The 144,179-nt window shown below is 37.7% G+C and overlaps 2 long non-coding RNA genes across 2 annotated transcripts; one reads left to right on the top strand and one right to left on the bottom strand.

Moving 5' to 3' along the window:
• The first annotated feature begins 23,125 nt into the window (after positions 1-23,125).
• Positions 23,126-42,357, top strand: LOC310883637. Its single transcript, XR_014573621.1, has 3 exons — positions 23,126-28,077; positions 37,635-37,679; positions 41,704-42,357. It is a non-coding gene; the product is annotated as an uncharacterized lncRNA (long non-coding RNA).
• Positions 35,175-97,105, bottom strand: LOC310883633. The gene is made up of 3 exons (XR_014573616.1): positions 96,640-97,105; positions 49,860-49,959; positions 35,175-35,970 (listed from the first exon to the last, which is right to left on the bottom strand). It is a non-coding gene; the product is annotated as an uncharacterized lncRNA (long non-coding RNA).
• Between the last annotated feature and the right edge of the window lie 47,074 nt (positions 97,106-144,179).

The following is a 144,179-nucleotide window of genomic DNA, read 5'->3' as shown; positions in this document are numbered from 1 at the left end:
GGAAAAGTCTAAAAGGCATTGGCTGTGCCTCCATAGACCATGTGGAAATCCCCTTTATCTTCCTATTATGGATTAGTGTTATGTATATTCTGGCACAGTGGCAGAAAATAAAACAGTCTTATCTCCTTCACCATTTAGAAACTCTGTTTTGCTTTATTCTCTCTTTACCATTATCTCTTCAATTAAATGAAAAAAAAAAAATCTAATAAAATGTAATTTTCTAAACCAATTTGTTCCATTATATTTTTACTCTGCCTCCATCGTTTATACCAATCTTTTTTTTTTTTTTGGTCTTTTTTTTTTTTCTATTTGACTTTTACTCTTGCTTTATAACTCTTTTGTGATGTTATTTCATGTCTTCCATTTTTACGCAGCTATCAGTTTCCAGCTATCAGAAAGCTAAAACAGTTACTATTATTTTACAACAAAAAATTCTGTTCACTTAGTCAAAGTTTGGAGCTTTTCTCAAGACACGAGTTCGTACATCCTTGATCCATATGAGTTAGAGTTTTTCTATAAATCCCCAAAGCATTTTGTTCTCTCTGTGGAGTGCCTCTGTAAGTGTAAGGTTGTGTTTGCAGAAAGGCTAAGCATTCAAATACATGTTTCAGGGCACATACTTATTTGATGGTGAGTGATGTTAGCTGAGAGTGCTGCTACAGAAAACTAGTGAAACCAATTGAACTTTCTATCTTCATAGACTTAGCCTATCTTAGCTACAGAAAGGATGCACTGTCGCTTGGGCTGTAGTACAAAACAACACCAAAAGTAAAATGCTAATAAGACACTCCACAGTCAAGTATTAAGTTCACTTGTTTTTACCCTGAATGAGAAATTTAATTAAAAAATAATAAAAAAGTAATTGCTTTAATTTGTACTTCATCTAAAGATTGACTGTGAAGACAGGCATTTCTTGTTTAACATACCTATTCACTTTGCACTTATGTTTTCCATTTTTATGGCTAAACCTTCCCTCTCTCAAAAGAGAAGGGAAGGGAAGGGAAAACAGAAAAGAGATGGGAAAAAAAACAAAAACAAACAAAAAAAACACATACCAAATAATAAAAGCAACATGATCTCAGGCCCATATTCCCCTGGAGGTGAACAATGAAGCAACATACCTCTATACATCTGAATTACTTAATCTGACCCTGCTGAAGATCACAGGCAGTAAGGTGAGTACCTTCTCTGCCTCAGCAGAAGGGCCTGATATCACTATATAAAGACATACCATATGGTGGTGTTTTTTTTAAGTCACAATAACAATCAAAGTATGAGATATTAATAGAAATAGAGAACAAGATTTAATCTCTATAAACTATTTTTATGCCTATTGTAACAATAACATCTAATGGACTTCTTTATCAACAATGTTCTAGCACGACAACAAAGTAGAATGGTAATCTATGTAAATCCCATGTGCTCCAAAATTATCTTTATTCAGGTTACTTTTGTCAACACAAATCTTTTTATTCTGTCTATAAATGTCAGCCTCTTGAGATATTAATTGCCATTTAGCTTTGTAATGTCATTTATGCCTCTTGTTGAACAGTGCTGGGCAATGTGTTTAACAACCATCCTATTGTTACATATTCTGGATTGCAAATATTGAAAGGGAAATTGTTTGTGCAATGCCTCTTAATGATGTTATTAAGAACAGTTCCCCTGCAGTGAAATGCTTAAATAACAGTGAAAACAAAGTCAAGGCTTCCAGAAAGCATACCATAAATGTAAAAAGAATGATGATTCTCTGATTCATTCTCTTCAAGTTGAGCATGCTTTTATGCATTCTTAAATAAAATAAAATAAAATAAAATAAAAAATAAAATAAAGGAATATAATGTCAAAATAATTTTATCTTTGGGATTTCTAATGTGCTGGAAATCAGCTGGTGGTTCAGTGAAAGCTAAGGGTTTTGTTTGTTTGTTTTCCATATTTGTTGTTTGAGACTTTGAGTTGTTAGTTTGAGACTTTCTGTCTCTTTCTTTAAATTCACACATTCACATAATACAGCTAATCATATTATACCTTACACTCTTCCTTATACTTAAGAGAACTACGTATATGTCTGTCATTCTCACATCTTTAAGTTGAAATGACACAGTTTTCTTGACTTCAGAAGGACCAAGATTTTACTAATTATCTGTTCTTTCCGACTATATGACATTATGAAACATCTTGACAAAAGGTATAGCTACTCCTGAGTTTGAGTCCCATGAATTAAAAAAAAAAAAAGTAAGAATAGTGCTAATAAACTGTGATTAATTTTATTATGGAAATGCTAAGAACTTCCATTTTGCAGCTATCATACATTAATTTAGAATAAAGGACTGAGGCAACCTCACTTCCTGAATAGGTGAAAAGGTGCAAAGAAAGAAAAAAGACACTCATCCTTTCTAAATAAGGAAATGAGAGAAACACGTATTTCTCTCCCTTGACTTCAGGCATCTAAAGAATAGATCTACATCAAAGCTCATTGCTTAGGTTTCTACTGGAAACTGCTTTCACTTAAGGAGTCCTCAGTTACAAGTCTTTAGCTCATAAAGTCTGTGGTGGTTTCACACAACTAAACTCCACCACACTGCTCTCCCACTCCTCCTCCTCAAAAGGACAGGGGGAGAAAATATGATGAAAACAAACAAACAAACAAACAAACAAACAAAAACTCATAGGTTGAGATAAGGATTTTGTCATGGGCAAAATGGGCTCAACATTGGGAGGTTAGTGTAATTCATTCCCTAATGCTAACAACCGACTAGAGCTGTGATAACTAAAAGAAAACTAAAACCACGTTCACCCCATCCACCCTCTTCCACCTCCTCCCCCCAGGTGGAACAGGGGAACAGGGAATGGGGAAACTGGTCAGTCCATAACACTTCGTCACTGCTGCTCCTTCACGGTCACTCTCTACCCCTCCTCCAGCATGGGAACCCTCCCACAGGATGCCATCCTTCCCAAACTGAGCCTGCGGGGGCTGCCCAGAGGCAGCAGCGCTTCAAGAAGTGGTCCCACATGGGTCCATACAACGGGGTCTATCCCCCAGGAGCAAACTGTTCCAGCACGGTTCCCCACGGGCAGCAGCTCCCCCCAGACCCCCTGCTCCTGCGTGGGTTCCTCTCCACGGGCTGCAGCTCTGGCCCGGGCCCTGCTCCACCGGGGGCTCTCCATGGGCCGCAGCCTCCTCCAGGCCACATCCACCTGCTCCACCAGGTTCCTCCACGGGCTGCAGCGTGGAGATCTGCTCTATGTGGGACCCATGGGCTGCAGGGGGACAGCCTGCTTCACCAGGGGCCTCTCCACAGGCTGCACAGGAACTTCAGCTCCGGCTCCTGGAGCACCTCCTGCCCTCCTGCTGCACGGACTGACCTTGGGGTCTGCAGGGCTGGTTCTCAGAAAATTTTCTTACTCCTCTCTCCCAGCTGCTGCTGAGCAGTATTTATTTATTTATGTATGTATGTATGTATGAATGCTCTCACAGGAGCATGACCAGCATTGCTCATGGCCTCAGCTTTGGCCAGCAGCGAGTGCCTTTTGGAGCCAGCTGGAACTGGCTCTTATCTAACATGGGAAAACTTCTGGTCTGTTCTCACAGATGGCACCCATGCAGCAGCAGCAGCAATACCCCCCCCCCCCCCCCCCGTCCCCCCTCCCTCCCCCCCCCCCCAAAAAAAAAGCCATGTAAACTCTATACAACACTGTAGTCTTCCCTTTCTGTTTATAACTTCCCTCTCACATACCCCTACATACATCTGAGGAAGTAATTTTTACCCTCACATTCCAAAAACTGATCATCCTTCTAGTGTTGCACTGGCATATTCTGAAAACATTGCTATAGCTCTAATGGTAGAGTTAGAGGGAAGCAAATACAATTAACACTTGAATTGTCTTTTCTTTCCCCTCCCCTTTCTAAGCACTTTGCTTTATAATTTTTAGTTTATAATCTTATATTTGATAATAAACAGAATTTAATGGACAGCATTAGTAAAGTAGGCATTTAGAGAGCCATAAGCATATCTCATTAATGTACATGCACAAGCTTTAAAAGTTAACTCCGCAGTTTCTGCAAATTAGAGCATGCTTCAGTCAGCACTACTAGAGTAACAAATCAGAGCAACAAGTAAAAAAAAATGAGGGGTTCTTGTAGAAAATTTGGAGTTGTATTGAAGATATTTGGAGGGTGTATTTGCTGCCCTGGACGAGATGTTGAGAGGAAGGTATTCTTCTAGGGAGCCCCCCATTTTAGCCTAAAGGAATAGATTACCAATGTTTAGTTTCTGCTATTACTTTAAATGAATGTGTGGAAAATTGCAAGAGAATTTTTGGTATGTGTATTAGACACATCTCCTAAATTAAATTAATAATATGCTTCTTTATAACCTTTGATACTTTGGAAAAAAACTCCCTGCCCTCCTTGATCTCCCGCTCCGCTGCAGAATGTGTCTGCCCTGGAGCCAATTGCTTCAGCAAGAGCCGAGGTCTTCTGGAGAAGAGGAGGCTCAGGGGCAACCTTATCGCTCTCTATAGGTACCTTAAAGGAGGCTGTAGCGAGGTGGGGGTTGGTCTATTCTCCCACATGCCTGGTGACAGGACGAGGGGGAATGGGCGAAAGTTGCTCCAGGGGAGGTTTAGGTTGGATATTAGGAAGAACTTCTTTACTGAAAGAGTTGTTAGGCATTGGAATAGGCTGCCCAGGGAAGTGGTTGAGTCACCACCCCTGAAGGTCTTTAAAAGACGTTTAGATGTAGAGCTTAGTGATATGGTTTAGTGGAGGACTTGTTAATGTTAGGTCAGAGATTGGACTAGGTGATCTTGGAGGTCTCTTCCAACCTAGGTGATTCTGTGATTCTGTGCGTCTACAAATAAAAATAACCCTGTTCCAGCCAAAACCATGACGTGTGACCCAATATCTCAAATTTGAGGTTAGATAAAATTAACTTTTATATAAGATACAATTTTCTAGTACTGTAGATAATTGAACATTGAAACACTACCATAGGTAGTGGTGGATAAACCAAGAACTGCAATTTAAATCAGATCAAATATCTTTCCAAAAATACAACTTTGATTTTTGGAAATATTCTCTAATCTGCATATGCAGAAGGTAAATTTTGATGATAATAGAATTACTTTTGGCATTGAAGTCTGAATCTAGATATTCAGTTGAAGTGAATAAAATTTTATAATTAAGATATATTGAAACTGCATTAGGTGACCAGAATTTAACTTCCTGCAGTTGTAAACTGATCCAAAATAAAGTACCCACTGCAGTGACACTGAAAACCTCTTAATTTAGCTTAGTATCCTGTCTTAATAGGAAAATTACAGATTTTATTTTTGCAGATTTTTGTTTTGTTTTGTTTTGTAAAATCAAGGCTTTCTATAAATTTAAAAGAGCTGAAGATCTACACAATTTAAAGTACATGTACTTATTTACTGTTACAGGACACAATTTAAAGTGTCCTGTAACAATAAGCACATACAGATCCCTGACTAAATATGTCACTGTCAAGATGCTTCTACTTCAACCAATCACAGGTCTTATTTAATGAATTTTAGATCAAATATTAGAGGTCTCTTAGGTGTTCAACTGCTCTTCTCTGTCAACCTAGGTGACGGAAACTTCCATTCACTGGGAAGGAAATAATATTTTTACTGTGTAGTGCAACTTATATTTTTACTCCTACACTTTATTCTAAACAATACAACACCCTGCAAAGTTACCTTCAGAGGAATGTAACTTCAGAGACTGTGCAAAAATCTACGGAATCTTAAATAATGACACTTCTTGACATTTGACTTTGAAATTTTATTTTATTTGGTTTATATTTTTGTTCCTTATTTTCTTCTTTTAATATCTTTTCATTGAAACATGGAACTTTTTTTTTTTTCTTCCAATTTTTATTCAGTGGATAACTAACAAAAATATTCTTTCTTCTTCATTTGTACTTTGGGTAAACAGTGTGAATGGTGTTTTACTAAGGCATAATAAATGCAGGGGTGATTTTACTTCGAGGTATACAGGATACAGCAATCTCAGTTCCCTGTGAGTGGTGGAGTGATTCAGTTGACGCTTCAGCTCATTCAAGACAAGATGTCTGTTTCATTCTTGCAGCTACTTTTTCAACTCTGTGAGGACATGAAAATGACTACAGACTTTTATGAATTTAGAGTATATCCACAAAGACATGGAGTGTAGTACTATCTTTACAGAGATCAGAATTTTGATCAGAATCTGACATTTGCTGAATAACCCATTTTAATTCTAATTTTGAAATAATGCATTGCTCTTCTATAACTTAATTAAATATGAAGTAATATATCTGGCAGGCATCCCATAGGTTTTGAATACTGATAAACAATAAACTTCAACGATATTGGGTTTTGTTCCCATAGGCTGATGGCTTTTAACTGAAATCTGAATTCAGAGGAACATAAAATACAGCAGGCAACTTGTCATTGTCAGAGAACAGAAGGGCTAATTAAAAGTACGTAAGGAAAGAAATGGTTAAAAAGAAAAAAAAATGTTTCTTAGTGTTTAATGGAATTATAACACATGACATTGGTTAGTTGTTTGTTTGGTTTGGGTTTGGTTTTAGAAATTTTGATGTAAGGTCTATGTAAGCATGATTGACAGGGCAATGCCAATTTAGACTCTAATAGGTAAAAACTTGCACACTGTGTGAAACTAAGGAAGCACATAAACCTTTTATGCTCTAAGAAGATGTTTTAGTTGCATAAGTAGAATAGTTTACGTTTGATAGATGTATGTATTTCAGAACAGTCTTGCTGATAATAAAAGCACAATGTAATGTCACAAACATTGATTGTCTTGTAGATGATGCATCTCTCTTTTTAACAGCTCAAAGTTTCAGTGATTTGAAGTTTTAAATCAACTAACTGGAAAGTTGACTTACTTTACTTTATTTCTTAATAAAGCATTCAGACAATAAACAATCCGTTATTTCTACCATCAAAGGTTAATGGGCTTGGAAAAACTATTTTGACTCTGAATAACAGACTACCACAATTATTCAGTAAAGATACAGCCATGAGAAGTGATCACAGAAACTGTGTTTTTTTTTTTTGTTTTTGTTTTTTTTTTTTTTGTTAGAATATAAACAATGTAGGATTGCTGCAATATTCCCTTGACACTAAGAAGCTTAATGGTACTCTTGGCTGCATTAGGCAAAGTATCGCCAGCAGGTCAAGAAAGGTGATCCTTCCCCTCTATTCAACACTGGTGAGGCCACACCTAGGTGTACTGCACCCAGCTCTGGTGTCCCCGGTACAAGAGCGACATGGACATACTGGAAAGAGTCAAAGCCACTGAGATGATCAGGGAACTTGAGCACATCTCCTTTGTGGAGAGACAGAGAATTGGGACTGTTGAGGCTGGAGAAGAGACAGCTGGGGGGGATCTTATTAATGCCTATAAACACCTGAAGGTTCAAAGAAGATGGAGCCTTCTCAGTTATGCCCAATGACAGGACAAGAGACAATGGGCACAAACTGAAATACATGAAATGCAGCCTAAACATCAGCACTTCACTGTGCAGGTGATGGAGCACTTGAATAGGTTGCACAGAGAGGTTGTGGGGTCTGTCTCTCCTTCGAGATCTTCAAAAGCTGCTTGGACAGAGTCCTAGGCAGTCTTCTCTACATGTCCTTTTTTGCACCGGAGGGTTGGACCAGATGAGTTCCAGAGGTTCCCTCCATGCTTTTTTTCTGTGATTAAAGAGATCAATTTTATGTACACATGAACAAAAGAAATACTGAGATATAAATCGATAAACAAAACCAGATATATGACCATATTAATTATCTAAGATTTACAAAACCAAAATTATTTGAGAGAAAAAATGTCCATGTTTCAGAGAAACTCTCTGGTTCAGTACACAGACTAAACACAGATATGACATAAATAAACTGACTGGAATAACTTACCTGTATGCTATGTAGTTTTTAAGACTCATTTCATCCTTTCCAGCAAAATATACACATATGAAAGAGACTCCCTGAGATTACTGCTGTTCAGGAAAACAAATTATGTTTTTTAAAGGTTAATAAAGAGCCATAGAATATGAGGGCAATTTTCAAATAGTTTTTTGCCCAGCTTAGTCTAGATGTTAAACTTATCTGAAGAATATGTCTGAGTCATAGAGATTTCATCATCTTTATCCAGGTTTCGATGCATAGTTGCTCTGCTGATATTTAGATGTATTATCTATTGGCAACATATACTGTATGTACTTCTTAGGAAAGCTGACCTAAGTGTGTGTGTGTGTGTTGGAGGGGGAGAGGGGAGTAAAATGATCTAATCCTTTCTCTGACTTAATAGGAATAATTTTTTTCATTAGGAGGTCACCTTGAGGTTGGGGTGAGAGATGATTATTTCTACATTGTGCGTATTTTTTAATACATTTTTGAGTATTTTTATACTCTGTAATACCTTGCTGAATATACATATATATTAATATATATGAATATATATTTCATATACTTAGTTCAGAGAAGTGACTGTAGATCCTAATCATCAGCACGGTCTTGGCGGAATGGTCTGATTCAAAATTTCACCAGTTCCCCATTTAGTGTTTTTGCCATCTAAATTCCATGTTCTTGCAGCTAGATTTCTACTAGGGTCCAAAATAAATTAGGTTTCTTAGGTTTATCTCCTAAATTAGGAGATATCTGCATGCAAGTTGATATCTCATTTCCCTGTAATGAAGCACATTCAGTCCTTCTGTGTTATGAAGCCTCTTCTATACTTACAACAGCGTTGTAATACAAAAGCTTCTAATGTGCTCAGAAGAAAGGAAGTACAAGGTAGAACTTTTTCGCCAATAATTTCTTCAACTCTATAGCATTGCACCAGCACATATGTTCTTTAACCCTTTCATAATGTTACAGATGTGTTTACCACAGGAACTATAGAACACAGAATAATTCCGCTTTACAGAAACCAATAAATAAATAAATAAATAATAATCAATCTACATATCAACTTCACAACTACAATCAATCTTCAACTTCTATTGTCAAGAAACTATGGATACCAAATCTATTCAAGAAAGGGATTCTTATTTGATCTTAATTTCATCTTCTTTCTCTGCTTTTCTTCTACTTCTTGGTCTTGGGGAGTATCTTCTATGTACATTTTCATTCTTACATCTTCCCTTCCCTTCCTTTTTTCCCCTTCCCTTTTTCCCCTTCCCCTTCCCCTTCCCCTTCCCCTTCCCCTTCCCCTTTCCCTTTCCCTTTCCCTTTCCCTCTCCCTCTCCCTCTCCCTCTCCCTTTCCCTTTCCCCCCCTCCCTCCCCCTCCCTCCCCCTCCCCTCCCCCTCCTCCTCCTCCTCCCTCCCCCTCCCCTCCGCCTCCACCTCCCCCTCCCCCTCCTTCCCCCCTTCCCCTCTCCTTCCCCCTCCTCCTCATCTCCCCCTCCACCCTCCCCCTCCCCCTCCCCCCCTTCCCCTTCCCCCCTTCCCCTTCCCCTTCCCCTTCCCCTTCCCTTCCCTTACCCTAGGAAACAGAGACATTCATGCCTCCAAAATATCTTTCAGATGATTTGCAGACTCTGACAGAGATCATTAAATCAGTAATATTTTGTAAAAATATGTAGTCTATCTTCAGGTGAAAAACATCATACTTACAATAATTATTTTGGACTTATTTTAAGATTTGGTCTGCCTAAATCTAGAAAACACAGTCTTTTAATTGAGCTGTATTGAAAATGTCTCAGTCAGCTAAATTTATATTGACTGCTTTAAATGGGTTTGTGTCTCTTCATGCCTTCTCTTTAACCCTATTTTTATTAAAGGGTCATAGTCTTAGAAAGGTCTATTTCTGTAAAGGTTTATGATGAAGGATATTTTAATGAGATTTTCATGTTATGCTGTTATAATACTATTTTGAAAATGAAGGTTTCAGTATAGCTATCTCTTCCCCAGTTTATTTTGCCTTATTTTTAATTTGCTTAGTTTTGTTTCTGCAAAATATTTCTTCTTTAATTATTTTGTTACCTGTTAATTGATAACAAAGACTTAGAATCATTATAGACCACCGGTTGCTGCATTTAATGTCAACATTATATTGTCTGAATTTGATTTTACTTCAATTTCTCTTCCTTGCTCTATGCTTCTCTAAAAGAATTGCCCTTGTCACATCTGGTATTTAGGGATTATGAAGGATTGAAAGTGATCGACATAAGAGATTAGAGATGTCTCTAGTCTCAGTTTTTGTTGTTGTTGTTGTTGATAATGTTTCTTCATCTTTCTTGTGCTTTTGTTATTTTTTATTTATTTTTTATCTTTTCTCTTTCATGACTTCAGCTATTTTGGACTTCATCCAAAAATATAAGCTTGTTTGGAAAAATTCATTGCAGAACTTTAAATAAATGAATACAAGCAAACAAATAACAATAACAATAACAACAAACAAAACAAAACCCAACAAAAACAATAACAACAACAACAACAAAGAGAAATATTATTTTTAGAAGATGGAACTCCAGTGCCAATTACATAGCCTAAAACATTTGCATCATTGGGCTGATCTAATTAGCTTATGGCAGAAGAAGCCTCTAAAAGGTCACAGTATGTAAAAATAAGAAGCCACATCATGTCTCATCTTAGGAATCTCTGCCACTGATGTAAAAATGATGTGTCTTATGCATTCATATGATTTGTGCATTCTATGTCTTGAACATCATCATAAATTATGCCATCACTCATTTTCTAAAGTGCCCAGTTATACATATATAGTCCAGACTATATGTAGTGTAAGAGTGCCAGGCATAATGATATTGGCAAAATTGTGTGAAAACATGGTAAGAAATGCTAGCAGCAATATTATCATAAACTGAGACATGATGGGGCAGATCTAGAGGTGAAAGAGAAGGAAGGCTCTAGTTTTCACTGCTGAAGGAAGGATTTCCTAATTTCTGAAATCTGAGATTTTAGGAACTGCTTCATCTTGTCTGGAGGTTTGAAATCCCTATGTTATTTAAAGAATTTTAAAAAGTATCATATGCCAAAAAATATGAGCAACACATTGGGTAAATAGTAAATAAATAAATCTTAGCTCATGTCAGTATCCTGACAGCTACATTGTTATTCCTACATTTTCCTACATAGCTACTCTTATGTCAATAAATATATTACTGGTTTGTAAAACACTACTGGTTTGTAGAACACTATTAAACTCATTGGTTTGTCACCATGTTCAAAAAACATAAAAAAAGTAATCTTCACAGTCCTTAGAGAAGTAATCAGTTAATAACCTGGATCTTCAGATGATAGAATGCATCACAGTTTTTTCAAAAGAAATAAGATCTGAGATGCCTAACCGTGTGTCTGATTCTGGCCCACTATTTACCATATGGTAACCTGTGAACCTTATGATCTCTCTAAAGCTTTTCCAGCACAATTCACTTTGATTTTATGGATCACATATTATCATTGTGCCTTGCTATGGTATGAACACCTTCATTCATACAAAATCCCTTCCTGAAGAATGTACAGACTGGCTGAATATGAGCAAAATGAAAAGTTGGATGACCTTCATAGTAATATAAAACACACCAGGAGGTAGTTATAAAATGAACACCAGGTCCCCAGACTCCACATTATTTGTATGTGGTCTGCTTAAGCTGTGTTAGCAAACAAGTAGCAGGACATTATTTTATCATTTATCCTGCTTGTAAACCTTCTCAGCAATTAAGAAATGGTCTTACTGATAATTTTAGAATTACTTAGTTGCAAGTAAGTATGACTGCCTTGTTGTATTTATATTTAGCAAAGTCCATCTTATTCTTTGAAACTTGTCAGACCTTACCTTGAAGCAAAACAGAAATACTAGATTTTTTTCTTCAAGGATAAAACCAGTTCTTATTGCAGCAAGTTGGAAAATGATAAATATTTCACAGCCCTCCTAATCACACATGGGACTTTTTGGAAGATTCTGTAAACATGGACTGAAGTAAATATTTTAGAGTGATGAACATTAGTGACCTATCCTGGACAAGATGAAGATGAGAAGCATAACTCAGTACTAAGAATCAAAACTATTTAGAAGTGATCTGCCATTCTCTTACTGCATTCTCCACAGTTTAGCTCTTCATCAAACGTAAGGAAATATGAAAAGACTTGCACAGCTTGCCTTAGTTCTGCTGTCACTGAACTCATTTCTACAACATGCTCAGGTTTGTGTGTAATTTGTGCTGAAGAAATTCATGATCATTTGAAAAGTAAGAAACTGCTTCCCTTGAATAAACTTCCTAAGACTGGTTTTGTACAGAAGTGGAAAGCTCTTGTAGATTATTCCCATGAGTAAGAAATGAATATATATGAATTTACTAGAGAAATAAATGCTGTCAGAAATTATCTTCATTGCAGAATTCTAGTTTCACAGGTTTACATTAGAGAATAAATGCTGTTAATAAATAGTAGTTTTGGAAAATGTGGTTAGGTCACATTCAACAGAAATAAATCGTCTGCAAAAGATTTCAGGCTAAATTAGAGTAAGAAACAAACAATAAGAAAAAAAAAAAAAACAAAACATAAAAACACCTACTTATTGAAACAGCTATCCAAAAGGATTAAATACATGATTAACAGAAGATTTTAATTGTGTCCTAAAACCAAAGATTCAGGTGATGACTTGCAACTATCATTCCAAGAAAGAGGGAAAAATTTGCAAGGTCACCTGTATTGAGAGAGATGCATCAAATAAATAAATAAATAAATAAAGAGTAAGACAGCTGGTAAGACTTGTACTAGAGTCTTACATCTACTTCAGATGACCAAAGCAGAAATACCAAAAAAAAAAAAAAAAAAAAAAAAAAAAGTTTGGTTGAGAGACTTAAAAGCTGGAAAAACATAAAAAGGGACATTGAAAGGCTTTTTTTTTTTTTCTTTTATATTTTTGTTAGCATGTGTAACATCAGTGACTGGAGACAAATGTAGAACAAAACATCATAACAATTTTTGTTTTTTTTGGTTTTAATAAAGGAAATTTTTATTCTGCTCACTGAGATTATTTCTACAATCCAGATATGGAATACCAGTCCAGAGTTATCATCCAAACAAAGACATTGCTGGACAAGTGGAGGTACCTTTAGAGCATCAGGTGAGTTAATATACACTTATAAAGGTATAAGGAACCCGCTGTGGAAAAAAAAAAAAAAAAAAGATAAATTTTATCTATTCCTTCTTTAAATTTCTACTTGGACATTGATATGAAAACTGTGACACAACTCTAGTGGTCCAAGAGACATCATTTTAACACTTTAAAGAAATGTTAATTTTTCAAGGAATCACAGGTTTTATCTTTTTTTGCCAACTACAAAAATTTAAGGGTTCATGAATTGTTGTGTCATATTCCCTGTGCATAGACTTTCAACCTTTGATAATCTATGGGGAGTCAATCAGGCACTGGTTTTGTCATTAAGTTTTAGAACAGATGTATGATGAATGAATGTATGTTATTCATATGTGCATATGAACATATATATGCATTTGTATATATGAACATGTAAACATATATGCTTTCTACATAAAGCAGAGAAATAGAGCAATAAAGTTGTTCTTTTTATTTCTTTCTTCATAATTCAGAAATGTTTAATCAAAATATATTTAATTATTCAGCACCTTCATACTGGAGTTCTTTGTAGAAGTAATGGGAGGGGTAGTGGTCCTCTTGGGGATTGTTAGCATAAAAATGACTATTTGGGTCATCATTAATTTGCTTTCTAAATACCATGTATTTTCATTTGGAGCTTTCATCTGCTATTAAATTATTTCTTTCCCCTGTGACTAGGCACTGAGGAAGGTCTGCTGCTAAATAAGGATTGCCAGAAATTAAGGACATCTCTTACAGGAAGATGTAATGAAAATATAAAACTTCAATTACTTTAATTTTACTGTCTTTTTTTTTTTTTTTTTTTTTTTTTTGGTAGACAGCTAAGTACCACACAATTGCTCTTTCACTCCTCCTCATCAAGACAAGAGTCAGGTTAGGTTGGGAAGACATCCTTCATGCTGTGCCAGCACTGCTCAGCAATAGCTAGAATGTTGATGCAATAACAGTGCTGTTCTAACTAAAAGTACAAAACATAGCATGGTATCGGGCTGCTGTGGGGAAAATTAACTCTGTTCCAAACAGACCCAGAACATTTTCTGACTTCTTTTGGTCATCTCAAATATAAGATAATTGCAAACAGTGGTAAAAAATACCTCTGGGATCAGATAGTCTGGTTGATTTCCAATAAATATATCATATAAATCCATTCACAGTTTAATCAATCTTCATCTTAAACCAAGATAAGCTGTAGGCCCATGCTTCTCCTCCTTCACTTCATATTTCTTTTGCAATCTTGTTCTTTCCCTCAAACCACCCCCCCCAAAAAAAAATTTATATATATAAAAAAATAAAAAATAAAAATAAATCATAGTAACTGATGTTACAATTTTAATCTGACTGTGGTGGTTTTACCTTGCTAGGTAGCTGAACTCCACCACAATTGCTCTTTTACTCCCCCTCCTCAAAAGAGGAGGGGAAGAAGAAAAGGAAAGAAACAACTTGAGATAAGGATAATTTAATTAAATGAAAAATAATTATTAAGGGAAAATTATTATTAATTACATAATTTAACTAAAGGGAAAAGGGAAAGTGAAAAAGGGAAAACAAAACAAAAAACAAAAACAAAGCAAAACAAACAAAGCAAAAGCTGTGTGGAAGAACAGAGGAAAGAAATTACTTCCTACTTTCCACCACCGAGTGTTGCTTGACCACATCCTTGAAGCAGTGCCTCAACATGCATAGCCGGTGTTTGGGAGGACAGACATTTTCACAAGAGTCCACCCCTCCCCTCTCCTTCCTTTTTCCACCTTTTATTGCTGCGTGTAACATCACATGGTATGGAATATCCCTTTGGTTGGTTTAGGTCAGCTGCCCTGGTGATGTTCCTTCCTCAGCCCCAGCCTGCTGGCTTTGGGCAGGTTAGAGGGAGTCCTGATGCTGTGCCAGCACTGCTCAGCAATAGACACAACACTGGTGTGATACCAGTGCTGCTCTAGCTACAAGTGCAGAGCACAGCACTGTATGGGCTCCTGCAGGGGAAAAAAAAAAAAAAAAACAACTCCATTCCAGCCAGACCCAGTACATTCTTAATAGCGAAAACTTAATAGAGACCTGTAATTTCAACTACACAAAAAGAAATCCACAATGATATTGTTACAGGAAAGAGATTTGAGATAGCTATCTTAAAGAATTTTTCCTCATAGGACCACGTGTCTGTGATTTTTCTGAAAATGCATAAATAAAAATTTGAAAGTGCAAAATTCAAATACAATATCAAATACAATAATAAAACCACCAAATTCTCTTTCCATCTCAAAACTCCTTTAAATCAATTATTTTTTCTGACTTTTTTTTTTCTTTTGAAGATTTGTAGTTGTTGGGTGCAAACATGCTCTGATATTCTAATGATGAGTTTAAAAAATACATGTAGCTCATCCATTCCCTTTGCCATTTTTACATCCTTTCTGCTTTTCGTCTTTGGATTCATTGCCCTGACATTCGCTAAAACTAAAGCTCTCTTTCATATCATCTCTCATCTGACATCTGCTCTCTTGTACAATCTTGGACATCTCAGTCTGTCTGACGTTTATTTCTGGATGGTCCACTGTCAGCTCAAGGCAAGTATACTAAAGACAGCAATGTCCATTACTTTTCCCATCACTATTATTTTTATCTCATACTTGCAAGTTAAAGAATCTCTTTCTATTCCAGCTTCTCTGCATTAGCCTAAAGTTAGCAACTATTTCTTAATTACATTTATATGTAACCAAAACAAAGCAACAACAACAAAACCCACATTTTCTCATTAGGACAATATGTATATGTATATTTATATGTATGTGTGTATATAAACACTGATTTTTTCTTATACTCACTACACTGTTCTAGACAACCCTTCAGGCATCCCATAATGAAGATAACTAAATTTTTCTTGATTTGCTTACCTCCATTTCTTGGGATCTCTGCTTTATCTCTCACTTCTGTAGATAGCTTCGCGTTCTTACCTTGAAAGTCTTCCAGAATTTCACTGTGTTTACATATTAGATTTTTCCTTTACTAATTTAGTTTAATATATATATATTTTTTCTATCCTAACACAATATAAATTCTAATTTTCTTTCTCCTATTATTATTATTATTAATTTTCTAAGCAGACATACTGTGTTTCCAGAGAATTGCCTTAGGTTTTCTTATTGATATATGGTAGCTGAAAGGTGCATGTCTGGTCTTTCCATTAGTTAGACTTCAGATTTGCTCATACTTCAATTTAATTCAAATTCAATAACAATTAACTGTAGTTATTGAATATCTGTCACTATTTTAGTCCTCTGTTTTTCTATTTAAACTATCTTGTATTAAATATTACAACACGCTGTTAATCTACATTTGAAAGAAAAAAAAATATTTTAGTTTGTATTAATCTTTCCATATGTTATTATAATTACTAACATATATCTACCACAGCTCTTTGCTAATATAAGATAGAAATAATACAAGATGCAAAGACTTCTATTAAGTTTCTGTTTCAAAAAAGTACTTCATTACAAAGGAAAATTCAAATAGTCTATTCATTGACTCTTATTTTTGACTTTTATTTTTTATTTTTTTAATATTTAACTAGCTGAAAAATGCTGTAACAAATGTACTTCACTGATGTAAGATATTAAACCTTATGACAAAAGATTTTGCCTTTTACCATCTTTCAAGCTCATTTCTTGGAAAAGGATTTCCATTCCTGGAAAGTGATCAGCATCTTTCATACTGAATTGATATCACAATGATGTAATTTAACCTTATTAAGATATGACATAATTATTGCGGGTTTTAAATTTGGACATCCTACCACAGATATGCACAATTGTTTTTTTCCTTTCCTTTTTTTCCTTTCCTTTTTTCCTTTCCTTTTTTTCCTTTCCTTTTTTCCTTTCCTTTTCTCATATGTAACTTATCCATTCTGTTGGAGTAATCTAAGCTTCCATGCACATTTCAACATTTATTTGGGGGTTGAAATTTTTGTGTACATTCAGCGATTTGTTTTCTGGTCAACAACTGAATATGTAGATCAATTTTTTCACAAATCATGGTGTATCTGGTAATAAAAAGTAATGACTCTTTATTGTTAGCCGGATAATCTTTGCACAACATCTAAATAATCTTTTATTATTTTAAACATATTTTTTAAAACATAATAACACTGTGATAGTGCAGCACATTTTCAAGTTTCATGTGCATCCTTATTACAGATACTCTGACCATTTGTGGAATGCACAGACAGCAAGCTGAAATTCTGCACTGGTAAGCTGGAAAAGTCTGGTCCACCTGGTACAACCACCACCCTACCACCAATATCACCCACTAAACCATGTCCCTAAGCACCACATTGAACCTTTCCTCAAACACCCCCAGGGATGGGAACTCCACCACTTCCATGGGCAACCCATTCCAATACCTAACCACACTTTCTGAGAAGAAATGTCTCCTAATTTCCAATCTAAACCTCCTCTGGTGCAACTCGAAGCCATTCTCTCTAGTCCTATTTCTGGTTATCTGTGAGAAGAGTCCAACCCCCACCTTCCCAAAACTTCCTTTCAGGTTGTTGGTTGTAGAGAGCACGAAGGTCTCCCCTGAGCCTCCTCTTCTCCAGATTAAACAACCTCTGTTCCCTCAGCTGCTCCTCATAGGACTTGTGTTCCAGGCCCTTCACCAGCTTTGTAGCCCTTCTCTGGACATGTTCCAGGGTCTCAATGTCCTTCTTGTAGTGAGGGGCCCCAAACTGAACACAGTGCTCAAGGTGCAGCATCACCAGAGCGAATACAAGGGGATGATCACCTCCTTGGTCCTGCTGGCTACAGTATTCCTGATACAAGCCAGGATGCTGTTGACCTTCTTGGCCACCTGGACACACTGCCGACTCATAACATAAGCACATATGAAATACAGATTCTTTCTCAAGCTGGGGACACCTGTTTCTTTCCTGATGAGCATAACCCAAAATGGTGATATTGTAAAGGAGTTATGAGATGATACTTCTAGAACAAGTGCATCCAGTCTACACTATAATTAATTTTAAGTATTGATATGTATAAATGGCAGTCTATATTGCAAGTCATTTTCATATCATTTTATATCTGAGAAACAAGATATATAAAAGTGCAAGGACATTTTAAACACTGTATATTTATTTCTATTTTTGTCTGGGAAGTAGAATCCAGTCTCTGAGAAAGGGCTTTCATTCTAGCTAATCTTGTAATTTTGTAATTAATTATTATTATATAGTTATAAAATCAAACTAATGACACAAAACAGTTCTTATATTTATTGGAATACATTTCCCATTCTGGAACGACTGTTTCAATCATGCTTCTTACTTCATATTTGAATTCCTAGTTATGGTTAGGTTTTTTCTTAAAGAAGTAGCATGATCAAGTATATTTTACACTGGATATTAGGAATTTCATTATCTTTCATGTTTTGGTTACTGGCATCTTTAGCATCTCTTATGTTTTGTACATCCTGATGTTTCCTTGGTAGAGTAGAAATAAACGGGTCTTTCTAAAATATGTCATCTGACCTAGTTTCAGCTGTCAACTGGTAAGAAATATGGCCAAAGGCAAGGGACTGGGAGAATGAAGAACAGCGCACTGTAATCAGGTTCAAGACTACCTAAGGAATGTGAAGGTGCACAAGTCCAAGGGACCTGATGAGATGCATTCTGTTCTCCATGATGGTAGAATAATCATAGAATCATAGAAAGGCTTGGGTTGGAAGGGACCCTTAAGAGCATCTCGCTCAGTCTTCCTGCCTTCGACAGGGAGGCCACCCACTAGATAAGGTTGGCCAAGGCTCCACCCAACCTGGCCTTGATCACCTCCAGGGATGGAGCATCCACAACTTATATGAGCAACCTGTTTCAGTGCCTCACTACCCTTACAGTGAGGAATTTCTTCCTAATATCTAATCTAAATTTATCTTTTTTTCTTTTTCTTTTTTAGTTTAAGACCATCCTCCCTTGTCCTATCATTATTTACCTGAGTAAAGAGTCTCTCCCCATCCTGTTTATAAGATCCTTTTCAGTACTGAAAGACCACAACGAAGTCTCCCTGGAACTAACTAAATGTCTAGAGTGACAGAATGAATGAGAACATACCATTATTGATAACTGTTTGTAAAAATGTGACATGCTTAAAATTAATTCTGCATGTCCTTCATTTAACTGCACATTTAGATCAATTGTTAGTAGACATCATCTTTTTGAGATCCTTCTCAAAATTGATGCCATATATGAACTTCCTTTCACTGAGGAAAAAGGCAGAAACAAAAGAAGACAGAGAGTTTTATCTTTGTTAGGAACACATAAATATCTCAAAGTACAGCACAGGCAGCATATGAATTGATACAAAATGTTTCATAAGGAGGTGCTTGACTGACCCTTTGTACGTTAAAAAAATAGTAATTCCAAATATTTTTATTTATGTGGAGGAAATTAGGAGATAGTAAAGCATATATGAAGATTTGCAAATTACTGAATTTTCTATTTTGTTAAGAAAAATAATATTTTCAATTAAATGAAACTATGTGCTTGACACAAATCAAAGCCTCTCATTTTGATATATAGTATTCATGTCTGAAGCATGCAGTGAGTTAAAATGAATCTAAATTTTGTAGGGTTAGAGACTCGCCTGGGAAATGTGACACTTACTTCCATGTTTCCTAAACAGCGTAAGAAAGAAATAAATAAAAAATGAAACCATAGAGTGTGTGGAGGAAAATAATGTAAATCTTAGAAACTGAGACAGTAACTTAACAAAAGGGATTTATTAGTCTATGAAGGCATAATAGACAGCAACTACAGCAACTGTTTCAGTAAAAATGTACTTTCTCAAAGAAGGTTGGGATTATTATTGCTAATATTAGTTCTTCCCCTTCTCTATGAATCTTGCATGGAAAACATGAGTTTGTGTACATACTCTTTCTTTCTTTCCTTCTTTCTTTCTTTCTTTCTTTCTTTCTTTCTTTCTTTCTTTCTTTCTTTCTTTCTTTCTTTCTTTCTTTCTTTCTTTCTTTCTTTCTTTCTCTTCCTTCCTTCCTTCCTTCCTTCCTTCCTTCCTTCCTTCCTTCCTTCCTTCCTTCCTTCCTTCCTTCCTTCCTTCCTTCCTTCCCTCCTTCCTTCCTTCCCTCCTTCCTTCCTTCCTTCCTTCCTTCTCTCTTTTTTTTTTCTTCTGTAAAACACATGGATATACTTATACATATATGAATATGTATATGTATAAGCATATATAGGCAAGTTAATAGTTCTGAATGCCAAGAGAACTACTTATGTTTTTCACTGATTTAGTAAATTTGAATTCATGCTGGTCAGATGCAATTTTCAGACTCCTGGAATTTGATTGCATGGCTGAAGTTCAAGAAGTTGTTTTAAATGAGCTAGGTGTTAATGAAGATAAGAAGCCTAAATGGCACTTAAATGAAACTGATCTAACTTTCAGTAGTAGTCATCACTGAGAATCTATTATATACAATAATCACTGTGCATAACAGATAAAAAAGGAGAAGGATTGCAATTGTGGCTAATTTCAGCAATAAAGACATTTATAAAAATATTCTTTCAGATTAATGTAAACATGGAACTTTATCTTGGATAATTTGGGATGTCAATTTGAGCAATAAATAAGGAATGTTTTCTTGCAACCCATAGTGCTCACAGTAGCCAAGCCCAGAGTGAAGGTTTTTGGCAGACAAAACCTTTATCTATTTGAAAAAAGTAGATAAAAGATAATATATAAAGAGAGATAGTAGATAAAAGTAATATATAAAATTATGTCCCAAGAAAAGACAGGAGAATAACCACAGAAATCTAGCCAGCTCCTGATAGACTTCTAATTTAAAATCTAATTTGTGATCACCAGACATACTAAATACACAGTAAATATCATGGAATATCATTGTATGTCTTGTTCTATCAAACTGATTTTTCATGTTTCATGTTGAAACACAATTTACTGAATAATTTCTGTTTTCTTCAGTGTAACTTTTGCTTCATATTGCCTTGATATATTTCAGTGTTTGGAAGTATACAAAATCAAGGGATCATAAAATAATTTATCTATGACAAGAAAGTGGATTGAAATAAGCAGTATATTTATATCATGCTGTTCTTGTGTTACTTGCTATCAACTCAGCCACATGAAAATACAACATACACTGCATTGACTTATTTGACATATTTTCAGTATTGCTTTAATAAGTTAGTAGTTACAAATATATATTACCTGTGCGACATTTATAAATTTTTGAAAATTGCTTCTTGACAAGTTAAGCATCAGTTTTATTTTATAATGTGTTACATTCCTTTACGTGAGAACTTAAAAACTTTCAATAGCTAAGGCATGACACAACTGTTTTAAATATTGCCAACTCTGCTTTTGTAAGTAATGTTTTTTTTATTATTATTATTTTGTTTTGTTTTGTTTTTACCTTACTTTTCAACATAGAAAACGTAAGGAATACCAAGTTTCCCCTAAAGAAGAAGAAGTGTTTCCAATGTTAGTTAAACTTAACAAAAAGCAACATCTTCCCAGCTACAGCTCTTGGAAAAATATAATCACATTAGAGAAAATACTTACACATAATTAATTCTGAGGATTTCATTTTAAAATGTAAACTAAATTTGAAGAAGACAGTTATATTATTAATACATTTATTTTCTAATAAGCCTTATCTGATAGGCTTCTACAGCTGTAGCGTCCAAATATTTTCTGAAACAATATTAAAAAGCGTGCACACACACACACTAAAATTTAAACAGTTTCTTGTATTGAAACAAAATTCCTAGGTTTTGTGAGAGGAACATATATATATATAGGAACATATAAATACAGAATACCAGTAGCAAAACTGTCTGTGAAACCTTGTTTAAATACCTAGTCATGTCATTAAACACAGTGCAGCAACTTTTCTGTTTGGTAGTCTGCAAAACAATATAATACACCATAATTTGTAGATTAAAATGTCACCAAAAAAAAATAAAAAAAGGCCATTTCACAGTTGGTGTGTAACAGGGTAACAAACATTACTCCTGTTGAATACAAATGGGTATAGCAGGAGAAAGCATGTTTGAAGGAATAACTTCTAGCAGTTTGGGAGTGCACAGATGCAATTTCAGTATCTCCAAAGGGTCACAGTACAGTGGCAAACTCTAGGAGCTTTTGATTCTTCCTGTCCCTTCACTAATGTTGCAGAAAGTGCATCCAGAAATTTTTTTTTCTTATCAAGCTAGTCTCTCTTAGACTACTACAGAGATGTGATAGCTTGCTTGAAAAGAGACTGGAAACCATTCTCCATTAAAACAAATAATAACTTTTCTGACAGATAATTCCTTTTTTTTTTTCTTCCCTTCACAAGCTCTGGCAGAACCAAATATGTTTACATGTGTGTATTCTGGTTGATATCTTCCACCTCTTAGTGTCAGAAAAAGCTTGGTATTACATTATATATGATATTACATTATATAAGATGCCACCCACTAGATCAGGTTGCCCAGGGCCACATCCAACCTGGCCTTGAACACCTCAAGGGATGGGGCATCCACAGTTTATCTGGGCCTCATCACTCTCTGAGTAAAGAATTTCCTTCTAACATCTAATCTAAATCTCCCCTCTTTTTGTTTAAAACCATTCCCCTTTGTCCTATCATTATCTACCTGAGAAAAGAGTCTCCTTCTCTCCATCCTTTTTATAAGATCCCTTTAAGTACTAAAAGGCCACAATGAGGTCTCCCTGGAGCCTTCTTTTCTCCAGGCTTTTCTATAGCCCCAGCTCTCTCAGCCTTTCGTCATAGGAGAGGTGCTCCAGCCCTCTGATCATCTTTGTGGCCCTCCTCTGGATCTACTTAACAGGACCCCTTGGACCCCTTCTTGTGCTGGGGGGCCCAGATCTGTGTGCAGTACTCCAAGTAGGGTGTCACAGCCTCCCTTGACCTGCTGTCCGTACTTCTGTTGACGCAGCCAAGGATATGGTTGAAGACGGCATACACACACTGAATACAAGCATGAAAGACAATCCTTTGTATGCTGCTGCAAATCATTCAATCAAGAGGTTACTCTTACACAAATGCAATTGATAACACAGAACATGCATGGAGAAAAACAACAAATACCAGTCTTCTCTACCCAGGTATGTAAACGTATACACAGATACCCAATATATAAATACATATAGTACAAAGAAATATATACACCTGGGTATACATACATATAAACTTATATATATACGTATATATGTACGTGTATATAGTATATGTAAAAATACTGCACTACATCTGATACATATATACATATACATATATATATATGTATCAGATGTAGTGCAGTTATTTACTTTAGTGGAAGAGCAGAAAGGTTTTCACTATAGCTGAGTCTAAATTTAGATTTAGCTCTTTTTCATAATTTGAGATCATGTCTTTAAACAGATTCATGATGAGTGTAGATGTGAGCTTTGTAGCTTTCTACTAGCCAGGCCTCACTTACACTTCTAATGGATCCACCACTCTGTAAAATTAAAGATAAAATTAAATAGAAGTGAAAAAGAAAAAAAAGAAAAAAAAAAAAAAAGAAAAAAAAAGTTTTGTTTTGTCTTTTGTTTTTCCTTAAATATACTTGAATAATATATACTTCATAATGTCTATTGGAAATGGAGATGTGTTTGTGATTTTTCCATTTATTCCATTGTTTCCATTAGGGCATTTGCAGTGATTTATCTGTGGAATGTATCCCATTATTGTTTTAAGTAGTAAGTACAGAATTTCCTACAATATCTACTAAATCTAATCCTTAGCATGAAGGAAAGTACCTAAGTAGGTACCATAGTACCTATTGGTACTGGGGAGACACTCTTTATCAGGGAGTGTAGGACAAGGGGTAACAGTTTTAAACTAAAAAACGATAAGTTTAGATTAGACATTAGGAAGAAATTCCTCACTGTGTTTAGATTAGACATTAGGAAGAAATTCCTCACTGTAAAGGTGGTGAGGCACTGGAACAGCTTGCCCAGAGAAGTAGTGGATGCCCAATTCCTAGAAGTGTTCAGGACCAGGTTGGATGGGGTTTTGGGAAACATGGTTTTGCTGAAGGTGTCCCTGCCCACAGCAGGAGGGCTGGAACTTTAAGGTCTCTTCCAACCCAAACATTCTACGTTTCTATGATTCTATGATTTTTAGATCACATCTTGAAACTATATCAGTCTGAAGCAATTATATGATTATAATTTTTAAAGATCTTGCCATTTGGATGCTGATTTTTTATTAACATTTCAAGCAACAGGTTGGGCTTAGAACTAGTTTGAAAGTAATTTAATAGTTCTTTACCATTAAAGATGAGATTTAATGTATGGTTCAATGTGAAGAATAAATTTGTCTGTCTGGTCAAATAAACAAATTTCTTATATGTAAAATTTACATTTGAGCTATCATCAAGCCTTAGATGTGTTCTAATGGGAATAAAAGACTCCAATGATTTGCCTTAGTATAAAAATGTCTTATTTAACAACTTTTTTTTTCTTTTTTTTTTTGTGTCAAAGAATAATGGCACTGACATTTCGTAAAGCTAGCAATCATGACCCATTGTTTGACAATGCAATGCATGTGCTGAGTTTACATCGGCTTAATATCTACAGAGGTAACTTTGCTCGTATCCCAGAACACGAAAGAACAGGAAATGTTATGAGTGATTTTATCAAAGCCTTTCTGTATAATCTTATAGTGATCATGTCTGTAATTTCTGATCTACAGTACTTTCATTTCTGTTTTGTTGTTGTTGTTGTTTTTAAGTCCCGAGATGATGCTACAAAAAAGTGAAATATAGATCCAGATATCAGAGAGCCTTAAATTATCTGTAGCATAGATTCCTTCATCATCATTGCATTTCTCTTTTGAAACCCTCTTTGATTTCTTTATGGGCTAAAGAAGCATTGTATGTATAAATAAAAGGCTCTAGTATTTACTATAAATAAGTATTTTTGAATCAACTGAGAACAAATACAGCGCCCCATCAAATTGAACTTTACTGAAGGTAGGTTTCTACTGTCTCCTGCACCTAGTGAAGACGGTTTTTATATTCCTTTATTTTTTCCACACCACAACCAATAACTGTTTTCAAATGGATTTAAACCAAGTTGGATTGTTTTCTGCCAGCAACAGATAAACAGCATAAGCAGTGTCATCCCTTAGTTATACCATCTCTTTGCAATCTGTGTAATATACAATTTTAGATTAAAAGCAGACCTGTCATTCTAAGCAATTTAATTTCATTCCTCAACAACGATCCTTTCTGAGAGTTATGAGGCAAAAGGACATTTCTCCTACACTCTTCCAGTGTAAACTACCATTTCTTCATCCTTGCTTCCATTTTCCTCATGCTAAGAACATAACTGCACCATCCTTACAAGGTCTGAAGTTCTTCAGTTCACTTTGGCAATAACCATTTAGTTCTGCCTTCAATATTCCTTGTCCTACATTGTCTGCAGTATGGCACTGTTTTTTGCACAAGTCTAGACAACCTTCCTTCAGATCTTTGCTCTAGGGACAAAACTGAGGGCACAATATAGCAAATGATGAATAAACTCTAAACCAGGCTACTTCTGTCTATTAAATGAAAACATTACAGACAAGATATGTCTGTAGAGGCTTGGAGTGGGCACTTTCAGTGGGACTTCAAGAACGGTCTTGAAGTGGGCTTTCTGAATGGTCATGTATCTTAGCAATTCTAAGAAATCTGGGAAAGCTGAGGCAATAGAAGAATGAGTGCATTGTCTTGTTATGAGATTCTAGTTTCACAGAAAAACTAACAAAGTGATAGCTATAGAAAAACTACTAACAGAAAAGCTAAATATGTGGAAGCTAAAGAGGAGGTCAATTCATTTTTCTGGGCCACCTATGAATGTCTCCAGTAACCCAGAAAACATAAACAGAGCAATAATATTTGACAGTCCAATCATGAACTAAAAATATCCTTAAATTTGAGCATTTAGAAGGTCTGTTTCATTAGAGGTTGTGATGATGTACAGTGCATATTCACTTAACAACTTACAAGACAGTTCTTGTATCATCATTATCTTGTTAAAGCCAGAATTTGTTTACCTCAATTTCCTGCCAATGAGTCCAATTACATTTTCTCTGCCTGACTAACCTTTCCTATTAACATAATTTAAGTGCTTGAAGGATGTGATCAAACCACTGGCAACTTTTTTTGTTTTGTTTTGTTTTGTTTTTTAAACAAATGAAGTAGATCATAATAACTGGTTTTAAACCTCAGGAAAAAATCCAGTCTAACAGTATTTTCTATGACTGTTCCTTGCCATCTTCAATTTTTCACAGTCAAAACTAGTGATCCCTTTTTGGTCATATACAAATGTAATGTAAAAAAAAATGCCAATCTATTCTCCTTAATCACCACTGATAGGACCTGCAGGAACAGTGTCAAGCTGAGGCAAGGGAGGTTTAGGCTAGACATCAAGAAGAGGTTCTTCACTGAGAGGGTGGTCGCACACTGGAACAGGCTCCCCAGGGAAGTAGTCACTGCACCAGTTCCGTGTTATGGAACTTAATATGATCTGTTCCATGACCTTCTGCAGCACTGAAGTTAGACTGACAGGCCTGTAGTTCTCCAGATTCTCCTTCTGGCCTTTCTTGTAGATTAGAATTACATTTGTTAGCCTCCAATTAACAGGAATATCCCCAGATAACCAGGAATACTTATAAATGCTGGGAAGTGGCTTGGTGAGCACTTCCACCAACTCCCTCAGTACCCTTGGGTGGATCCCATCTGGCCCCATATTATGTGTGTCTAAGTTGTAATTAGCAGGTCACTAACCATTTCCTTGTAGATTATGGGGTCCTTTTTCATAGAATCATAGCATCATTAAGGTTGAAAAAGACCTTCAAGATCATCTGGTCCAACCATCACCCTACCACCGATGACACTCACTAAAACATGCCCCTAAGCACCACATCGAACCTTTCCTTAAACACCCCCAGGGATGGTAACTCCACCACCTCTCTGGGCAACCCGTTCCAATGCCTGACTACTCTTTCTGAGAAGAAATGCCTCCTAATTTCCAAGCTAAACCTCCCCCAGTGCAACCTGAGGCCATTCCCTCTAGTCCTATACCTATTTAGGTAACTAGCGAGAAGAGGTCAACCACCAGCTCCACACAACTTTGTTTCAGGTAGTTGTAGAGAACAATAAGGTCTCCCATCTGCTCCACGCCCCTGTCTTCTAGTGCAGGGGGCCTGGTACCCGGAGAACAACTGGTCTTACTACTAAAAACTGAGACAAAGAAGACATTAAGTACCTCAGCCTTTTCCTCATCTTTTGTCACTATGTTTCCCTTTACATCTAATAAAGGATGGAGATTCTCCTGATCTTCTTTTTGTTGTTAAAATACTTATAGAAGCCTTTTTCATTGTCTTTAATGGCAGTAAACAAATTGAACTCCAGCTGGCTTTGGCCCTTCTAATTTTCTCCCTGCATAACCCTCATGTCTGTAGTTCTCCTGAGCGTACCTGCCCTTTCTTCCAAAGGTCATAAAGATTCTTTTTTCTTCCTGAGTTGTAGCCACTGCTCTCTGTTCAGCCAGACTGATTTTCTTGAAGATTGTCCAACCTTCCTGGACTCCTTTGCCCTTCAGGAGTGCCTCCCAAGGGACTCTGTCAACAGGTCTCCTAAACAGGCCAAAGTCTGCCCTCTGCAAATTCAAGCTGGCCGTTCTGTTAACCCCCTTCCTTACTTTTCCAAGAACTAAAAACTCTATTAATTCATTATCACTATGTCCAAGACAGCCTCCAACTTTCACATCACTCACAAGTCCTGTGTTCAAAAGCAAAAGGTCCAGTGGGGCTTCTTTTCTTGTTGGCTCACTCACCATCTATGTCAGGAGGTTATCTTCCACACAGTCCAGAAGCCTCCTAGACTGCTTCCTCTCTGCTGTACTTCATTTCCAGCAGACATCTGGTAAGTTGAACTCCCCATTGAAAAGAAGGGATAGTGATTGTGAGACTTTTCCCAGCTGCTTACAGAGTATTTCATCTTACTTCCAGCAAGAATGGAGCGAAAAAGTTGTTTGTTTCCTACAGAGGAAATGAGTGAGTTCATTTCTTTTCTAGGAACTTAGGAACTGGAGAGAATGCAATCTAAGATAAATTGGGCCTAATAAATACGTAAATAAATGAGACAAAACATAGAGTTGATGCAAGATCCCAGAATGAATTGCTTGCCTCATAATAAATAGATATTTTGCTAATGACTCCCATGAATAAAGGAGTCCAGTCCTCATCAGTAAGATTTTGCTGTGAGACAGTTTACTTCTCTAGTAATACATAGGGTTTATTTGTTCATTTGTTTGTATGTTTGTTTTACATTTGTAAAATGTTTGTTTTACATTTTTTACATTTCCATGTATTCTTTGTTATTCATATTCTACAACAGTTTACATTGTGAACTTGAGAATGCCTGGAAAGAAGCTATATGTATTTCTTACTTGAACTGTGAGTCCTACTTACTGGACACATTTTTGTATTTAGTTGGTTTGATTGCCTTTTGTTTTGTTTTCAGGAACATTTCTAGATGTAGTATATCCGTGTGTGGTAGAGATGTTATTTCCTTCTGATACCTTTACTTTGCAAAATGACTATAATAATGCAACCAGTTATACATGTCTACAAAGCAGTACAGATTGTTATAATAGTGCAAAAATACCAATGGACCATTGAGTTACACCACTGCAACTCAATGGAGAGAGTTGATCTTTGATGACTGAATTTCCAGATTGATTTGAAACTATTGAACGATAAAAAGAAAGAATAAAAAATATAATACTAAGTTGTATGGCCAAAATTAATAACAGTTTCATAAAAACATTAGTAATACTTATACCCAACCAGCTATCTGTAGCTGCTACTCAGTACTATTAAAATAATAATAATAATAATAATAATAATAATATACGAAAATGTTCTGGAAATAAGGTTCACACTAGAGGGGTTATTTACTGAGATTGTTACAAAACACACAGAGAGAAATAAGTTACCTTACCTAAAATAAAAAGGTATGTAGACAGAACTCCTTAAAAAAAAAAAAAATGTTATTCTAACATTGGTCATTTTCATGAAAGCAAAAAATAGTAGGAAACAACAAAATACATTTTTTTTTCATTTAATGCTTATTTGCATGGTCCAAAATATATTTAGAAAAAAAATATATTTAGAGATTGAAATTATTGGGAAAAATTGAATTGAACGTTAAAACAGATGATTTAGAAGTTTTATTGACAGTGAGAAAAGTAATGTCAAAATGAAACACCAGAACAAATGAAAACAGAAGCAATTATAACATACATATGATTTTGGATCTTATTCCAGTGCAACATTTCAATTCAGTTAAGTTAGGTAGCCTTAGACAGCATTTGTTCCAAACTTAAAACTCCCTACGGCTACTCTGAAAAGCTTATGAAGAAATAGATTCATAAGTAAATGATAGCTTTAAAAAAAAAAAATCAGAATTGTGTAAAAGTGTATAATTGCTTTATATTAATTTAAAGCTACATTTGTCACAGTAATGTCATCACAAATTTAACTAAACTTTTTAAATTCAAGATAATGTAATCTTGTTAAATTCAAGATAAATGCATGCAATTATTTTCTTGCTTTGAAATAGTTCCTTAGTTACAAAATCCGAGTATGACCAATTTGGAAAGTTTTGCTTTAAGCAATATTAATTCTTATTGGCTTATAAGTAATTTCCTTAAGACAGTCATCCAAAACTAATTTAGAAGAAATGAAAACTCAGCTTGGCCACTGAAAAGACTATAAATATGTCAGGATATTTGGAATCTCGACAGAGCCAGGTTCCAAAATTTAGCAAATATTTATGTACATTTTCAGATCTAGTTGTGTTGTGATTTAACCCGGCTGGCAGCTAAACACCACACAGCCGTTCGCTCACCCTCCCCCCTCCCCCCTCCCTCTCTGGGGTGGGGGAGAGAAACGGGAAAGTGAAGCCTGTGAGTTGAGATAAAGACAGTTTATTAAGACAGGAAAATAACAATAACAATAATAATAATAATAATGTGTATGAAACAAGTGATGCACAATGCAATTGCTCACCACCCGCTGACCGATGCCCAGCCTATCCCCGAGCAGCCGGCCCCCACCCCGGCCAGCCACCCCTATATATTGTTTAGCATGACGTCAGATGGTATGGAATACCCCTTTGGCCAGTTTGGGTCAGCTGCCCTGGGTCTGTCTCCTCCCAGCTCCTGCTGCACCCCCAGCCTGCTCGCTGGCAGGACAGAGCGAGAAGCTGAAAAGTCCTTGGCTTGGTGTAAGCACTGCTCTGCAACAATTAAAACATCAGCATGTTATCAGTGCTCTTCTCATCCTAATCCAAAACATAGCACCCTACCAGCTACTATGAGGGAAAATTAACTCTGTCCTAACTGGAACCAGGACAAGTTGTTAGGCAACAACTTAACCATTGTATTCGATAAATCCCGCTAAGGTAAATGAGATTAAAATGCACAGTTAATATCTGTGTTGTATATAATAGCTTTTAATCCTAGTACTAAAGATAGTCTTTTTTTTTTTTTTTTTTTTTTTTTTTTTAAGGAAGGCTTTAACTTATAGAATATAATGCTATTAACTGAGCAAAAATATTTTGCCTGAATAACCTTTTGTGATGATATCTTCTCTAGTTTAGGACTTGTGGTTCATTATAATAATTCTGAAGTTGTGTGATGCCCTTGATTTTCTACAGAATAGAACTGGTTCAGAGCAATCAGAGTTGTTCCTAGAGTATGAGCAGATCAAAATGAATAGTCCTTCAGACAAAAGCTTTGAGGGAAAAGAAGATATTTGTGGGGGAATAAAACTAGCAGAACCAAGAGTATTTCCAGGGCAACTGTCCCATGACAGATACAGGGCATTGAAGAGCCTCACATTTTTCACGTCACAGCCTTGCAAAGTTTTACTTTTCTCTTTTTATTGTTTTTTTTTTTTTTTTCTTTTCTCTGAATATTTTCAGCTGCAGTGCTGCATTTTAGCCACAGATCTACTAGGACTGTGAGCACTGAGCACAGGAAAAGGAAGCTGCATAGATTTCTGTATCTTTGTTGTGGTGTTAAATCTTTGGAAAATAAATTGTTTCAGTTAGAATGAGGAGGCTGGAGGAGGGAAAAAAAAAAAAAAACAAGGAAAAGAAACTGAATAATATATATATTTTTAAATTGATAATTATTTGGGAATAACAAAGAAGAAACAGACTTAAAGTAAGAAATAGAAAGATAAACTCACACAGATCTTATCATGTGTTCCTGTCTCTCCTGCATTTCCCACTGGAAAAAAACAATATGTCAATTTGTTTTTGGGAGCCAGAATGAACACAAAACATTTAGATACTTTTTTTTTTTTTTTAAAGCCACACATTGCTTCTCTTAATAAATCTCAGCTGAAAGCTATTGTCTGTTCATGAGAGATTTTGCAGAGAGCAATAGAACATGCAGAAATAATAAAACTGATTCTGAGATTTAAAAAAAAAAATGTTGGTATGGAACACAATGGAAGACTTTTCAGCAGGAGTGACAGTTTGGCCTGTGAAAGCCAATGTGATGCCCTTCCAAACTCCACAGGGACTAATTGAATAATTATTAGAAAGGAAAGCATTTTAGAAAAGAAGTAGCCAGGAAGGACACCAAAAACGAGGCACAAACACACACAGAAACAAATATAGGATCCAAAAGTCAGGAAGGAAGTGAAACAGAAAAAAAAAAAAATCTCAAGGAAGGAGGAGATAAGCATGGATGAACAAAAATTAGAAGAAAAATCAGTGCAAATTGAGAAAAAAAAATGAAATAATGATAAAGTTAAAAATAAGAATCTCCCTCCCTCTCTCTATCCCCCTCTCCCTCCCTCCCCCCCGACCATCTACCCTCTTTTCCCTCTTTCTCTTTCTCTCTCTGTCTCCAGCTGTTCATTCAATTTTCCAGGAACGTATGTAAGAAATTTAGTCAACAGGGTTTACAAGAAACTGATTCTTCTCATCTTATGACAGATCTTTAAAATAGACTTATTTATCCCGTTGATTTATATAATGACAACAACAACAACAACAACAATAATAATAATAATAATAAATCTAGGATAAATAAACATAAATTATAGGATAAATAGATATACAACTTCTCAACATGTAGATAGGACAGAAAAAAATATTGCACATAAGAAACTGCTATAGAAATTGAATATACTGATCAACAAAAAGTATATATTTTTTTTCACTTTATGATTAAGTTTAAGAAAATTCAGGTGGAACATTTGAAAGAGCAAACTTCAAGACCATCTGGAAAGAAATAAAAACATTTAATGATTAAATAATCAGAATTATTTTGAGATACAGAGGTACACCCCAAGACTGATTGATCCAAAAGAATATGTAAAAACAAAACAAAACAAAAACAAATAAATAAACAAACAAAACCACCCAGAAACTGGAAAAAAAAATCAAGCAAAAGAAATTCACTTGAAAAATTAAAAAATAAAAAATTAAGAAAAAAAATAAAGAAAAGAAATAAATTCACTTTAATTTTTCAGCATAATCCTCGAAGTAAAAGATACCACATCTAAGTCTGAAAAACAAACAAACAAACAAAAAATGAATAAATTCTCTCTTTGCTAGGTGGTTTGTGACAGTTGAATGCTTCTAGCACTTTTTGAAATTTTAGTTTATGCCATAATTAATAAATTAAACATTGTCATGGAACATTCTTGGCACTGGCACTTGATTGTCTATACCTTTAAAATGCAGCTCCTTGTAGGCTTTTACTTCATTAAAACTACTCTCCCCAAAAATCCATTGCACTGTTTGGGAGACAGGCCATGAGTTTCAACAGGCAGTTTTTCATGAACCCATACTTTTCTGGGGGCTGAAATCTTAATGGCATGGCTGTGAGCCAGTTTGTGACAATAAGCTGCAGTATCAGTGAATATTTATTAAAAGACCAACTTTAGAGAATTCCTATGTAAGGTTACTTGAAAAGGGAGTGTCTTCTCCCTTAAGGGTAACTGGTCAAGAATGTTTTCTAATGCAGTAAGGAAAAATAAGAAAGGGAAGAAGCCACAGTTCATGGGACACAGACCTGACTGACAAATAAGGGAAGCGGTGATAGAAACCAAGTCTGGTCAGTCGCATTCATTGATGAGGGTATATGAAAATGTGAGAATGTTTATGCTAGTGAGGTTATCTCATTGGGGACATTGGCAACTGGGAAACTAAGAGAAAAAGAGGGAAGCCAGAAACCAAAATACACCAAGACATAGACCTGAGAAAGCAAATATGGAGAAGCATGAACATTTAGAACATTTAGGAACAAACCTGTCAGTCACTACTTAATGGGTTATCAAGAAACTACAGGCACTACATCCAGGAAGATCAACCAGGACTTTGCAGCTGATAAGATTGTGAACCAGAGGGGGGCAGACTGGGAAGGATGTGGGACTCAGTAGAGCTCTGTAAAGCCATGAAAGGGTGTGCCAGGAGAAGGGAGAGCAGAAGGAAAAAAAGTGGGGAATAGGTAGAAGAAGGTACAAATTGGCTGGTTGCATGTAAAATGGGGCTGGTCAGTATGCTTGTCTGGCTGAACCCTGTGCTTGACCACCACAGCCTGTCTTGTCCTTTTTTTTGTATATAAAAATTTCCTCATTTAATCTTCTGTGTATTCACTAGCAAACTCTAAAAGGGACTAGCCAGCGAACAGTGGGGTCGTTGGGGCCAGGGTTTCAATCCTGGTATATCCAGGGGGACTTGAGAATATGCTGTGCCTGAGGGACAAGTGTGTGAGTGCTGTGTGTGTGTCTGCAACAGCAAACTTCTCTGTCTTCCATCTGGAGAGGAGGAAGATAATGTGCCTGTTTGTGTCTTTCGTGTCTTTTTTTTTTTTTTTTTTTTTTTGAGCCCTGTGTGTATGTGCTGTTGAAGTGTAAAAGCTGTTGAAGTGCTACTGCGTGAGAGGTCATGTCACTGTCTTGTCTGTCTGTGTGTCTCTGGGATATAGGTTCAGCATTGCCACCCAGTGAACCCATAAAGAGGAAAGAGGCAGCCATTCCCATAGCCTGGGAAGAGATTCTGGGTCCCCAGGGACTTGTCTGGGCCCAAGCTGCCAAGCAGGAGCAGTCCTGGGCTAGAAAAGCTGGAGGAAGTGGACACACTCTTCACCTCAGTTAACATCATATAGAATAAATAAATGAGAAGATCAATTCAAGTACCTACTGTTTTCTATCAAGTCCAGCAACCCCCTCAGATAGGTATGTCTTACATAGAAATTAAAAATGTAGATTAACTTTTGGGGGTTATATCATCTGATATCCCTCTATACATATATTACTATGTAAGACAAGAACTTTGTTTTGTAGCACCTATGAAAGGTAGTTAAAATATAACGAATAAGGAAACTGAGAAAGATAGCTGGAGAGAATTGAAATAAATAAATAAATAACACATTAACTTCTGGAGAAGTCTCATGATTTATTATTATAATTATCATACATTTTGAATAGGACTTTTCAGTAAAATCATAAATAACATGGGTAAGTAGTTAATAAAGCAAAATATAAAAATACAGCAGATTATATATATATAATATATATATATATATATATATATATTCCAGGAGGATGTGTTGTAGGATTAAAGGCTTCTCTACAAAAAAAAAACTTCGAAGGCAGTACAAATTATTAACACATACAACAAAGATATGCCTGCATGAGGGAGGTGGGGACTGTATTGATGAACCAGGAGGGAATCTGTGCCTGAAGATGACTATTAAAGAAGAGTGATTTGAGAGAGCATTCAATAACTCATGAAAATGCTCAGGCTATTAATAGAACAGCAGTAAAGCTAATGGGATATTTTCAGGGTCTCAGCATTCTGTGAAGGAGATGTGAAGGGCAAGATCTCTAAATATTTTTTAACTGAGGAATGGGAATTTTTGTCCTAACTGCTTGTTGATCTTAGACATGGGTACTGATATACTGATAAGGATGATAAGGATGAATTTTGTTTGTTTTAATTTTTGTTGTTATTGTTGTTGTTTTCCCTCCTTTAGCACAACATGTGAGATTTTTTTCTATAACTACAATTGTGTTTGAATGAATTTCCTTCTGGTCATTCTATACTGGAAAAGCTGAAATAGAGTTTTTGCTGAAATTGGTAGACTATGAGAGAATAGCACATCTACTGCCAGGCTTGAAAATGGGTTGAGGGTACAGAAAATGCTCTAGAGTGATGGAGTAAAAGAGGATTTGATTGGTTGCAGAGAAGCTACATAAGAAACTTCATGTATATTCATTATGAATATGATAGTCAGGAAACAGAAGATATATTTACAGAATCACAAAATCACATAATGGTGAAGGTTGGAAGGGACCTCTACAGTTCATCTGGCTCAAGGCCACCTAGAGCAGATTGCCCAGGACTTGATGAGTTTAAAAGTTGGAAGATTCTTCTTGTAGTCAGATAAAGCCTTGAATTTTAAGGCATCTACATTTACATCTAGAAGACTTCTCGACTTGCATTATTTTTTTTAAAGCAACTAAGCTTAATGAAGCCAGTTCAACTGGATGATGAAAGCCTCTGTAAGAAATAAGAAATAAGACTACAAGTTTTGAAGTGTAAAAGGGAATTAAACAAAATTGTCCCACTTCATACTCACACCAGGCTCTTGATATCAAATCAAGATAGCTGCAGGATGGTTGTTACTGGAGGTAAGGTTACTTCTTTGGACTTCGGGGTATGGGATTGAGAGTGCATCATTTATTCTAGGGCTCTGTTGTCTACTTCTCTACCTCAGGCCAATGACTAGAAAAGAAGAAAAAGGGCAAAAATCCATAGCAAAATCTGATAGGAATTGTTCCGATAGAAAACCATAGTGTTTGTGATCCCTACCTCTTCTAGAGTCTCATTCAAAGTTTTAATTCGTCTGTGGACTACAAACTTCAGATAACAGAGATTGAATAGCCTGCCTCTTAAATGCCCACAGCCTTTTGTACCTGGTATGATAGCAGTTAATATCTATGGCACACACATAGTTCATGTAGATAAAATTCTTGTAACAGTAACAATCATTCATTATATTTACCTTTTTTTTTTTTCCAATATTTACTATTGCCAAACAAATTGCAAAGGAAGTGACAGATATTATACATGCCCTTACAAAACGATAGCATAAAGTTATGTCTTCTTATTCTCAGTTAAGAATAGGATCTTTTTCTTTTTTTCACCATTAGTCATATGGAACATTTTCAATAATAAAATTTTGAATTTCAGGGAATCTGTCAGAGATGCAACAGTCAGAATATTGTCTCCAGGCATCTCATATAAAATTGCTACATAAAGTTTTGGAATTTTCAGACTGTCATTTCCCTTTAACAGAAAAACTAATAAGATTATAATACTTAACTGTCTATTCATCAAAAGACACAGAACCACAGAATGGCCAAGGTTGGAAGGGACCTCTGAAGATCATCTCATTCAATCCCCCTGCCAAGCAGGATCACCTACTGCACGTTGCACAAGATGGCATCCAGGCAGGTTTTGAATATCTCCAGAGGAGACTCCACAACTTCTTGGGTCAACCTGTGCCAGTGCTCTGTCACCCTCACAGTAAAGAAGTGTCCCCTCATATTCAGCTGGAACCTCCTGTGCTTCAGTTTGTTCCCATTGCCTCTCATCCTCTTGCTGGGCACAACTGAAAAGAGACCATCTAAGGTCTCCCCTCAGTCTTCTCTTTTCCAGGCTAAACAGGCCCAGTTCTCTCAGCTTGTCCTCATATGACAGATGCTCCAATCCTCTAATCATCTTCACAGCCCTCCTCCATAGTCAGCCTGCTCTCCACTAGGATTCCCAGGTCTCTCTGCAGAGCTGCTCTCCAGCAGGTCAGCCCCCAGCCTGTACTGGTGCTTGAGGTTATTCCTCTCTACGTGCAGGACCCTCCACTTACCCTTGTTGAACTTCATGAGGTTCTTCTTGGCCCAACCCTCCAGCCTGTCGAGGTCCCTCTGAATGGTGGCACAGCACTCTGGGGTATCAGCCACTCCTCCCAGCTTTGTGTTGTCAGCAAACTTGCTGAGGGTGTACTGTTCCTTTGTCCAGGTCATTGATGAGTAAGCTGAACAACACTGGACCCAGTACTGACCCCCTGGGGACACCGCTAGCTACAGGCCTCCAATTAGACTACACCACTAAGCACAACCCTCTGAGCTCTGCCATCCAGCCAATTATCAATCCAACTCAATGTCCACTCATCTAGGCCGCACTTCCTGAGCTTGTCTATGAGGATGTTATGGGAGACAGTGTCAAAAGCTTTGCTGAAGTCAAGGTAGACCACATCCACTGCTTTCCCCCCATCTATCCAGCTGGTCACCTCATCATAGAAGGATATCTGATTGATTAAACATGATTTACATTTGGTGAATCCATGCTGACTATTCCTGATCAATTTCTTATTCTCCACATGCTTGCAGATAACCTCCAGGATGAGCTGTTCCATCACCTTTCCAGGGATGGAGGTGAGGTTGACTGGTCTGTAGTTGCCTGGGTCCTCCTTCTTGCCCTTTTTGAAGACTGGCATGACATCAACTTTCTTCCAGTCCTCAGGCACCTCCACTGTTACACAGAATCACGGAATGGTTGAGGTTGGAAGGGACCTCCAGAGATCATCTAGTCCAATACCCCTACTAAAGCAGGGTCACCTTGAGCATGTTACACAGGATGGCATCTAGGTGGGTTTTGAATATCTCCAAAGAAGGTGACTCCACAGTCTCTCTGGGCAGCCTGTTCCAGTAGTCTGTCACCAAAACTGTAAAGAAGTTCTTCCTCTTATGGCGATGAAACCTCCTCAGGTACAATTGATACCCATTACCCCTTGTCCTATCACTCTCCATCACTGAGAAGTTTGGCCCCATCCACTTTACATTGTACCCTCAGGTACTTATAGAGGTTGATAAGATACCCTCTCAATCTCCTCTTCTCTAGGCTAAACAGGCCCAGCTCGCTTATTCTTTCCTCATAGGACAGATGCTCCAATCCCTTAATCATCTTTGTGGCTTTACAGGGGACACTTTCTAGAAGTTTTACATCCCTCTTGGACTGGGGATCCCAGAACTGCACACAATATTCCATTTATGGCCTCACCAGAGCTGAGTAGAGGGGGAGGATCACCTCTCCTGACGTGCTGTCCACAATCCTCTTGAGGCACACTAGGATCCCCTTGGCACCTCTCTTCTCAGGCACCTCTCCTGCTCTCCGCAACTTTTCAAAGATGATGGACAACAGCCTAGCAATAGCATTGGCCAGATCCCTCAGCACCCATGGGTGCATTCCATTGGGGCTCATGGATTTCTGGATGGGAAGTTTGCTTAGATAATCTCTGACCAGATCCTCTTTGACCAAGGCAAAGTCCTCCTTTCTCCAGACTTCCTCTCTTGTCTCTGGCGTCTGAGAGTCCCAAGGGCTGACCTTAGCAGTAAAGACTGAATTAAAAAAGGCATTCAGCAACTCTGACTTCTCTGTATCGTTTGTCACTAAGGCACCCGCCCCATTCAGCGGCAGGCCAACGTTTTCCCCAGTCTTCCTTTTTCTACTGATGTATTTGAAGAAGCCCTTCTTGTTGTCCTTTACATCCCTCACTAGATCTAATTCCAAATGGGCCTTGGCCTTCCTTGTCACATCCCTGCATACTCTGACAGCTGAAACCAGGACGCTCTATATTCCTCCCAAGTGGCCTGTCCCTTTTTCCACATGCTGTAAACTTCCTCCTTTTGTCTGAGCTTTGCCAGGAGCTCCTGGCTCATCCATGCAGGTCTCCTGCCCCCTTTACTTGCCTTCTTACTCATAGGGATGCACTGATCTTGACCTTGGAGGAAGTGATACTTGAATACTGACCATCTGTCTTGGACCCCCTTCCCTCTAGGGCCCTAACCAACGGGATTCCTCCAAGTAGATCCCCGAAGAGGCCAAAGTTTGCTCTCTTCAAGTCCAGGGTCACAATCCTACTTTTTGCCCTGCTTCCTCCTCTCAAGATCCTGAACTCCACTATATCATGCTCACTGCAACCAGGGCTGGCCCTGATCCTCACATCTCCAACTCGTCCTTCCTCATTTGTTAATACAAGGTCCAGCAGCACACCTCTCCTTGTTGGCTTCTCTAACGCCTGTGTCAAAAATTTGTCATCAATGCACTGCAGAAACCTCCTGGACTGTTTGTGCCTAGCTGCTTGGTCCTCCCAGCAGGGTGGTTGAATTCCCCCATGAGAACCAGGGCTTGTGACTGAGAGGCTACTGTCTGAAGAAGGCTTCATTTACCTCCTCTTCCTGATCAGGTGGCCTGTAGCAAACACCCTCAGCCATGGTAGCCTGCCCTTTAATCCTTACCCATAATCTCTCAACTCACTCTTCACCCACCCCTAGGCAGAGCTCCATGCATTCCAGTTGCTCTCTCACATAAAGAGCAACTCCACCACCTCACCTTCCTGGCCGGTCTTTTCTAAAATGCTTTCCATGACAGCATCCCAGTCACGAGAGCTATCCCACCATGTCTCTGTGACTGCAATGAGATCAACGCCTTGCAACCACACACAGATCTCCAGTTCTTGCTGTTTGTTTCCCATTCTATGTGCATTAGTGTACAAGCATTTCAGGTAGCTGAAATGCTTATTTCTCATGCTGTGTGTATATATAGAAACACTTCAGATGTCTTTCATTCAACTTAGCTCCTCGTGGGGCAAACTGAAGGACCTCACCAGCATTCAGTTCCTCAAAAATTGGCACGCAGTCCCATAGCTTATCACTAGTGGGACTGTCTTTGTCCCTTTCTCCCTTCAAATCCAGTTTAAAGCCCTGTCAATCAGCCCTGCCAACTCCTGGGCAAAAATCCTTTTCCACCTCATAGAAAAGTTCTCCCCATTAGGATCTAGTAGGCCCAGTGTCATGTAGACCTTCCCATGATCAACAAAACAGAAACTGTGTTGGTGGAACCAGCCTCAGAGCCACATATTGATCAGCTGGGTTCCCCTGTTCCTTTCAATATTGATCCCCGCTACTGGAAGGATGGAGGAAAACACTAGCTGTGCACCTGAACTTTCAACCAATTGACCCAAAGCCCTAAAGTCCCTTTTGACAGCTCTTGGGCTTTTCTTTGCCTCCTCATTGCTGCCAACTTTTAAAAAAACAATAAAGGGTAATTATCAGAGGGGCATACCAGGTGAGTGACTCTCTGGGTGATGTCTCTAACCCATGCCCCAGGGAGACAGTAGACTTCTTTATGGGTCTGGACGTTAAACTGGACTGTCCATTCCCTTCAGAAGGGAGTGACTGTGATGGTTTTACTCGTGTGGGCGGCCGAGCTCCACCACAACCGCTCTCTCACTCCCTCTCCTCAAAGCGGAACGGGGAGAAAATACGATGAAAAGGGCTCAAGGGTTGAGATAAGGACAGGGAGATTGCACAGTAATTATCATGACGGGCAAAACAGACTCAGCATAGGGAGATAGTAAGATTTATTGCTTATTACTAACAAGCTAGAGAAGCAAGAAACAAAGGAGAGAAACCAAAAGCACCTTTCCCCCCATCCACCCTCTTCCACCTCCTTCCCCCGAGCAGCACAGGGGAACTGGGGAATGGGGGTTATGGTCAATCTATAATGCTTCTTCTTCGCCGCTCCTTCTCGGTCACTCTTGTCCCCTGTGCTGTGGGGTCCCTCCCACGGAATGCAGCCCTTGGTGAACTGATCCAGCGTGGGCTGCCCACAGGCAGCAGCTCTTCAAGAACTGCTCCAGATATGGGTCCGCACCACGGGGTCCATCCCTCAGGAGCAAACTGCTCCAACCTGGATCCCCCACGGGCAGCAGCTCCTGCCAGGTCACCTGTTCCTGCGTGGTCTCCTCTCCACGGGCTACAGGTCCAGCCCGGAATCTGCTCCAGCAGGGGTCTTCCACAGGCCGCAGTCTCCATCGGTGCAGGTCCACCTGCTCCACCATGGTCTTTTCCATGGGCTGCAGGGTGGAACCCTTCTCCACCGTGGTACTCCATTGGCTGCAGGGGGACAGCCTGCTTCACCATGGTCCTCACCACAGGCCGCAGGAGACTTCTGCTCCGGTGCCTGGAGCAACTCTCCCCCTCCTTCTTCACTGACCTTGATGCCTGCAAGGCTGTTCCTCACTCCTCTCACTCTCCCAGCTGCTGTGTGTGACACAGCATTTTTTTTCCCCGTCTTAAATATGCTTTCACAGAGGCGCAAAACAACATCACTTATTGGCTCAGCTCTGGTCAGCAGTGGGGCCCTTACCAAACATGGTGCAGCTTCTAGATCCTTCTCACAGAAGCCACCCTTATGGACCCCTGCTACCAAAACCTTGCCATGTAAACCCACTATAGTCACCTATGACTACAACCCCTGAAGACTTTCATTGCTAAAACTTATGTAAAACTGCTTAAGCAAAAAAGGCTGTCCCTGTAAATTTGTATCTTAATGAATGTATCTTTACAGATTTCATTATTTCTTTTCAGGCTTTTTTTTTTTTTTTTTTTTTTTCAGATGCAGACATTTGAAAAAAAGCATCAATGATTTTCAAGAACAAGCAAAAGAGAAAAATTCATGTCTAAAACCTCCTCTCTAAAAGTTCTGACACAATCAAATGAAAAAGTTTGCAACACTTCATAAACATCTGAAGTTGGGCATTAAAACTGAACTATTAAATTGCTGAAATCCTAAGAAGCCTGTGTCATCTTGTTAAGTGCTGGATTTGTACCTACTTTTAAAGATAAATCTGCAGGAATCTATGTGGAATTATTTGGACTAGGTTTTTTACTTAAATGCATGGTTTCAGACTAGCCCAGAGACATAAAAGTAAACAGTATATTTCTTAATTGATCATTGGAATTTATAGGAAGCTCCAGAGAGTGTAGGAGTTGAGATGAGATGAGCTAGCTGGGCAAATGATAGAAATGGGGAAAAAACAGAACAGTTCTCAAAAATCATATAAAAGTTCATAACAGATTTTTTTTTTCACAAAAATCATAAACAAATTTTATAATCTTGCAGAAATTATTGAAAGACAAAATATAACTGTACTTTTCCAAAACAGATGTACACTCCTGGTAATTAAAGTGTTAAAAATATTTAAAAAGTTAAAAAATAATATTAAGAAAAAATAATTGATTTACCTTTACTACCTATAAAACCTTTTTTTTTTTTTTCCAGTATGATATACATTTGTGCCATTTTGAAGCAATTTCATAGCACTTAAAATGGAATCAAAAAGCAAGCTAACAAAACAGAATCTGCTAAGTTAGCAATTACAGTTATGTTCTCATTGTAATTGACACCATCAGTACAGCATGCTTGAGGACTCACATTTTGGTTCTTATTTACAGTACAAAGGAGATAAAAGTACAATACTTATTACAAAATACGATCCTATACATTTTTTTATACTCATCAGATTTAAATTTTGAAGAAATGTCAGGGAAAGAAAATTTTTACATTCCATTTCAAATAGCCATCTCAATGGCAGAGTGAAATATATTGAATTTGACTGAAAATGGAGATTTGACCATCAGAATTCACACATTGTCTTTTTAATGGCAGGTTCATGTAGTATTTGTAAATAAGACCATTTTTCAGGATCACTAAAATATGTTTTTTTCTTTTTTGTTTGTACTTGAGTAAGTACAGAATAAAACTTAAAATAAAATTTACCTGTGACTTGCTGCAGTTGTCATTTATTTAAAAGCAGTAAAAGTAAATAGAAGTTGCTTTTTACTGTATTATTTGAGCCATTTTTTCATTCATGTCATTCCTTATCACATATTTTCACTGAACATGAAGTGGCAGTGTGACCAGGTGGCCAAGAAGGCCAACAGCATCCTGCCTTGTATCAAAAGTAGTTTAGCCAGCAGGACCAAGGAGGTGATCATTCCCCTCTACTCTGCTCTGGTAAGTCTGGACGTCACTCAGTTCAGTTTTGGTCCCCCCACTTTAAGAAGGACATTGAGGCCCTGGAACATGTCCTGAGAAGGGCTACGAAGCTGCTGAAAGGTCTGGAACAAAAGTCCTATGATGAGCAACTGAGGAAACTGGGGTTGTATAGTCTGAAGAAGAGGAGGCTCAGGGGAGACCGTATTGCTCTCTACAACTACCTGAAAGGAAGGTGTGGGGAGCTGGGGGTCGGCCTCTACTCCCAGGTGATAGGACTAGAGGGAATATCCTCAAGTTGCACCAGGGGAGGTTCAGGTTGGAAATTAGGAGACATCTCTTTTCAGAAAGAGTTGTCAGGCATTGGAACTGGTTGCCCAGGGAAGAGGTGGAGTCACCGTCCCTGGGGGTGTTTAAGAAAAGGTTCAATATGGTGCTTAGGGACATGATCTACAGAGTGATATTGGTGGTAGGGTGATGGTTGGACCAGATGATCCTGAAGGTCTTTTGTAACCTTAATGTTTCTATGATTCTATGATTCATTTTTCAAAAAACTCGTTTGAATCACAAATCAATTATTTTAAGTCTTTCCCACACGTTTGAAAATATTACTAGCAATCTCTGGGAAAAATGAGTAGAACTGAACAGAAATGTTTGATAGACCCTGTCCTTGTAAAACACCGTAACAATGTGAAACTTGTTCAAAGTCCTTTGTCATTTCAAAATCTATTTAACTGTGAAAATATCAGCAGTTGTATTATAGCAAATTTTCCAGATTTGTCTGTGCAATAAGATTAAGTAAATCAATAAAGCAAACATCACAGAGGAAAAATAAATGTGTTAAATAACTATGGATAGAATCATAGAATCATAAATATGCTGAGTTGGAAGGGACACAGAAGGATCAAGTTTAACTTATAGCTTCACCCAAGTCTACCTAAAAATCAAACCATGTCTGAGAGCATTGTTCAAAGGCTTCATTAACTCTGGAAGGCTTGCCGCCATGACCACTTCCTGGGGAGCCTGTTCTGGTGCTCAACCACCCTCTTAGTGAAGAATCTTTTCCTAATATCCAGACTGAACCTCCCCTGATGCAACTTCATGCCATTCGCTTGTGTCCTATCACTGGTCACCAGCAACAAGAGATCAACACCTTCCCCTTTGCTTCCCATTGTGAGGAAGATGTAAAACATGATGAGGTCTACCGTCAGTCTCCACTTCTCTAGGCTGAACAAACTATGTGACTTCAGCCACTACTCATACTTCTTCTCCTCTAGACCCTTCATCATCTTCATAGACCTCCTTTGGACACTCTGATAGTTTTATGTCCTTTGTAGCACCCAAAACTTCATGCAGTACTCAGGTGAGGTTGAACCATTATGGAGTAGAGTGGGACAATTGACCTTGACCAGACAGCAATGCTGTGCTTGATGTATTTCCAGGATATGGTTGGTCCCTATGGCTGCCAGGGCACACTATTGACTCATATTCAACTTGCTGTTGCCAGATCCCTCAGATCCCTTTCTGCAGGGCTGCTCTCCAACTTCTCATCCCCCAGTTGGTACATATATCCAGGGTTGCCCTGTCCCAGGTACAGAATCCTGCACATTCTCTTGTTAAATTTCATGCAATTGGTGATTGTCCAGCACTCTAATTTGTCAAGATTTCTCTGAAAGGCCACTCTACCTTTGACAGAAGCAACAGCTTCTCTTAATTTAGAATAATCTGCAAACTTATTTTGTATGTATTTGAGCCCTGCATCCATGTCATTTATGAAAACATAAAGGGATCCCTGCAGAATCCCACTAGTGACCAGCTGCCAGCCTCATGTAACCCCATTTAGTATAGCCCTTTGAGCCTGATCCATCTGCCAATTGTTCACCCACCACGTTTTGTTTCTTTCTAGCTGTGTGCTGAACATCCAGAAGGATACTCTGAGAAACACTATCTTAAGCTTTGCTGAAGGACTTCATAGCTCTGGGAGCAGTGGTAAGGATCTCTGGAATGCAGGTAGTTTTTTCCTTAGTCGTTCTGGTCAAAGGGAAGGGATTTGAAAGGACCAGTCAAATCTGGAGAATCGACAAATGGTTACAGGGATGGTACCATGGCCAGGGATTTGGCTACTTAAACCATGGGACTTCCTTTGAGAAACCTCATCTACTATGGTCAGACGGGGTCCATCTGTCTGATGAGGGAAAGAGCATCTTCGGTCATAGACTTGCCAAGCTGGCAAAGAATGCTTTAAACTAAAGCTGCTGGGGGAAGGGAAGATTGATGCCAGCATTAACAATGGCTGCCCAGAGACAGGCAAAGGAACAGAGGTAAGCGGGAGAGCACCTGAAGTGCACCACATATGAATGCCAGACAGCTTCAGTGAAGCAAATCAGATTCATTAGGGGCCCAAATTAAATGCCTCTCTGCAAACACACATAGCATGGGAAATAAGTAGGAAGAACTGGAACTGTTATCCCACTCTTAGGGCTATAATATCAGAGAACTCAGTGAGATGTGGTGGAATGGCTCATATGAATGCTGAGATGGATGGCTACAGGCCCTTCAGGAGAGATGTACAAGGAAGAAGAGAAGGTGAGGCAGCCCTTTATGTTAGGGAAGGTCTGCATGGTATGGAGCTCAGTTATGGTGATGAAAGTGTCAAATTTCTCTCAGTAAGTGTCAGAACAAAATACAATAAGGGATATATTGTGGTAGGAATATGTTATAGACCACCCAAACAGGATGAAGAAGCAAATTAATTATTCTATAAGCATCTAGAAATGTCTTGACCACTAGCCCTTGTTCTCAAGGGAGACTTCAACTTTCCAGACATCTGCTGGAAATACAATAGAGCAGAGAAGAAGCAAATTAGAAGATTCCTGGAATGTGTGGAGCATAGCCTCCTGATGCAGATGGTAAGGGAATCAACTAGGGAAGGTTCCACACCTGACTTGATGGTTGTTAACAGGGAAGGTCTTTTGGGTGGTGTGTTGGTTAGAGGCCGTCTCAGCAATCTTGAGGTGATCGACTTCTCAGTCTTCGGGGAAGCAAGGAGGGCAGTCAACAGAACTGCTGCTCTGGATTCTCATAGGGCTGGTTTTGGCCTATTTAGGGACCTTGTCAACAGTTCTAAGGAGCAAAGGATTCCTGCAAGGCTTGACATTCTTTAAGAATGAAATCTTCAAGGCACAGGAGCAGGCCTTCCCTATGTGCCAGATGAGCTGGTGGGGAAGAAGAGCAGCCTGGCTGAACAGAGAGCTTATTCTGGAACTGCGGGGAAAAAAAAGAGAATTCATGACCTTTGGAAAAAAGGGCAGGAGAATCAAGTGAAGCCCTTATGATCCAAGGAAAAATGGTTAGTGACCTAGTACACCGCTTGGATACCTGCAAATTGATGGTGATGTATGGAATCCACCGAAACGTGCTGAAGAAGCTGGCAGAAATGCTCAAAAAAACACTTTCAGTAATGAACAAGCAGTGCTGGCTATCAGGGGAGGTCCCACTTGACTGGATAGTAGTAAATGTGATGCCCATCTACAAGAAGGGCAGGAAGGAGGATCTAGGGAATTACAGGCCTGTCAGTCTGACCTTGGTGCCAGGGAAGGTCATTGAGCAGATCACTTTAAGTGCTATCACATGGCATGTACAGGGCAATGAGGTGATCAGGTCCAGTTAACAAGGGTGTACAAAAGGCAGGTCCTTCTTGTCTAGCCTGATCTCCTTCTATGACAAAATGACCTGCTTAGTGGACTGTGAATGTTGTTTACTTGAACTTTATCAAGGCATTTGATACTGTTTCCCATAGCTTTTTCCCTAAGAAACTGTCTGCTTATGGCTTGGAAAGATGTACTGTTTTCTATGCAAATAACTGGCTGGATGGCCAAGCCCAAAGAGTTGTGGTGAATGGATTTAAATCCAGTTGAAGGCTGGTCACTAGTGGTGTTCTTCAGGGCTCAGTATTGGGAGAAGTTTTGCTTAATATCTTTATCAGTGATGTGGATTAGGGGATTGAGTGCACCCTCAGTAAGTTTACAGACAACACTAAGTTGGGTGGGCATGTTGATCTCATGAGGGTAGGAAAACTGCAGAGGGATCTGATTAGGCTGGATCAATGGGCCATGTCCATTCTCATAATGTTCAACAAAACTAAATGCCAGGTGTTGCACTTGGGTCATCATAACCCCATGCAATGATAGAGGCTGAGGGAAGAGTGGCTGGAAAGCTGCCTGGCAGAAAAGGACCTCAGAGTGCTGGTCTACACCTAGTTGAATATGAGCCAGTAGTGTGCCCAGGTGGCCAAGAAAAACACTGACATCCTGGCTTGTATCAGAAATAGTGTGGTCAGTAGGATGAGGGAAGTGATTATCCCCCTGTACTTACCACTGGTGAGACCATACCTTGAGTACTGTGTTCAGTTTTGGGGTCCTCACTGCAATATGAATATTGAGATGCTTGAAGGTGTCCAGAGAAGAGCAATGAAACTAGTGAAGGGACTTGAAACCAGACAGATGAGGAGTGGCTGAAGGAACTGTGGCTGTTTAGCCTGCAGTTTTCAGGAGGTTGAAAGACATTATTGTTCTCTACAACTGCCTGAGAGGAAGATGCAGCAAGGACAGTGTCAGTCTCTTTTCTCAGGTGACAAGTGATAGAACACAAAGCAACAGCCTGAAGCTGCACCACAGAAAGTTTAGATTGGGTATCAGGGAGATTTTTTTTCATGGGAAGTGTGGTTAGATATTGGAACAGGCTGCCCAGGGAGGTAGTGGAGACACCATCCTTGGAGGTGTTTAATATCTGTGGATGTAGTGTGGATGTATGTGGATGATGTGTGGATGTAGTGATTAGGGACATGGTTTAGCAGTGAACTTGTAGTGTTAGGTGGATGATTGGATTTGATGATCTTGAAGGTCTTTTCCAACCTAAATGATTCTATGATTATAAGGCATTAAACGTCTCTGCTTTGTCTACATCCCTATTTGTGAGGTGACCATCCTCATCAAGTAATGGACCAATGCTATCTCTGCTCCTCCTTTTGCTGTTAACATACTTTAAAAGCCATTTTAGTTGTCCCACACAGTACTGACCAGTTCCAACTCTAATTGAGCTTTAGCTGTTCAAACTTTCTCCCTACAATGGCAAACAGCATCTCCGTAGTCCTCCTATGTTGCCTAGCTTTGTTTTTAATGTCCATACACTTTTCTGCCTACACTGTAGAAAAAGATCTCTTAAATGATCAGTTCAAGATGCTGGCTTTCTGCCCTGCTTGCTTGACTTCCGACACTTTAGAATTGCTTGCTCCTGCACTTGTAAGAGATGGCTCTTGAAAAATGAGCAGCACTGATGGACCTCTATACCTGTAAAATCAGATTCCCAGGGGACCTTACTAACTAGTTCCCTGAGCAACCTGAAGTTTACTCTCCCCTTATGCAGGGTCAAAGTTTTGCTGGCAGTTTTCCTCCTATCACAACTGATTTTAAACTTGACTATTTCATGACCACTGTGGCCAAAATGGCTACCAATCAGCAATTAACCCATGAGACCCTCTCTGTTTACAAACAGAAAATCTAGGAGAGCACCATTCCTCGTCAGCTCCTACAGTACCTCTAAAAAGAAGTTGTCTTCAACATGCTTTAGGAATTTCCTGGACCTGTTTATATTGACTATGTGGTGCTCCCAGTTAATGTCTGGGAAGTTGAAGTCACCCATAACGACAAAGACAGCTGATCTAGAGATTATCTTAATTCTTTATAGAATAATTCATTGGTATTGTCATGCTGGCAAGGTGCCCTATATTAGATCCCACAACAACATTTGCTTTACTTGCTTCTCCCTTAATGCTTACCAAGAGGATCTCAACTTCATCACCAGTTGCAAGCTCCATGCAGTCCAACCCTACCATTACATCCAGCAACACCCCCACACCTTGCTTGTCCTGTCTGTCCCTTCTGAAGAGCTTATAACTGCCCATCACAGCACACCGGTCACAGGACTCTTCCCACCAACTCCCATTTATGCTGATAATGTAGTAGTTCTGGGACTGAGCCAAAGCTTCACGATCCTCTTGTTTATTCCTCACGTTATGTGCATTGGTGTAGAAACATTTCAAACATATCCAGCACCTTCTGGAGCATACTGAAGGACCTTGCTAGCACATTATCCCTCACATAATCCCTATATAGTCTACCTATACAGGCCCATTATAGCTAGACAATATAATCCATATAAACTCCAGATATGTATCTGAGATCCATCAAGGGCTTTAATTTTAGATTTCATTAAGTAAGTACAACATCTAAAAACTGTTTATTGTAGTGATATTTAGAATCGTTCAGAACATTTTCATTTAAGAGAATTTAGAATGAAATAAAAGGACCTACCAATTTCAGGTTTATATTTTGGAGAAGGGTTAAGCAACCTTTCAAGTTATTATACCTGACTATATTTATTTCTCTCAGACTGAAGATTTCTTGCCTGTAACAAACTCTGTGAGATCTAGGCAATATCACTCTTCAGAAAGATAGGATGATGCCAGTTATTACGCCATTCATGTGTTCCCTCCATTCAATGGAGAGTGCAGTACTCAGGAACTAGAAGCTGGAATGTTTCCAAGCTCTGCCAAGTGCTGTGTTTAAGAGCTTTTGAGACAGCTTGCTCTATCTCACCTTCAGTTTGCCCCAGGTCTTGTATACAGAGTGAAATTGTTTGAAGGTAGAATAGTTATTTGGGCATTTACCCCTTCCATAAGCTGTGCTGCAGGACAAGTAAAAAGAAAGAGAACTAACCAGAAATGTGTCTGCCATCTCCATGTGGTTCTGACAAGATGGTGAGTGAGTGACCAAACCCCATGCACTATAGACAAGAGGCTTTCTTCTGGGATTACATCTGAAATGAAAGAAAAATGTACATCAAGATCAAACTGAAGTATACTCAACAAAGCAGAAAGACTTCTCACATTGGGAGTGGACATATGAGCTTCTAAACTGATTGTCCACTATTCAAAAGAAATGCCTCTATTTCTGAAAGTCAGTAGATTGCCTTCTGGAGCTTCATGACAGCTCTGTTTAGAAAGCAGTCAGGGGCAAAACAAATGTCTTTTTTCCTTGTTTATTTTTAACCTACGAAAAATAAATTCTTTAAGTATGAATTTACAAATCCATTCTTATGCATATCACCCGTATCACATATTCAAAAGATTCATTTGTTCTTGTTTTGTTAGTTTTTCATTGTTTTCCATTTTTTTCCCAGCTACAAAGGATTTTAATCCATGCCTGCCTATTTCTAAAAGCTGCTAATGTCATCCACGGAAGGGAATTTTAATTTCATTTTAATTTCACTAATGCTCAGGCATTTACTTTGATGTATTTTTGTAAACATGTTTGTATTTTTTTTTGTTGTTTGTTTTGTTGTTTTTATATTTTTTTTTTCTGCTTTCATTTGCATCCTCCTTCAACAGGAGCAAACAATGAAAAATATGTGTTTTGTCTAGTCTGGACAGCTTGGTTAGATAAACAATCTTCTTTATGTTCTCAAGGAGCAGAAAACTAATGGTCTTCTACTGTTATTAAATTTCTTTTCTCAAAAGAAAAATGTAAAAAAAGCTTAGGAAGAATTTGCAGTTCAGCTTTATTGTTTATGTTTAGCTTGCAAGAACATATTTTTTAATTTAAGATGTTCTTATGTATAAATACGGCTTGTTAAATGACAGTTGCTTCTCAGGACCAACATCTGACATTAGAAAGGAGAATTCAGCTGGTAATTTCCAGTCAATGGAAACTGTTGGCTTTTATATATCCTAATGCACACTTGATATAAAACTTTGTTGTTGTTGTCTTTTGGTGTCTAAGAAATTTTCAGCCCAGATAAGTAAATCACTTTGAAGGCTTAGTGTTGCTCAGAAACAGTCTCTAAGGTTTGATTTAATAAGAATCATCCTGTAGTGAAACTTGATTAAAGCTGTTAAGTTAGATATTTTAAGAATAAACCAATGTCATAGGAAGCTATCATAATATTCAAATCTGTCTAATAAGTTCATTTGTGTACAGAAAATAAAACAAAGCTGAGGCAGGAGACAGATTCTAAATCTTTTCATACGATTTATATAATATACCATTTTGAAAATGGAGGATTCTGGGTTTGAATTGGATTAATTTGACTTGGATTTACCCACTAGTTTGATTTTAAATCATTTGATTCAGTTCAGAAATGAGGGAACAAGACTTATTTATAGTTAATAATAACTATGAATATGCTCTTTTTAATCTCCACAAATAGTTATTTCTAGTCTTTACAACTACAAACACTTGAAGATAAATAAACTTTGGTTTTGTTATTATTGGATACTCAGTACTCAAGAAGTCCAAAGTTATTAGTCTATTCCTGCTAACTAATTTAAATAATATACACAGAATGCTCTTGAACGTTGGATCTCATATTCATTTTAAACAAAGCTCAGAGTCCATAAGCATTTAAGTATATAAATAATTTTTTAACTGAATTCAAAGGTCTTCACTTTTTAAGGTGGCTCCAAAATAACACACTCTTCAAAAGCAATACTGTGAATTTAGAGAACACATGACTGAGTTATTTAGTGGAAACTACATTTTAGTTACTGTACTTGAGTATATGCTTTGCTTTTAAGATAGCTTCATAAATGATAGTGAATTAAGGACATGATTCTGAACCTACATTAATTTGCACAGTTTGGTCTTCTAAATATGCAGTTGAGTTATAACGACGTGAAAAAAGTTTCAAGAACATGAGGAAAGAATTATGGGTAGAGAAAGACACGAAAGAATTTGCTGGCCTTATATATTGAAAGTTTCCTATATATAGGAAATATAACTGTTTTTTTGTTTGTGTTTTGTTTGTTTGTTTGTTTGTTTGTTTGTTTTGGGTGTAACAGTAATCTCTGCAAATTATACCAACCTTATCTATCAAGTAAATCTGTTGCAATCAATTTAAGTAAAACAGTTTATAAGAGAACAAGGTATGTAATTTCAAAGGCTTATACCTTCTGTTATTAAGCTTAATTTAAAGTATGTAACACATTCACAGCATAACTTCAATAGTGTGAGTTACATTACATTGTTACCCATTTATTGTCTTCTATTGCTAGCCTGAACATTCAACTTCTACAATGTCTGAGTAAACATTGTCGAAATAGAATCTATGTGAGTCATCATGCCTATCAGAAGTGTATCCTACTTAGATTTTCCCACTGCATCTCCTAGAGAGAAATGACACTTGTAAATTATTTCTTTCTTGTCAGGTAGAACATTTTATAGAACTGCAGTAAAAGTTGTCAAGTTGCTTGAAGAATGTCACAGCCAAACATAATATAGAACAGTATTTTATCTTTTAGCATTTAATTTATTGGGAAAACAAACAAACAAACAAACAAAAAGAAAACAAAAAACACAAGGTCAACAACAAGGTCAAGACTGAAAGGAAATATGGAAATATGTTTTCTAATTCTCAGAATTGAACTCTAAAAATATAGTGTCACATTCTTCAGTAGGAAAAAAGAAAAAGGTTATTTACAATATACTTATCATATGTTCTTGATATTTACTGAGGATATGTCCCCCTTTTTTAACAGTTTTAATTTTATAGAATCGAATGCTAAGATGAAATTGTTGAGCAGCATAATTGTAGTTTGAATTGAATCAATTGGTGACCGACTGAGAAAGTCTGAGAGAAATTGTCAGCACTTATTAACTCTAATTTTGAAAACAACAACAACAACAAAAGCACCCAGAAAATGCAGTATTTCTTAATAAGCTTAGTTGTCCACCATCTTCAGAGAATGGAGAAGACATCTCATGCCCTGTGATATTGTTATTTAAAGTTCCAGAATAAAGAGAAGAGAAGAAAACCACGAATGGTAAAAGTCAGCAAACTTACCCCAAGATTCTAGAACCCCCCCAAATTATATTAAACACAAGCCATAATTAAAAAAAAACACATTCTTAATTTATTCTTTCAGAACTAATTCAGTTACCCTAAACTATTTCATCTTCATATTCTATTCGACACAAGAATGAAATCTGTTAATCTGTTGATAAATTTATTTATTAACCTATTAACTTCAAAAATTTTATAAACTCTTCTCTCTTCTTCAAAATTACTGTTTGAATTATGATAAGAATAGAAAAGGAAGAGCAGGTGTAACTACTGTGATTATCTTTTTCTTTTTTTTTTTTCTTTTTTTAACTCCATGAAGGAAAGACAATTAATTAGAATGTAAATCACGTATTTTAATTAACACAAAGATATGCTTAGTTTAAAGAGAAGTTCTGCAACCAGAGTTGCATGCATGAAGATTTTTGTGGCAAAACCAAACCCTTCTTCAGATTGACATTACATACATATGTCTCAGGAAAAAGAAAGAACCAGAAACAGGCTTAGGATAAAAACAGCCAACAGAGACTTCACAATGTATATCTCCTGGAATAGTCATCAGTGCATAACCAACATTTGCCAAAAATTTCCACCTGATTTCAATGGCTCTTGAAGTGTAAATTTAAAATGCCAGAAACAGTTTAAGGTAGCTAATGATAAGCTTGTCTGTCTTTTCTGTATTTAAATGGCTTGAAAATAATGCTGGATGGATTTTTGTTAAGTCTGTATAGATGTTGTCTCCTCAACCCACCCCTCCCGCCACCCTCTCTCCTTCCCCTCCCCCAGCCTTCTCCCATAGAAGAGGCATAGAAGATGATGATGAGGAGAAAGGTAAAATTGAATAAATGGTTATAAATAAACAGGCCGTTTAAGGACTGGGACTGTTCTTTTAAAGATATTTATTCCTTTACTGTGGGAAAAAAATAATCCTTCAAATACAGCTACGAACTTAGTTTTTACCTTGACTTTTTTTTTTTTTCTTCCTAGACAATGGAAGGATTAAAGACTTGTGAGCACATAAAGAAAAAACCCAAGAGGATGGTTTGTTCACGAAACAAACAAAAAAATTGTTAAGGTTGTTGACATTGTTTAAAAACTAAAAAGAAATGTTACAGAAGAGGGCTTTTCAGGCTATTACACAAGGTATAAAAATAGAACAGAAAGTTAGGTAGTTTAAAGTGTAGGGTGCAAATAGTTAATAATAATATGAAAAACTGCAACATGATTTTTTAATCTCTACAATTCATTTTTTTCCTTTAATACAAGGTAAGGATTTCACATTTAAAAAAAAAAAAAAAGTTTTCTCAAAATCTTCTTATCAGAATTAAGTATGGCCTTTGAGCTATACTACGCATATTTTATTTCCTACATCTCTAGAATATGTTGCCATATAAACTACTTGAGGTGCAAGTTGGTCTGTGCCAAACACTATGATATCAGTGTATGAGGGAAAGGCTGTGGATGTGGTCTACCTAGACTTCAGTAAGGCTTTTGACACCATTTCCCACAGCATTCTCCTGAAGAAGCTGGCTGCTCAAGGCTTGTACTGGTGTACGCTTGGTTGGATTAAAAGCTGGTTGGGTGTCTGAGCCCAAGGAGTCATGCTGAATGGAGTTAAATCACTAGTGGCGTCCCCCAAGGCTCAGTATTGGGGACAGTTCTTTTCAGTGCCTTTATCACTGATCTGGACGAGGGGATCAAGTGAATTCTCAGTAAGTTTGCACGTGACACTGAGTTGGGTGGTAGTGTTGATCTGCTCGAGGGTAGGAGGGCTGTGCAGAGGGATCTGGATAGGCTGATTTAGTGGGCTGGGGCCAAGTGTATGAAGATCAACAAGGCGAAGTGCCAGGTCCTGCACTTGGGGAACAACCCCATCCAATGTTACAGGCTGGGGGAAAAGTGGCTGGAAAGCTGTCCTATGAAAAGGGACCTGGGGGTATTGGTTGATAACCAGATGAACAGGAGCCAGCAGCATGCTCAGGTGGCCAAGAAGTGCAAGAGCATCCTTGCTTGTACTCCACTTGGACTGTCACAAATCCATGAGTCCAGATGGGATCCATCCGAGATCCAACAACCTCGTGCAACGTTACAGACCTGGGGCAGAGTGGCTGGAAGGCTGTGCAGAGGAAAAGGATCTGGGATTGCTGACTGATGCTCACTTGAACATAAGCCAGCAATGTGCCCAGGTGGCCAAGAAGGCCAATGGCATCCTGGCTTGTATCAGGAACAGTGTAGCCAGCAGGACCAGGGAGGTGGTCGTCTCCCTATACTCTGCTCTGGTGAGGTTGCACCTCGAATACTGTGTTCAGCTTTGGGCCCCTCACTACAAGAAGGACATTGAGGCCCTGGAGCATGTCCAGAGAAGAGCTACGAAGCTGGAAAAGGGTCCAGAACACAAGTCCTATAAGGAGGGGCTGAGGGAACTGGAGTTGTTCAGTCTGGGGAAGAGGAGGCTCAGGGGAGACCGTATTACTCCCCACAATTACATGAAAGGAAGTTGTGGGGAGCTGGGGGTCATCCTCTTCTTGCAGATAACTAGCAGTAGAACAAGACGGAAAGGCCTCAAGTTGTGTCAGGTTGGAAATTAGAAAAAAATTCTTCTCAGAAAGTTATTAAGCATTGGAACAGGTTGTCTAGGGACGTAGTGGAGTCACTGTCCCTGGGGGTATTTAAGGAAAGGTTGGAAATAGTGCTTAGGAACCTAGTTTCGTGTGTAATATTGGTGGTAGGGAGTCAGTTGGACCAGATGATCCTGAAGGTTTTTTTCAACTTTAATGATGCTATGATTCTATAACAAATGGAAAATTTTATATTATCCAACTGTAAGAGAATTGTGAAAATGTGAGCTAAATGTTCTTCATTTGTTTCTTAATCCTTCTACAGATCTTTTTTCCTTCCTTCCCTTCTTGAAGACTTTTCAGACTGTAGAGAAACTATAAGAATAATCTGACATTGTTTTGAATTTCAATATGATTGAAGAGATGGGTTAGAGTTTAATTAACTATGTCTTTTATTTATTAAAGTCAGGCTAAAACCAAATATTAGGTATCTCTTAACGTGTTGCAAAAGATAACTCCTTTTTAGGATGGTCAATGAAAGGGAAAGAAAGGTAACAAAATATTTTCTTTTCAGGACTGTACTACAGAGACAAATTTCAATACGGCAGCAAAACTGAATTGATGTTTTTTAACTAATATACCATAAGCTCATAATACAGTGGATTCTTCTTAAACAACATTATGCAATAAATAGCAGAAATTGGATTTTTGGATTGCTTTCAAGACTTTGTGAATATTTTGTCCAAGACTGCTATTATAAACCAATTACTGCTGCTGAAATGGATATGGGGATGTTCAAAGTTCTCTCTGCAGGCAAAAATAAAAAAGATTTGGTGCACCTGTGGTTTAAGCTCAAATAATCACTCAGGAGTTAGCCTTTGGTGTGATTGTTTTCTCAAGAGATTTGAAGGGCTAAATTAACCTGAATGAAAATAGTTCTCAAATATCAAGCATAATTTGCTACACTGTTGTGACTAGATATCTTTGGAGGCACTACATTAATATGGACGTACCCAGGGAGAAACAAAGAGGAGGGTTGTATTTCCCTACAAATGACTCAGGAAACTAAATGTCTAACACTGATATTATATATACTGTGAACAAGGTATGAGGAACAGCAGAACATTTACTCCGAGTGTAATAGAGGAGATTTTTTGTTTTTATTTTCTTCTTTTTAAAGATCTTTGAATTTTAAGGGACAATAAACAAATATATGACTTCTTGAATACATGTTTTGACTAAGAGAGTAATATGAAATTGTTATTAGAAACAAATATAGAGCCTGTTAAATCCGTGTAAATATGCAGAAGTAATTGGAATTGTGTGTTACTGATGATACCATAGTGGTCAAACTACAGCTGTGCTGTAATAGAACATTGTTAGTCACCATGAAAAACTCCTGTTTTTTCTTTTACTATTGTCACTTCAAAATGAATCTTGAAAAACAATTCTCCTTAGCTTGCCAAAGAGCTGGTTCAAAGTTTTTGCATATGTAGTGGTTTACGTGTAAAGGTTTTGGTAGCAGGGAGCTTCAGGGGTGGCCTTTTTGAGAAGAATCCAGAAGCTGCCCCATTTTATAATGGCCAGTTTCAACCGGCTCCAAAGAGACGTGCTGCTGGCCAGAGCCAAGCCAATAAGCAATGTTGTTTGTGCCTTTCTGAGTTCAGATTTAAGAAAGGGGAAAAAAAAAAATCACAGCTGGGAGAGCAAGGAGTGAGAACCAGCCCTGCAGACCCCAAGGTCAGTCCGTGCAGCAGGAGGGCAGAGGTGCTGCAGGCACGCAGCAGCAGTTCCCCTGCAGCCTGTGGAGAGGCCCCTGGTGGCGCAGGCTGTCCCCCTGCAGCCCATGGGTCCCACATAGAGCAGATCTCCATGCTGCAGCCCATGGGTGGAGGAGCCCCCGGTGGAGCAGGTGGATGTGGCCTGGAGGAGGCTGAGGCCCATGGAGAGCCCCTGCAGGAGCAGGCCCCGGGCCGGAGCTGCAGCCCGTGGAGAGGAACCCACGCAGGAGCAGGGGGTCTGGGGGGAGCTGCTGCCCGTGGGGGACCCATGCTGGAACAGTTTGCTCCTGGGGGATGGACCCCATTGTATGGACCCATGTGGGAGTAGTTCTTGAAAAGCTGCTGCCTCTGGGCAGCCCCCGCAGGCTCAGTTTTGGAAGGATGGCATCCCGTGGGAGAGACCCCACGTGAAGCAGGGGCAGAGAGTGCTGTGAAGGAGCGGCGGAGATGAAGCGTTAGGGACTGACCGCAGCAGCCCCCATTCCCCGTTCCCCTTCGCTGCTCAGGGGGTGGAGGTGGAAGGGGTGCAGTGAGAGGGAAGGTGTTTTTAGTTTCTTTCCTTTGTTTTTCACTTCTTTAGCTTGTTAGTAATAGGCAGTACATTTCTCTAATCTGCCTACTCTGAATCTGTTTTGCCTGTGACAATAATTGTTGAGTGATCTCCTTGTCATTATCTCAACCCTTAAGCTGTTTCCATTGTATTTTCTCCCCTTTTCCCTTTCTGAGTCAGAGCTCAGCTGCCCACCTGAGTGAAACTACCATAGCGTATAATGGTTTACAGCAATTAGGTTACATTATGTATAATATTTGCACAGGACATTCATTATATGGTCCTGTGAGTGCTGTCTATGCTTGCATATGCGCTTTCTTTGACTGCTGAGAAGTTGCACTGGTATTCACCTCTTAGGTCTCCAAATTAAATGTATTTACAGTGATCTAATCCACTACAGGTAAGTATTTTTTTTTGTCCCAGCAAATATGAACTTCTGGTTTCTAAGCTTTTGTTTATTTAATATTGATCATGTACATAGTAATTCTGACCTTGAATAATTACGCATTCATGTCCTAGTTTGTTGACTGAAGTTCCGAGTAACAGGTAAAGTGTATAGAATATGTACAACTGTAGCAAAGAAAAAGCACCTCACATTTCTGAATTGTATATCAGTATGTCATAAGAAGTAAACTGTTAATTCTACAGCATAGAGCAGCATATTTTACTGATTTAATTAGCAGCCATTGACTAATGCATCTACAAGAATTTTCAAAACATGATTCATGATTCCAAAGTAAATATTTCAAAACATCTTTACGCTTCTAAAATAACTTTGTTTTAATTTATGTTTACTTATTTTATAAGAGCATTTCCATTTCAGTGAGTGGAAACTTAAATGTAAAATGAACAAAAACACAGAGGAATTGAATGGATTTGCTAGTTTAAATTCCAATTACATAATATACAGATTATAATATTCAGATACCCCCCCCCCCCCCCACACACACACACATTGGCAGTGCTAGGGTAAAAGTTGGACTAGAGGTTTTAGAGGTCTTTTGAAACCTAAATGATTATATGATTATATTACTGGAGCACCTGAATGGTTTACAGATTATATAGTTACATTCACATACTTACATCAGAGAAAAACTGAAGTACAGTGGATTGAAACCTGCAGCAGAGGATACCAGTTTCTCTCCACTGATAACATGTAAAATCTAGGACAGTTAGGCTTGTGGTGTTTTTCTGGTACCCAGTTTAATCACCTTTCCAAATTGGTCTTATTTGGCTAAGATGAATATAGGTTATGTGACTTTCTTGGTTCTGTGTACTAGGTACTATGTACTATGGTAGAGCAGAGAAATGAATTTGGTTATTTCACAACCTTTATTCTTTCACTGACTACCAGATCCTTCTTTTATTATGAAAATCAATATACCTCAACTGATGTCAGCTTAGAACTTACTATGGAAGATACTAAGAGGAATATTAACAGCATATATTTGGTTCTCTTGGGAAATTATTTTCATAATGACTTCTAGTGAACTTAAGACAGAAAACAGTAATAACATGAAAATTTATCTGACTTGTGGGAATATGATAGTTAACACTGTTGAATTTGATAGTTACCATACAGTGACATGATTAAGGTATTCCTGTTTAGAGTATGTTTTTATAGGAGGTGAAAATTGACAAAGCTGGTCAGGTTTTGTAATAACAACAGTTTCCTGAAGATGTTTACATACAGTAAAATAACAGAACTATGTAGATTATAAATTAATGGATAATTTATATCACTGTGTAATTATAGTGCTTTTAAAATCTTAATTGTTCCTGGCTATGTCTGCATGAAACTATAATTAAAGGATTGCTCTGAAATCATTGCTCTGAAAAGAAAGATATATTACTGAATACAGACATAATATTCTACAATGATCTTTCCTTGAGGATATTCCTACTTCTTTGGTTTTGTCTCTTCCATTTGCAAATGGAAGTCTGGAATTTTACAACTTGTACATGCCTGAACAACATTTGATTACCTGCAGTCAAATATTGTACTTTGAACTTCTTGACTTTTTCTCCCAAGTCTGGATAAGGACAAAAAAAAAATGTTTTGGTTTGTTTGTTTGGGAGAAGAGTTATTTTTTTTTTCATTTTGTCTTTCCTCTGAAATACATACAACAGTTGTAGAAAATTCTTACTATCAAATAACAGAGCAAAATTCATTTCTCTCATAGCCTGGAATAATCCAGACAGGAAGGCAATTCAGAAACTGATATAAGCAGGAAATAAGCAGACCGGCATTTTCCCAGGACTGAGGCAGGGTGCTCTTACCTTTTGATTTGCTGAGACTCACTCAGTCCTGCTAGCTCTACTTATTTTACTCATTTCAGAGACAGATTAGAGCTTTAGGTAGTATTCCATTCATCTTTTTTTTTTTTTTTTTTTTTCCCCCCGTGTGCGTGCGATGATCAACTGATTTGCTGGCTATATGGAATTCAGGGAGAATACCCACCAATCATGTAGAGTCCTCTTTATGTGATTTACTAAGCATGTAACAAGAAGGTAATTTAAGCAAGTCCAGTAAATCAAGACTCAGGATGCATAATACCAATATATAACACTATTTTTGGTTGTGTCAGCGTTGACAAATTTGTAAATAACTACTGTTCACTGGAATAGAACTGTGCTATTCCAGGAAACCAAAACCTCTGGACTGCTGAATTGAATGGGTGTTTTATCCAGTATATAGTTATCAGGGTCTCAAATTTTCACCCAAACTAAATATCCTTCATAAAGAACCACTTTAGCATGGCAGTAACAGTTCTAAAAATGTGTGTAGTCAGTGACTATGGCTGTTAGTCTCCAGCATCAATGCTGAACCTAAACTAAGGACTTTGACACGTTTTAGCAAACATACTGATACAGTTCTTAGTGGAGAACTGAAGTCTGCGGTATGAATAAAGCCATATCATATTAGGTATGACTACCTTTCACTTCTGACCCCTCCCCCCCTTTTTTTTTCCCTGCATAGTGTTGCGGAAGAGGAGTGGATCTTGTTGTTTATTTGTTTAAGTGTTAGGAACTATTGACCAAAAAATTAGCTCTCCCCTGTATGCAGTAGATATTTGGGTAGGAAGATCAACTATTTTTAGAACATTCTGTTTCCTTCTGTTACTTTGTTTATTGTCTTATAAGCATTCGGTCCACTTCTAATAATACCATTTGGACATGGGCATTCCTTTCTTATGCTACATTAAAAATTCCACACTTTGGGTGAACCTTTCACATTCAAGGAATACTGATGTGCCTTGACTACCAGACAGGCAAGGGCACAGTGGTGTGCTGTCTTGCCAGACTTCACAGCTGCACTGGTAGTGATTGCCAGCTCCTCAGTAACTTCACTGTAAATAAAGCAGTCTCTGAACAGTTTGAAATTGCTGCCCAGTGTGACTGTAGCTCTGTAGTGGAGATGCATTTCACCAGTTGTCAGTCCTGGAAGGCACACCTGTTTTTCCAGTGTTTGAGACTGTCATGGTTTAACCTGGTAGGCAGCTCAGCATATCAGTTTGCTCAAGCCACCCTCTGTCCAGTGGGATAGGGGAGAGAAATCAGAAAGGTAAAAGTGTGAGAATTCATGTGTTGGGATAAGGACAGTTTAATAAGAAAGGAAGAGGGGGAAGAAAGGAAGGAAAAAAAAAAGTGATTCACAATGCTCACCGCCAGCAGACTGATGCCCAAGTCCCTGAGCAATGTTACCCCCCCTGGCCAACTTCCCCCACTTTTATTGTTCAACATGATGTCACATGGTATGGAATATTCCTCTGGTCGGTTTGTGTCAGTTGTCCCCTCCCAGCTTCATTTTGAGTCCCCTCCTAGCTTCTTGTGTGCCCTCAGTCTCCTAGCTGGCAAGGAAGCATGAGAAGCTGAAAAGTCCTTTACTTTTTGTACGCCCTGCTCAGCTACAACTGTCAACATTATTTTCATCCTAAGTTCGAAACACAGCACCACACCATCTTCTAGGAAGAAAATTAACTCTAGCGAGCTAAAACCAGGACAGAGACTTCTTCTTTTCTCTATTAGTTTTAGAGGCATGAGGTTCAAAGTTTCTTGGATGCATGTTGTTTGCATAGATCATTAACCATACGTGTTAGCTTTTTACTCTCTATAAAACTCAGCCTTTCATATATGGTAGAACATGCAAGATTTTGAAAAATCAGTAATTCGTGTTTAGTTTCATGTTCTCATCAGGACTGGGTTCTGAGAGGCAGCTGTAAAACTAGAACTGCTGCTTTCTCTCCATTTCTGATCTTACTTATTTACTGTTAATTAGCAAGTAAAAGTTTAAAAAAAAAACAGTAAATTAAATCAAAATGAGCATTAAACTAAAATATATTTTTATTGTCCATTAACTTAATAATTCTTCCACACAATTGTAAAGAAATCAGTACATTTCTGTTATCACTGAACTATTTGTTATTTAATACTAAAGCTGGCTTTGCAATGCAGTGAAACTGTGACATGAGAAACTGGAATGTACATACACCTCTACTTAAAGTAGAAACGTGTCCTGCTAATCTTAAAGTCTGTGAGGTGAAGAAAATATACACAAAAATATGCAGATTTCTTGCTTTTATGTCATACCACTCAAATGTCAAAGGTCAAATATCAAATTAATTCAGTTCTGATGGAAAAGATTAAAGGAAATGAACAATTCAATGAAGTTAAGATGAGGTAAGTTTGCTACATGTCAAAATGTAGAAAATATGAAGCCACAGAAAAGACAGTTTAATCTACAATTGATACAGGAGGGTAGTACAAGGTTATCAGCTGAAGACAATCAATAATTTAGAAATCTATGTCAGAGACATGGGCTGTTACAGATAGAGCTTGAAGCACAGATAAGGTTTAAAGAATTTAATCTAACAGGATAAAAAGATGTGATTAATTGCCTATGAAACAAGGAATATGATAAATTTACATGACAAGGAATATAATAAAACAATAATTTGCGTAGGTGAAGAAATAACACAACATGTCAGAAAGACAATACTCTCTGGACGTGCTTGCTTGCCTGCACACCTTGTGTACAAGGCAGGTGTGATGATCAGTGACAGCTTTAATATTTTGAGCTGCTGGGAAATCTCAATGGAAGAGTTTCTGGAAGACTATTAAGTTCAAATATGTTTTTGCAGGTGTGTGTGTCTGTGTAAGACAATGTAGATTTCAAAGAACAGTATCCAAAGCAACAGCAGCATAGGTTATTTGATATCAGAATAGGAATGGCAAGACAATGGTTCAACAAGTTTCACTTGTGGACTGCTGTGCAAGTGAACAAATGCATGAGAGCTCCTTACTAAAACCACTATGAAACTTTTGGTATGTTGGAACAAGTTGTGACTATAAAACGTCTGGGATTTGGGGAAAATAAGTATGCTGGAGCAAAGTCGTCTGCAAGGTAAAATCATTTCCCGCCTCTAGACCTTCCCCCATTTTTCAAGCCAAATTTACTAAATACTATTTCCTCATTAGTACTCTCTTAGCAATGTATAATCTTGTTTCATATGATACTGTTTTCTTAAACCTCATCTGAGTTATGCTGCCATTGTATTACTACTATGTGTCACTAAAAAAGAATGTCAACATTAAAAAAAAACAAAACAGTGACTTTTTTGAAGGTCTGGCAGAAATAGACCCTGTTATCTTCAATATAAGATCTTTGCAAAGACATTATACAAAAACCAGAAAAGTAATAATCAATGAAGAGGAACAAAATGATTTAAAATGGTAGAGTTACAATATCTCTTTAAAAATGTAGAGCATTGATCCATGTCAAATGTCTTTGGGAGCAAATAGCACAATGCTGGATAAAACATAAAAACTAAGCTATTTAAAATTATTGGAGGTTTTACAGTTCCACTTGCTACTAGTGGAAATTTAGGGATTTTTTTTTCCCATGTGAAGACATATTTGTTCTCATCAGAATGATGATCCCAGTCAGAAAAGGACAATTTAATAATAAATTGTATGAACTAAGCTTTTAACTGAAATCAAATACATATTTTCCTTTTTTTTTTTCTTTTTAGAATCGTGTCAATTTTATTTCTTTTTTTAGCTATAGTACCATCAAAACCCTGACACAGCCAAACAAAAATAATCCCTCTTTATGTCAAAAAAATATGTAAATAGTACATACTCCTATTCTTGGGACTCTTAGGATTTAGTCTGTATGGAATATTGTATGCCAACAAATAAAGCTGCAGTCAGCTCTGGGATCCTCAATATAAGAAGGACAAGGACCTGTTAGTGTCAAGAGGAGGGCCATGAGAATGAACAGAGTGCTGGCAAACCTCTCAGTTCAGCCTAGAGAAGATACAAGAAAGCTGGAGAGAGACTCTTTATCAGGGATTATAGTAAAAGGACAAGGGGTAATGACTTTAAACTAAAAGAGGTAGATTAGATATAAGGAAGAAATTATTTCCTGGGGGAATTGAGACACTAAAACATGTTGCCCAGAGAGGCTGTGGATGCCCCATCCCTGGAAATGTTCAAGGCCAGGTTGGACGGGGCTTTGATCAAGCTGGTCTAGTGGAAGGTGTCCCTGCTCATGGCAGGCGGTTGGAACTAGATGATCTTTAAGGTCTTTTCCAACCCAAACCATTCTATGATTCTATGAAATACTAACCAAGTTCTTCTCACATAAAGAGTGATGTGGTGGTAGGTACTTATCTGGAGAGATCCATTTTACTGGTGGTTCTGCTGAAGAATATATCTCAGACTACAAAGTCAAAGGGAACTACGGATTTATAGAAGGAGCTGGTGAAAATAGCATGTGCCAAGTTTCTCACGAGATTTCTTAAAAATTATTTAGATAAATCTATTAACATTGGATACTTTTATATTAATGGACAATTAATTATTGTCATTTTTATGAGATCTACAAGTTAGGTGGAGATAATAAATATAAGTAGAAACATTTTATTTATTTATTTATTTATTTATTTATTTATTTGAGAGAAACATATACTTTATTATTAATGAGACCGGTCTCTCAAATACCTCAAAAATAATTAAATCATGGATTAATTTCCTGGGTTTAGTAAATGTATTTGAGTAAAAGTGTAGTATTTCCACTTGGAAATCTTGTTGACAATAAATAAAATATTCCTCTGAAATCCTTTATTGATTTTAACTACTGACATAATGGAAACTATTTCAGTTGGATATTTTAATGGTGTGTTACGATGGAAAAAACATTACTAATTTAGGAGTCTATAGACAATTTTCTTTAAATCACCTCAAATACAGTACTTCAGATGTCTTCAGTTTATTGTAGTGTTGTCATAACTGAAAATATATAAATATATATATATTCTGCATTAGCTTCTTCTTGCCAAGCCAATTTTTACCCTTCAGTTTCCATCTCTGTGTATCCTCTTTCCATGTAGGTTACAAACATAGGCATTGATCCATGTAACATGGAACATGTACTAGAAAACTGAAAATGTTAATGTTAAAAAAAAAAAAGGAAAGAAAAACAAAAATACTTGCTGTATAGGATACATTTGCAAAAGAAGTTGAGTAAATCCATACTTTTTTCTTTTCCCCCTCCTCCTCTCTCTCTCTCTTTCTCTCTCTCTCTTTCTCTCTCTCTCTCTCTAAACCAATTTGGTCAGACCAATAATTTTATAAAGAAAGACTATGTCTTCTTGCCTTGTTTGACATTATAATAATTACTAAATGAATGAGCTTTCTCTTTCACAAGATTTTAATGTATTCAAAATTCAAATATACAGCCATTAACAGGAATATTTATTACTAATAACTAAAAAATGGACTCTAAAATGAACTCCAGGGGTTTTATTGCTGGAATTTAATGTAGCTGAGATGGTAGGTAACAGATAAATTCTTTCTTCAGTGCTTTCTGAGAGTTCAGTGACAAAAGAGGAGAGAAATAATGGGAAATAAGAATGTTTATTGGATGCATGCCTATACTAACACTTCATCAATGATAGATGTGTTCCTAAATGTTTGTAACGCCTGAGACTGAAATTCATAGTTTGAATTACCAGTGCATTAATCTCAGTCTTCCCTTTCAGTTCAAACCATAGTATCTTGTTTTAAAATATGATGAAGAGAGACTGGGGTTTACAGTCTTCTTGTTAGAGTACTAGTCAAAGAAATGAGAGAGCTTGCAAAGCTGTCTTTATGTGCAAGACATTTAGGAGACATCCCTTTAGTTCAGCTTTACCTCTGCTCCAACACTCAGACCATCTGTGGCAATGGCTTGTATGAATTAAAAAAAAGGTCTTGGAACTTATTTCTCTTGAGCCTTATGTGAATACGTCAATCACACAGCATACTCATACATAATTATCATGACAACATCATTACCACCAGCACTGTATCCATTCTGAGTTCAGCTTTGCAGTATATGTCACTGATTCAAACCATAGGGAGCAGACAGATGTCTCATTTGTGAAGGTCTGAGGATCAACGTAGGAAGAAATTAATTTCCATAAATAATTAGCATCTAATAAAAAAAAATATAGTACTGAAAAAAAAGTTTCAGAAGCTATTTATAGAAGATTATGAAGACTGCTCCTTAGAAGCTGATAGTTAAATTCTATTTGAATTCCACTATATACTTCAATTTTCCTTCAACACCTTTTAATTTCAGCTATGCTTATTTATCTGTATATCAATCAGCAAAAACTAACATGCAGTATTTGACAAACTAAAATATTGGTATTAACCAGCTTTTCAATGTGAATGTTACTAACGTTAACTGTTTCTATCTCAGTCTCTCTTTAGTCCTTTATTTTTGTCCCTCATTATATAATGCAAATATTATATTTTTTTTTTTTTTGTGAAGAACAGGGTGAATAGTATTTATGAGGGGTGAATAACACAAATATATGTGGACACCTAATTCCTATTCATTTTAACAGGCATTAGAAATCAAACAGTCAATCCAATGATCCTTGAAATCTCTGTCCCTCAGTGATGCCAAGTGCCCATTCCTGACTGGAAGCACAAGGTGGTAATGCAAAAGAAACCTCAGTAATACACTAACACATGTAATATATTTTTTATGGTTAACCATCCTGGGAAAATAGCCCAGAAAAATAATGCTGCAAAGAGGAAGAATTCCCCTTTGACATGCATTAATTTATGTCTTGAAAGAATGAAACTTTGTAAGGACTTCTGGAATTCAGTTTCTCTTGTTTGAATTCTATCCAGGTTTATTATTATTATTATTATTATTATTATTATTATTATTATTATTATATTTAAATATCCTGATATAGTCATTGGAATTTTTAATAATAAATGCAAATAAACTGTAATTATGTACCAATAGAACTACTTCAGGAAAAAGAAATAATATGTTTTGTACGAAACATGTATTAGAAGTCATTCAATTACCTCTCAACCAGACAGTGGAAAAAAAAAAAAAAAAAGTATGTTTATATCTGCCATTATATATCAATGTATTTTGCTCTGGTTGTGTGTCTATTAGAAAGCTTTCTTTATATTTCTAATGCAGTAGACAATGACAAATAAATACAAGATAAATCTAATTTAAAGAAAAATCTTTGGAAAAAAATAAAAACAATTTTTCATTGTTCAAAAGGAATTTTACAGCATTTAATATCACTGATATTCTTATTTAGAAATTATAAAATGATCCTTGAAAATATAGCTGGATTTGATGTTGCAAGATGGTTTTATAAGTTAGCGTTTGTGATTGCTTTGTTATTTACATAAAGTAATTTTTGAGCTAGATCATACTAAATAAAACTAATAAGATTTGTTTTCCTTCAGCTTATATATTCCGTATTTTGTACAGGAAAAGAAAAATGCAGTGTATTGAGCTGTTTTACCAGTTGAAGGTATGTTTATAAGACTCAGCAGGAAAAAAAATATGGAAAGCTACACAGAAGTAAACTTAAGAAAGTGTGATACATGGAGTAATAATTTGTGTCAATTAGATGATTGGTATAGAACAATGAAAAACACTGAGTAAACTGCTAATATTTGTTGTTTGGTGTTATATGATAATCGCATTGTTAATGTAGTTTTAAGAGTTAACAAAACACGGGAAAAGATGGCCTCACATAAGTTAGTGTCAATCACATTTTGTTACTTTTGGGAACCTTGTGGTTTGAGATAAGGAGGGAAGAGCCTGCGCAGAAGAAGAGGGAGTGGGTCGAAGTCGCCCCTGCAGTTTGGATGAGATCCAGGAAGCCACCGAGTCTGCACAAGAACGAACGGTTACTAGGGGTGATGAAGAAGAACCGTGAACCTTCATCCCCACAACCCTCAACGACCACCACCAGGAGACACTACGCAGGCAGGTGCCAAAAGGAGGAGTTTATGGAAATGCTAATTATAATACAAAGCAGGGATAGGTCATACATATGTATAGGCGTACTCAGGTTTCTTATGAATATGTAAATGCAATATTATATATATTTAGAAAATCCAACGGTTGTGTGTGTGTGTTGGTAGAGCGTAAGGCTCCCCGTGCACCCAGCACTGTTTACTTGCCTTTTATAAATATTACTAAATTCAGATTGAGTTGTATCTTCATTTATAACAAAAGGAACATACAAGGCTTCCTAAACGTTATTACATCATAGACTTAATATCTGATATCTTGGAATATTCAGCTCATATGCAAAAGAAATCCATCTATTAAAAAGAGAGAAATCTACATAACTGTGGTGGTTTTACTCAGCTAGACAACTGAACTCCACCATGACCACTCTCACTCCCCCTCCTCAAAGGGAAAAGGGGAGAAAATACAATGAAAACAGTTCAAAGGTTGAGATAATGACAAGGAGATCACTCAACAATTATCATCATGGGCAAAACAGACTCAGAGAAGGGAGATTAGAGAAATTTACTGCCTATTAACAAGCTAAAGAAGTAAGAAACAAAGGAAAGAAACTAAAACACCTTCCCCCCCCCCCTCCCCCCCCCGCCCTTCCACCTCCACCCCCTGAGCAGTGCAGGGGAATGGGGGAATGGGGGCTGCAGTCAGTCCCTAACGCTCTTCTCCGCCGCTTCTACACGGTCATTCTTTGACCCTGCCCCACCTGGGGTCCCTCCCACGGGATGCCATCCTTCCCAAACTCAGCCTGCGGGGGCTGCCCACAGGCAGCAGCTCTTCAAAAGTTGCTCCCATATGGGTCCATATCACTGGGACCATCCCCCAGGAGCAAACTGCTCCGACTGCAGCTCCCCCCAGACTCCCTGCTCCTGTGTGGGCTCCTCTCCACAGGCTCCAGCTCTAGTCCAGGGCCTGCTCCTGCGGGGGCTCTCCATGGGCCGCAGCCTCCTCCAGGCCACATCCACCTGCTCCACCGGGGGCTCTCCATGGGCCGCAGCCTCCTCCAGGCCACATCCACCTGCTCCACCGGGGGCTCCTCCACAGGCTGCAGAGTGGAGATCTGCTCCATGTGGGACCCATGGGCTGCAGGGGGGCAGCCTGCTACACCAGGGGCCTCTCCACAGGCTGGAGGGGAACTTCTGCATGCCTGCAGCACCTCCTGCCTTCCTGCTGTACTGACCTTGGGGTCTGCAAGGAACAGAATTTCACAGGTATCCTTTTTTCATGGCAAGAGAAATGGGTCTAGGATGACAGGGAAAAGCATTCCTTTTAACAACTGAAAGAAATTTACAATTTATTTTAACAAACTAATACTTCAGTTTCTGGAATAAAACCTCTGGAATTTGTGCCTGGTCACATGAAAGAGCTATTCAGTGTATTCCAGTGTTCTTGATATAACACAAGTGATCACTGTGATTTGTTCTCCAGCATTTTTCATAGGTAGAGGAAACTTAACAGGGATACCCTTATGTTAAGGCATAAGAAGATTCAGTTCCTTACAGTAAAAGCATCCTTGAAGTGAGGGAACAGAGGAAGTGACCTGCTATGAATGAAGGTGGGAGTTGACTCTTTCTCCTGGGAGAGTAAAGAGAAGATGGTATTTAGGCTACAGAACACGAGTGGTTAGAACTGGAATGTGGACAGGAGATCATGGAGTGCAGTAAAAGCTGCCAATAAGCAGAGTTGAATGAAGCTGAAAGCTAAAACAATGTCAGAGACTGAAAGGAAGCAGAGCAGAAAGTTAACAGGAGATAGGAATGGTTCTGGACATTGGACAGAAGTATAGATTAGAGTAGGCATATAAAATAAATAAACGCAGGACTCTATGGTCTCTAGACTGCACACTTCCCTCCAAAAATCTGGAGTCTACTTTTGCTTCCTTAGTGCAGAGTCTTTTAATACCAAAGATTGGAGCTGAGTTTGACATTAGCAGGGACTATTTTGGAGTAAATTCTATCATCATCATTTCAATGTGAAATAACAAGGCCTGCACCCCTTATATTTCCTCTTTTCCTGCACACATAACTCTCTGTCAACATAATTTGAAATAAAAATGTGTAAATAATATAGGGTAGGGCTCTCAAATTGTTATTATATATGATATGTTAATGCTTCTAATACTGCCACAGCATGTTTTCTTTCTATAATTCACAATTAAATGACACTAGTCTGAAACAAAAATGCATTAGACATTGACATTAGACATTGAAACTATCAGTATTTTCTATTATTTTTGTCTCACTTCCAGTATATGATATGAATGACTTTATCAAAACAAAATAAAATCCCCCTTTTTAAAATAGTTATGATTTTTTCAAAAAATTCTTTATAGCAATAAAAAGATTAGCAATTATAATTACTATCCTAGCAAAAAAAAAATAAATATATATATATATATCTTTTCACCTATTTTTCACATTATAGCAAATCATATAATATTAAGATTTTGCATTTGGCTTTAAAAGATTTGAAATAAGAAATTTTCACCGTATGATTAAGATATTTTATTTAAGACCTAGAATAAAGACTGCAACTAAAAATATTCTTATCCTCAAAAAATGCAAATATATATAAAATACTTACCTGTTATTAAGTAACTTAACTTTATTGAAAAAGTATAATGACATCTTTCCATTATACTTGAGAAGTCATGGCACTCATACAAAGTCTCCAGTGACTGGAAAAGGGGAACATCTGACTCAGTTTTTTAAAAGGGTAAAAATAACCAAAGGAACAACAGACGGGTTAGCCTCTCCTCTGTGCTGGGTAAGACCATGGGACAGATCCTTCTAAAAGCTATGTTAAGGCATATGGAATGTGAGATGGCCGACATGACTTCAAATATGACAAATCATCCCTGATTAATAGGGTGGCCTTCTACTATGGATTAATTGCTTTGGTGGATAAGGGAAGAGCAACTGAAGAGCATCTACCTAGACTTCTGTAGGGCCTTTGATATTGTCCCACACAACATCCTGGTTTCTAAATTGAACAGATACGGGTTTAATGGATGGGCTAGTTGATGAATAAGGAACTGGCTGGGTGGCCGCATCCAAAGTTTTGCAGTGAACAGCTCAATGCCCAGGTGGAAACCACTGATGAGTGGTATCCCTCAGGGGTCCATCTTGGGATCAGTGCTGTTCAATATCCTCATTGATGACATGCACAGTGTGATTGAGTGCACCCTCAGCAAGTTTGCAGATGACACCAAGCTGAGTAGTACAGCTGATAATACACTAGAGAGAAGGGATGCCATCCAGAGGGAACTAGTCAGGCTTGAGAAGTGGGCCTGTGAGAATCTCATGAAGTTGGAGAAGACAAAGTCAGGGGTCAGGGCAATTCCCAGTTATCAGTACAGAATGGGTGATGAACAGATTGAGAGCAGTGCTGTGGAGACAGACTTTAGGGTATTATTGAACAACACTTAGATATGAGCTGTTAATGTGTGCTTGCAGCTTAGAAATCCATTGTATCCTGGGCTGCATCAAAAGAAGCATGGCCAGCAGGTGGCTTTTGTCTTCTGCCCTGTTCTTGTGAGACCCTACCTGGAGTGGTTGTTGTGTTAAGGGTGTAGCCAATTAGCCATTATAAGTCCAGTTGCGTTCAGGGTACTGAACTGTCATGATTCACAAATAACGTAGTACACCTTCACTCTAGTCATATTCCATGAACTACCACGGCCACACAGAGTTTGGTCGCGTTCAATGAAAACTATCACGGCTAGATTTCATGCAATCCAGTGCAATGTATTAAAGCAACAGGTACACAGATTCTTTGGATTGCCAGTGATAACTTCACTGTCTGCAAAGCACACTTAAATAATAAAAGTATGAGTAAAGCAGTGTGGCTATAAACACGTTAAAAGCCACAAAGACTCTATAGAGATTTCTTAAGATTTTCAGGGAGGCACTTGGTATAACCAAGTGTTCAAGTCTTACCCAGAGGTGTCCCAATATGGGGGAAGAGAGACTCAGCCCATTGACTGATCCCAGAAATCACAAAGGTATCTTCCCCAACTTCCCCTCTCTCTTAAGCCAATTTATATTATTTTCTATCTTTTAGGTGGAACTTGAGTGTCTCTAGTCATGCATATCTTGTTTATGATTGGTGCAAAGATTTCTTGCTTTTGTTTAAAGGTGTAGGCTCTGAGAAATTTAGAGTGCATGCTCAGTGCGGGGTAGTCACACCTTGGACGTGGGTAGCTTTTGGGATGGAGGTGTGGTTTTATATTATAATAATATTATAATAAGCAAAGCTTACTAGAGCACAGCATTGTGTCAAAAACATGAAAGGCTGTTGGCTCAGGGTAGCAAATGTGCAGTTTGTTGGTCTCAGTATTCACAAGAACAATCAAGTTCCCATCTTGTCACAGAGGCTAGCCACGGTGTCTTTATTCCACTCCATGCTCTCTACTGTTCCTTAGAGTCAGCACACCAGGTTCCCGCAGTGTGATTAACATCTAAGGCTGGAGGCCTACGGAACATTTAGGTAGTGCAACTACACTTTACCCTGGAAGTCTCTTCAGTGCTGTACATTTTCTTCAAAATGTGCATATCAATTTAATTTCCAAGTCATCTTAGGCAATTATTCCACATTATTGCAGCCATTTTTATGAGGTTTCCAATGTAATAGAAATGTGGACCTGTCAGACCAGGCATGGAAGAGGGCCACAAAAATGATCAGGAAGTCTGTAACACGTCTTCTACAATGAAAAGGTAAGACAGTTGTGGTTGTTTAGCCTAGAGAATAGAAGGCTCTGGGGAGATCTTAATGCAGCCTTTTGATACAGAAAGATAAGAAAGAGAAAAACTTTTTACCAGGGTATAAAAAGTGACAGGACAAGGGACAACAGTTTTAAACAGAAAGAGGGTAGATATAGATTAGATATAAGGAAGAAAATTTTCACGATGGGGGTGGTGAAACACTAGAATAGGTTTCCCAGAGAAATTGTGGATGCCCCATCATTGGAAGAATTCAAGGTTGGGTTGGAAGGGGCTTTGACCATCCTGATCTAGTGGAAGATGTTCCTATGTTCCTACCCATGGAAGGATGGTTGAAATAGATTATCTTTAAAGGTTCCTTCCAAACCAAACTGTTCCACGATGTTATGATTTCTTGAGAAATGTATATTGCAAATACTTTAACATAAAAGAGAAAATAAATAAATGAGTAACTCTTCCATTTGGCTTTTTTTTTTTTTTTTAGATGCAGAAACCAGATATATACAGAATGATCTGATTACTGGGATATTTTTGATGATGTAGTGAGAAAAAAAAAAAAAAAAAACAAGGAGCTTTGGGATTTATCTCTGTTCTATAAAATCTTTACTATTTTCTGCTTCTTAGAGCATAAATGCTGAAGGAAGGTCAGGAAAACAGAAACACATAATATCACCTATACTTTATAGAACATCAGTCATTGCACATTTTTCTAATATCATAGGTGGAGACGGCATTTTTTTTTTTCAGTGAGGATGGATGATTTGTTTTTATTTTTACTAAACTTTGAAGTTTTTCTTTGGACACATCAAAAACATTAGCATATAAAATAAATGAACTGTTAAGATTTTTTTTCATGTGCTTTAGTTCACATTCTCAGTTTAATTTGACAAATCCCAAAACTCTAAAAAAAAGAAAAATCGGTTGCTAGAATCTGATCAGGTTTTGGAGGAGAGGAAAATTCACCAGAAGGACATTTTCAAAAAAAAAAAAAAAAAGTTAAAGGACACCATTTCTCAAACACAATGTTTCAAAATATGTTTCTTAAATAGTTCTTTTTTCTACTTCACACCAACCATCAGGTAAAAAGCCAAAAATGTCCAAAAATGCAAGATAGAGTTTGCTGGGAGAAACCATTAGGAACTGTATTCTTCAAAGCACATTTCCTCAAGATTTTGCAGAGAATCACTATTTTGCTGAATGTTTAAGATTAACCTTTTCACAGTAGCCTTACCTCTTCTGGGCTAACAGCTTGCTTGCAGCAGAATGAGTGTCTCAATTAAATATTTCTTTTGGCTTTCCACTGCTACTTTAACAGTGGGACAAATTTCACAAAGAACGTGTATATGTTGTGAAAATGACAAGTAACTGCTTAATAACTGTCCTTTGATATCTTTTTAACTGAGATTTAGTGAGTCTGAAACATTCTCATTAGGAAAACAAAATTTGCAGTCACTAAAAATTATGAGTTTTTTTTTTACAGTTCCTAAAATATCTCCATTTGGTCTTTAGCACTAGTTATCTAATTTATTAATTATACCTCTTCTGTGTTTATCATTAACTTTAACTTGTATTATAAATGAGGGAGACGGTGCTGAAAATGAGGGGTGAATAGGTGAGTGGAACAGACCTTAACTGCAGTTCTTCATATTATCATCTAACCACAGAATGCGAAATATTCGAGAAAACTGAAGGAAATTATTACCACTCTTGATCATTATATTCCAGAAGTTCTCTCTTATAAAGTAAATTCCATACAGATGGAGGAAAAAAAAGAGGAAGGAAGGAAGGAAGGAAGGAAGGAAGGAAGGAAGGAAGAAAGGAAGGAAGGAAGGAAGGAAGGAAGGAAGGAAGGAAGGAAGGAAGGAAGGAAGGAAGGAAGGAAGGAAGGAAGGAAGGAAGGAAGGAAAAAGAAAGAAAGAAAGAAAAGAAAGAAAAGAAAGAAAAGAAAGAAAGAAAGAAAGAAAGAAAGAAAGAAAGAAAGAAAGAAAGAAAGAAAGAAAGAAAGAAAGAAAAGAAAGAAAACTAAAAAAGGTCAAAATTCCATTCTCCTTGTTGCCATCAAATGCAAACACAAAACAAAAACCCCAAACATAATGAATACACACACACACACACAAATCAAATTCTCAAAAATATAAACATCAAAACATTATATTTCTGTGTCACAGATCAGGAGGAATGCTGTTCCTTGAGTATGCTTGGAACGCCTCCAATACTACAGCATTGTAGTCTGGCTCTAAGATGACCGTGGTTGCTGGAAAATGCTAACTACCACAACTTTTCTACCACTTAGTCCTCCAACGTAATCCATTTCTTTTGTCCATATCCCATTCATCAAAAGTCCATAGTTTGTCCATTTACTCAACCCTTGTTTCATCAGTTTGTCTATTTATTTATCCCTTGTTTCATCAGTTTGTTAAATAGGGTGTTATAAGAGACTGCTTGAAATTCTTGCTGAAGATCTGCATTCCTCCTGGGTTACCTGCTCTTGTTTCTGCCCTTTATACACTTCCTAGTAATATCTGAAATCAGTCAGGAACTTCTTCTCCATCCATGAAGGCCTGTTGTCACCTTTGCTTGTTTTTTTTTTCCATGTGGGTATGGACGGTCCTTAAGCTTGACTGAGGTGATCTTTGAAACCCTCCAGTTCCTCCAGACCCCTCTTCTCTGGGGAGTCTCAACCAAGAAGATCCCTGAACAGACCATTCTTTGGATTACTTGTGCTTTGCTGCTCTGTTCTTCCAGCAGATATCAGACAATTAAAATCCCTTGTGAGGACCAGGGACGACAACTTATAGTTGTCTGAAGAAGGCCTTGGCTATTTCTTCCTCTTGATCAAGAGGTCTGTAGCAGGCGTAGCTTAATGTTAATCATTATCTGTCTGAGCAAGAAGTTTCTCTCTATCTTTTTTATAAGCCCCCTTTAAGTATAGAAAAGTTGCAGCGAGGTCTCCCCAGAGACTTCTCTTCTTGTCATAGAATGAATCATAGAATTGTTTGGATTGGAAGGGACCTTAAAGATCATCTAGTTCCAACCCTCCTGCCATAGGCAGGGACACATCTACCACTTGAGCAGGTTGCTCAAAGCCCCATCCAACCTGGCATTAAACACCTCCAGGGATGTGATATCCACAGCTTCTCTGGGCAACCTGTTCCAGTGACTCACCACCATCCCCTGCTCTCTCAGCCTTTCTTCATAGGATCCTCCTTCCCTGTTCTGTTCTGGTATCTTTCTTGTCCTCGTTAGACTGCATCCTTCGTTAGCCAGCACACCACTTCTTCCTATAATTGTGGGTCATCATCTGCCTCCTTTGCTGGCCAGCCTGTTGGAAAAGATGCTTTTTTGCCCCCCTTGGTTACATAAAGTCCTCTGTCCTCACAAAGAGTCCAGTGGCAGTAAGAGCTGAATCCTTCTTTCAAAAGCCACATATAAAAATGGAAATTATATCAAAACATTGAAAGAAAGTTAATCTTTCATTTGATATATATATATATATATATATGCATCCCTGACAACTAACTCTGTGTTAAGAGAACTTGTCTTTTTTAATCCTTTCCTGATAATTACAGAAGGGGAAAAGAACAAATAAATAATCAATCAAACAAACAGACAAAAATCAGGGAACTATTATTATTATTGTTGTTGTTGTTGTTGTTATTGTTATTATTGTTATTGTTATTGTTATTATTGTTGTTATTATTACTAATACTAATCCATTTTTGAAGATATCAGTAGTACAATATGAGGAATTAGTATTTTATTTAATGGTTTGCAAACATGGTAAAAGTTGCCCATTTATAATTGATTATAGTTATGATTGAACATCAATTTCTGCTTAGGGATCACCTCCAAGTATTCTGATATGTACACACACTTCTCTTATTTTTATTTATATATATATATATATTTCTTTTTATTTTATTTTTATTTTTATTACTTTAAAATTAACTGCACTTGATGGATGTGCTGTGTTTTTAAGAAATGTTGTTAAAGAAGGAGTTGCCTAGATGAAAACCCTGTAGACGCAAAGTATTTTTCAAAATGCAATTTCTTTTTTTTTTTCCTCGAATACCAAGGATTACATTATAAAGTGTGTACAGAAGACATATTATACCTATTTGACTTGCAGCTGGTAAGAGGGATTCTCTATTCTATGATACTTTCTAAAATAAAATTCAAAATTTTGCTTTTCTTTGTGAAAACATTAAAATATTTGAAAATATTTTACAATGGAAAATAACTTTCAAAAACATTTTAATTAATGAAGTATTTCAATTAGTTTTTTTTAAATAATTCACTTCTGATTTTAATTATGAATACAGAAAAAATGTTATTTTGATTGATATAATTTCCATCTTGAAAATACAAAAATGAGGTAATTTTTAAATTTTAAGACTGCTTTCTCAAAACTTTCTAGGAAAAAAAAAGCTTCAGATTTGTTAGCAATTTACATACACATTTTTGATTTAAATAATCCAACAAATTTCTGCAATTAACCTTTTGAAAGTCAACACAATAGAATAACAACAAAAGAGGGTTTTATTATAAAATAACTTGGATTTAACTCATATATGATGAATTTTAATCTTTTTGGAGACATATAATTAGGAAATTAAAAAGGTAATGTAATGGATGAATTACCCATTATTACAGGAACTGGGCTTTGTTAGAAGTCTTGGACGGCACTGGAAACTATGTTCTCAGTCCAAGACAGGCAAATATACATATCTTTATTGACATGGCTTTGTGGAAAAATAAAAATAAAAAATCTGTTGTAGATACTCTAATGCCAAAAGAAGGAAACTATTGCCAATTTAGGCAGTACAATTCAAGAAGCTTAAGTGAAAGGTAACCAACCAACCAAAAACGTTCTTTATCTACCCATTCTGCATCTATGTCAGGAGTCTCAAAGGTATTCCTAAACAATTCAAAGGGATCCAGCGGACCTGAGGTAAGATATTATGTTTAGCAAATCTGAACTCTACTTCAACTGTGAACCCTACAGTTAGTAAGACAAACTTGGTTCTATTTAGGGAGTGGCTGTTCTATAATGGATTATCTGTTTAAGAAAATTCATTGTGGTTTAGACTTTGGACTGAGAAGAGCTGTTTTTGGTTGGTTGGTTGGTAGGTTTTGTTTGTTTTTGTTTTTGAGTTGCAAATATAATTAAACTCATAACTACAAAATAAGTAAATATAATAATTAAGAAGTAAATTGGCTTGGTTCAAACATGTGATCTTATGTTTCTGACATTTAATATTCACAAGGAATTTTAATTCAAATGAAGATATGCCACTCAAAAAATTGGGATGTTTTGAACACATGAGTCTTCATGAGTACGTATAACTTCTTCACAACCATATTCCAGAGGGGTGATAGGAAATCTTTAGCCACTCTTCTTTTTGCTGGTGTTCACGGTAATTTAGTTTCCTACTTCTGTTGCCAGCAAAGTAGCACTGTAGCAAGAGCAGAGTAGAATAGTTGTGTATTTCAGAGTCACAAACATTAGTATATTCTTGGGAGAGAGCACAGAATGCCACTAGAACAGGTTACAGAATGGGTCTCAGAGCAAATAGGAAGGATGGAGAGATGAAGAAATAGTAGACACTGGGAAAAAGAAAAGACAGAAACTAGCTGGTGTGTTTAAGCAAAATGGAAGGTAAAAAAAAAAAAAAAAAGGAATGTCAGACGTATCAGGTAATTTTATGAGATTCTGTTCTTTTCCCTTAATAATTCATACCCATTCATTTATCCTTCCATAATTTACTAATTAATATTTATGTTGCATCAATCACTATCTTAAATTTAATTATTGTTTCAGTGTTACATAATGGTGAAGTACTTTTGTCTCCGTTTCTGTACTTTGGAGGTTGATAAAACTAGATGACAAGCTGGAGTAGGACTAATTTTGCTTAATTTAAACAGCTGCAATACATGTGTCTACACTAGTTTGTAGATCCTTGACTCATTAATATCCCTATGGTCAATTTGGGTCAGCTCTCCCAGCTACGTTCTCTTCTAGACTCTTGCCCACTCCCAGCCTGCTCACTGGGCTGGGGGCAGAGCGAGAAGTGGAGAAAGTCTTGATGCTGTGCAAGCACTGTTTGGCAACAGCTGTAACATGGGTGTGTTATCAACACCATTTTGGTTATAAATTTAGAACAGAACACCATATGGTTGTTATGAGGAAAATTAACTCTATAAAGCCAAAACAAGCACACTTTTGTAAAATTTCAGTACTAAATAGTATCTTTCTGAATAAAGAAGGTGGAAAAAATGTACTTTGGAGAGTCTATTTTTTATTTTTTATTTTTTTTATTACAGGCTCAGATGGGAACACAATCTTGCAATTTCTCGCCCTAGATTTCTTTTTTTAACAAAACGGACTTATCACAAAAAAGACTACTTTTAGACTGAGAAGGAGAGTGTTTTCTGTGTGTCTGTGTCTGTCTGTCTCCTTTCTCTTTCTCTGAAAGTGACTGAGACTGTATCTTACATTTGAAATAATTCTTATTGAAAAGGTCAGAAAAAATCAATGCAGCACTGAAATCATAGAATCATAGAATCATAGAATATCCTGAGTTGGAAGGGACCCTTAAGGATCATCAAGTCCAACTCTTGACACCGCACAGGTCTACCCAAAAGTTCAGACCATGTGACTAAGTGCACAGTCCAATCGCTTCTTAAATTCAGACAGGCTCGGTGCAGTGACCACTTCCCTGGGGAGCCTGTTCCAGTGTGCAACCACCCTCTCTGTGAAGAACCCCCTCCTGATGTCAAGCCTAAATTTCCCCTGCCTCAGCTTAACCCCGTTCCCGCGGGTCCTGTCACTGGTGTTAATGGAGAAAAGGTCTCCTGCCTCTCGACACCCCCTTACGAGGAAGTTGTAGACTGTGATGAGGTCTCCCCTCAGCCTCCTCTTCTCCAGGCTGAACAGGCCCAGTGACCTCAGCCGTTCCTCGTACGTCTTCCCCTCCAGGCCTTTCACCATCTTCGTAGCCCTCCTCTGTACACTCTCCAACAGTTTCATGTCCTTTTTATACTGTGGTGCCCAGAACTGCACACAGTACTCGAGGTGAGGCCGCACCAGCGCGGAGTAGAGCGGGACAATCACCTCCCTTGACCTACTAGCGATGCCGTGCTTGATGCACCCCAGGACACGGTTGGCCCTCCTGGCCGCCAGGGCACACTGCTGGCTCATATTCAACTTGCTGTCTACCATGACCCCCAGATCCCTCTCTTCTAGGCTGCTCTCCAGCGTCTCATCGCCCAGTCTGTATGTGCAGCCAGGGTTTCCCCGTCCCAGGTGCAGGACCCGGCACTTGCTCTTATTGAACTTCATGCGGTTGGTGATCGCCCAGCTCTCCAACCTATCCAGATCCCTCTGCAAGGCCTTTCCACCCTCATTCGAGTCCACAACTCCTCCAAGTTTGGTGTCATCAGCAAACTTGCTCAAAATACCTTCTATTCCTACATCCAGATCGTTTATAAAAATATTGAAAAGTACCGGCCCTAAAATGGAGCCTTGAGGGACCCCACTGGTGACTGCCCGCCAGCCTGACGCAGCCCCATTTACCATAACCCTTTGGGCCCTGCCCGTTAGCCAATTGCTCACCCATCGTATGATGTTTTTATTTAGCTGTATGGTGGACATTTTGTCCAGTAGGATCCTATGGGAAACCGTGTCAAAAGCCTTGCTGAAGTCCAAAAAAATCACATCAGCTGGTTTCACTTGGTCCATCATACGGGTGATCTTATCATAAAAGGAAATCAGGTTAGTTAGGCAGGACCTACCCTTCACAAACCCATGCTGGCTGGGACCAATGACTGCTTTGTCCCCCAGGTGCGCCTCAATAAGTTCGAGAATCATCTTCTCCATGATTTTACCAGGCACTGACGTGAGACTGACGGGCCTGTAATTGCTAGGGTCTTCTTTCTGACCCTTCTTGTAAATCGGCACAACATTTGCCAGCTTCCAGTCTACTGGGACCTCTCCAAATTCCCAGGATCGTTGAAAAATAATTGAGAGAGGTTCCGCGATGACGTCCGCCAGCTCTTTCAGCACCCGGGGATGAATCCCATCTGGACCCATGGACTTGTAGGGATCCAGGTGGAGTAGCAAATCCCGCACACGTTCAGGGTCGGTTGGGAGTTTGTCATCCCCACCGTCCCGGTCCTCCAGCTCAGGGCACCCTGGGTCCCGAAGCCCATCATCGGCATTGAAGACAGAGGCAAAGAAGGCGTTAAGCGTCTCTGCTTTGCCTATGTCATTGTCTGTGAGGAGACCTTCCCTATCAAGGAGCGGCCCTATGTATTCTTTAGTTCTCCTTTTTCCATTCACATATCTGAAAAAGCCCTTTTTATTTTCTCTCACAGACACAGCCAGCTTCAACTCTAGGTGTGCTTTGGCCACACGAATTTTCTCCCTACAAACACGAACAGCATCCCTGTATTCTTTCCATGACACCTGGCCCTCCTTCCAGTAGCGAAACACTCTCTGTTTCTGCCTAATCTCCATTAGAATGTTCCTGGTCAGCCACGCCGGCCTCCTGCCCCGCCTGCCTGACTTGCGATATTTAGGAATTGCCTGATCTTGTGCTTCTAGGAGGCATCGCTTAAAGAATGACCAGCACTGGTGGACATCGAGGCCTTCAAGAGCAGTTTCCCAGGGGACCTTGCTGACTAGTTCCCTGAGCAGCCTGAAGTCCGCTTTCCCCATATCTAGGGATGAGGTTTTGGTGGCACTTTTCCTTCTGTCACCGTAAATTTTGAACTCAACTACTTCATGGTCGCTATGACCAAGGTGGCCACCAATCACCACATCTCCCACCAGACCCTCTCTGTTTTCTAGCAACAGGTCTAGGAGGGCACCTTTCCTAGTTGGCTCCGTTAGCACCTGCACCAAGAAGTTATCATCTAGGTGCTTCATGAACCTCCTGGACTTGCTCGTGTCAGCCGTGTGGCACTCCCAGTTAACGTCTGGCAAGTTGAAGTCCCCCATAAGGACAAGGGGAGTTAATCTCGAGGCCTCTCTTAGTTCTGTAAAGAATAATTTATCGGCGCTATCATCCTGGCCAGGCGGTCTGTAATAGACTCCCACAACGACATCCCCTTTATTCGTTCGTCCCTTGATCCTTACCCAGAGGCTCTCAACTTTGCCATCGCCGACCTGAAGTTCCACACAGTCCAGCCCCTGCTTCACATACATCGCCACCCCACCACCTCGCCTACCCTGCCTGTCCCTCCTGAAGAGCCTGTAACCATCTATCGCAACACCCCAGTCACAGGACTCATCCCACCAGGTTTCGCTTATGCCGATGATGTCGTAGTTGCGGGACTGGGCCAGGACTTCTAGCTCATCCATTTTATTCCTCATACTGCGTGCGTTCGTGTAGAAGCACTTCAGGTGCGTCTCCTTACACTCAGCACCTTGTGGATCTGCCTGAAGGACCTCACTGGCACACAGCCCCTCTGATTCTAGCGTACCTTCCCTTAGGTCTTCACCGGCGTGCCTGGTTTTAGCCCCTTCCCCCTTCGACTCTAGTTTAAAGCCCTATCTATCAGCCCTGCCAACTCCTGACCAAAGATCCTTACCCCTCTCCGAGAGAGGCCCATCCCATCCGGTGCCATCAGGCCCTGTGTAGCATAGACCTTCCCGTGATCAAAGAACCCAAAGTTCTGCCGGTCACACCAGTCTCGAAGCCACGAGTTTATGTGAACAGCACGCCTTTCAGCTTCGATCCCCCCTATCGGAAGGACAGAGGCAAACACAACCTGCGCCCCTGATCCTCTAAGTAGTCGCCCCAAATCCCTAAAGTCTCTTTTGATCGCCTTCGGACTTCTCGTTGCTACTTCATCGCTACCAGCCTGAAAGACCAGTAGCGGGTAGTAGTCAGTGGGCCGTACCAGGCGCTTGACTTTCTTGGCGAAGTCTCTCACCCGAGCCCCAGGGAGGCAACAGACTTCTCTGCGGGTTGGGTCCGGTCGGCATATCGGTCCCTCTGTCCCTTTCAGAAGGGAGCCCCCCCATAACAACAGCCCTTCTTTCTTTTTTGAAGCAGGATGTGGCAATGCGATGTGTAGGTCGCCTTGTCTTAGGCGCCCCCTCCAACTGGGACGGGTTTTTATCTACTTTGTCATTCAGATTGTCTTGTTCTAGTCCTTCATATCGATTATTTAAGGGTAGATGAGAAGGTGAGGTGGGCAGAGAGAGGGCTCGCCTACCACCCCGAATAGGCACCTGCCTCCATTCCCCCCCTTGATCTAGGTCTCCTCCCGCTGCCTGGCAGGAGAAGGGAACCTCCGTCTTCTGCATAACAGGAGACGCCTGTGCTGTGGCAGGCTCGTGAGCCTGCCTCAGAGAGGGTAGAGTGCACCTCCACCAGTCAATTTCCATCTCCGATTCCCTGATGCTCCTGAGCCTGTTCACCTCCTCCCGGAGCACCGCTACCTGGCTGAGCAGTTCTTCAACGTGGGTACACCTCCCACAGGCATACCCACCACTGCTGTCGGAGACCGACAGAAGGCTGGGGCACACTCTTCAGCCCAGGACCTGGACGGCTGCGTGTTTCCCGGAGCCCTCCGTCTGAGTAGCCACCCTGGTGACCGTGGCTGGAGATGCCGCACGAGATGCGGAGGCCACGGTTTTCTGCCTGGTTGATACCATGGTCAGGTTCTACGCAAGCAGGTTACAAGCACGGAAGGGAGAGGCAGCTGCAACAGAGCGACGATGGGTCCCCGCCCTTCCTGCCCGCGCTAACTGCCTCAATGTTTCAATTCTTGTTGAAATATATATTTTGAGGAAAATGTTCCGTTCATTTCTCATATGAACATCCTTGCTTTACTGCTAGTAACTTGTCAGAAAACTTTCACTGCCACTGACGTGTTATTTATGGTGCCCAAAGAGTTAGTTTACTCAAAAAGTTATAGTGACATTTAGTAGTATTTAATTTTCATAAATAATTGCCATAAAAATCTTACAATACCAACAACTTATTTAAGAGACATGTGAACATGGCACTAGGGATGTGGTTTAGTGTTAGACTTGATAGTGTTAGATTGATGGTTGGACTTGCTGATCTTAAGGGTCTTATGCAACCTAAATGATTCTATGATTCTATTATTTAAATAGACTAAATAGTTATTATTTTCCTCATAGCCTGTGTGGGAAATGCAGAGTTAATTGTTGTTAACTCTCAACTTTATGCTTTATGTACTAACAGAGATCCTGTTGCAATTTACATCATGGGACTGTGCCTCATTCCAGTCAGAGACTCTGAGACCTTTGATTTTATAGCCATTTTTCTTTATTTTTAGTCAAAGACTTTTTGAACTAGTCGAAATCTGTAAAACTCACGTCAAGTCAAGCTACCCAAAAGCTTTCAAATTTCTTCAGTTTTCAAATCTCGTGAAAGTAGCGGATGTTGTCTCTTGGGGGAGGCTTAAAGAAAACATATCAGATGACAAGTGCCACTTCCATCACTTAATGTGACATGAACAGATATCATGAGATACAGGATCTTCCACAGATGAGTTGTAGGTTCTTGAACAGACCAAAATAAAAACTTAAAATTTGCTTTCCCTTGCCTTATATTTCCAAATATTTATTTGTTTATTTTTTTATTCCCCTACTGGGAAAACAGCTGGAAAATATTTTTAGGATAGAAATTAATACCAGCCCTTTTATAGCAAAAGAGTCTCAACCTGAAAGCATGAATCTGAAAGCAGTCACTAGTGTGCTTAATCCACATAAGCAGATTTGTTTCTTACTATAGTGTTTAACATCTTTGATGGACTCCAGTAACTTCCTACAGCCCTGGATTATTTCGTCTTTCCCATAGCATTTTATTTTTCCATAAACTTGCTAGGTAACCCTTGAAAAAACCTTTTCCCACTAACTAAATTTCACACCATAAATATTCCATCATTATTTTCCTGTTTACAAATGCAGGGGTTAAAAAATACTGTGATAATACTTTTTATGTTTTTCAGCTGCAGCTGCCCAGCCTACCAAATAGACAAACACATATTTCCTGGTCTTACTTTTCTTCTGCTGAACCTCTTTCCTTCTTTTTTTTCGCATTGTTTTGTCCAGGTAGACTTTAAGCTTGTGGATTTATTTCCATTTCATTTAGAATAGTTATGCAAACTCAGCAGATGTTGATACAAGTTTGTAAATCAGGCATCTGCATAGAGCTATACATCTCCCTGACGTTCCCTGAAGTTTATCAGCAGTTGCCTTTAGAAGGAATTATGTGAGGAAAAAATTCTGCAAATAATTAATTGGCATAATTATTCATTTATTTATGTACTTTATTTCTGGACATTAAACATTCCACATAAAATTCCTGATTTTCAGATTGGTCTCTTATTTATCTATTTATTTATCTATTTATTTATCTATTTATTTATGTATTTATTTATTTATTTTTTCCACCAATTTTTTTATTAGTTTTAATACAGATATATATTTATATAGCATAAAAGCTGGAATATGTCTCATTAGGAATAAAAGGAACAGCACATATGTTGACAGCCAAGTACAAATAGATTTGTATTTAAAAATATAAGGTCCTAGACTACCCAAACTGGTTTGAAGTCTATGTAATTCAATACATTTAAGCAATAACTGAAGTCTCCTGTTTACACCAAACAAACTTTACCGTTGTCACTATAACAAATCTACAAAAAAGTCCTTGAAATACACAATTACTGCTTCTTCATCCATAAGCACTACATTTCTAGCAAAATTATCAAAGCCTTACGGTCTGCTGGCCTCATAAGGGCTCTTGAGGAGCTTGTGGAACCAGCTCAATTGAGAATATGTGGTTCCATTTCTGGCATGACTAATGCAGAGTTGAGAAATGTGCCAAGCATCATGCTCTTGAGGGCAGAGGGAAAAAGAAGAGAAAGCTAGAAAGAGCCCAGAGGGGGAAGATCCAAGCAAATGAATACCACTGAGCCAGCAGGCTTCACCAGAATAACATTTGACATTTGCAGAGCTGTAATGTTAGGAAGCCTGAAGCAATATTGAAGCCCCGATGCTCTAAGGGGAATCACTACTGGAAAGCAAGCAACAAAGCCCATGGGAGAGAGGTTGAAACACGGTCGTGAAAATGAACACGCTGACCACATCAGCCCTTATGTTGTACAGGGATGTACAGGAATGGAAGAAATTGTGAAGGGCATCTATTTTTCCAGTAATGAAAGTGCAAGGTATTTCAACTTACATAAAAAGTAGGTAGCCTTTTGTGAGGGGCAAGAAAATACAAAAACATTTTGTCAGCCACTTGCCCTGTGAATTTCACTCTGAAGTGTCAATTACTGCAGGGGAACAACTGCCAACAGCTGGCGCTCCAAGTCTGGCTTCTTTAAGTTGTAATAACTTGATAAAATAAGGTCACCTGTGTTGCTAGAAAAGATGTTATGCAATTTCTCTATCTAAACTACCTTGGTGTATATGAAACATAATTCTCTTCAATGGAATGATAATTTGTAGCAAACTGACATCCTCAATGTCAAAAGGGATAGTCTGGTGATTGCCCAGTTTGAACCACCATTGTTTGCTTTCCCTCTTTTTTCATTCCTCTTTTGTGTCTGCTCCTGAAATGCCGTGTACCTTGGGAAAACAGATCCTTATTTATAGTGCTGCAAAGATATTAAGGCTGTTAAACTGAGTGAGTCCTTTAAGGTTCATGACCAAAAAGGCTGACAAAGCTCTCACTGTCTTCCTCCCTTGGAGAGAAGAAAAAAAAAATAAAAATTTTAAGTGCCTTTTGTTCTAGAAGATGATAAAAACTGCACTACTGAGTACTGACAGTAATTTTCTGTCTCCAGTGTACTGCACAAGAAATGAATTATATGATCCTGTGACAACTTGCTTTCTACGTGGCTGAAGGTAACATAAAATGCTGTAGGATTTCAAAGGAGTTTAACAGTTGCTCAGCTGCAATGCAGGTAATTTGAATGAATTATCGTGCTTTCAATATGCAGTATGTAGGCATGCTCCTTCATATGAAGCTGGTCAAGGTTATAATGTGATGCAATGCATCATTTCATAATCCAAACCTGTTATTGGACACACTGACTGAAAGTAATTTGTATTTTGTAGTGTTTTTTTAAGGAGCTTATGCAGATTATGGTCACCAAATTACTGTGTTCCTCTCTTAGCAATTCTTTTCCCCATTCTATACAGAAGATTCCTAGCCCTGTTCATGAAGTCCATGTTGCCTCTTAGCTAGACAGACATATCTGGCTAAGTTTTGAGAATTACTCTGCGTACACATAGGCATAAACATGATAAATACACATGAGGGCATGTTTATGCTGAGGAGTGTGCAAGCTTTTTTTTTTTTTTTTTTCAGACTATGGGATAGTAAGTTTCAGATCGTATCAGTTTCTACAAATACAGCAAATCATAAACTGCCTTTTTTCCTCACTCTCCCCAGATTATCCTTGACATCATAAATCACATGGGTGTATTCTAGTTTTCAGGCAAAAAATGTTATTACCCAGTGATGAAAGACAGTGACCATAAAATTAAATTACTAAATTTAAACATCTATGTTATTACCCTATTCCTGGAAAACTAGAAATAAAAAATTGGAAACTACAGTTTATTACAGGAAGAAAAGCAAAAGCAAAAGAAAAACAAAAACACAAACAACACTTTAATATCAGTGTTACTGTGTCACTGTCAAAGTCATTCTGAATAAGAAGTGTTGGCAAGTAGAAATGAGTAAAAAGGTAATTATTCCTGTATATGAGAATTTGTGTATATATATTTTTTGTCTTTAACTCCACAGTTTCATTAGACTCATAATTATACCAGTGCTATATAAAGAAATGATCTACTAAAAAAGATAGTTTTGTATTTATTTCTGTATTGCTGACATTTCAAAATTCCACTGAGAACTGATCTTCCCTAAAAGTAACTGTTCTGCAGTAACTTATCTTAATTTCCACAAAAGATAGTATCTCCTCCAAAGCTTGCCTTTTGAATCTAACATTCATATTAAGGAACCACACCTATCAACCTCTTTATTAGTATAACCAGTGAACTGAGGCTAGTATGAGAAATTTCCTGCCTATCTCTGAACATTCTTGTTATTTAAAATATAGTTGCTAACAGCCACAGAACAAAAAGTATTTTGTAAAGCTTGTAAACAGGGGAAAGTTTTTTCTTCTTAAATCTATGCCTGGAAGCATGAAATTTTTGAAATAAATGCAAACTCTCTTTTGGTCAGCTATAACCATGCATGATGTGACACATCATGCCCAGTTCCATCAGCCATGTCAAGAGATGGGTTTGGCACATAACTGAATGAAACAGCAAGACAGAACAGATTATAGAAAAGAAAATGTTGATCTGCCTTAGTAAAGCACCTCAGGGTAGAGCAAAAATAGACTTTGTTGTGTGCCACTGGCAATGAAAACTGCAGTGTTCATTGTTTGTGGAAAGGATTTTGCTGATGATAAAACCAAACTGAACACTGAGATCTCTCTGCAGAGCCTTGAAAGCACTGTAGGCAACTTCACATAATGGAATGGAATGGAATGGAATGGAATGGAATGGAATGGAATGGAATGGAATGGAATGGAATGGAATGGAATGGAATGGAATGGAATGGAATGGATGGGATGGGATGGGATGGGATGGGATGGGATGGGATGGAATGGAATGGAATGGAATGGAATGGAATGGAATGGAATGGAATAGAATAGAATAGAATGGAATGGAATGGAATGGAATGGAATGGAATGGAATGGAATGGAATGGAATGGAATGGAATGGAATGGAATGGAATGGAATAGAATAGAATAGAATAGAATAGAATAGAATAGAATAGAATAGAATAGAATAGAATAGAATAGAATAGAATAGAATAGAATAGAATAGAATAGAATAGAATAGAATAGAATAGAATAGAATAGAATAGAATAGAATAGAATAGAATAGAATATTCTTGCTAGAAGGGACCTACAAAGACTGAGTCCAGCTGTTAGACTACTTTGGGGCTGACATAGAATCATAGAATCATTAAAGTTGGAAAAGACCTTCAAGATCATCTGGTCCAACCATCTCCCTAACACCCACTAAACCTTGTCCCTAAGCACCATGTCCAGCTTTTCCTTAAGCACCCCCAAGGACAGTGACTCCACCACCTTCCTGGGCAGCCTGTTCCAATGCTTAACCACACTTTCTGAGAAGAAATTTCTCCCAGTTTCAAACCTGAACTCCCCTGGTGCAACTTGAGGTCACTCCCTCTAGTCCTAACTAGTGAGTTATCTGCAAGAAGAGGCCGACCCCCATCTTCTACAGCTTCCTGCAGCAACATGTCACAGATGTCACAGTAACTAATGCAGCATGTTCTGTGCCTGGATGCATCATTTTAGGTTTTAATTACTATCGCACAGGTTGTTTTTTTGTTTGTTTGTTTGATTGATTGTTTGCTTGTTTGTTTGTTTTTAAGAACAAGAGTATTACACATATAACCAAGTGGATAAATGTATTTGTTGTGCATAAATAATCTGCCTAATTTTGTCTTGTTTTAATATCTCTTTAGTTTGTGATAGTTTATGCACTGCTGGTGGTGTTAGAACATTAAACATCACCAAACAGTGGCACAAGGTATATGTTAATTGCGTGTAAGTTATAAGGAGAATCCTGAACAATTCAAAAAGATGTGGATTTGTACAGTCCATACAATGTATACTTGTTTGCACTGCTGGAGTGGTTAAGTATAACCCCCAATGGATATTATTGCCCTTTAGTTAGAATGTAAGGGTTTCAAGCACTCACACTGAAGGCAATGTGTAAAAATCCAATATGCTTTCTAACAATGGTGCGTCATTGCTAAAATCCTAATAATAATTATGCGTCAGCTTGCTAAAGAAGTCATGGGGTTTTTGTTGTTGTTTTTTGTTGTTGTTGTTTTTTTGTTTGTTTTGGTAGCATGCATTTCTTGCTCTAGGGAATTGCATGAGAATATATGAATGTACAGATGGATCCAATGCTTGTAGGATTGCATTTGAGAGCCTTGATAAGATAGAGAAAAGGGCAATCTGTTGTAGTTTCATTCTTGCTGCTGTTAAGAAATGACAGAAGTGAATTCTATTCAGACTTTATTTGTACTGGTCGCAAACACAGTTGGTTTTCTCCAGAAAACAGCTCAGAAAAAAACTAAACTGAAGTGTCCATGTTAGTGTTCTTGTTCTCAACAAGAGAGCACTTTTGAAGAATCTATTCCAATAATCCTTCTAAGAGTGATGTTTTCAAGTTTGCAGTGTACCCTGGGGTATAAGCAGCATGGTTATTCAGGGTCTAAAGTGAATCAGGTAACTAACTTGCTACTCTAGATAAACAAATCCACATATTGATTATACATTGTAATAAAAATGAGTTAATTTAATACAAACAGATGGTGAAGAAAGGCTTGAGGTAACTTTGATATATATATATATATGTGATATATATATATATATGAAATATATGTATATATAAAGAACAGAATCACATTTTCATGTAGCTGAAGCAGACGAGAAAATAATGCATTTGCAAGATTCCCAGTGGGGAAACTTTTATTTCCTTGAGTAGGTGTCATCACTCAATGATTTTAAAGTGTTTTCATTTAGAAGGTATGTAAATAAATAAGTAAATAAATAAAAATGTTAAATTTTGGAAGAACAACACTATGTACAAATAAGTAGGGCTTGTGTATGATGCTTTAGTTGGTAAACACAGTTAGCTGAAACCAGCAGTTCCTACACGATACCTTCATATTCCTGATGTTGTCTAAAATGAGAAAACACAGCAAAATGACCAGCTATATAGATTGTTACATCTAAATATTTCCCTTGAGTTTACTCAATTATACTCAAGAATATGTATATAATAATATATATTATTCAAGAATACATTTATAAAGGAAAACTTTAGATTTCCTAATTTTTACAACTACATAAATTACAGGAAAAAAGTGAACAATTTCTATTAATATCTAGAACATCCAGAATGGTTGCTGTCAGGGCCCTGAAGGCACCTCCCTAGACCTCCCAAGTCTAGGGATTTAGCTGTATGTGTTCAAGGCCATCTCTGATGTATTGCTACTGTCTAGCCTTGAATGAAACAGCTGTTAGAAAACAAACCCATAGTGCAAAAGAACTGTAAGACTTATTGCTGAGGGCTTCCTGCTTTTGTTTAGATGCTACATTTAAGTTTGGACTCTCACCTTTGTCCTGCTGAGCATGTTACAGCTATGCCCAGGCCTGGCAACGTATCTTGCTGATCTGGAGCTGGGCCCTAATATTGGTCCCATGGTGGACTTATCCACACCAGAATGTCATAGATATCAACAGTCTGAGTTTTCTTCCCCTCATGGTAGACAAACCAACACACATGCTAAAATAAAGCTTTGCAACATAACTTATTGAAACAAGAAGTAAATAAAGGAAATACACAATGAAGAAAAGTATACTTTGCCTGCATTTCCCCCAGGCTAGAAATCATTACAGTTTTCATTGCACAAACTTTACTATGACTGACACTCCAGAAGACTTTTTCTTCAAAAACATATACATTTTAATTTAAAACTATATACATATTATCTTTAGAAGGAAATTCTTCACTCAAGGGATGGTGAGGCACTGGAGCAGGTTGCCCAGAGAAGCAGTGGATGCTCCATCCCTGGAGGTGTTCAAGACCAGATTGGGTGCAGCCCTGGGCAACCTGATCGAGTGTGTGGCATCCCTGCCCAGTCCGGGGGGTGGTAGAACTAGATGGTCTTTAAGGTCCCTTCCAACCCAAGCCATTCTATGGTTCTATGATCTGCAGAAAAACTGCATACCTCAATTCATCTTGAAGTTACATTTCTGTCCTTGATGATTTCATGTTGAGATGATGGTTTTCACCCTTCTGAACAATTAAAAACACTTTTAAGAGAATGAAGAAAAAGAAAACACTGTCATATATACTCATTTTATGATCTATTACATGACCTGATCTACTGATCTAGTATGCATTTCCATCATGTGAATTCAATGCTGTTTACAAGATCTTTCTAAACAATGAACGGAAGTCTTTATTTATTTTATTTTATTTTATTTTATTTTATTTTATTTTATTTTATTTTATTTTATTTTATTTTTATTTTATTTTATTTTATTTTATTTTATTTTATTTATTTTATTTTATTTCTCCTACTGTTGTTTTACATGAGGATATATAGAAACAAAACCATGGAACACTATGAAATATCATATGCCATATTCAAATAAAAATTTCAAATCTACTTTTATACAGATATGCCTATTGGGTGCTTTGGGTAACATTTCCCCTAGGCACATAGGGTTGAGTCTTAATAATTACTTATAATTACCGTTGAATTAAATTTCCACTAGTGACTGGCTGTATATTATATTTTCTATATATTAGCTTTTGTATTAATTTGTGCAAGTAGATCAAACTTCTTTGAACTTTATAATCCATATAGTGCTCTTCCTTATTCGTCTGTCTTTACCTTTGGTGAAGCAAATGGAAAACAGTAAGTCAGAGACAGAAGCAGCTGAGCAGCAATTATACAAGTGTTGTCTTTCTACTTCAAAGTGTTCATTCAGAGTGCTCTAAGGACTATTATCTCCTATGCATCAAAAGTGCTTCCTCACTGCCCAAATACTCCCTTTCTCCTGTCTTCATATCTAGTTCTGACTAGAGTGGTTGACAACATCATTCCAAATTAAAGGAAAAAATAATTAATCCAAACACTATATCAGACAACAGCATATATTCAGACAGTTATCAAAGAGCCACTACCTTGCCAAGACTGGAGATATTTCTTTTGCAAGCCGCTGAAGGTGATCGAGGCATATGTCCTGGCATCTGGAAATATGTTTAATTCAAGACATACTCTGCTGAAATGATTTTTAAAATCAAATAGAAATCAGAATCAGAAAATTTATATGAGTTTAATAGCTTATAGTTCAGTGATCAGTCTTTATGTATATTTATTATTATTTTATTTATTTCCCTAACCATTACTCATCTATTTTGGTTGTAAGCATTTTGGACAGTAATTCTCTCAACTCTGTTTCAATATGCTGAGTAAACGGACCTCTATTCTGACACAAATTGCATTAGTACTGATTACATGTAATAAATATATTTAAATTAAGTTGACATATAATCTTAAAAATAAAATTCTAAAAGCATACTGGTATTTTTAAGCAGATACTTCTATAATTCTGAAACTCATTAAACCTGTTTTCTTATAGATTTGCTTTATGAGACTGGTACCTGGAATAACCAAGAATTTATTAAGGCCTCTGTGAAGTCTTCCCTAGCATGACTATCCCTAGTCACAACAGTCCAGATGGACCAATTCATGTAAATATCCTGTTTAGTCATTAACAAGTCTTCATAATTTAAATCAGTTATTTCACCACTAATAATACTCAATATAAGTCTAGAACCTCAGATACTAATACTGCTGAGGAAGTTCATACTGCTGACAGGGAGATGTAAGATATGATGTAAGAATGTGAGGCATTGCTTATGTCTTGGAGAGAATGAGAAATAAGAATAAATCAATATGTTTCTTTAATAGGAAGCTGATATCAGATGGAAGCTTAGTTCCAAATTTTGGGACTACTTGATCAGACCCAAAATCTCCCAGTGGGACTTCTTTTACCTAGGTGCTTATGGACACTGTTGCATTCAGACTTCACCCCAACAAACATTCAAGACCCGTAACCAGAACAATCATACAGAACCACTGAAACCTTGGAGAATGTATTAACATAAAATTCCCTTATAATAATGCTTGGTTTTGTATAGTTGGTTCTGAAGAACAGGGATATATGTACAGTTCATAGAATCATAGAATCATTAAGGTTGGAAAAAAGACTTTCAAGACCATCTGGTCCAACCATCTCCCTACCACCAACGTCTCCCACTAAACCAGTTCCCTAAGCACCAGGTCCAACCTTTCCTTAAACACCCCCAGGGACGATGACTCCACCACTTCCCTGGGCAACCAGTTCCAATGCCTGACAACTCTTTCTGAAAAGAAATGTCTCCTAATTTCCAACCTAAACCTCCCATGGTGCAACTTGAGCCCATTCCCTCTAGTCCTATCGCTAGTTATCTGTGAGAAGAGGCTGACCCACATCTCACCACACCTTCCTTTCAGGTAGCTGTAGAGAGCAGTAAGGTCTCTTCTGAGCCTCCTCTTCTCCAGACTAAACAACCCCAGTTCCCTCAGCCGCTCCTCACAGATCTTGTGTTCCGACCCTTCACCAGACCCTTTGTAGCCCTTCTCTGGGTACATTCCAGGGTGTCAATGTCATTCTTGTAATGAGGGGCCCAAAGCTGAACACAGTACTCAAGTTGCAGCCTCACCAGAGCAGAGTACAAGGGAACAACCACCTCCCTGGTCCTGCTGGCTACAGTATTCCTGATAAAAGCCAGGATGCCATTGGCCTTCTTGGCCACCTGGGCACACTGACGGCTCATGTTCAGGTCAGCATCAATCAGCAATCCCAGATCCTTTTCCTCTGCACAGCCTTCCAGCCATTTTCCCCTAGGCCTGTAGCATTGCATGGGGTTGTTTTGACCAAAGTGCAGGACGTGGCACTTAGCCATGTGGAACCTCATCCCATTGGCCTCTGCCCATCTATCCACCCTGTACAGGTCCCTCTGAGAGCCCTCCTACCTTCTGTCAAATCGACACTTACCCCCAACTTGGTGTCATCTGCAAACTTACTGAGGGTGCACTCAATTCCCATCAAGTCCAAATCATCAATAAAGATATTCAAGAGGATGGGCCCCAACACCGTCCCCTGGGGGACACCACTCGTGACCGGTCGCCAGCTGGATTTCACTCCATTCACCACCACTCTCTGGGCCTGGCCATCCAGCCATTTTTTAACTCAGCAAAGAGTGTACCTATCCAAGCCATGGGCTGTCAACCTCTCCAGAAGAATACTGTGGGAGACTGTGTCAAAGGCTTTGCTGAAGTCTAGGTAGACAATGTCAACAGCCTTTCCGTCATGCACCAGGCAGGTCACCCAAGTCATAGAAGGAGATGTGGTTGGTCAGGCAGGACTTGCCTTTCATGAACCCATGCTGCCTGGGCCTGATCCCCAAGTTGTCTTGCATACATTGCATGATTCCATTCAAGATGACTTGTTCCATCACCTTTCCTGGCACTGAGGTCAGGCTGACAGGCCTGTAGTTCCCCAGGTCCTGCTTACCACCCTTCTTATCGATGAGCATCACACTAGCTATTCTCCAGTCATCTGGAACCTCCCTGGATGACTATGACTGATGATAAATGATGGAAAGCAGCTCGGCAATCACATCTGCCAACTCCCTCAGCACCCTGGGGTGGATCCCATCTGGACTCATGGATCTGTGACAGTCCAGGTGGAGCAGCAGGTTTCTAACAGTTTCCACCTGAACTGTGGGGGCTTTCTTCTGCTCACCATCACAGACTTCCAGGTCAGGAGGCTGAGTATCCCAAGGATAAGTGTTCTGACTTGTAAAGACAGGTGCAAAGAAGGCACTAAGAACCTCAGCCTTTTCCTTATCCTCAGTAGTCATGTTCCCTCCTGCATCCAAAGGATGGAGATTCTCCTTGGCCCTCCTCTTGCTGTTAATATATTTATAAAACATTTTTTGTTGTCCTTAACCATAGTGGCCAGGTTGAGCTCATACTGGGCTTTGGCCTTCCTGATTTTTTCTCTGCATATGCTGCAACTTCCTTGTACTCTCCCCAAGTTGCCTGTCCCTTCTTCCACCAGACATAAATTCTCTTTTTCTCCCAGACACTCAGTAAAAGTTCCCTGTTCAGCCATGCCGATCTTCTTCCCCGCCAGCTCATCTTACGGCACATGGGGAGAGCCTGCTCCTGTGCCTTTCGATGGAGTTTGCTGCAGCCTAAGTGACAACTAGAGCTGACTCCACCTGTATTATTATTTATAGTCCTTTTTTATGATTACTCACATGGTTAAATTGTGATCCTTATACAAGATTAACTGGCTTTCTCACAAAAAGCTTCTGTTTTCTTTAATCTGATATCACATCCATTCTGTATATTAGTCATAAATGCAAGTATTTACAGATAATTTGTTCATATCTCATGGACAGTACATTTTCTTATATTATGTAAGTAATTCTAGGGCCATCTTTGTACCACCCATCAGGGTGTATTTTTCTACAGCTGCAAATTAATTTCATTATTATTTTATTTATTTATTTATTAACTTACTTGCATACTTAGATGGCATTTTACAGTTTTAATGCATTTTTGGTCATGCATACAGTAAAGTTCTCAGATTTATCAGGCTTCTTTGACATTCAATTTACATTGCAGTGTTACAAGTGCAAATAAATAGAGAAATATATACATACATACTAAGATATATAACGTGTACATGTGAGTATTTTATAATTTCTTTCTACTGAAAAATGTTAGTAATTCTTTTCTACTCTTAAACTGCTGATAAATGACATCGTAATATCTAATTATGGTAGAGCAAGTGGTAACTATTAAACTTTTTAACACAAATTTATTTGATTCTCTTCATCTTGCAATATGATTACATATACTCTCACGGTCATTAGGTAAATCATACATTCCAAGCAACAGCAGAATCAGGAACTGATTAACATAGAGGAAAACAGAGAATCTATATTTGCTATTAATTATACCTTTTAAAGTAGAGCAAGCAGAGGATAAACAGCTGTAGGAAAGCCAAGCCAGAACTGGAACCAGGAGTCAGGGATGAGTAAGCGTTTGTCAAGAGTGGAATGAAATGAATGATTGCAACTGCACCCAAAAGGCACAATGAGCAGTCAAGGATGGAATTGTCTCAAAAAGGCAATAGCAACACTACTGATCAGCCTCTGAAAACAGGATTTGGTTGCCAGGGATACTGATAGTGTCAGATGGTTGGGTGCAGACAGATTGTCTAGCTGAGGCCAGACAGAGATCACAGTATCCATGTTCTCATCTTTTTCAGTCTAAACCTTCCCCATGTATCCCAAACACTTCCCACAAAAGTCAAGGTTTCCGTCTTTCTTTGTTGTGTTAGAAAGTGCAAGTACTCAGACAAGCTTTCTCACATCTGCAGCATTTATACAGCCTTTCTCTTTTCTACTGAACAGAAATGAGGAAGATTTTAAATTTTGTTGAGTTCTTATCTCTCCATGAGACTTTTTTGAAACCAGCTAACAAGATATAAAATAATTAGAGAACAGAATGTGGAGAACCAGCAAGACTATCATTATAAATGCTGCTTTTTTTTTTTTTTTTTTTTTTTAGCAAAATTCTGGAAAGAAATTATCTTTTGCATCACAGAAATGAGTATGTGAATAAAAACTAGATTAAGCATACTTGCTTTAGAGTGCTAAATTGCAGCATAACCTCTTGACCATGTTTACACATTTACGCAGCCTGAACAGTCAGAAAAGTTATACTGGTTTGCAGCTTCATAGAACTTTTTTTTTTTTTTTTAAATTTAGTAGAAAGTGATCTACTGTTTAAAGAACTAAGATTTGTGTTAACATTTGGTGGCAAGTAAGTAACTAGGGAAAATATAGGAAATGAAAAAAAGATATAAGAATAACTAAAGTAAATATAAATAAAACATATATGCTCTGTGTGTGTGTGCACGCAAGTACGAGTATGCATGTATATGTATGTGTAAACTTTGTACACCAGTAAAATAACTTAAAACTAATGAAGCAAACATTTTGATTGTGATGATTAATCTTTACAAAATCCTTTATGACTTTATATATATGTATTTTAGTACTTATTTGGGACATGTTGAGACAATCCTAAATTTGCACATTAAATGTCCAAAATAGATTGACCAACTCATCAGACAAATGCAAATTAAACTAAAAAGAAGAAACACTTCCAACATTTTGAAGTGAAAAAGAAATAGTTCAGAAGCCTCCAATTTATTTTTCTTTGTTCATTTTTCTTACAAAAATACTGTCATGATTTTACTTCTCCAGATTGTAGTGGTCTTAAATGAAAGACCATCAGGGAACTAATGCTCATAACTAGTCAACCTGAGCACATGCACATACATTGCTATGCCATGCTGCATATATAATTTGACCTTGAGGACTGTTCTGTGCCATACACATTTCTTGATGTAGGATGAGCAAACCTCACCATGTATTCTGTATCTTGACTGGAGGTCTATCCAGTGCTATACCATCCTAGGGCTCCCAACATCAGAAACTACATAAGATTTTATAACTTGCTATCACCTTTCTGGGATGTAAATAAAATAATAGTTCCTTCTTGAGACAGTTTTTGTGGGATCCAAAGGAAGCAGTGCACTTCTTAGTGCACAGCATTTATGAACTGAAAGATCAGTTATTTGAGAAGATCTAGTAGCAAGAAATTTAGCTTGAGTACCAGAAATTTCCCAAAACATAGTTTCATCAATGAATAGTTTTTCTTTCTCTTTTAACAAATGAAATTGGCAAACAAACAACAATTAATTGTTCTGTAGACATACTGGTAGAATAATACTGAATAGCATTGATAATATTGCTGGAACCTTGACTTGTGCAGTATTCAATGTGCCAGTAGTCCGGGTGCAACACACAGTGGAAAGGCTACCTGACATTTTGGTCCTTTGAGCTCTTAGAGGATTTCTTAAAAGAGGAGAACTTCCTGTCAAACCAAAAGGATGTTCACAAGACAAGCTGTTGTTGCACTGTTAGGTAAAGGCAAGGCCACACAAGTGGTACTCACTGATACTTAGTGGGAGCTGCTGCAGGCTCCTCAGTTACAGGGAGCTGCTGAGCTCATCCGGCAGCCAAGATCTTTGTGCAGCATACCATGGAGCTGAATTCATGCTGTAGGTGCAGCACAGCACAGGCTGTGACTGATCAGGTTTGCTGTGTATGTGGGTCACCCGCTACTCCATGAACAACTGCGATCCAGTCAGTATTGCTACATCCATGAAGACTGTATGAAAGTAAAAACTCTTCTCTCTATTTGACTACCTTTTTTCCATTTGGATTCTCATTAGATGTTCCATTCAAATCTGAAAATTTCCAAAGCATAACACTGAAAAACAGTAGGAGGGAACAACAGTGGAGAGAAGAGGGAAGGTGATCTCCTCCATCCAACCTGGCTGCCTTCATTCTATTTCATATTTTCTGCATCCTCATTTACGTTTAATATTTTCCAGTAAAACCAAAAGTTTATCGGAAGGAAAACACTATTTTATAATCAACTCTGTTGAGAATATAGTTTGCACTGACTTAATCTGAGGAAGATATTATTCAGCAATCTTGACATTTTGGTTTATAGAACCACAGCATGAATTTAGGAAAATAATTATTGATATGCAAGCTTGTAAATTTCAACTATCATTTTGAAGAACCAAATTTGCATAAAATGTTTCCTTTCAAGTGCTTGGTTCTTAAAACAATTTCAAATACCATGTAAACCATTACTGAAGCAAAATTACATTTCAAAGTGCTACACAGTGATCTAGCTGTTCAGCTGTCACTGGCATTAATGAGAGTCACAAGGTTTAAGTCCCTGTGCACCACTTTGAAAGTTTACCGCAGTGTGTCTCCATTAATCACATCACAGAGGAAACATCCCATATCAGCTGTTTTTTTTTATTATTATTTTTTATTAAAGCTCCATAGGTCCATTTAAATATTTAATCCTATTTAATCATTGTACAGAGACCCTCCCTCAAGCGATTACTTGCTATGAAATTTCATATTTATTCATATTATCTATGACATTATTCTTAGTGGAAAGCCCAAGGTAAAATTGTAATGTCACTTGGGACAGTAGAGGTAACTGTAGTTATTTTATGATTTACTATTTTATGGTAACAGCCATCTGCAGTCTACTTATTTGCTTTTGGAATTCATTTAGTAAAGCAATTTTGTTTTCTTTTCTTTCATTTTGTAGGGTAGCAATGTTTGCCAGGAGAACATCTCTGTTTTTTGGATAGTCAGGATGAATGGAAGAGTGGAATAACTGTGCTGATTACAAAACAAGAAGGAAATTTTTCAGGTATCCCTTTGGCAGCATGGCGTGTTTTTTTTTTTGTTGTTGTTTTCTCCCCTGGCATTTTCACTTCACATTAAAAGGCAGCAAGAAAACAGTGTATCTAAGTCTACCTACATCTGTTAAAGGGAAAATGAAAGCTAGAAAGATCCTATTATCCTATGGCAGGGAGGTTGGAACTAGATGATCTTTGAGGTCCCTTCCAACCCAGTCCATTCTATGATTCATTCTACGATTAATTCAAGTACTTAAGGACGCTTGAGATGGGTAAGCAATAGTTATTAAATTCTAAGACAAAAAAAAAATAATCACAAGAAACAAACAGCACCAAAACTATATCTTTTCCCTCCTTTTTCTTACATTATTACATTATGGAAAATGAAACTACAAAGAAAAGATATCATAAAGCAGCAGATTAATGATTTTTTTTTTCTTGGGGAAAACAATGTTAATTACCTGAATATTTCTGCACCAGTAGTAATCACCACTGATTTATTGCCTTGCAATGCATATATCTTCATTGGAAAGTATTTTTAAATATTCACTTTCACAGTATTTGCTAAGCAAATGATGAAGGTATTCTCAGTTTCTTGCAGAATAAACTGTGCATTTATCTTTAATCACTGAGATAAAATCATTTGTTGATACACAGCAGTACTAAGTGTAAGTTTTGTGTAATTTTCTAGATTTTGGTAACTATCCCCCATGTTTTCTTACTCTTATTTGTCATTTTAAAACAAATTTTTTAAAACAAGCTTTGTCAAAACAAGTATTTCAATTGACTATGTGATGAAAACAGGGCTACCCCTCCAGAGACTTAGAAAAAATATACTCCTCTGCTTAATGAAAGGCTTCAAAATGCTTTGGAGGTGGATAAGGCTAGAGAATGAAAAATGTTTCAACACTAGTTCAACACTGTTTAATGAAGAAAACATATGTCTGTAAACTAAATAAATATAGTTTTTACAGTAATTCAGAAAAAAAAAAAGAAACACTGAATATAGTAATTATCTGTATTGATTTGTTTTGGTGTTAGTTCAATTGCTAGTACTGACTATAAGCATATGTCCTTATGGCTGGGGTACTTGGATCAATATTTTACTGGCTGTGAGCACTTTTCCAGGAAGTAAATAAATAAATGCAGCATCAGCCCATGTATTAAATAGTACTGAATAATTTATCAATATCTTCTATTATTGGTTGTCAAGACTTTGTCCAGAAAGGCCTTTTTATACAGAAACTACATGCATACTTTGCTGGCTATGAATATTTTTAGTACAATTTAGTTCTATTTCATCAGTATTCTGGGGTCTTTAGAATGAATATTTTTCCCTTGCAGATCACTTACTGACACCTCCCGAATGATAATTTTCTCTACTCCTTAGGTAACCATATACTATTTGCAAACACTGCCATTGATGGCTCTGAAAATAGTGCTGGTTAGGAGGAATTTTATAGCAAACAAAAGATTAAATTTTTAAAAAATATTTCTAGACAGGAAATAATCAAATTTCATAGTTCTCTCGCCACATTGTTAAAATATTTAGCAAGAAAATTACAAGTCAATTACTCCTACCTGTAGAAAATAAAATGCATAAATAATGTATTTATAATCTCATAAAGAGTAAACTACCAGCCACCAAGATTATTTAAAGCTGAAAGAAGACCACTAAACTATGAAAGACATTGCTTAGGTGTCTAAACCTGGATTTCTTATTGTAGCTGTTTAGCTACCATCCAAATATTCAGACAATAAGAGGATAAAAAGTCGACCTGTACAGTTCCTTAAAAATGTAGGTCAGGTGTTCACTGCCTGAAGAAATTACCTGCTATGTGCTTCTCATTGGATAGAGCATTAGCTCATCAGCAGGGTGGTCATATATCACTGTCACATAGTAGAATGAACGTGGAAAGCATGATAAAAATGAAGAAAGGAATTAGAAACGAGGACAATATCAGGACCTATATTTTAATTAAGCTCCAAAGAATTGTATTGACTATTTTTCAGGGAACTGGGTTAGGTAATGATCTCACAGCAAACCAGTCTTTCAATACAAAAATTTTATCAGTGTTGTTCACAAGGTTAGAGACTAAACTCAGCAGTACTACCAAAATAAGTGTACCATGATGTGTACCTTAAACTACAAGAACATGGTAGGTAAATTAATACTATTATTATACATTAAATTAAAATAGGTTAAATTAAAGAAGCTTTAGAGAGTTTAACATTATGAAGGGGAAGGGAGGATGCACAGAGATCCCATTAATATTGGAACCTGGTCAGTCATACAATAACAGGAAAACAAACGTGGAAAAGACTGTGTGGGGTCTCTTCCTTCCTTCCTTCCTTCCCTCCTCCCTGCCTCCCTCCCTCCCTCCCTTCCTATTTGTTTTACCTGGATATGTGTATTATGATACTTTGGTAGGATTCAGTCCACCCTTGTATGGATGAATACTTTAATGAGTCAGGACTGAGCATGTACCTTTCAGTATTAACTGAAGGGAGAGAGCAAACACTGTGGAAACTCTATGACCAGATAAAGTGAATGAAAGTGAATTACCTATAGTAACTATACTCTACTTTTGTTTTCTTTAATTAATTTCACAATACATTGATCCTAACTTTAATCTGCTTTAAACTATCTGGAATAAGGAATAACAGCACATAAATTTATTCTTAAATTGGTATAAAATCAGTATAGCAATAGTAAAACTTGTTCAAAGCATGTAATCCTCTCTGGAAGAAACTAAGTGAATAATTTTGCTTTCCATTATCTTCATCTCACTGTTTCAGGAATCAGTAGCAGAGGATAAATTTATGACTTTTAAGAAGAATTAAATTTCATTCATTCATTTCAGACTCTACCTAGAAGGAATCTTCAACATGGAAAGTTTTAGTTTTTATTCTGTAGCCTAGCTAATCCTGTCTAACATCTTCAGGCATAAATATTAAATAAGTACCTTCATAACCATTTGAATATACTTTATGGTATATACTTTATCTGATTTTGTACCTCCAAAGCAAATAGTTTTATTTTCTTTTACATGCTTTTGACTTCAACATGGACAAAACTACAACACAATTAATTGTAGTTTTCAGTAGTCATTAATGGCATTGAACTAATTTTTTTAAGTTGGAGGAAGATTGTCCCTGCCTTTTCTCATGCTTGTTACAGTAATAAAACTTCCTACAGCTTAGTGATGTGCACTTACTAACTGTGGTTCACACAATGAAATTTTTAGTAATCAGAAAAGTAACAAGCAATAAGGTTGACTACTTAATAGGTAAGAAGTAATTGCAGATTTTGAGAAAGGCAGTTGTGTTCATTGCTTTCATAGCTCTCCACAAAAGACCAATTATGACCAAGGGTAACATAAAGTTAATTTTAGCAAGAAAAAAAAAAAATTACAGTTACAAAAATAATGTTATTGGATATTATTTCTGTTGTGGTAAATCTTGAAGAAACAATATTTGTAAATATTATAGGACCTGGCTAGAAGTACTTTTGATCATCGGTGACTATATTTTCCAGAGTTATAGAGAATAAAAGAGATTTTATATGATTGAAGAAAGGGAAACAGTAGCTTCTTTTAAAAAGAAAAAAAAAAATGTTTACAAGATATTGTAGATTTGTCCATGTAACTCCAGACTCTGTTTAGGATCTTGGAAACAATATTTAAAATGTATTTCTAAATGCCTAACAGAGGCATAATATGATCCTAGCGTGTTGTTGTTTTCATGAATATATCTAGCCAAACAAATGCTATTCTCTCTTTCAAAAGAACACAAATTAGCTGTATAACATGAATATTAGGTACCACTGGGTACTCCTCATGCTAGACTTGTTTCCACCTACTTACATTATAGACTTAGAAGGTATAGCAGTTAACAAACTTATAATGCTTGGAAAGCATATTAAATTGCAAGGTGAAATTGTGGGTAATTCAAGGAATCGGGAAGAAAATCTCAGAATCATACTAAATGTTTCTGATGGTTATAAATCATGAAAATAAAATTTAGTGGGGATAATTTGGAATATTTTAGCATAAACAGAATCAAAACGTGTTGAAGAATACTGATATAGGTAGGAATAATCTCAGGTTTACTATGAGTCACTAACTAAATCTGGTTAAGCATATAACAATGTTACAAAAACAAATAGTATTCTAGGATCTCTGAAATAAAGTCTTATATGTAATATGCAGTAGATAATTCTTGGCACTAAATGGGATTCTGCTGAACATTATGCCCAATTTTAGATGTTATAAGAAATAGAGAAAGTCCATTTGATGGCATCAAGACTGATACAAGTTTTGGGGGGTGGGAAATACTACAAAAAATCAGAGGGAAATACTACAAGGGATTGGACACATATAAAAATTAAAATGGAGATGAAATCTAATAACTTTCTTCTACTAACATTATACACTTGCCCTATTTGTATAGTAATATTCTTCTCCAATATGATCACTTCTGGCTTCTGTAGCAAAATGAGCCAGGTGATACTTAAGCTTAACTTGGTACAGCCAAAATAACTACAAGAGATAGTTATCAGGATATAATGATTAAATGCATGCCAGAAATTCTAAAACCAAGGATATCATTTTATGAAAATAATAGTTTATTTGAAGCTTCATTTTTATGGGAAAAATATTTTATAAAAAGTTTAGTTGCTTCTAGTTATTGAACTTATTTTCAATATCTCTGAAATCTCTGTGGTTGAGGAAAGATAGGCCTTCCCTATAATGACCTTATGGCCCTGCTGTGACTGGGATAAGTTGTTTTCAAGCTACCAGAAATAGAAAAATCCATACTGTTTCTTGTTCAAGTACAAGAGGCATTCCGGAAATACTGATGCTGAGACATTTCTAAAGTGAAATAACCAGTCCTGATAGACGTTATGCTGTCAACCGTCAAAGGGTTATACAACGTGAGCAGTGGCTCACAAAAAATTCTTTGCTCAAGTAAACATTTTCCATAAACTATTCAAATACCCAGGATTTGTGCATCATAAACTGCACTGGAAATTCACTTTTCTATGAATATTGTGCATCATGGATCAGTTTCATTCTGTACTTCATCCTCACGATTCCATGAAAACAGAGTCCTGGAAATTCAGACATATCATGGTTTGCACTGAAGTTAGAGAAGCTGCTTGCACACTTACAATCAAAAATGCTGTTTAGGATTTGCATAAACCTCCACACAATGTCTAAAAGAATTCCAGGTTCATGCCTTGCTGTGCAGCTACATGCAGCTATCTTATGACAGACTTATGTTATGTGTGTATATGACAGACTTATATGTGTGTATAGTTTTATATATATATATATTATATATGTGTGTATATATATATTTTTTTTGCTTTTGACTAGGTACAATCTAATGCATTCACCAAAAAATGGAAATGGTGACTTGACCAAATCACAGTAACTGATGACAACTGGGAGATCCATTTAAAAGGCAGCCTTGACACAAGATAAAATGATAGTTTATACGCACCTTGATCCAGATACTTTAATTGAATTTTCTGTTAAAAAAATATAAATAAATAAAATAAAATTAAATTAAAATAATAAAATAAAATAAAATAAAATAAAATAAAATAAAATAAAATAAAATAAAATAAAATAAAATAGTCTACAATTTGCATAACAAGCCTCACATAATGTATAATGATGTCTGGTTGCCAACCTTACTTTGCACTGCTTCCATAGCAATATCAATTTTTAATTTGTTCTTTATTAATCAGATTTTGGATTTAGTAGATATCTTCTGCTGTGAGTTTTAGCTATATTGTCACTGCTATCTGTATGACAGAAAGCTAGCAAATCTTATATCCATACTGCAATAGAAAGCAACCACAGCTAAACAGTGAAATGAATCCTTCATTGACTTCTGTGGTACTAGCATTTATGAATTCCTCTGGTAACCAGTTCAGAAAACAAATGTCTGTACCTGTTATAGACTCCATTCATATACATCACTTTTCACTTTTTTTTACTAAAATAAGTCAACAAGGAGCTCTTTTTCACCTTTTGACATGCAAATGAGTGTCAATTTAGTCTTTTCTAGATGGAGGCTCAGAATACTACCATCAACAGTAACTACTTAAGAAATTTAAGAGGGAGTCGTATAGACATATTAAAAGGGGGAACAAGACTGTAAATACAGTAGTGCATGCTTGCTACTAATATTACCCTTCAGAGGTCAGAGATATGAACATGAAAATCTTATAAAAACTCTCCAAAAAGTGTAAAATCATTGAAATATATATGAAATACATATTATATAGAATAATAGAATCATTCAGGTTGGAAAAGACCTCTAAGATCATCTAGTCCAACCTTTAGCCTAGTACTGAAAAGTCTACCACTAAACTATGCTATTAAGTTCTACATCTATATGTTGCTTGCTGACCTCCAGGGATGCTGACTCAACCACTTCCCAGAGCAGCCTATTCCAATGCCACACAACTCTTTCAGTAAAGAAATTTCTCCTAATATCCTACCTAAACCTACCTTGGTGCAACTTGAGGACATTTCCCCTTGTCTTATCACTTGGTGCTTGGGAGAAGAGCCTCATCCTCACCACGCTACAACCTCCTTTAAGGCAATTATAAAATACAGCAAGGTCTTCCCTGAAACTTCTGTTGTCCAAGCTAAACAACTCCATTTCCTTCAGCCGATCCCCATAATAATTGTTCTCTAGACCCTTCACCAGCTTCATTGTCCTTCTTTGGACATGTTCTAGCAGCTCAGTGTCCTTGTACTGAGAGGCCCAAAACTGAACACAGTATTCAAGGTGTGGCCTCACCAGGGCCGAGTACAGGATGACAGTCACTTGCCTAGTCCTGCTGACCACTCTATTTCTGGTACAAGCCAGGATGCTGTTGGCATTCTTGGCAGCCTAAACACTCTGGTGGCTTACATTCAAACAGACATTTACTAACACTCCCAGGTCCCCTTCCACTGGGCAGCTTTCCAGCCACTCTTTCCCCAGACTGTAGCATTGCACGGGGTTGATGTGCCCCAAGCGCAGGACCTGGCACTTTGCCTTGTTGAACTTCATACACTTGGCCTCAGCCCATCAATTCAGCCGATCCAGATCCCTCTGCACAGCCCTCTTACCCTCGAGCAGATCAACGCTTGTGCCTAACTTGATGTCATCTGCAAACTTACCGAGGATGCACTCGATCCCTTTGTCCAAATCATTGATAAAGCTATGGATGAGAACTGGCCACAGGACTGAGCATTGGAGGACACCACTAGTGACCAGCCTCCAGCTGGATTTAACTCCATTCACCACAACTCTTTGGGCCCAGCCACCCAAACAGTTTTTAATCCAACAGAGTACACCTGTCCAAGCCTTGAGCAGCCAGTTTCTTCAGGAGTAACAGGTGGGAAACAGCATTCTTACTCAGCATTCTCACTCTTATTCTCACTTATATAGATAAGCATATATACTTATGACAATTATTTATGTGCTTATATTTGCACATAATCAATGGTAACCAATAATATTCATGAAATACGATAAATTCTCTACTCTGAGGGTGGTAAGGCACTGGAGCATGTTGCCCAGAGAAGCTGTGGATGCTCCATCCCTGGAAGTGTTCAAGGCCAGGTTGGATGGGGCTTTGAGCAACCTGGTCTAGTGGAAGGTGGCAGAGGAGTTGGAACTAGATGATTTTAAGGTCACTTCCAACGCAAACTGTTCTATATTCTATATATTCTATATATTCTATAATTCTATGAATATATGTTAATCTAAATATGAAAGTCAGAATCACAAAAATTAAAGGTTCAGTCTCAAATATTTATCTAATTAAAGAAATATGGATAAAATAATATCCCTGAATATTTTCCAAATGTAATGTAAGCAATAAAAAGTATTTGAATGGAGTATATCTGCAATTGATAAAAGACCGTGTACAAACTATTATTCTTTTCATCCAGTTGGACCAAGTCATATAGGCCTTTTGATAACAAAATAAAAGATTTTTTTTCTTTAACTTAAAAAGGAAAGAGAATTTGCTCTTCATATACAGAAATTAAAGCACTATGTAGTACACTGTTTTACATGCAATTAAAATAAACTTATGTGCTCTTGACAATATTTTATTTTTTCATCAACACTTAAAATTATGATCTGTCTATATGCTGGCAAATGAGATATAAAAAGAATACCTGCAGTGCAGAGGCGATGATGCCAGAAGCAGAAGAGAGCAGTATATTTGCTTGAGTCTGATAGCAAAATCTTCAGTTTTAGTGTACATTTTTTTTCTGTCTAATCTGCATCTATCAAGTAATGTTGTTGTTTTCCCCCTCTATTAACACTCTGGTGAGGTCTACACTGAAGTAAACCTAAACTAGTCTAGGATTTTGGAAGAGATATGAGAAGGAGCAAGCAGGGAGGATAGACCTGCATTTTGACTGAAGTTGCCACTTTAAAATATGGAGACAGCAATGACCCCTAGGTTTTAGTCAAGTAAATAATGTGAAACTGTATGTAATATAAGCCAACGCAAAGGATAAAATTTGTCACATCTGTAACATGTCCAGGTCAAAACATTTCATAAGCGTTACTTTTTTTACGAGCCTTGGAAGCATGTGGAAGGCTGTTACATGGAATTGTGTATATGGGTACTGCAGTGATATGAATACTATTATGTCAAACTCTCATTTCTGCAACCTGCTGGAAATGGGTTGCTTGATTTTAAAGCCTATCCAAACAGAAATGTGATATATTTCCTTGCTTTATATCACTTATTTAGAGCACCCCATTATTCAATTTAGATTCAATAATGCAGATGAACAAAAGATATGATTTTGGCAATTAAATTTCTTTGGTGTTGTTTTCTTAACAAAACTACAGGACCACAAAATCTTTGCAAACTAAAAAATTAAGTTTTCCTATATTCATCCTTGTCAGCCCTCCGTAAGCTTTACATTTGTGCATCAGTTTCAGCTTAGTTTTGAATCTTTGTTTCTATGGACTATTTTTTCAACATCCTTCCCAAGAGAAATACTTTAGTAGATTTTGCAATACAATCTTGAACACTGTTTTAAAGTTGCCATGGTTAGCGGCAGTGCCTATGGCTTAGGTGTCTATGTCTCCCCTGATCTAGGGAGTACAACAGGGTCTGCACCTGCACTGGTAGATCTGTCCTAGGAAGCTAGGAAGTGTTCATTGCATGATCAAAGAAAACTAGTTCCATTACAAGTCTAATACTTTTCAGAAACATCAAAATAATTTGTAGATAAACATTGTTGTTTTTTTTTTAAGACTCACAAGTGTATCTCATACTTTTTTTCTTAACAAGGCAGTGTCTGAAATTAACAGATCTTACCAAAATCCCTTTGACTTTTAAAAATCGGGTAAAAATAAGAAACACACAGTATTATTAGTCACCAGTAAATAAATAAATGAAGCAAACGTCAGTTAAACATTGTATGTCTGCCCTGGTGTGAGAAACAAAGTTGTGTTTTTGCAGTAGAAGATGTTTTTGCAGTGGAAAATTCCACTAACCTTGCACATTCAAAAGTGATTGTGCGGGCATGACAGTAGCATAGCAGTGGGGAGTATGTCAAGCAGAGAAGGGGAAGGTCCCATTGTCCCCAAATAAGGAGGACAGCTAAGAAAAACAGGATGAACAGTGCAAAATCAGTAAAAACAAAAATCACGACCCCTCTAGTCACGAGAGAAGATGGGGAAAAAAAAAAAAAAAAAGAGGAAAAGGAGAAATTAATGGTTGGACAAATAAAATTGTACATATATGGTATAGTAATGTGTCAAGTATTTTGTGAACCTGTAGTACTCAGCCAATATGGAAACAGGGGAGGAATCAAGCGTTGGGAAATAGAGAATATAAGGTTTATGATATACTTTTGCTGTGTGCTCCTGCTTGCAGGACACCCACCATTGCAATCAAAAATAAAATAGCTTCACAGAAGACCCTGTCTGAAAAAAAATTACGGAGACTTTTCTCACGTTGGTCACAATCGCATTGATCACAATCTCACTCTTTAATGAAACAAACATAGAGGAGCAGTGGTATTTTCCTCCCCCAGGTTTTTGTATGTTTGTTTTTTTGTTACTTTGTTGAAAAGTTCTGTTTCATTCATTTTTATTTGAGCCCATTATCTTTGCCTCTTGGTCTCTACCCCTGTGCTTCTTCTAGACTTTCATCTTCCCTACAAACATATCACCTCTATTCTTATATATATGGATAAATAAAACCCACATCTACCTCTACTGCTTTGTTGCCTTTTCAGAAATTGTAAGGCCAAAGGTAAGAGGAGGGGCAAAGGCTATTAAAGGTTGTAACACAAGTACTCTTCCCTGCTCAATGGTACAGGAGAAGTTGTAAAGGATCAAGGGACCCAAGGTCTCTTTAAGCTTTGCCTTATTTCTGATCTGTGGCCAGAACTCCCAGCTCTAGGGAGAGTGTAGAAACCAGGACATATGCTGGATAACTCACATACTGATAATCTTTCCCTAATTTGTGTTCTCAGCAATGACAGTTTGACTGAAAAGATTACCTCTGAACAGACATCCTGCTGAAGATTTATGCAATGAATAAAGAATGAAAACCCACAAGACATTAATAATGGCAAGACAGACAAAAATTACCAGAATACAGGAGAGAGAAACCCATTAAGTATCTGAAACAGTTAGCTAAGACATACAAAAAGCAAAATTACACAATTCCTTGGTTTCCACTGAAAATTCTTGTGTTGCACAGTAACATCTCTACACATATTTTTCTTTCTTACCTCCTAAAATCAGGGGCATTTACTGTAATCACCTTTCGATAACAAGATTGATGCTTTAAGGTCAGAGGAGACCATTGTGATCGTCTTTCCTGACCTCCTGAAAAAAACAAGCAATACAAATTCATTCAGTTATGCTTATGTCAAGTCTGCAATGTCTTTATAAGCCACACTATGTCCTTGAGATAAATCACCCCATCTGATTAAGAGACTTCTGTTGAAGAAGAACCTTCCTTATCTCTCAGAAACTCATCTCCTCACCTTCCTCTTTATATTCATATTCCATATAAGCCTTTATATTCATATATATATATATATATAAAGGCTTTATATAAGCCTTTATATTCATATTTCATATAAGCCTATGCTTCCCAGATCATTTGCTGTTAGGAGGTGGGTATTTATAGATGAAAATAATTTAACTCTCTACCTTCTCATCAATAAACTAAACAAAGAGATTTTTTTCTTTAGTCTGTTGTTAATTTCAAATAAGATTTTTATTTACTTATTTATTTATTTTCCAGAATCAGACAGGTATGTGAATAATCAATATGACAATCTGCACTTTTCAAAGACCAGGCAAGTTGATTTCCTAACCCTATAAATCACTCTAGCTGCTTTATATCCCACTAAAGAAAAAAGTCTCTACTAAGGTGTTGTGTAGAAAAATGTCATCAGGAGACAGTAATGACACCTTTTGAAGTATGTTCCACTCTACTCTGCGCTGGTGCGGCCTCACCTCGAGTACTGTGTGCAGTTCTGGGCACCACAGTACAAAAAGGACATTAAACTGTTGGAGAGTGTCCAGAGGAGGGTGATGAAGATGGTGAAGGGCCTAGAGGGGAAGACATATGAGGAGCAGCTGAGGTCACTTGGCCTGTGCAGCCTGGAGAAGAGGAGGCTGAGGGGGGACCTCATCGCAGTCTACAGCTTCCTCGCGAGGGGGAGTGGAGAGGCAGGTGACCTATTCACTGTTATCACCAGTGATAGGACCCGCGGGAACGGTGTCAAGCTGAGGCACGGGAAGTTTAGTCTGGACATTAGGAAGAGGCTCTTCACCAAGAGGGTGGTCGCACACTGGAACAGGCTCCCCAGGGAAGTAGTCACTGCACCAAGCATGTCTGAATTTAAGAAGCGATTGGACTGTGCACTTAGTCACATGGTCTAAACTTTTGGGTAGACCTGTGCGGTGCCAGGAGTTGGACTTGATGATCCTTATGGGTCTCTTCCAACTCGGGATATTTTATGATTCTATGATTCTATGATTCTATGTTAGCATAAATGACAGACTAATATATTCATGCTTAAAGGGACAGTTAAAATGTAAGAAATAGTTGGAATGAAACTGAAAACCATAAACACTTAAGGAGAAAAAGATGTTGAGAAAATCATAGAATCATAGAATACCCTGAGTTAGAAGGGAACCACAAGAATCACGCAGTCCAACTTCTGGCTCCACACAAGACAACCCAAAAATCAAGCCATATGTCTGAGAACATTGTTCAAGTGCTTCTCAAACTCTGTCAGGCTTGACACCAAAGCCACTCCTCCGGGAGCCTGTTCCAGCGCTCAACCATCCTCTCAGTGATAAACTTTGTCATAATATCCAGCCTGATTCTCCTCTGTTACAGCTTCACACTGTTCCCTTGGGTCCTAGCACTCATCACCAGAGAGAAGAGATCAACGCCTCCCGCTCATGAGCTCTAGGCTGTGATGAAGTCTTCCATCAGTCTCCTCTTTTCTAGGCTGAACAAAACATGTGACTTCAGCCACTGCTCATGTCTTCTCCTCTAGACCCTTCACCATCTTTGTAGCCCTCCTTTGGACACTCTCTAATAGTTTTATGTCCTTATTTTGTGACATCCGAAACTGCATGCAGTATTCAAGTTGAGGCTACATCAGCACAGAGCAGAGCAGGAAAACCATTTCCCTCGAGCAGTTAGTAATGCTGTGCTTGATGCACCCCAGGATAAGCACTCCTGGCTGCAAAGGAACACTATTGACTCACATTCTACTTGCCGCCAACAAAAACCTCCAGATTACTTTCTGCAGGGCTGCTCTCCAACCTCTCATCCCCCAAACTGTACAAATATCCAGGGTTGCCTTTTCCTGGGTGCAGAATCCAGCACTAGCTCTTGTTAAACTTCATAGGTTGGTGATTGCCCAGCTCTTTTATTTATCAAGATCACTCTGAAAGACCTCTCTACCCTCAATGGAGTCAACACCTCCTCCCAGTCTGGTGTCATCTGCAAACATACTTTTTGAGGGTTGAGACAAAGGGGCACCAGTGAACAACCCAAAATAAATTGTAGTCAGTTATGTTAGTTAAATATTATGTGGATGCTGGGTTGTATGCAAAGGATTCTAGAATACTATAAAAGAGATTATTTCTAAGTAGACTTCTGTTTTTGAGTTAACTGAGCTCATTTTAGTGCTAAGTGTATACTTAAAATTACTACTGAATTAGATTTTCACTAAGAAAACAAGCAACTGTGAGAATAAATGTATAAATCATAGAATCACAGAATGGTTTGGGTTGGAAGGGACCTTAAAGAGACTCTAATTCCAACCCCCCTGCAAACTTATTTTCAAATTCTGCATCCAAGTCATGTATAAAAATATTAAAGGGAATTGGCCATAAAATGGAGCCCTGCAAAACCCCGTTAGTGACTGGCTGCCAGCCTGATGCATCCCCATTTACTATAACCCTTTGGGTCTGACCTGTCAGCCAACTGTTCACCCATCATATTATGTATTTATCTAGCCATATGCTTGACATTTTGCCCAGAAAGATACGGTGAGAAACAGTATTGAAACTTTGCTAAAATCCCAAAAGATTAAATCAACTGGCTTCCCTTAGTCAACTAGGTGGGTGACCTTGTAATAAAAGGAAATTAAGTTCATTAAACAGGACTTTCCCATCATGAACCCATATTGGCTGTGACCTATGATCACATTGTCTTTCAGGTGTTTTTCAGTAACTCCGAGAATTATCTTCTCCATAATTTTACCAGGCCCTGAAGTGAGACTGACAGACCTGTAATTACCAGGGTCTTCTTTCTTGCCCTTCTTGAAAACTGGAACAAAATTTGCCAGCTTCCATTCGAATGGGACCTCTCCAGATTCCCAAGCCCATTGAAAAATAATTGTGGGAGCTCTCATGATGACATCAGACAGCTCTCTGATTACTCTGGGATGAATCCCATTGGGCTCCATAGACTTATATGCATCCAAGTGAAGTAGCAAATCCCACACAATTTGAGTTGGAACATTTATAATTGTTTGTTTCAGATTGGGAATTATTGTAATACGAATGTGCTGTCTTCATTGGTCCATGAATCTGATAATTGAGTTTACATTTTACTAAATGCCTAAAAGAATTATTTTCATTATTTTGAGACATATTCAATCCTTGGCAAAGTAACTTATATTTTCCCAATATAATATGAAACTTGTCACTCATGAAAAATAGAGGTCATAATTACAATAACAGTACTATATTAATCACAACACCTTGGAAGATCTGCTAATTTATTTGCTAATAAATGATCTGTTTCTTCTGTAACCAGCCTCTTCCATGAACATTAAGGAATAAAAATTTTGTCCTTATATTTTTTAATCACTAATATGAAGAAATACAAGTTGTCAGTATGAAAATGTGCTCCTAATACTACTTGTATGGTATACAAATATGAAATCTACATTGTCTGGATTCATTGTGTTACCACTTATGTAGCTTGAGAACATAGCACCTACTATAATACAATACTCAACACAAACGAAGTCAAATAACAATTTGCATTTTCTCTAATCTTTTTCTTAAACTTGAAAATAATGTATTCACTTGTTTATTTTCACCTGTAATCTGATATACAGTAAGTCCATGGTTCATTTAATTATGCTACAACTGTATTTCATCTGTTCTGTCTGCATTTGCTCAAATAATTTTATCACAATTTGACAGAACAATAACTCCTGAGAAGAACAGCAAAAATTAAACAATCATAGACAAAAAAAAAGACAATTGAAACAAAAAGATAAAACAGATGATCAAATAATTCAAAATAGAATTTGAATAAGAAATTAACTAAACAAATGAAAAAGAAACAAATTAACATGCTACCAAGACAACACTTTTTGAGCCAATCCTGGGAGAGCTGCTGCCTGCTTGCAAGTCCTTGTGCTCCTCTGGGATTTCCTCAGCTCATGAACGCTGCCCTGTGTGCAGGGATCCCTTACTCAGCAGCAGATTGTGCTTACTCCAGAGCTAATCGTCTTGGGGAGTACCAATAGAGGTTTCATAGGTGATGAACAAGTTAAAAAATATCTTTATTATTAATTACTTAGCTTTAAAAGCATGCTCTGAAAGAGTCTTACTGGTTTTGGAGTATGTTATATTGTTACAGTAGAGGTAGACAATGGAAGAGCAATCCTGGTTGTTTCCCTGCTGTGTCTGCCTGCTTTTGCATCTGTAGTAATGAAATTCTATTTGCTTCATTTAATCTGATGTGAATCTATGTAAAAGGAACCATATCTGAAACCATTTTTCAAGTAGATAATTCAAGTAGGTAATTCTGAATCTGAGTAGTGCCTTTTTCCAGCTGATGTATACAGGATAACTTTCAAAATCATTATAACATGAGAAATAGCAAAAAAATAAATAAATAAATAAATAAAAAATTGTGTTAAAATTACCACATGCTTATATTTTTCCATTCAGTGCATATCAGTGAGAGTAACAAGGAGCAGAGCTCTGGTTACATATTTAAAAAATAATTTTAAAGGCCAGATTGTAAGGAGTATTACATGACCTAACATGAGAGGGACTCCATAAACCTTCTTCTAATATTCAGTTAAATGAGTGCTCCAAACAGTAACCTTTCTTGTTATTCTCCTTATTTCCTATTCATCTTCTGTCTGCCAAGTAATTAAAGAGGAGGTAACGAACAGCATTAATGACTTCATCTCTCATAGCAGTTTGCGAGACATGACTGGAACAGTGAGGGATACCCTTTTTCACGGTAATGGTAGCCTACATGTGGAGGAGACATGAAAGAGACTTTTTCTGCTTGTCTGGCTCAGTACTTGTATTATTTTTGAGCCCTTTATGGCAATATCAAATCTATTGCTAGATAAGCTCACAAATTCTGGATTTCTGAGTTAAGCCTTGTTTACAGGTCTTTGATCAGACAGCTATGCTACATCAATGGGACCGTTCCTTGGAGGTTGTTGCTCACTATTTTAATAAGTGAATTATTTGACTAAAACTTCTTCTAAATGAACATCTATGATTGTTTTGTTTTGTTTTATTATTTTATTTTATTTTATTTCAAATCCATTCCTGTTGTACTGAAAATAATTATATTTTGATCTCTTTATTCGTAAGACTTGTGGCTTCATATCATGCAAATTTATTTTAAGTCTTTCTGTTACCATGCTTGCTCGTAATTAACTTAATACAGATGCTAACACTAATATATCGCAAAGTCTATTCAGAAAGCCTATTTATTTTTTTGCACTGCACTACAAAAATAATATAATATGAATGAAATCTATATGGCATTTTCATGCTAAAAAGACAACCCCAAGGGACTGTGGTTGATGGTGACTCACACCAGCCAGGGACATCCTCTGGCCTGTATCAAGGGTATTTACCTAAGTGTTGTTTTTTTTTTTTTCCGTTTTTTTTTTTTGTTTCTTTATTTCTCTTCTTTTTCTGAATATTGGTCATCATCACAAGCATTTACTTTTTGTGTTGTGATAGCATTTTATAGTATTTTAAAAACTATTCATAATTCCAAGTGAACGATGCTAACTGAGAATCATCTTCCTGCTGGATATGAGTGCAAACTTCACCGGTTTATATTTTTTTCTTACTAACTTACAATCAGTCCAGAGTGGATTTTCATATTTCTGTTTTTCTCCTCTGCTTCTGAGTTCTGTGCTTGGAGAGATCAGGATATATTCTTCAAAGTTAAAAATGCACTTTACTCTAGAAATGTTGGAGCTCAATATACATTTGTTTTTATCAATGTGTAAAATTATTGGAGTACTTCAGAAATTTTTATAAGTGTTTGAAAGTGATCAGAATTCTAGGCTCCTTCAGTATAAAATGATTTTAAAATTACCAAAACACTTTTACTAATTTGAGAGATTGTGAATTTCCAAAATCAATGTGTATTTATTTTATTAATAATAACCTATGAATGGAAGTTTAAATTTTTGATCACCCAAGACTAGATATAGTGTGGATCACATGTTAGGAGTCTAAAGAAACTAACTGTTCTAATGAGAGTATTGCAATGGACTATTAACCTACTTTCTCTGCTGACTCTTGTTACTATAATATATCTGGCCAGGACTTTGATCTTGCTTTGTTTTTCTCTCTTCTGACCCTTTAATGACATGGAAGAGCTAAAGGTTTGAGCAGCTGAACTCTGATGACTTTTCTTTTTTTTTTTTCCTTTTTTCTTTTTTTTTTTTCCCACAGTTATTAGTAGTCCTTTTTGAATAAGCTCTAATAACTTGTTATTTTGAAACTATCCTCCACAGTAAATTGCAAAGAGTAAAAGGAAACAGAAGTAAAAGTTTCATGGTCTCCTGTTAGTGCCAGCATTCTTGGCAAAGGACAACAGAAATCCATTTCTCTTTCAATTCCCACAACTTTCTCTTTCTATCTCCACCAGAAGTCAAGAAAAAAAATTGCTGTTGTACAGATATACATACATAATCTGTTTGAAATTAGTCATATATGGCCTGAGGAGGATGGGAAAAAGAAAAGAAAAGATTACAGAATCTTTTTCCTTAATTATTTCTTGTGGGTCTTGTTTATATTTTATTTTCATGGTTTATTTTAATTCTGGTTTATGTTTTTCTTAAATCTGGATTTCTGGTGCTTCTGGAAATTCCTACAGTCTTCTGCAGACAGCACTTTCTGCTATCTGTTTCTTGAAAGGATTTCCTGTTTAAAAAAGGCCAGCAGCAGTTTGTAACATGCAGATGAGTAGGGAGTGTCAGGAGTACAGCTGACATAGACATCAGCTGTCACCAAGACAGGGAATCTTAAAGATGCCTAGAGGTTCTGTTCCAGACAGTGGGGGACTCTGTGTCTAAGGTGGTAACGTGCCATAGCTTTTTCTTATTTTTTTTTTAATTTTTTATTTTTTTGTCTTTTACCAGCTGGAGAAAGTACCCCTGGCAAACTGGAAGCCTTGACCCAATGGATCTGCAGTAGGTGGGTGCTGCCACCCAGGCCTGAGACTGCAAAGTCGCCTGATAGCTCTCCTGGTCTGGGGTGAAAACTGCAAGTACAGTAGGAAGAAGAAAGCAGACTGTATAGTGTCAGGATGCTGAACAGGAGACTGATAAGATTTTCATACACACTTTGCAGAGATAAAAGCTTTGAGTCACACGATTCAAGGAAGAATGGACAGCTAAATGCTGTGCTTAGTGGTGGCCAGAAATGCCAAAGAAGGGGAAAACTGGAAGTTTGTGGCAAGAAGAAAAAACTTCCCCCTCCTCCTTCAGATCTAAACGTGCAGCATCAGTGTTATTATTATCTAATCACCAAAGAAGGGGAACAAGGCCAGTTAAGGCAGGCCTCAACCTGGACTGACCATTAGCCCTGAGAGGAAGGTGTGCGTGACAGTGGCTGGAGATTTCCTTCTGCAAGGGATGGAGGCACCAATGTCTCATTTAAGAAGACTGTAAAGGGAGAATCGTTACTTGCTGGGGGCCAAATCCAGGATGTTGTCCTGAGACTACTGAAGGACATCTGGACTTTGGACAGGAACAACAGGGCTAGAAGCATAAGTGTACCTGGCAACATGGTACATATATTATTCTAACGAGAAATATTTCTTTGGATTCCGTGGCCAAATAAATGCTTTATCACTCATACAGCACTGTCTTTAAAAGTATATTCAGGAGCCATCTGGACATGATCCTGGGCAAGTGACTATAAGTGGCCCTGCTTGGGCAGGGAGTTGGACCAGATCATCTCCCAAGGTCCCTTCCAACCTTGATCATTCTGTGATTGTGTGATTTCTGATACCATTTACACAACTGCTGTTACTAGAGAAAATGACAAAAACTAAATCACAAAGCAAATTATCCAAAGATTCCAATGTTTCATTCACAGTGGAAGAGCCATATGGAGAGTAAGGAGTGACTAAATATAGTATGAAATAGTCTGTAAAGAAAGTAAGAGACATAATAAAAATAGCTTTATTGGTGACATATGCCCATTGTAATTATATATTTGCAATACTTTCAGACAATACATCCTAATGTTTTAATTCCCCCAAGATTTCTTGGATTTTGTCTAAAAAATCTGTAATCTACTATGACCTCTGGCAAGTGACTTTAATTCTTATGATCCAGTGAATGTCTTAAGTAAAACATATTTAATTACATATTTAATTAAGAAAAAACAAACATATTTAATTAAGAAAACAATGATTAAGAATAAGACAGAGGAGAAACGCACTAGGTGTATATATATATATATATTAAAAAAAAAAAGCCCCATAATCTAACATTACAAAGAAATAGAGGTAAACCAAACAACAATGTCCATCTATAAAGTTTGTATTAAACATGTCAAAGGCAACATATAGAAATTAATCAGCAGAAAAAAAAGTTACAGATGTACTGTATTAAAAATTTAACATTGTAATTTTATACAAAGAAATACAAAGAGAATTCTGAAAATCAGCAGAATCCAACTTAAAATACATTAAAAGATGTATGTTAATTCTTAAAGTAGTAGATCAGAACAAAAGGTCTCCAAACAACAAGTCACGTTTGGAAAAGCTTTATGACCATTTCATGGAGCAAGGAAAGTAAAGTATCCATAAATGGGTCACTGTCTTGGAAAAATCCAGTGAGCATTGTTTCGAACACAGTTAACACTGAGTCAACGGTTTATCCCCACATCAACAATATTTATAGAGCCTCAGATAAATAATTTAACTTTAGCCTATCACTGATCTTAACACAGGGCTGGGAAATTGTATTTGTTACTATTTTTAATTGCAGTAAATTGTATGTAATGTATTTATGTATATATATGAGAAATATGACTTTAGAAAGTTTATTTTAATATAGGTTCTCCATTTTCATTTTATTAACACATTATGGTCACCTCATCTGTCAAATGAAAGTTTCTTTTCTGTCATTTCTGTTTTCAAAAGTGTAATTTCTGTAACAAAAATAATAGTGCGTACTTATATACGGTCATGTAGTGCCTGGCATATCCGCTGACTTTCTCCACAGGAAAACAGCTCTCCCTCTATCCTTTTCCACCTTCCCACCAAGTGTAATGGAGCCTGCCCTCCTTTGCTAGACTGGCAGAGCTCTCAAAGTAAGGAAGCTATCCCTGTTGCCCCCATGACTCACTCATACACCTATCAGTGACTGCTACCAACAGCTTCATTTACAAAAATTTACAGCATCCCACTAAGTGGTGTCAGTCAAGTTCCACTGTGAAATCTTCTTCAGCTCATCTGCAAAAAAAAAATACAGTAAGAAATTAAGAAATAAATGGAAAAGTTTAGTCTAGGGAAGGAGAGGTTTATATAAATCATGTAATCAATTTAAATGTATTATCCATTCATCCAGTCTCATGAAATAAAAAACAAACAAACAAACAAACAACACTAAATTGTGAAGAATTGCTTCTGTTATTGTCAGCGCTTCTGTTTTAAATGATAATCATGTTTAAATGATAATCATAGTTGTCTTGACAATGTCTTTTATGAGATGCTTTGTAGACTGTAGCAAAACTGTTAATTTAGCTAACTGTAAGATTTAGAAGTTTTTTTCTTTGTTCTTTTTTTTTTTTTTCCCCAATTGCTCAATGTCTCCCACTAAATACCAGTTTTAATATGCTTCTGGCTGGTAAGGAGCTAACTTTTCCCACAGCAACCCATATAGTGTTGAACTCTGTACTTGTAGCTAAAACTGCATTGGTATCACACCAATGTTTTGTCTGTTGCTGAGCAGTCCTGGCACAGCACCAAGGCTCTCTCTAAACCCCTCAGAGCCAGTAGTCTGGGGGTGGGCAAGAAGTGGAGAAGAGACATTATCAGGGCAGCTGACCTGAACTGACCATGCCAAACCACACTCAGAAATAAAAGGTGGGAAAGGGGGAAGAGAAGGGGGGCTCTCATTATGAAGATGTCTGTCCTCCCAAACAACTGCTACATGAGACCCTGGTTCCCTGGATATGGCTGAACATTGCTCATTGATGGGAAACAGAGAATATTTTTTTTTTTTTTATCTCTCTCTTTGCTCCTGCGTGGCCTTTGCTTCTTCTTCTTTTTTTTTTTTTTCTTTTTCTTTTTCTTTCTTTTTCTTTTTCTTTTTCTTTTTCTTTTTCTTTTTCTTTTTCTTTTTCTTTTTCTTTTTCTTTTTCTTTTTCTTTTTCTTTTTCTTTTTCTTTTTCTTTTTCTTTTTCTTTTTCTTTTTCTTTTTCTTTTTCTTTTTTTTCTTTTTCTTTTTCTTTTTCTTTTTCTTTTTCTTTTTCTTTTTCTTTTTCTTTTTCTTTTTCTTTTTCTTTTTCTTTTTTCTTTTTCTTTTTCTTTTTCTTTTTCTTTTTCTTTTTCTTTTTCTTTTTCTTTTTCTTTTTCTTTTTCTTTTTCTTTTTCTTTTTCTTTTTCTTTTCTTTTTCTTTTTCTTTTTCTTTTTCTTTTTCTTTTTCTTTTTCTTTTTTTTTTCTTTTTCTTTTTCTTTTTCTTTTTCTTTTTCTTTTTCTTTCTTTTTCTTTTTCTTTTTCTTTTTCTTTTTCTTTTTCTTTTTCTTTTTCTTTTTCTTTTTCTTTTTCTTTTTCTTTTTCTTTTTCTTTTTCTTTTTCTTTTTCTTTTTCTTTTTTTCTTTTTTTCTTTTTTTCATCCCCCCCCCCCCCCTTTCTTTTCAATTATCTTTATCTCAACCTGTGAGCCTTTTTCTTTCCATTATACTTTCTTTTCCCCCTCTTCTTTTGAGGAGGTAGAGTGACAGAGCAGTTGTGTTGGAGTTCAGCTGGCCAGAAGGGTAAAATCACCATGCTGTGTTCAATCGAGAAAAGTTATTGAGTTCTACACATGTATAATACTTAGCACAGTATAGTAATACTCAGAGTTGATCTTATTCAACAAAATCAGGACAGTACCTATTTGTTTGGACCAATCAGTTTATCACAGACTCACTTTACATTATTGATGAATAAAGATTTCATTAAGTCAACAATTTTTCTGCAAGTATGCTCATTCATAATGGATGCGCTTAGATTCTTCCTCTATAATTCATCAGCAATGACTGACTTAGTGGCTGTATTGGGTTTATATGACAAGGTTTTGGTAGCAGGAGTGGCCTCTGTGAGAAGCCTCCAGAAGCTGTCCCAAGTTAGGTAAGAGCCAGTTCCTGCCAGGCCTTAAAAGGAACTGCTGCTGGCCAGAGCTGAGCCAGCGAGTGACACTGGTTGCGTGACTGTGAGAGCATATTTAAGAAAAGGATAAATATGCTGCACCACAGCAACTACGAGAAGAGTGAGAAAATGTGAGAGAAACAACTCTTCAGAGACCAAGGTCAGTGAAGAAGGAGGGGGAGAAGGTGCTCCAGGCACCAAGGCAGAGATTAACCTGTGGCCCAAGAAGAGTACCACGGTAGAGCAGGTTGTCCGTCCCCTTGCAGCCCATGGTATACCATGCCAAAGCAAATATCTCCTCTGCAGCCCATGAAGGTGCTCACAATAGAAGAGGTGGATGTGGCCTGAAGGAATCTAGAGCCTACACAACGACAGACACAAGGCCAGAGCTGCAGCCTGTGGCAAGAAGACCACAGTGGAGCATGAGATCTGGTGGGAGCTGATGCCCACGGGGGACCCACGCAGGAGAAACCCAGTCCTGAAGGGTTGCCTCTGTGGTATGGACCTGTATTGGAGTAGTTCTTGAAGAACTGCTGTCTGTGGGAAGCCCACATAGGATCAGTTTGGGAAGGACAGCATCCTGTGGGAGGGAGCACATGCTAGAGCAGAGGAAAAGTGGAAAAAAAGAGGAACAACCCCGTTCTTTTTCTGTCTGTGCTGCTTGGGGGGGGGGGGGGGGGGCAGGGCGGAGAAGGTAGAAGAGGTTGGAATGGGGAGAAGATGTTTCTAGTTTGCTTTCAGTTCTCACTGCCCTGGTCTGTTAGCAATAGGCATTAAATTGGATTAATCTCCCTTATGATGAGTCTGTTTTACCTATGATGTTAATTGGTGAATGATCTCCCTGTTACCTAAGCCCATGAGCTTTTTATTTGTCATCATTTTTCTCCCTCTGTTACGTTGAGGAAGAAGAGTGAGAGAGTGGTGTGGTGGTGCTTAGCTGTCCACTGGACTTCATATGTTCTAATATGTATATGATCAGTTCATTCTTCTAATGATTTGCAGGACCCTTGCATTCTTACTTTTTTTTTTTTTTTTTTTTGAGATTAAAATTACTTTTCCAGAGTGTATCTGTGATGATTTAAATGGAAATTTTCCACCTCTTGATAAGTCCATTACAAGTGAAATTCATTTTATTTACACTCATTTTCTGCTTCCACCTGACTTTTAAAAGAAAAATCAGGTTATGCTATTTTTCAAGCACACAATAATGTCCACATCTACAAGACTGGATGACTAGTGGATAGAGAACATCTCTGTTGAGAAGGACTTAGGGGTCCTGATGGACAAAAAACTCGACATGAAGTTTTTGATGAGCCAGAAGTACGTGCTTGCAGCCTAGAAAGTAAACCATATTCTGGGTTGCATCAAAATAAGTGTAGATAGTAGGTCAAAGGAGGTGATTCTCCACCTCTACTCAGCACTCATGAGACCCCTCCTGGTCGTGGTAGTGCCCCCCTCTACCTGCATCAAGCTGCATCCAGCTCTGGGGCCTGCAACATAAGAAGGATATAAACCTATTGGAGCAGGTCCAGAGGAGGGCCGCAAAGATGATCAGAGGGCTGGAGCATCCCTCCTACAAAAACGGTCTGAGAGAGTTGTGCGTTGGTTTTTGTTGTTGTTGTTGTTTTCAGTCTAGAGAAAGGGAGGCTTTGGGAAGACCTTATAGTGGCCTTCCAGTGCTTAAAGAGGGTCTACAGGAAAGCAGGGAAGGAACTCTTTATCAGGGAGGGCAGTGATGTTGCCCAGAGAAGTTACTGATGCCACACACCTGGAAGTGTTCAAGGCCAGATTGGATGGGACTTTGGGCAACCTGATCTAGTGGAAGGTATCCCTACCCATGGCAAGGGGTTGGAACTAGAAGATATTTCTGACTTAAATCAGTCTATGATTCAATGATTTTCTTTTATGAATTCTGACCCTTTTTTTTTTAATTTCACCAAATCCAGACCAGATTTAATCCAAGGTCAGGTGACTGCATTAGCATATCAGTGTTTTCAAATTCAGTCTTAGAAGCTCAAATGTGTTATAAATGCAGTTACACCACACTTAATATGGATGTACATCTTTTGGATGAGCAAATGTTTGACTTAGCACAGGTCTGTTTATAAAATGTAATGCTGATGTATCTTCAAATATTAAATCTTGTGTGAAGTGGGTTTCATAACCTTAGCATTTGAAAGAGCAGTGTTTCCTACACAAAACTCTAAATGGTGCATCCAGTGATTTGTTATTAAATAAAATTAAATAAAATCAGCACATCTGTAAAAAAATCACTTGTGTAAAAAATCACACACACACACAAAAAAAAAAAAGTTTGCTGCTTTAAAGGTGAAATCTTGATCTTACTTTCCCTTGGATTTATTTTTTCTAAATTACAAAAAGATGTTAAAAAAATGAATTAACTATATTTTTAAAATGTTTATCTGCCAGTAGAGACATCCTCGCTGAAGTGTAAGCTGCTCTTATTATAATTTTCTTATTTTATTCTGTTCATCTAAGTCTCAATTATTTTGTTTTTAATTACCATTCACCATAAAGTACATTCCCTGTGAGACTTTCCAGCCAAGTTAGACAGTAACTCTTGCTTAATACCAATAGTTATGGATGGCTAACCAAGGATGACAAAGATAGAGGAACACCTACTTAGATTACCATAGCAATATACATCTAGAATGGAGAAACAAACATCCAATTTACTGTGAAAACTAAAGAACAAAGGCAATTAACATGCTTTGTGTTGTATACTCAAAGATCTACATATTGCAAGATAGATCAATGTTTTTTCCCTTCTTACCTGTAACTAATTATCTTTCATAATTATTCAGCATTTTTTATTTATAGTTTGTCTTCCATAATATAATAAAAATGTTAAAATGTGAAAAAGAAGCAAAAAGAAAACAAAGCAAACAATCAAAAACAAACAAACAAAAAACCACAACATATACAGGTCTCATACATATTGAGAAATAACCAGAAGCAACTGTTTTTTGTTGGTTTGTTTGCTTGTTTGCTTGTTTCCCTAATTATAGTTATTATTATTTTTGGACTACCCAAATTGCAAAAGCCTGTTGAAAATGAGTTTGCCATATTTTCTCTAGTAACTTTTAGCTCTTGTGCCCAGACAAACTACCTGCATCAGTTCTGGCCTTACAGGGCTTCCCCTACTGAGTTCTGAGTGAATATCTTACAGATGCTCTTGTTCTCACAGAAGGGAGGCTGCTTCTGTGTAACTGCTTGATCTTCAACCTGGTCTCAGGACTAAGCTTTTGCTTTAAAGGCAGGGATTATCCCACTCCATCTCACATCTGCCTGTGTGGTAACTGCTGCTATGCTGCAGTCTTAAAACAGAGCCTTACTCACATTACACAGTACTCCATGACACTGTGTAATTAGATTTTGGAACATATTGACACAGGATGTTATGGAAGCTAATAATTTAAAATTGTTTTAAAATCCATTAGGCAAATTCATGGAGGAAAAGGCCACTTAGTGCTATCAAGTTCAAAGATGCAGCTTCTAGTACAGAAAGTCCTAAGCAATAGATGACTGAGGTAGAGTGAATAGTTTTACCATGTACTTCTTGTGTTCCTATTTACTGTTGCCCCCAGAATATGCTGTTAGCCATGGCTGGAGACAAAATACTGAACTGGAGAGACATTCATTCTTATCAAAATAAGATATTGTTTAGTTTAGTGTGAGGAAAGGTTCATCTTCTTCAAAGTAGAAACTTCCTTTAAAGTGCATTTATCTATTTATCTATTTATTTTGTATTACTTACTCCAAACCAAGCAAAGACCTTCAAAACTCTTGACTGACATTCATTTCCTAGGCTGGATGGGGCCTTGGCCAATCTGATCTAATGGGTGGCATCCCTGCCTATGGCAGGGGTGTTGGAGCTAGATGATCTTTAAGGTACCTTCCAACCCAAGCCATTCTATGATTCTATGATTTCCTAATACTACAATCTAACAGTAGATTACAGTTATCATCAACATGTTTAGTTCAGTTATAGACTCAACAACGCTTCTTCTGCTTCTAAGCAATGTTTCTGGACTTCCACTCAGTTTGAAAGGGTTTGAAAGGGAATAGTTAACTGTAATTCATGACTGAAATGGCAGAAGTAAAAACACAGTATGGAGATAAAAAGTTGGACACAGAAAAACGTCTTTGCAAAGCTTTGTTAAGTCTATCATTCAAATATACAATCTAGCCAAATCTAAAAATAAATAGATAAATATATTAATATTTCATGTTTGGTCATACAGCAAATATTGTTGTACTCTGAAAAAGATTGGGGGTCCCTTCTTCACCTCCTATGCTTGTAAAAAGGTGACTCAATGCAATTGCTGTCTCCTTTGCTTCTCTTAATACTGTGACAACATGTCAAGCCATGATGACAAGACTGAAAGAGGAACCAAAGAAGAATTAATCCTCCACTGGCAAAGACTGCATGTGTGCTTATTTTCTAGGAGGTGAAGCTGAAGTCCTCACTTTCTTATTACTGTCTACATGCTTAACTTTTCCTATGATAACTAAAAGTGTAGTGAATAGCTGTCATCTATCAAGGACTCTCTTGATGTTATACTCAGTTGGGGCATGCATGGGACTGTAAGAGCCTTAAGGTGTCTTAATTACAAACATCAGCCAAAGGAAACCTTACGTTCTACACATCCAGTTTGTAAGATACTTCACTTATAAGACAATTACTTCTGTTCTTCTCCACCATGAAGCAGACAAATGGTTTCTAGTTATGCTGAAGTGCCTCTACACCAATGCACACAGCATGGGAAACAAGCAAGAGTTGGAAACCATGGCACAATTAGACAAATATGACTTGACTGCTATCATGGAAACATGGTGGGATGGATCACATAACTGGAACATTGAAATAGAGGGCTAAAAATTCTTCAGAAGGGATAGACAGGGAAGGAAGGGAGGGGGTGTTGCCCTCTACATTAGTGTGAAGAATTGCCTCTCAGAAACAGCCACGGACAGGTTGAGAGCTTGTGTCTGAGAGTTAAGAACCACACCAATAAAGGGCACCTTCTGGTCAGGGTCTACTACAGGACACCCAGTCAAGGGGAGGTAGTGGATGAGGCATTTTTGTTTCAACAGCAAGAAGCGTTGCACTTGCATGCTCTCATCCTGATGGGGGACTTCAACCACTTGGATGCCTGCTGGGAAAACTACACGGCAGGCTGTAAGCAATCCAGAAGATTCCTAGAGTAAGTTGAGAATAACTTCCTGGTCCAGGTATTAGACAAACCAACCAGAGGAGAAGGGTTACTTGACCTGGTGCTTACCAACATGGAAGAGCTCATTAAAGAGGTCAAAATTGTAGGCAGTCTAGGCTGCAGTGACACACTCTGGTTGAGTTTTTGATCTCAAGAAATACAGGCCTGTAAAAGAGAAGAGTCACGACCCTGAAATTCCAAAGTGAGAACTTCAAGCTACTTAAAGACCTAGTAGGTGAGATCACCTAGGAACACCATCCTTAGGGACAAAGGAGCTGAGCAGAGCTGGCAACTCTTTAAGGATATTTTCCTTAGAACACAAGAACTCTCCCTGTTTAAAAACGTGGGCGAGGAGGGCAGACAAATGGGATGGCAGAGCAAGGACCAGTTGGTCAGACTGAGGTGCAAGACGGAAATGCACAGGCAATGGAAGCAGGGACATGTAGCATGGGAAGAGTACAGGGATGCAGTCCAGATGTGCAGGGATGGGATCAGGAAAGCCAAGGCACGGATGGAACTGAGCTTGGAAAGAGATGCAAAGAATAGTAAGAAGGGATTCTATAGGTACATTGTTCAGAAAAGAAAGGCCAAGGAGAGTGTACCCCCTCTGATGGATGAGAAGGGTGAACTGGTAACAACAGACATGGAGAAGGATGAGGTACTCAACTTCTTTGCCTCAGTCGTCACTGCCAGTCAGGCTTCCCAAGTCTTTAATTTCCCTAAACCTGTAGATGGAGGCTGGGGAGCAAAGTCCCTCCCACGGTAAGTGAAGAGCAGGTTTGAGACCACCTGATGAAACTAAACAGGTACAAGTCTATGGGGCCTGATCCCAGGATCCTGAAGGAATTGGCTGATGTAGTTGCCAGGCCTCTCTCCATCATATTTGAAAAGTCCTGGCAGTCAGGTGAAGTCCCTGGTGACTGGAAAAAGGGAAACATCACTCCCATTTTTAAAAAGGGTAGAAAGGAGGACCCAGGGAACTACAGACCAGTGAGCCTCACCTCTGTGCCTGGCAAGATCATGGAACGGATCCTCCTGGAATCAAGGTCAAGGCACATGCAAGACAAAGAAGTGATCCGAGACAGCCAGCATGGCTTCACCAGGGGTAAATCCTGCCTGACCAATATAGTGGCTTTCTACAATGGAATGACTGCACCAGTTGACAAGGGAAGACCAACAGATGTCATCTACTTGGGCTTCTGTAAGGCCTCTTACACAGTCCTCCATGACAACCTGGTCTCAGAATTGGAAAGAGATGGATTTGATGGGTGGACCATTCAAGGGATAAGGAGTTGGCTTGAAGGTAGCACCCAGAGAGTGGTGGTCAATGGCTCTATGTCCAAGTGGAGGTCGGTGATGAGTGGCGTACCTCAGAGGTCTGTCCTGGGAATGGTACTGTTTGATATCTTTATTGATGACATCAACAGTGGGATCGAGTGCACCCTCAGCAAATTTTCAGATGACAGTGATGCAGTTGATATGACAGAAAGAAGGGATGCCATCTGAAGGGACACCTGGACAAGCTTGAGAAGTGGGCCCACATGAACCTAATGAGGTTCAACAAGTACAAGTGCAAGGTGCTGCACTTGAGCTGGGGCAATCCCAGACATGAGCACAGACTGTGAGAAGAACTCATTGAGAGCAGCCCTCCAGAGAAGGGCTTGGGGGTTCTGGTGGATGAAAAGCTTGACATGAGCTGGCAGTGCACGCTTGCAGCCCAACAGGCCAACTGCATCCTGGGTTGCGTTAAAGGAGGAGTGGGCAGCAGGTCAAGGAAGGTGATTTCCCCCCTCTACTCTGCCCTTGTGAGGTCCCACTCGGAGTACTGTGTCCAGGTCTGGAGCCCCCAGCACAAGAAGTATGTGGATCTGTTTGAAAGAGTCCAGAGGAGGGCCACGAAGATGATCAAGGGGCTGGAGCCCCTCTCCTATGAAGATACGCTGAGAGAGCTGGGGCTGTTCAGCCTACTGAAGAGAAGGCTCTGGGTTGACCTCATTGCAACCTTTCAGTACTTGGAGGGGACTTATAAAAAGGATGGACAACGACTCTTTGCTCAATCAGATAATGACAACACAAGGGGGAATAGTTTTAAACTGAAAGAGGGGAGATTTAGATTAGATATTAGGAGCAAATTCTTCACTCAGAGGGTGGTGAAACACTGGAACAGGTTGCCCAGAGAGGCTGTGGATGCCCCATTCCTAGTGGTGTTCAAGACCAGGTTAGATGAAGCCCTGAACAACTTGATCTAGTGGGTGGCATTCCTGTCTATGGCAGGGGGGTTGGAACTATATGATCTCTGAGGTCCCTTCCAATCCGAGCCATTCTATGATTACATGATACAAAAAGCTTCAGTACTCTTGTTAAGTACCACAAATGAATAATAGCTACCATTTTTTTCAAGCAGTTTTGAGCCACTATATATTCTAATATTCACATCTATGATGTAGCTCCATACATATGAAAATGAGATTTTAAGTATAAAATCATCATTCATTCTGCCTGTAACACATCTTATTAGAACTACAAGTAAAATGTGCAGTATGTTCCAAACAACTTACTATTGACAGCTGCAGTGTAAGTGGTCTGGTACCTTAGTTTTACTCAGTAATCTTATTATCAAGCAATTATTGTGTCATAGATAAATATCAAAAGTAATGGTAATTATAAACTTGTTACAAACAAGTTAGGCCTCAGGATAAAATAATTTAAGTTGTGCTACCTTTGTAATCAGTTTTGTGTCACCAAACAATACACTGACAATGGCCCCTTGGCAGGGCAAACCAAAGACAGTTAAAACTGTACAGTCTTAATTTCATAGGTGATTATAATTTATTTGAGGGAAATAAAAAAAAATTAAAAGGTCATTTATTTACAGAGCTAAAAAGCATTAGCAATGTAAGGGTCCCTGTTATTACATTAATTTGCTTCTATGGAGAGATGAATTGCCTTCAAATACCTCCAGGTCAGAATAATGTTTGTAATCGTGAAATAAATTTAGTTTCTGTCTTAATCTAGTTTAATGCTTCAAGCATCTGCTTAATTTAGCATTATGTTCCAAATATTTTTTGTTCTAGAATTGAGATTAAAATGGAGGGGAAGAATGTTCTGCACAAGGAGGTGGAGCTCGTGAGGTGAGAGAGACAGTGCAGGACTTTTTCTGGATCTGAGTAAGAAAGGCCCAACAGCAAATGGCTTAGTCAGATAACTGCTTTAATACGCCAGAATAAGAAGAGGAATACAAATAGTGAACAAATTTTGCATCCTTTCTGATTCTGGGCACCCATGTTCATGCAGCATCAGGTGGATCCCAGATGGATTTTCCCACAGTGCACTGCACAGACCAGAACAGATCCTGTCTGTGAAGAGAAGCTGTCCCTTTTTGCCTTTCAATCTTTTTTATACTCCCCTTACAAGAAAATTACTGTTCTGAAAGGATGTTCATATCAGAATGTCTTACTGCACTTTTAGACAAAGGCAAGGCCACACAAGTGGTGTAATCATTGGTAACCAATTGGGAGTTGTCTGCAGGATCCTCTGTTACAGTGAGATGCAAAAGTTATCCTGTGGCCAAGGGTTTTGTGCAGCACCACGTGGGCCTGAAAAACCATGCTGTATGTGCAGGGCAGCACAAGCTTGCAGGTTCCTGCTCAGGTTATCTGTGATGTGGGTCACCAGCTCCTACATGGGCAACACCATCCCGGTCAGGATCATTGAATTCCACTCGGTGATCTACATACGGCTTACCTTTCCTAAGATATATTATAACTTACTGATTACGTTAATAACATGCAGGTATCTCACATCCTAAGTATGAACCCCAGTAAAGCAGATGCGACCTGTGTGAGATCGCTGATTCCCCAAATGCAATGTCTTCTGAAAGGCTCCCAGTATAGGGTGGGAGGCCTGGGGGATTTGCATTTGAAATTGATGGTATTGTGTTTTTAAGGAGAGAAAAAAATAGTGCTGACAGCAGAATATTACATTTTAAAACCAAACTAAACTATTTCCATTCAAGTGGTATGTTCAGACTTGAAGAAGAGAGTCAAATGATATTCTAGAGTTGTGTTGAATTTAATCATACACTATTTAATAAATGATCAGAATTTTCTATATTATGGATATTGATAAGTGTTTATTATAATTATAATACTGAGCTGAAGAATATAAAATCACAGTATAAAACATCAATCCTGATATTCCTTTACGGAATGTTCATCATATCTTTACTGTGTAGAAACAATTTTATTGTACTATAAAGGTCTGAAAAAAGATTACAATTATTTATTTTGCTACCACAAATTTTGAATTTTTGAAGTATGAAACACCTAAAGAAAAGACAGAACACATTCCCCACCTCCCAGGCTGTCAAAAGCTGTATCAACGTTCTTTGAAACTAATTGAAAGATTCATGTTTGACCCAATAGTGTCCATTTTTAAGCCATCAGAAAATCACCTGACCTATTTGAAATCCAGTTTTAGACACCGAATGTCATAAGTTATTTAAAACAAGGTGCAATTAGACCAGCCCACTTTCAGAAGGAGTAAGCAGTGGTAGAGGAACTCCTCTAAGTTCCTGCTGGGTTCGATGAACATTCAAGTAGGTGGAGAGTCATGTGAAGATTAATGTTACATGCTTGAACTGGGTCTTATAACGTAATCTCTTTTCTCTAAAGAACAGTATTTCCAGTTCTAGCCACTACTTCACTTAAACCATCCAATAAAAGAAAAATGAAAAGAAAAAACATTTCTCTTGGGGAAAACAAACAAACAAACAAACAACAAAACCTACCTGAAAAACTAAAGGAGATGATCAAAACTGTTTCCTATTCAGGGAAGAGAAAAATGAATTAAAATATTCATTTATATTAATTAACATAGGCCATTTAGGAATGTTTCTCTGGTTAAGTAATAATTTCTGTAAATATTAATCTAAATATCTTGAGTGCCTTTCCTCATTTCTTAATATTGTACATTCGGTAGACATGATCTGTTGAAGTTATTATTTACCCTATTTCTTTTCCCACCTTTTGATTTGTCATTTTCATGATTTCTAGTGAATATGCACTTTGCTGATACATGGACAGAAATTCTAATTTTGTCTATGACTCAGAATTTTATCAGCAGCTATCTGTTTTTTATTTGTCTTCAAGTTGACCAAGGTACATTTCAAAGGTGTGGTTCTGTTTTAGGCTTACATAGCAAGGTTTTGGTGGAGGGGAGGCTGCAGGGGGGACACGTGTGAGAAGAGCCTGGATGCTGCCCCATGTTAGATAAGAGCCAGTTCCAGCCAGCTCCAAGAGGGACACACTGCTGGCCAATCTGAGCCAAAGAGCAATGCTGGTTACGCCTCTGTGAGACCATTATTAAAAAGGGAAAAAAAAGCCTGCGCAACAGCAGCAAGTATGAGAAGAGTGAGAAAATGTGAAACAATCCTGCAGACACCAAGGTCAGTGAAGAAGGTGGGGGAGGAGGTGCTCCAGGCACCAAGGCAGAGATTACCCTGCAGCTCAAGGAGAGGATCATGATGGAGCAGGAGGTCCCCTTGCAGCTCATGTTGTACCATGACAAAGCAGATATTCCATCTGCAGCTCATGAAGGTACCCACAATGGAACAGGTGGATGTGGCCTGAAGGAGGCTCAGCCCCTGAAGAGCCCACAGTGGAGCATAAGGTCTGGTGGATGCTGCTCTCCATGGGAAACCCATGCAGGAGCAGCCTATTTCTAAACACAGGCCTGTATCCTGTGTTACAGACCTATATCAGAACAGTTATTGATGAGCTGTAGTCTGGGAGAAGCCTACAGAGGATCATTAGGTGAAAGGGATCCTGTGCTGGAGTAGGGGAAGATGAAGTTTTATTATCTGACTATAACCCCTATTTCTCATCCCTCTGTGCTGCTCAAGGGGCGAAGACAGAAGAGGGTGGATGGAGGGAAGGTGGTTTTGGTTTGCTTTTGGTTCTCCCTGCTCTAGTCTGTTAGCAATAGGCAATAAATTACACGAATCTCCCTTATGCTAATTCTGTTTTAACAGATGATAGTAATTTGTGAGAGATCTCCCTGTCCTTATCTCTGCAGATGAATCTTTTTTTTCATCATATTTTGTCCCTCTGTTATGTTGAGGGCGAGCAAGAGAAGTGAATTATTTATATTAAATGTACTTTATTTTATTTTATTTTATTTTATTTTATTTTATTTTATTTTATTTTATTTATTTATTTCTTGATTTCCCTTCATTTGTCATTAGTTGATAGACCAGATAGACAATGCGTTAATAAAGAATTAAGTTAACTGTGAAATCCCAATAAATCAGTTCTACCACATTTTTCCTAACTTCTTCACCCTTAAATATTTTATTAAGATTCATGCAGTTTTGCAACTTATTCCAAGAGAGACAAAACTAAGGGAACAAAAAAAAAGGAAGCAGGAGTTTGTTTATAAAGAGAATGGTGGGTCAAAGGAAATGAGGAAACAGACAGATCTTACTTTTTCCTATTATTTTCTAGTTATCAGAAAATAATTACATAACAAATATTTATATATTATATATTATTATTTTTGTTGTTGTTGTTAAAGCCGGTCAAATATGGTGATTTACTTGCACTAATAGGACCAAATCTGTGGCCTAATAAGGTCAGTGTTGAAGTTCCTCATACCTCCAGTTAAGTTGGTGTAGAGGGAATTAACGTGATTTTTCTGGCCAAGTTATGCATTTTCTAACAACAACAACAAAACCAAAATATTTTTAAAACAAACAAACAAACAAAAAAGCAAGCAACAGTAAAAACTTGGCACATCAAAGTGGAGATTATTATGCCTCTAGAAATGATTGAAGAGTCAATTATCCTGACTTCTTTAAGAGCTAAAACAAAACTGAGATAAGATCTTGGTTGATATTCCTAAAATTTATATTAGCCATTTTACTTTATTATTATTATTATTATTATTATTATTATTATTATTATTAAATATTATCTGTGGCTGACTCTCAGATTTAGTTTCTGCATAAAGTGTAAGCAGAAATGACCACGCTTTTTCCCTGTACTTTTTTGTTGCTTACGTCTTCTTCCGCTACTATGGTCACTTTGTGCATCTGATTTAGTGGTGTTCAGATTAATCTAACAAAATTTATGCAAGTGTCTTATAGCAGTAGATTATTTTGGCCTAAACCTTGTGGCATGTTAATTGGAAAGATCACAGAAAGGTCAACAAAAGCAAATATATATATATATATATATATATATAATTATCAACATTAAGAGGAGAAATTTATTGCTTCAGTCATAGCAAGTCATACTCCATATTACAAAGGATTTTATTATTCTTGGTTTTGTAACTTGCTTACTTGGTTAATATATTTCTGGATTAACAGAATGCTATGGAAAATAGAATACAGAAGGAAGTTGGAGAAAAAAAAAAACAAACAAAAAAACCCAATTGTTTCTTAGCTTGTGTACAAACAGCATTTATTTACCACTGTCATTATATGTGTGTATTTTTATATAAATACATACATCTACATATATATACACACACATACTCCCCTGCAAACTTGAAATGTACACCAGATAAAGCAAGGAACATGTACATATTCTACAACACTGAAAATAATAATTGTGCAGGCTTTCTGAGTAAATATTAAATAATCTGCCAAGACGTTTTCACCTTCCAGCTACTCTAAGAAAATCATTATACACACATCCAGCCCTAGTGGGGATGCATCTAGATGAGTTTTTACACATAGAGAATACAGGTTCACTGAAAGAGCAGAAAGAAGACACAAAAGGGCAAGGGTTCTTTGTTTATGTATTTTCATTTGAATGCTTTGTCTACACACATTTTTTAATCAAAGCCTTATGCACAAGACTTTACTTGACTGCTCCCAAGAAAAGAAAGTCATGGCATAAATGTAAAAACATTGCTATTTTGATCACCGCAGTATAAAATATCACAACTCGAAGTGAAGTTCAAATTTTTGTGTCACTTTAATTAAATTACAACTTAAGAAAAATAAGTTTTGCTCTGAAGTATTGATCATAGGGTTCATAAATTACATGCTTTTACCAGTTTATTCATAGGACATGCAGAGCTATTTTATATATATATATGTATAATATATACTATATATATTATATGTATATATATATATATTCACATCTGTTGGGCAGGCCTTAATTCCTCAAAGGATTCTCAATACCGGCTTCTAATTTTGCAACTTAGTTTTTTTCAGACCTCCAGACAGAGTTCTCTTACCAGACTACACAGCTTGATACATTTTTTTTCATTAAGAATTCAAAATATTATATTCTCGATTTTTTAAATCCAGAGACCTTTTATTATTATTATTATTTATTTATTTATTTACTCAGAATGATAATTTTTAAGTGTTATATTCTACTAATTTACCTACAGATTAAAAAAGTTGTTACTGGGTTCCTTTATAAAGGCTAAATTTCACTTAACACATACATTTCCTTGAATGAGAATAGAGAATCTAACCTTCAGAAAAGGTTTGCCATTAAGCTTCATTTCAATACTGAAGACAGGATCATTTCTACTTTTTCTTGAGACTGATTAACCGAGGATATAAGATAAACTGCTGCTATAAAATTTTCCCATGGTCCAGATATTAAAAGAACAGCTAAAACTAGCTATGCTTAATAAGAAGGAGTTATTTTATTAATGTTTGGTATCTCAAGAGATCTAAATCTGTGATAATATTCAGGGCATTAATTTAATCAGGGCATCCAAAATATCTCAGTTTTGAATGCAAACAGCTCTACCACATTATAGAGATTAAGACTTAGGAAAAGGAAACATCACTGAAAAACAAAATTGTACATCTTCAATCATACAATCTATTTATCAGTGGCAATAATAGTTCCTAATGTTAGAGCAGAATCAAACTCAAGCATAGCTAGAATGCTCCATTACTACTCTTTATTACATTATTCTGGGATTTTTTATGCAATTTTTGATGATTTCCTGCACTAAATAATTTATACTGCATGATATTCTTCACTGTTTTACACATATTAAGACAAGAGAGAAGTTACTGAAGAAATATAAGCAATATATCCCTAAATATAAAACTTTCTGAAAACAGGAATGCCATTAACATGAAGTGAGAACTTAATTTATCTCAGAGTCCACAACAGATCCCAAAGGTCTTAATGTTAGGTGTGAATTACTGTGCCGAACAGCACTTTTTAATGCTGTACTGAAATAGCTTCTTCTCATAATCATCCTGTGTTCTGTGGCAACAGCTTTCAGTTAAAAACCTCCGTGAGGTAAAAAAAGCTTACTTTATATTGGAGATCTGCATTATGCAGCACTAGAGGTTTTTGCCCTTGCCTTTATATTATGTGCAGTAACGCATGTGATGGGTTGACCTTGGGTAGATGGCAAGTGCGCAGCACCCTGCTCTGTCACTCCCCATCCTCAATATGCAAAGGGAAGAAAATACAATGAAAAAAAAAGCTCCTGGGCTGAGATGAGGACGCAGAGTTCGCTTACCAGACAGATTCAGCATAATGGAGATTAATGCAATTTAGTACCTATTGCTAACAGATTAGAGCAGGGAGAAATAAAAGCAAGCAAAACCACTCCCCCCCCCCCTGCCCCCAACATCCCCTACTACCTCCTCCCACTGAGCAGTACATGTGGCTGAGGAATCGGGATTGTGGTAAGTCCATAATGTTTTGTCTCTGCTGCTCCTTCCTCCTCACTCCAGCATGGGGTCCCTCTCGAGGGTTGCCGTCCTTTCCAACTGATCCAACATGGGCTTCCCACACGCTGCAGCTCTTCAAGAACTAGTTCAATGTGGGTCTGTACCATGAGGTGAAATCCTTCAAGAATGGAATGCTCCACCATGGGTCCCCAGTGGGTGGCAGATCCTGCCAAATCACCTGTTCCTGTGTGGGCTCCTCTTCATGGGCTGCAGCTCTAGCCTGGAATCTGTTTCTGCAGGGACTCTTCATGGCCTACAGTCTCCTTAAAGCCACATCCACCTGATGCATGATGGGCTCCTTTCCATGGGCTGCAGTGTGGAGATTTGATCCACAGTGGTACACCATGGGCTGCAGGGGGACCATGGGCCTCTCCACCGGCTGCAGGGGAATTTCTGCTCCAGTGCCTCACTCTCCCTCTTCATTGACTTTTGTGGGAGTCAGCCTTCTGCAGGACTGTTTATCTCACAGTTTCTCACTCCTCTGTCACAGCTGCTCTGCATTTTTTATGTTTTCTAAAAGATGCTATCACAGAGGCACAACCAGCAGCACGTGAATCAGGTCCTGGTCTCCATTCTCACAGCAACCAACCCTGCAGCATCTTCCCCACACCCCTCTGCCCCCTCCTTCCACCTACCAACTACTATAACCTTTCCACATAAACCCAATACAACATGCAAAAGAGAAAATATAGCATATAACTATAGAATGGTTTGGGTTTGAATGGATCTTAAAGATCATCTAGTTCCAAACCCCCTGCATTGGGCAGGGACACTTTCCACTAAACAAGGTTGCACAAAGTCCCATCCAGCCTGGCTTTGAACACCTCCAAGACAATGACAGCTTCTCTGGCAACCCATTCTAGTGCCACACCAACCTTTGAGCAAAGAATTTCTTCCTTATACCTAATCGAAATCAACCCTCTTTTAGTTTAAAGTTATTACCCCTTGTCCAATCTCTACACTCCCTGACAAAGGGTCTCTCCCCAGATTTCCTGAAGGCCCTCTTTAGGTACTGATAGACCACTATAAGGTCTCTCCAGAACCTTCCCTTCTCTAGGCTAAACTTTTTCAACCTCTCTTAGACTGTCTTCATAGGACAGGTGCTCCATCCCTCTGATTGTCCTAATGGTCTTCCTCTAGACCTGCTCAGGCAGATCTATATTTTTGTTATGCTGGGTGCCCCAGAGCTCAATGCAATACTCTAGGTGAGGTTTCATAAGAACAGAGTAGAGGGAGAAAACCACCTCCTTTGACCTGCTAGCTACACTTTTTTTTTTTTTTTTTTTTTTTGTCTGGTACAGCCTAGGATACCGCTGGCTCTCTGGGCTGCAAGTGCACACTGCCGGCTCATATTCAGTTTTTCATCCATGAGTACTCCCAACTCTTTCTTCTCAGAACTGCTCTCCATCCATTCTCCACCCACCCTATATTTCTGCTTGGGACTGTCCCAGCCACAAAGCAGACTATGTGACTCAACGGTCTGAGTCCATATAGTCACACTAGTACTCTGGTTGACAAGGTGTCTCCTCCCAATAAGGAAGAGACTTGCTTAGTACTGATTTATTACTCAGTTATCCAAGTATCAACTGGAAACCTCATCTAATCAACTGTATTTGATAAATAGCTTAAAAAGGTGCCCACAATGTTGTCACCATCAAGACCGAATACTTCATGCTCAAGATGTAGTGGCAATTTAGGAAGAAGAATGAGCTAGTGAGCTTGAAATCATCAGTGGTATCTCACAACATGACTGACCACTTCTATTTTTCAAGGAATATTCCCAGCAGATCTCATTATTTTATTGCTACAGATAGCAGTTGAACCTTTGTGTACACTGTTAATTTTCAGATACAATGTGTTGCTTATGTTTTTTTCCTCACTTTATTTTTGATAACCTTCCCTAGCTATGGCATGATGATTATGATTCATTCAGTATTCAGTCTGAATGGGTGCTAAGTCTGCAAGCAGCTCTAGTAAGCAAGTGAACTCTTTCAGCTTCTACTTACTTGAGATGGTTTCCAGTGACAAAGGTATCTAGCCAAAATTGAATTACTTCCTCCCATCAATAGTTGTTGTCCTTTATTTTTCAAGTGAACTCAATTTGGGAATTTGGGAGCAGGGTGGGGGGCATTCTGTTTTTTTGTTTGGTCGGTTGGTTGGTGTGGTTTGGTTTGATTTTCTTTTTTTCCCTTCTCTCTCTCTTTTGATATTAGCTGATATTAGAGTCACACTCATGAGTTTCTCAACATCAAATCAATAGAAGTGTTTCTTTTTTCTTCTTTCCAGTAATCTGCCATTTGAAAATAATATATCCTTACTTAGCAATATAGATTTTATGTCTGTTTTTCAGAATATGTCAAATATCTTTAACTACCTTTGATGTCTAGGGAAACTGAGATTCTTAATGCTTCTGAAAATCATACAATTCATCATAAAATAACAGCTGAAACAAAATAGTATTCTCCTAGCAGTAATTTCCAAATGAAGTGAATTTTTTCTATCAAAAATGCATCATTCAAGAAAGTTTGTTTTAAAAATGAACCTGCACTGGAGACATAAATATTTATCATGACATTGGCAGTTGCTTTGCAGAAATGTATCTTTGGTGGAGTGCATGAGCACTTTGAAAATTACATTAAATTATGTATATATTTTAAATCATGTATATAATCATATCTTGGCACTTTCTTATGCTGGAAATCAAAACAACCGAAAATAAGCAGAAGAGCACAAGACCCTATCCTAAGCTGCCTCTTTTCTAAGCTGAGGACACTGTGGCCAGAAGAACAGTGCTCTGCTATCCAGTCTGTCTTAGCTGCTTTCATATTCAGACCCTGAGTGACCCAACGATGTAGAATTCATGTCTTCCTTGTAGGTCCTTCCAATACTCTCATCTCATACCTGGAAAGGCTCGAAGCAGCAGGAAAGTAAGGAGTGGAATATAAGGCCAGTGGGTCAAAGAAGTGAAACCTTTTAGGAAACCCATGGAGCTTGCGGAAAGGTATCCCCGTGGCAGCAAAACAAAGAAGTTCTACCAGAAAGGAAGTGGATACAAAAGTTTTGTGCAAGTTTGTAAAAGACACATAGGTACCTCAGCATTTGGCTAAGCGATTTACTGGAGGATTTTGAATGACCAGAATGGGTACTTCTCCATGATTTGTGAAACCATGTATTCATACAGCCTGTCTGGACTCTCATGCCCTACAAGATGTGCATAAACACTGCTCTGCTCACCCAAAGCTGCATATTTGCAAATGCATGCTCCATTATCTCCCTCTTGCTTTTACTCCCACCCTAGTGTCCAGTGTAGAGAGGCATATGAAAACCTAAAAAGAGGTGGAAGAAATTCTGATAATGTTATCTAGGTATAATTTGAAAAAAGGGAATGAGGAAAGATAGAAAAAGATGGATTGTTCACCTCCATGAATATATGTAGAATCAGCCAGTAGAAGATGAGGAGTGCATTGAATAGGGCATGACTAGATGGTTGAAAGGCAGGCAATGAACAGGAACTTGTGAGGAATGTTTGCATCTGAAAAGTCAGTGCTAACTATGGAGTGGTTTAGAGAAAGATAGACTATACTTTCATGAGGTCTTGTGTAAATGTAGGAACCAGGCAAATACATGCATAATAAGCTAGGAGGTAGAAGCTAATACAAAGTTTGAGAATTGTCATTTTAGTTGGCTTCCATTACTATTACAAATTTAATTTATTGTCAAACCAATTTGACAAGCAGAATATAACCTATATGTAAAAGTCCTTTGAGCAGCACAACATATTCTTTAAACCTTTTCTGATTTCTGATTCCCTATACTGCATATTGTTACATTCTTTTCAACATTGAACTTCTTAAAATAGGAAAAACTATGAGAGGGTAGAAAGCTTTATTGGTAAAAGGAAGCTTAAGGCTCTTCTATGCAGCTTGCTTACACTGAAGTTGGCAGCTGCAAAGAAGATTTAAACAGTATAGAGCTGTTATAAGACAGTCTAGCTGCACAAACACATGGATTATTGTCTACATTATTATTATTATTTATTGTTGTTATTTGTGGAGGGTTATTCAATTTTGTCTGAACAATGTGAAAGGACAAAATTAAGACTGAACAGCTTAGAGGAAAATCCAATGGAAGAACTCTGTGATCATATTCACGTGTTTCACTTAGACTGAATATTTAATGTAAGGGGATATGTATTTTATAGCTTCTTTATACCATTATTTCATTTAATTTATTTATATATATATTCTCAGTAGTTTTTTTGTAAATATAATTATTTTATTTTTTTCCTAATGTACCACATAAAATCACATCACGATTTCTGTCAATCATTTATGATTGCTAGATTCACTGTTTCTTTTGTCTTTGCTTGCTTTTACATTGGCTTTGCTTTTACAAAGGAAAATAAAGATTCCAGATCTCAGTAGAATGTCTTCATTTTGACAGCACATAAATGTTAATTCACATGTTCACTTTAGTATGTAAACGCATTAAACTCTATTTATTTATATATTTTTTTCTTTAATAATGATAATTTTAAGAAATATTAAATTGCACACAGTCTGGACAGACACTTATGATATGTTAGTAATATGACACTCTAAAAAGAAATGATATGGAGGTTTTAAAAATACAAATAATAAAAATACTAAACTCGTTAACAAACTAAAGAGCCTCTCTTTGGGATAGCAAGCTGTCACTTTGAGAGCACATCAGTTTAGACTAAAGAGTGTAACAACTAAGCTCACACACACACACATACAAATGAATAGAATAGAATAAGAAAGAAAGAGGAAAGAGAGAAAGAGAGAAAGAGAGAAAGAAAGAAAGAAAGAGAAGGAAAGAAAAGAAAGAAAGCAAGAAAGAAAGCAAGAAAAAAAGGAAGAAAGAAAAAGATCAAGAGGATAAGAAAAGAAAGCCCTAAGACTTCATTTTTCACATGTGTTGTCATCATGTCAGGTACATAAGATCTCATATAATATCAAGGATTTGATTTTCATTTATTTGTTTGTAACTGGGTGAATTCAATAAATACATTAATGAACACTTTTTGGTTGCCGTAACTGTATTCTTGCCTGTATGTCTGTATTCTAACATATATGTATATGTGTATATATATATATACACACACTGTATATATTCTAGCATATATATATATAAGTATATATTTATACTATATGTACTTATAGACATGAGGGAAAAATAGAAGGGGTCACTGAGAGGGTTGTTTAGATGACTGCCAAATGAGGCCAGTTTTTAACTTCAAAAACCACCTTTACTAAATTATTTCATTAACAACACTAAGAACACATTTCTTTATAATGGTTAATTTTTCCATGTTATTAACTGTGATCACTACACATACAACACTGCTATATACTTATGTTCTAAGTTAGTTGTGAGTATAGGATAACACAAAACTGATGCCATGTAGTTAGCTTTGATGGCTGTAGTCATTCATAGCTCTTAATTATTGAGTTTGAGGTGATTCATTCACAGCTCTTAATCGTTGAGTTTGAGGTGATATATGGAGTAAGGATTATAAAAGCTGTCACTTTGCCTGAGATCCCATCACATTTCAGAAACAGACACTGAGGAGTAGTATATACTTGTGATTGCATCCACTTTCTTGAACTATTTATGCTATTTTCATACATATCTATTCAAATATGTTAATATCTTATAGACTGTTTAAGCGAGTGGGTTGTAGTTTCTCCCGCCCTTTTAAATTATTTGTGGGAGTCTAAGGTTGAAGACACAAAATTTTAATCCCACTATCCGTGAATTCTTATTGGTGTCTGTTCTTTCCATACTCAGTGTCTCAGGAAGAACAAATTATATTATTGGATTGATTTTTCTCTTTAAAGTCCTGTCCAAGTGTTAATTCACAGGAGCTATTCAAAGGAAATGATCTCTAAACAGATTGTTCCCCTCACTTGAATGCAAGCGCTCAGTTACATGGAACCTGGCTTTTTTCTGTGACATAACATTTACAGGGCTTTGCTGTGTTGTAATTAATAACTAAAACAGCAAATCTCTGTAAATTATTGCTGTATATGAAAAGATATGTTGTGATGTTATCTTTCAACAAGGTACAATGAAATAATTTGGAAAAAGGGAATTTTCCATATTTACTTTCTCATCTATTTCTTTTTTTTTTTCTTTTAGAAAAGAAAACAGCACATACAAATTTATTGAGATGAATTACCTTGCTAAATTTTCTATCTAGGGCAAATATATTCACATATTTTCTTTGTCCTCTGATTTACTAGTCATCATCAAAATCCACATCATAAATGCATAAATAAATAAAGCTACTTAGCTACATAGGCAAAAAACTGTTAAGACAGTACAATGAGGGTGCTTATTGAAGGAGGCCTTCTAATTAGACAAGTGAAAAATACCTAGGAGTAGGTCAATAAACAGGAATGCTTCATTCTTTGTTACTGTAATATTTAAGGAGTATTTATATGAACACACATCCTCAGATTATTTCCAGAGGAGAAAATTCATATTTTAATTCTTAAATGTGAGAAGCTCATTTTGTTTCATTTGTAAGGTAGTTAGCTTACAAATTTCTCAGCTCAGTCATAGGAGCAGTATTATGAGGCCCATAAAGAACTAAAAGGTAGCTGTATGAGAAAGCCAGTGAAAAACAAACAAACAAACAAAAAAACCCCACCATCTGCAGTTTAAAACTGGGGTCTTGAGAGGTCTACACATGAAGCTATAGAATCATAAAATAGAATCAGAGAATCATCTAAGTTAGAAAAGACCTTCAAGATCATCAAGTCCCATCATCAACTTGACCTACCAAATCCCATTACTAAACCATGGCCTTTAATGCCACATACACACATCTCTGGAACACCTCCAGGGATATGGTAGTATCTACTGAAGACCCATTTTAGAGTCTTTCAATATCCAGGTTGTTCTTGACCTGAAATTGTTAGTCTGCCAGGTAAGGGCAGTCTATGAGGAGAGCCTATACCAGGAGAGCCCTGATACAACTGAGAGTCTCTCAGACTGTTCCAAAGACAGACTAGG

The sequence above is a fragment of the Anser anser genome, assembly GCF_964211835.1.
Source record: "Anser anser genome assembly, chromosome: 1".
In the NCBI taxonomy this organism is placed as follows: domain Eukaryota; kingdom Metazoa; phylum Chordata; class Aves; order Anseriformes; family Anatidae; genus Anser; species Anser anser.
The sequence above is the reverse complement of the archived record's forward strand: the minus strand, read 5'-3'. Positions and strand labels throughout refer to the sequence as shown.